The sequence below is a fragment of the Cibotium barometz genome, chromosome 53 (assembly GCF_041138505.1).
Source record: "Cibotium barometz isolate CiBa-2024 chromosome 53, ASM4113850v1, whole genome shotgun sequence".
NCBI classification, from domain to species: Eukaryota; Viridiplantae; Streptophyta; class Polypodiopsida; order Cyatheales; family Cibotiaceae; genus Cibotium; species Cibotium barometz.
In genome coordinates this window covers 6,281,754-6,425,932 of record NC_141098.1, presented here as the reverse complement: position 1 = coordinate 6,425,932, position 144,179 = coordinate 6,281,754, and positions in this window count along the sequence as shown.

Sequence of the window (144,179 nt, the reverse complement as noted above, 5' to 3'; positions counted from 1 at the left end):
CATCTGGGAGAATCAGATGTAGCTTGTGCCAAAAGTCAACAGCAAGTGGAGGTTCTAAAGGAGAACATCCGCACGCACAGGATGATAGAGGTAGGAATCAAGACGCAGATTGCTCGTCAGACTGGTCAGACTGTGATACTCACAGCTGTAATAGTTAAATTGGATGAATATCCTCTTGTTGCGATGCGAATGAATGCTCCTACGTGCTCTGTGTGCAAAGGGCACATCATAGATGAATGCATGATCAGATGGCCCCACTGCCACCACCCTCTGCATGTGTTTTGCTTTGGGGTGTTTGTGCATGCAAAATCGAGATGTAGAGTTTGTTTGATGCGAATGGTGCTGTCTTGGGAAAAAATGACGTGCCTGCCTGCTATGAATATCCACAGTGAGAAAGTAGAAGCTACAATGGCATTCCAAATTGCTCATATACATGAAAAGAGAAAGGAACTTGACTAGGCTAAAGGAAACGAGCTTGAAGAGAAGAAGTCCAAGCTCACGAAGCTCAAAGAAATCAAAGAAAAGAAACCACCCTTCCGGAAGGAGCGAGAAAGGAAGAAGCCCAAGCGTGGAAGACAATCTGGTGAAGGGAGCTCAAAGCAGAAAGGAGATGTATAATCTTTGAAATGTATTGATGTGTATAATCTATGAAATAAATTCATTATTGCCAATGTTTATCCTTTGGTTATTGCCCCTGATCAAAACTTTCAACTTTCCCCTTATTAAGGCCCATGATCACAACTTTCAAGTTTCCCTTATTAAGCTAATTTAGGACTGCAACCAACGCGGTGGTAGTGCTAGGAAGTGGTTGGTCTCTCTTTTTAGGGATCTTAACCATTGCATGGTTGTAGTATAGGATAAGTGGTCACCAACACAGTGGTAGTATTGGATAAGTTATCACTAGGCGGTGGTTGGTATCGGCACACAAATCACATGATATTTAATTTAGGACAGTGGTAGTCACCAGCGCGATGATATTTAATTTAATTAAGCTAATTTAGGACCGCAACCAACACGGTGGTAGTACTAGGAAGTGGTTGGTCTCTCTTTTTAGGGATCTTAACCAGCACGGTGGTAGTAAGTGGTCACCAATGCGGTGGTTTAACCAGCATGGTGGTAGTATTGGATAAGTTATCACCAGTGCGGTGGTTGGTATCGGCAGACAAATCACACGATATTTAATTTAGGACGGTGGTAGTCACCAGCGCTGATATTTAATTTAATTAAGCTAATTTAGGACCGCAAAACCAGTGCGGTGGTAGTACTAGGAAGTGGTTGATCTCTCTTTTTAGGGACCTTAACCAGCACGGTGATAGTACAGGATAAGTGGGCACCAACGCGGTGGTTTAATCAGCATGGTGGTAGTATTGGATAAGTTATCACGAGCGCGGTGGTTGGTATCGGCAGACAAATCACACGATATTTAATTTAGGACGGTGGTAGTCACTAGCGGTGATATTTAATTTAATTAAGCTAATTTAAGAACATCTAAGTTGAGCTCTTCCTCATCGAGTTGGGGGTTATCATTTCTACCATGGCGACCTTGATCCATGTTCCTATCAATCGAAAATTCTAAGCTAATTTAAGAACATCTAAGTTAAGTCCCTTTATTTATGATTCAAATTTGATTTTGGATTCAACTGATTCTCGGGTTCTTTAGATTGGTCAGCTCCTCATAGAATCATGGGATAAACGTATTCTTATAGAACTCATTATCAGATAACAATTCATTTAGAACATATCATTCATATCTTTAACACAATAATGATCCATTAGACCAAAATTTCCATCTGAACAGTCCTTCATGGGAATTTTCAATTATGGAGATTTTTGATTTGTCATCCCTTAACTTGATCGACTGGGTCAAGTGTTAACAGTAGCAATTTGTCAGCACAATCCACTAATCTCATAGTGATTTGCTGAAGTCATTATCGTCATTCCAGTTACGAACATCATCATAGGAACTCGTCCCATTCATCCTCATTGTGGTTTTGCTCAGCTTATCGCTTTTCAACCAAAACTCAGGAATCATCATTTTTCAATCAAAATCCAAATCAACTCATCAATTCCATCACATCTATTCACCTCACATCTCATCACCTCTATTCACATCACATCCATCCATCCATTCGTTCACATTTATCTTATTCACATCACATCTCATCACATCTATTCGGATATTCTCACTAAAGTGTCACACCTCCTCCCTATGAAGGTATCCTATTGTGCTTTAGGTATTACCCATATTTTCATCAAGGAGATTTTAAACTCCATGGGCTACCAAAGCAAATTGTTAGCAGTGATCAGGATACAAAGTTCACATCCAAGTTTTGGACCTCATTATTTCAAGCTTACTGCTGTAGAGAGCTGAGCAAATGGATTCACTATCTTCATCTTGTGGAATTTTCCTACAACTCATCCTATCACCAGAGTATTAGGATGACACTCTTTAATGCTCTTTACAACCAAGATTGCTTATCTCCACTAAACTTATCTGATCCAATTCTAAGAGTGGAGGCCTCAAAAAGAATGATAGAAGAAATGACCAATCAGCCAAAGGCTATCCGCAAGGATATTAAAGTAGCACAGGATCGCCAAAAGCATTATGCAGATGGCAAAATGACATATAGACAATTTCGCGAAGGAGGCAAAGTCTTTCTCCGCGTCAGGCGAAAGAGGACCTCACTTTCTTTAGGGAAGTACAAGAAGCTTAGCTTAAGATATTGTGGATCTTATGAGACAGTGAAATGCGTAGGTACAAGATAAATCTTCCTCCTCATCTAAAGGTACACGATGTGTTTCATGTTAGTCTTTTTGAAACCATATATACCTAGCTCAGATCATGTTCTTCATGATGATTAAGTTGTAATGCCAACTCAAAATACCCTAGAGTTACAACCTGATAGAATTTTAGAGTCTAGGGAAAGGGTCCTTAGGAACAAGACAATTAAGGAACATCTTATCGAGTGGCGTGATTTCCCACCAGAAGATGCCACTTGGGAACTTTCTTTTCCACAAAATTCAAGAAAATTTTACCATAACCTCCTTTGTATGGCTGACCATTTCTCATTTTTATCATTCTTTAATTGACTTAAATTAACCCAAATTAGATTCATAGAACTCTAATCTACATAATTTTCTAAGTTCAAGAGAGTAAACAATAAGAAGAGTTTAATTAATTTTTTAGTTAATCTTTCTAGGATTAAGAAAGGCTGGAATGTAAAGAAGAGAAGGGGGTGGCCTTTTCATCAAGGCATAGCATTTGAATTTTTTTCAATTTACTGCAAAACATAAAAATCAAGAAAACCATAGATTTAAAATTAAACAAGTAAGAAAATTAACTTACATAGATCTTGTAAGCTTTCCTTTGGCTTGAGGGATTGAGGGTTCTACTGTTGTTTGAAGCAAGAGTGGCCACCAATTCACTTTGGAGAGGATTAGGCAAAAAACAATTGAATTATTAAAAGATTTAATGTAAATGGATTAGGACATAGGAGCAGAGTAACAGTGCATAAACACCATTAAGCTTTTACAAAGGGGGAGGCTTCTATTTATAGAAAAAAGTGAGCCTCTAACCAAGCAAACTCATTCTAGAAACACTTGACCCAGTGGATCAAGTTAAGGGATGACAAATTAAAAACCTGTATAATTGAAATTCCCATGGAGGAATGTTCAGATAAAAATTTTGATCTAATGGACCATTATTGTGTTAAGGATATGAATGATATGATCTGAATGAATTGTTATCTAATGATGAGTTCTATATAAGGGATCTTTATCCCAAGATTCTGTTGGGTTCACCAGACTATAAGGAACCCCAGAATCAGTTGGAGCTTAAGGGAAAGAGTTTTCCTCTAATTTGCGAGATGAGGACATCTCGTGTTTTTTAAGTGGGGTGTAGGATGTAAGATTCCTCCCTCCAACTTTTGAGGTGTACAGGTATAAGAACCTCCCCTTCTGATCTTATAATTATTCTCCTCTCTGAAATAAAAGAAAGATCCTGTTTTACCTTGTTTTGGCCTGGAGAGAGAAAATGTCTAGAGGGAGGTGATTCAAAATTGAGATATTTTTGGATATAAAAATCCTCCTAGTGTCTAAATAGATTTCCCCTAAAACATAAATTCAAAAAGAACTTTCCAATGTGCAATTGGAATTAATTGAAAATAGGTAAAAAGAACCTTAGCCTAAGGGTCCATATTTTCAGAAAATTTTAGATTATGGTCTAATTAAGGTTCCTATGGACCAATACGATAAATCCAAATGTAGGGAGAAGATAAATCAAAGAATAAAATAAAAACCCCCAAAAATGAGTAAATGCTCACATAAGATGAAGAGTTGACTGAGTACAAGGTTTATTAGTTAAAAATTAAGAGATATTTAGAGGAAATGATGCATTTTTGACACCTCAATGTGGGGATCTCCCCTCATGAAGAAGGTGATTATTTCACATGTGTGGAGGAGTTTTAAACTAGAAAATAATGAGATATTTTCATCTCTCCTCTCTCCTCTTTTAACTAGATCCAAAAAGTAATCTAAACTGACCCAAAAATGGTCAAAAATTGACCAAACTAATCTGGCAAATTCTAGAATCAGTTTGCTTGGTTTGAGGCTCATTTTTTCCTATAAATAGAAGCCTCCCCCTTTGTAAAAGCTTAATGGTGTTTATGCACTGTTACTCTGCTCCAGTGTCCTGAGCATTGAATTTTTTAATAATTCAATTGTTTTTGGCCTAATCCTCTCCAAAGTGGATTGGTGGTTACTCTTGCTTTAAAGAAGAGTAGAACCCTCAATCCCTCAAGCAAAAGGAGAGCTTACAAGCTTTATGTAAGTTAATTTTCTTACTTGTTTAATTTTAAATCTATGGTTTTCTTGATTTTTATGTATTGCAGTAAATTGAATAGAATTCAAATGCTATGCCTTGATGAAAAGGCCACCCCCTTCTCTTCTTTACATTCCAGCCTTTCTTAATCCTAGAAAGATTAACTAAAGGATTAATGAAACTCTTCTTATTGTTTACTCTCTTGAATTTAGAAAATTATGTAGATTAGAGTTCTATGAATCTAATTTGGGTTAATTTAAGTCAATTAAAGAATGATAAAAATGAGAAATGATCAACCATACAAAGGAGGTTATGGCAAAATTTTACAAAAATTTATGGAAAAGAAAGTTTGTTTTTATGTTATTCCAAAAGAGTAATTCCCACCATTTTTGCAAAATAAATATTATGATTACTCCATGTACATATTCACCTATGAATATGCATGGATATCCATAGAAAGATGCATAAATTAATTATTTTTATTTCAAAAGTGTTATTCTCATTAAAATTGATTTTTATGCATAGAAAGATGCATAAGGGAATTATCTTTATTTCAAAAGTGTTATTCTCATTAAAATTTATTTTTATGCATAGAAAGATGCATAAGGGAATTATTTTCATTTCAAAAGTGTTATTCTCATTAAAATTGTTTTTTATGCATAGAAAGACGCATAAGGAAATTATTTTTATTTCAAAAGTGTTATTCTCATTAAAATTAATTTTTATGCATAGAAAGACGCATAAGGGAAATTATTTTTATTTCAAAAGTTTTATTCTCATCAAAATTGATTTTTATGCATAGAAAGACGCATAAGAGAATTATTTTTATCTCAAAAGTGTTATTCTCATTAAAATTGATTTTTATGCATAGAAAGACGCATAAGGCAACTATTTTTATTTCAAAAGTGTTATTCTCATTAAAATTGATTTTTATGCATCGAAAGAGGCATAAGGGAATTATTTTTATTTCAAAAGTGTTATTCTCATTAAAATTGATTTTTATGCATAGAAAGATGCATAAGGAAATTATTTTTATTTCAAAAGTGTTATGCTCATTAAAATTGATTTATATGCATAGAAAGATGCATAAGGGAATTATTGTTATTTCAAAAGTGTTATTCTCATTAAAATTGATTTTTATGCATAGAAAGATGCATAAAGGAACTATTTTTTTTCAAAAGTGTTATTCCCATTAAAATTGATTTTTATGCATAAATAGATGCATAAAGATGTGAATGAATGGAAGGATGGATGTGATGTGAAAAGATGTGATGTGGATGTATGTGAAAGAATGGATGTGGATGTGTATGTGAAAGAAGGTGATGTGACATGAATTTATGTGGATGTGAAGTGATAGATATGAATGTATGGATAGATGTGAGAAGTCGTACATGTGAATGATTGGATGGATGTGGATGAATGAGATGAGATGTGTATGAATGAGATATGATGTGGATAGAAGTGATGTGATATAATGTGGATAGAATGTATGTGATGGAATGGTTATGAGAATGTATGTGGTGGATATGAATGAATGAATGTGATGTGATGTAAATGGAGATAGATGTGAACGAATACAATGTGATGAGATGTGGATATGGGTAGATGCGAGTGGATGAGATCTGATGCAGATAAATGAGAAAAGATGTGATGACATGAAAAATGATGTGATGAGAATGAGAATACATTTGAAATAAATGAGAATTGATGTGGAACAATATGGAAAGATGAGAGTTTGTTATAGAAACTGTATTTATGATATGTTTTATGTCAAGAATGCTGGGGAAGCATTTTGACCGTCTTTTGAATGAGGTCATGGAGACCTAATCTGATAAAGTTACAACAGCTGATGGTGATGGAGAGTCAATGGAGGACGTCTCGCGTAGCAAGGTCTGCCAAGGTCTTGACAAACCTCGGATCGATTTAAATGGTGAGCTTTTGGTACGGTGGATGAGGGATCAAGGAAGCGGCCTATGAGGGACCAAGGAAGCGACCTATGAGTGAAGCGCTACGTGACCTGCGAAGGATCCTAGAGGGTGCTGACCATATGGTGCTCGGGCTCTGGGTCGCCAAAGATACCCACACGGAAGATATTGGTGTTGAAAAAACGTGGTGCTCATGCTAGATTCAAACATGTGGAGGAGAGAGACCCCAAAATACAAGAAGAGATCTTGCTTATTAAGTTGCTTAGACATACAACTTGGCTTTTTTTGCTTTATCAAATGCCTTCTAGCTTTGCCTTTAAATAGGTGAGCTAGTGGACCAGAAGTCCGTTCACACACACACCCTTCTCCTACCCTTTTACATGACCTTAGTCTTTTAATACCCCCCCTCAATACCAACTATGAAAAAAAATTGGAATAGGTGGTATTGGACATAGGTTGCCTTTATAACATTAGGCGTACAAGGTTAGGAATATAGATGTTGTTACATTGAGATTTAAAACAATTTCTCAGTGGAGTTAGAAGCTGATGCAAAGTTAGCCTCTAAATCTTTGTTAGGACATTTAGAAGTGATATGCCCCGTTTGTTTACACTTGTTACATTTCATCTTGTTTGGGATATTTGATCCAACAATTATTTACCAAATGACCTACCTTTTTTATATCAAAATTAGAATTCTCTTAAATTTAAAGTTTAAACTCTATGAATAGATGTGAATGAATGGATGGATGGATGGATGTGAATGAATGGATGGATGGATGTGAATGAATGGATGGATGTGATGTGATGTCAATCGGGATGTGAATGTGTATATGAAGAATGGATGTGAATGTATATGTGCAGAATCGATATGAATGTATATGTGAAGAATGGATGTGAATGTATATGTGAAAGAATGGATGTGGATGTGTATGTGAAAGAAGTGATGTGGCATGCATATATGTGGATGTGAGGTGATAGATATGAATGTATGGATAGATGTGAGAAGTCGTACATGTGAATGATTGGATGGATGTGGATGAATAAGATGAGATGTGTATGAATAAGATATGATGTGGATAGAAGTGATGTGATATAATGTGGATAGAATGTATGTGATGGAATGGTTATGAGAATGTATGTCGTGGATATGAATGAATGAATGTGATATGATGTAAATGGAGATAGATGTGATGTGAACGAATACGATGTGATGAGATGTGGATATAGGTAGATGCGAGTGGATGAGATCTGATGCGGATAAATGAGAAAAGATATGATGAAATGGAAAATGATGTGATGAGAATGGGAATACATATGAAATAAATGAAAAATGATGTGGAACAATATGGAAAGACAAGAGTTTGTTATAGAAACTGTATTTATTATGACATGTCTTTAAATGATTGCTTTATGTCAAGAATGCTTGGGAAGCATTTTGAGCGTCCTGTGAATGAGGTCATGGAGACCTAATCTGATAAAGTTGTAACAGCTGACGGAGAGTCAATGGAGGACATCTCGCATAGCAAGGTCTGCCAAGGTCTTGACCAGCCTCAGATGGATTTAAATGATGAGCTTCCGGTACGGTGGATGAGGGACCAAGGAAGCGGCCTATGAGTGAAGCGCTACGTGACCTGTGAAGGATCCTAGAGGGTGCTGACTAATGACCTACCTTTTTGAAATGGGTACACCTTACTTTGCTCACTTGATGTGACAAAGCTTGTTTGATATTCAATGAAGTTGATGCATTCAAAGACTCAGCTCCTCCCTTTGGCCTCTTTTCTTCATCAAGACAAGATTGAATGACTCTGTCAAGGGTAGGATTAGGTATGTTCTTCAGGGTGGTGACTAAGGTGGGGTACACCTTCTTGACTGCTTTTAACAAAATAGCCACTGCATCATCTTCATCCATTCTCGCATTCACTGATGCAAGTTGAGCCATAAGGCCCTTCAAGTGAGAGATAAAGGCTTCAATGCCGTCTCCCTCTTTGAGCTCCAAGTTGAAAAATTCAATTTTAAGTGAGATCTTAGAATTCTTACCACCCCATGAGCTCCATAGAGCTTGTCAAGCTCATCCCATTTCTCCTTTGTAGGTCAGAAGCTGGTCCACATGGTGTATAAGAGCCTCATCAAGATGGAGCATGATGATGGCTTGTGCCCTCTCATCATATTCAATATCTTCAGTCTTAGTTCGATCAATAACCTTAGTGCCGGAGATGAATGGCTGAAAACCTTTGGACATAATCTTGTACTTGACAAGAACTTGCCAAGTGTGGAAGCCCTCTCCTTAGAACTTCATAATTTTTGTGTTTTTTTTGACATTGGATATTGAAGAGAGATTACAAGAGTGTAATGGGCTGATTTATGAAGAAGAAAACCATTTTTTTTGATGTTTTGGCTTAAGTAGAAAGAGATTGATTTATGAGAGTGCAACAACCCTTAATCAAGCCAAGGATGTTGCATAAAAAGGAGATTAAGTTGATGAAGCTTATGGTTTAGCACTTAGGGTTTGTGCTCAACCACTAATTCTGATGGGAGATGAGCTTCATTAGTGCCAAAGAACACTTTCTTTGGTGATTAAGATCACCATTAGTGTTTAGCAACACTATTAGTGCTTAAGAGCACATTTTTAACGTCTAATGACACTTGCATTGGTGATTAGATTCACTATTAGTGTTTAAGAACACTCTTACTGTTTAGAAACACTCCATAATGTCGAGAGGCTCCCTTTTGCTGATGGCTACACCCACCAATAGTGTTTAGCAACACTTTTAGTGCTAATAAGCACACTTGGGAATGTTGAACAATTTGATGAAGCTTGATGAAGTTTGATGAATGAGACTTATGAACACTTCATGGTGTATACCAACAACTTTCGAGAATCTAGAGAAAAAACACTTTCAAGAAGCACTTAAGAGATCTAGAGACAAGAAGAGAAGATTTGTGCTAAAAAACCACTTGATTTTGAAGCTTTAATGGAAGCTTCAATGGCTACCACAGTGGGCAGGCCTGGTCTTTTGGCTCTAGCCACTGCGTTACTACTCCTCGTGGGTTGAAACTCGAGTAGGAGAGTCTTAAGACTATGGGCTTCAAAAGCCCTAAGCCTTCTAAGCCCCCAATCACCTACACACCGCGATTGAGTGTATAAACTGAGGAGGACAGCGAAAAGATTGTGTCGGGTTGAACAGACAATGCTGCAGCGATTTGAAGGAGAACCGCACAATTAGCGGTACGAAATGAAGCACCCAGATGTCCTCTTGAACTTTTTAATTAAGAGCAAGACAAGATTCGGCCTCCAAAAGCTGCTAGAGCTCCTCCATTGGTAGGGAATTTAGATCCACAAAAAGTGATAGAAGGAGACCTAGCCTACACCACACAATATGAGACCTAATCTACCAAAGCTCTAGATACCATGTTGAGAAAACGTGGTGCTTATGCTATATTCAAACATGTGGAGGAGAGAGACCCCAAAATACAAGAAGAGATCTTGCTTATTAAGTTGCTTAGACATACAACTTGCCTTTTTTTGCTTTATCAAATGCCTTCTAGCTTTGCCTTTAAATAGATGAGCTAGTGGACCATAAGTCCATTCACACACACACCTTTCTCCTACCCTTTTACATGACCTTAGTCTTTTAATAATTGGAACAAGGAATAAGAGTTGTTTTCTGAATTTGGGTATGGATCTGGTTGATTGACCTTGCTCGTCCTCAATGGATGAGTCCATGGCTCTTTTATATGGATCTGTTGGTTGATCTTGCTGATCTTCAACGGAGATTCTATTTTGATTTTTATAAGTCAAAATATTGCCAATTACTATGAGCTAGGAACTATCGAAAAGGCCTCTGAGTGGACAGGTGGTAAGCGTTATGGTTGCCAATGATGCCATAGATACATCGATGAAGGAAAAAATAGAAATTAGAATTCAACCGAATATTTTGGGAGATTATGATTAGTGACACTATGGTTTCATTAAATGATTTTTTTTAAAGACATCTGATTCTATGAAAAAGGTAATTTCATATTGGGTGTGTAAGTGGTGTAACTAGTTTTAAGTTTGCATGAATATCTGGCTAGGGGGCCTGGGAACTCTTTTCCCTGGTACTCGGGACAAAACCTAACCAAATTCTTAAATGGATCCCATCACTACAGTTGTTGGGCAGTTGGCTAACCCACGAGACTGGATGGGGTTAGGCTAGATTGATGGGTCCCTAAAATGAGACTCAATTCTTTTATGGTACGATAGATGAAGTAAATCCCAGATAAAAATTGTTCTATGGAAAAGAATCAATGGTTGTGCCTCTCAATGAGGAAAAAAGTGTTGGTCTCTATGATCCAAGTGCAATCTTTTCCTTTATCTAACTATGGGACTTACAGGTTTGGTCAGAACAGTTCAATTAGTTAAGGCTTTTGACTAACGTTAGAGTAAAATTATCCTGGAGGAATCGGCCGTGCTTTCCGGGCGAGGAAAGTTTTTCCGAGTTCGATTTTGGAAGAACTAAGGGATTAGTCTCTTGTCTGGATATCCATGGGCGAGGCCCTGAGTGAGGGACCCTGCCCCGCGCAAGAAGTGCTACTTTCGCTGTGCTAGCACCCCTGCATTTGTTGCGCGGTGGGGATAAGGATCTCTCACAAACTTTCTGAACTTGATGACTCATAACCTGTAATGCCAATTCCTTCAGCCTTCTTTTTCCCTTTATCCACAGCACTACTCCCAGTGCTCACCCTCTCATGTCTTAAGCGTCCTCAGACGATGGATGTAGAGTGCTGCTCTCAGACTTTGCTAGCCCAGACATAGAGATAGAACTTATTTGTGGCAATTTCACATGCACATCAGCATCAACAGAGTCAATGACACCCTCATCCTTTGCCTTGTACCAACTAGCAAGTTCATCAAACACCACATCTCGTGAGATAACCACTTCCCTAGTATGTGGATTGTAACATTTATTTGCCTTGCGATCGTATACATACCCAACAAAAATGCACTTTTCTGCCTTAGGATCCAACTTCTTCCTTCTCTCATCTGGCACATGCACATAAGCTATGCTACTAAACACTTTTAGGTGTCCAATGTCTGGCCTAAAACCTGTAAGACGCATCTGTGGTGCACTTTCATGTATGGCTGCTGTGGGTGTCTTATTAAATACATACACCGCTGTGGCACACGCTTCTGCCCAATAATAGTCTCGCATGATCTTTTCATTGAGCATTTCCCTAGCCACATCACCAATGACTCTAGTTTTCCTCTCAACAGCATCACCATTTTGCTGAGGTGTGTACCTCCAAGTTAGCTGCCTTCTTATGCCATGCTTTCTCAAGAGATTCTTCAAACCATTCGCCATGACAAGTCATATGGTTTGATGCTCCAGAGTCCATATACCAAGTGTCATCACACTGTCACCATTTGTCATCATAGATCCCACGACATGTTTCATGGCAAACAAGTGATTAGCACTGCCATCATGACTGCTTGATGTAAAATTTCCACCATTTGCATAATGTCCACCATGTTGTGCAAAATGTCCACCATGTTGTGCTCTACCCCCTCTCAAATTATTTTGTCTGCGGCGGTAACAATCACGTGCCATATGACCAAGCTTCCTACAGTAATGGCATTCCACATTTTGCATAGATGCTTGTTGGCCTTGCCAACGTCCTCTTCCATGAGGATTCTGAGGTGTATCCACGACCACCTCTAGCACCATATGTAGGCTGAAAATTCTGTTGTGGTGATCTATCCTGCCATCCACGACCATTACCACGACCTGGTGATGCAAATCTCCCCCTCCCTCTAAATCCCCTTTGTGAATAGAAAGCCTGATTCCTGCCATTATCATCATGGGGCTAGTAGATGCATCATGAAAAGAGTCACTGAGTTTGATTTCGTCAACAAGCAAGAGTGAAACCAATTCATCAAAATCTGGTAAACCTGTACTTCGAACAGAGATAGATGTATCAAAAGACTTGTACTCCTTGCCAAGACCACGCAAGGCAATGTCTACCAAATCATCATCAGGCATGGGGGCATTGATAGTTTCGAATGCATCTGCATACTTCTTTATCTCTTGTACATAATCACGAATGCTCCTTCATTTTCGCTTCACATTATGAATCTATTGTCTCAACTGAGACTTACAAGCACTAGTATCTGTATCAAACAGCTTTACCAACGTATCCCATGCATCCTTGGGATTCTCAGCATCATGTATATGTATGAGTATAGCATCCGAGATACATATAGACAAGTAATGCAAAACTTTGTATGCTCTCTCTGACCACTGTTTATGAGCTACAACTTGTTGTGTATGTTGTCAGGGTAGTTTCGGCTCTGGCTCCACACCTGTAACAAGATTCCAAAATCCTTTTCCTTTCAGAAATCTTTTAATCCTGTACTTCCATGCCTGGAAGTTCTTTCTATCCAACTTCTTATCCACAATCTGTACTGGGTTGTCTGACATATTTGCTCAATGCAAATGCACCTTCTGCACATGTTCAATTCTGTAAATGAGCCTTCCTTAGCTCAACCACACTCTGATAAGTGTTCTAGATACTCCAAAGTACTCAACAAACTTCACTATTGATGTAGAAAAACACTCTGATTGCATTCAAATTGAACTGGCATACGCAGTCCAAAGTACCCTATTTTGGCACGCTTTACAAGGCTTCAAATTGCAATGTAGTGGTTCAATCAAGTGTGGATAACTTGCATTCACACCTAAACAAGCTCAATGTTGCATATTAACACCAACCAAGGTGTGTACATACCAAAAGTATCAAATCCCCTTTTCTGTTTTGAGAAAAACCAGTAAAAACCAGTAGGAAAAGTGCTCTAATTCCTTAAGTTATTGTCCAAATTAAGAGACCAAGCATTCATTAGCTTAGCAATGATGTCTACTAACTCCATGTAAAAGGAATTAGACCAGTTGTAAAAGTCAAGAGAGTAATAAGCCAATTAATGACCCTCTGTTTCACTAATTAGCTCATAATTAGCTCCAAAATGCATAATTGCTCCAACCAACCACATAACAACCTTCTCATCTGTGTGTATCACAAAATTGCTAAGAAAATTTTGATGTTAATCAATCACCAAGCTTGAATTTGGCCTCCACTTTGCAAGACTTCCAATAAACTGCTCTGTTTTAGGCCTTCAGGCTGCGCCGCCTACTGTAGAGGAGAATTGGGTGGTTTGTTGTGGCTATTGAATGCATATGTAGGTTCCCAATACTCCTAGGAATGTACACAATCCACCAATGTGTTGATTTTTGCAAGAGACCGGCTTCAATTGCATAAAAAATGGACCTCTCTTCTCTGTTTTTGTGAGGGCTTCAAAACAGTAAATTTTCAATCACTCAAATGCATCAAACTTGCTCCAAATTCATTGTAGGGCTTGCACATGAGTTGCCAACACATTCCCATTTTCCAAATACATGATTCATTTGTCAGATTTATAACTATTTGCCTCATACATTCACCACACTCGAGCTTCAATGGGGAGAGCTTGCAAAACAAAAAATTTTCCTTTGCTTTGGGCAACTCAAATATGATGTTGTTTGTGTTTTTGCACATGCAATCCGCTCAAGGATGTTTAGTATTCCTTACCCGATAGGCCAAGCTCTCAGATTTGATGAGAATTGGTGTGCTCAAAGCTTCATAGCTCTAATGGAAAGCTCCACAGCATTTCTTCACAGCTTCTTCTCCCTCTTCTCTCACTCACTCATAAACCCTAATAGAGAGCACCATGCTCTGATATACCATGATGAAAAACAGGTAGAGGGAGAGGAGACACACACACAGGAGCAAACCCTAATGTATTAGTCAAACCCTAACCATAGAGGGAAGCTATGTCCCTTCTCACACAATGCATAAACCCTAATGTATTAGTCAAACCCTAACCATAGATGGAAGCCATGTCCCTTCTCACACAATGCATAAACCCATAATCCATAAGCTACAACACACTCAATGTGACACTACGGCGGTCATTTATATCTCACACATGTTACTACCTATAACATGCCAGCACATAGTGCAACTAGCACAAGCTGACATCGAGCTTGAATCTCAACAATAAGCCTAAAAAGAAGGGCAAGTGTCACTATTGCAGGAAACCATGGCACTACATAAATGAGTGCGAGAAAAGGCTAGAGAAGGAGAAAAAGAAAGAATCCGGCATGGTTGTGGCTGATGCATCTCCACCAATCTGCAGTTTTGCTTAAGATGATTGGGCATGGACTATACATTGCAGTTATGACCCTTCTGTTCATGATGTATGCATGTCAATGGTAGAATTGGATGCTTGGTACTTTGACAGTGGTGCTAGTAAAAACATTAGTTCACAAAAAAATTTGTTCTCGTCTCTAGAATCTGTCCCAAGTGCAGGAACCGTCACATGTGCAAATGGTTCCTCATATCCTGTCAAAGGAGTTGGTAGAGTTGTGCTCACTGTTGCAAATGAGGGCGCATTTACTCTTTCTAAAGTTTTATATGTGCCAAGCATTAAGAAGAACTTGTTGTTAGTTTTAGCCTTAGCCTTGTCAGGATTGACGATGAAATTTATGGATGACAAGTGTACAGTTCAGGATAGAAATGATGGTTATTCTATCATTACCTCAGGTACCTTGTTTCATGTCCTATACAAGATGGATGTATTTGAGAAGTTGTAGCATGATGCTTGCTCAGTCTCTACGACTTGTGCTATGAGTGATGCAAAATTTTGGCATGCACGATTTGGCCATCTGAATTATGGTAGTTTGTTATGCCTTCAAAGGTATGATATGGTGTGTAAGCTGCCAACTCTGGAGACCCCTACTAGACATGTATGTGAGGGGTGTATTATTGGTAAAATGTATCGGGCCTCATTTCCAAAGGATGGATCTATGAGAGATGTTAAGAAATTATAGCTTATACATAGTGATGTATGTGGTCCTATGAGGACACCATCAATTGGGAGATATCTCTACTTCATCACTTTTACTGATGATTACTTCAGATATAGCTGGGTGTATCCATTAAAGCAGAAGTCAGAGGTTTTTATGTGCTTTAAGCACTTCGTATCCATGGCTAAAAAATGCATGTGAATGTAAAGTTGGCACCCTTCGTGCAAATCGAGGGGGAGAGTATGTGTCCAAGGAATTTTATGCATATATGGCTGAGAAAGGCATAAGGCATCAATGTACAGTGCCATACACACCTCAGGTAAATGGTGTGGTTGTTGAGAGGAAGAATAGGTCTCTCATGGAGATGGCATGATGTATGGTGAAACCGCAAGCATTAGGACCTCAATGGAGTCTTCTTGGGCCCTTTTATTTGGCAGTTTAAGGAGTAAAACCTTTTCTCTTAAGAAGAAACGTTTTCTAATTAGAAGCTTCAAAACGGCTACTTTATTCGAATTTGAATTTTGGGGGAAAAATGGAATTTAAAATCTAGCGGATAAAACCATATCATGTAACATATCTATGGAAAGCTCTTGATGCGTAGATCACGGATCTATAATGTCCGCTCAAATCCGAGCTTGTATGTAGAATTTATGGAGGTTCGAAAATTGTAAAATTGCCTCCCCTCCTTTTGGGGAAAAAAGTGCACCCTTTGACCACTCTTACACCTCTCTTACAAACCCAACATTTCAGTCCACATGGCAACCCCCCATTTGGCTATTCCTTAATCACCTTGATTAGGCTTGGGCAAATTAAAGGGCCCAAGAAGACCCCATTCACTTCCTAATATGATTTACCTCATGGTTTGTGGTTAGAGATAACTATGTGTTAAATAAATGCCCTACCAAGGCCTTGCAGTAGAAAACTCCTTATGAAGCTGGGCATGGCAGGAAGCCTTCTGTGGCTCATTTGCGTGTTTTTGGTACAGTTCAAAGCAAGGGATATAGACTATACCATCCAACCTCAAAGCAGATTTTGGTAAGTAGAGATGTTTTTGTCGAAAACTCAGTTCAGCCCATGCTTTCATGCAAAAAATAGTAGAATGTGTGCTCATAGGACATGTTTGATTCGCTCCTACCTTTGTTTAATGGAGAGGGAAGCCATATGTAGAGCAATTGAATGCTCAACTAAGTGCTAAAATTCAGCCTTTGCATATGCAAAATCAGCGTGCAAATCAGCCTTTTGATGAGGCAATTATTGAGGATGTAGTGGATAAGCAGAGATCAGCCATAGAAGACTCTAGGCGTATACCAAAATGGCTTGTGCAGACATTGAGGGATAGCAAGTTGGCAGCTCCTTTACCTAGCAAAACTCGTGCGGGTTCTCATCATGCAAGTTACTCTCATGTGGATCACGTTCTTGTTTCTACTTTATGTAATAAGGAGGAACCTGTTTCCTTTGAGGAAGCACAGGATGATGATCATTGGATGCATGCTATATGCAGGATGAGTATAACTCTATACTCAAGAATGACGCCTGGTATTTGATAGATTTACCTCATGTGACAAGAAGGCCACATTGGTACTAAGTGGGTTTACAAGTTAAAACGCAAAGCAGATGGTAGCATTGATTGCTACAAGGCCAGACGTGTTACAAAGGGGTATGCTAAGCAAAAGGGCATTGATTATGATGAGACCTTTGCACCCACATCTTGTATGACTACCATTAGGTGTCTTATTTCTTTGGCAGCACATCATGGGTGGAACGTACATCAATTGGACATTAAGAATGCTTTCTTGAATGGTGATTTAAATAAGGAGGTGTATGTATCATAGTCTCCTGGTTTTGTTGTGAAAGGAGAAGAGTTTAAAGTATGCAAGTTGAAAAAGGATCTTTATGGCCTTAAGCAAGCTCCTAGAGCATACGTACTTGGTTGCAAATGATTTTTGCAACAGTCCAACAAAGAGTACCCTTTATGTGAAGAGGAGTAAGAATAATTTTTTGGTCATCGTTCTATACGTTAATGACATGCTGGTGTACGGGACCCAGTATAGATCAGATTTCAATCTTTATAGTAAGCCTTGTATGAATGCATTGCAAAGTTTGGGTTTCTTTCAACAAGTTGGTTAAAGGGATAAGAAAAAGTAGCACAACTACAAAACAATGAAGAGACTTCCAAAGCAGTCTCAAACATTTCACACAAGCGGTTGTTTGAGAGCTAGAGGGGAGACAAATATCACTTCATCATTACATGGCAAGCACAATGAAACTCATTCAGAGAGGTTTCTTTTATGTTTTAACATTGTTATGTTTTGTTTTTGTAGCATATAATCTATGTGCATGGTTCATAGTTTATGAAATAGGACAGATCATTGGACATTTAGAGCATTCAAGGGATGGAGAAGTCACATTATTGACTCAATAAGAGGTTGGACTCTCCATTGAGACCAACCGGGTTAGCAAACGAGATCTAGTAACAAATTACAATAATCATTTCGTCCATCATACATATCTTCCACGACATATGCATGGGTGTCATAGGCACCGCGAGCCCGTGCATATCCTAGTCAGAACCCTCCAGGATCCTCCTTAGGTGTCTTTGCACTTCACTCAGGGATCGCTTCGTCGGCCCTCACCCATCGTACTATAGGAAGCACACCATTTTTCAACCATACTGAGGCTGGTCAACAGGCTTTGCCGCGCGTGAGCCATCCTTTGAACACTCCCTGCCAGATGTTGCAACCAAACTTTCCTTAGAAAAACATATACTAAATGCTCCCTCTAGCATTCTGGCGTAAGACAGTCCTTTAAGAAAATAGGGTTTCTATGCAAGTTTTCAGTTTGATTTTCTTTTTAATACAAGGAGTATTTCTTGAATTAGTATCCCCAAAACTTCTTGATCGGAATTCTGAATTTCATACCAGAATTCCTCGAATTCTATAACCTTGATCCACAGATCAATTCGAAGGGTCTCAAACTTAGTTTCAGATTTGGCGAGAGTTTTGAGTGTAATTTTCTAAATTGGTCTTTCCTCGAATTTGACGAAAGAGTTTGGTCTTGGTCATAGTCTGATTCAAGGTTCCAGTCTGATAAGATTTTTCCTGAACTATCTTTCTCAAAAAGTTTTGATAATTCAGTTACTATTTTACTGAATTTCTTTCTTTGAATATTCACTTAATTGATTTCTAAATTAGTTACGAATCCCAATGAGGAATAAACTAATCATTTATTTGAATATTTTAATCTCGATAAATTTCTTGAATTTTCTTTTTACAATCCGTGTAAATATAAAACGATAGAAATTTCACTCTTAGAGTATTTAATTATTCATTTATCAAATACTCATATAATTTAAACATAGAATTTAAGAGAATTCTAATTTTGATATAAGAATTCTTTATGCATAAAAATCAACTTCAATGGGAATAACACTTTTACTTAAAAAAAATCCTTTTATGCATGTATTTATGCATAAAATCAAATTTAATACGAATAACACTTTTAAAATAAAAAGAATTTCTTTATGCATCTTTCTATGCATAGAAATAAAATTTAATAAGAATAACACTTTTATAATAAAAAAATTTCCTTTATGCATCTTTCTATGCATAGAAATCAATTTTGATAAGAATAACACTTTTATAATAAAAAAATTCCTTTATGCATATTTCTATGCATAGAAATCAAATTTAATAGGAATAACACTTTTATAATAGAAAAAATTCCTTTATGCATAGAAATCTTTCTATGCATAGAAATAAATTTTAATAAGAATAACACTTTTATAATAAAAAACTTCCTTTATGTATCTTTCTATGCATAGAAATCAAATTTAAAAAGAATAACACTTTTATAATTAAACAAATTCCTTTATGCATCTTTCTATGCATAGAAATTAATTTTAATAAGAATAATACTTTTATAATAAAAACAATTCCTTTATGCATCTTTCTATGAATAGAAATCAAATTTAATAACAATCTACAACACATTACATGGGTTGTGTCCACACACTGCTAACCCTAGCTAATGTCCACACACTACGACCAGCTGGACGCGGTCATTTATGTCTCACACATGTCACTACCTAACATGCCAGCACATAGTGCAACTGGCATAAGCTGACATTGAGCTTGAATCTCAACAACCCCTCTCAAGCTCATGATGTACTACCATAGATGAAGATGTAGATAAGCTTGGGCTATCAAAGCTCTCAACACTCCCCCTCAAGCTTTTCCCACCTACTCCCAACATAGTACAAAAGTACTCAAACTTCTCCCTGCTAAGTGGCTTTGTAAAGATGTCGGCCACTTGCTCTTCAGTCTTCACATACTGCAAATCCACTGTATCATCCAACACTTTCTTTCTGACAAAATGATAGTGGACCTCTATATGTTTGGTCTGCGCATGAAAAACTGGATTCTTGGCCAACTGTATGCTGCTCATGTTGTCACAATGAATGACAACCTTGCTACCATCAATAGACTCACCCAAATCAGCCAAGAGACTCTTTAACCATACTCCTTCACATGTAGCAATGGCTGCACCCCTGTATTCAGCCTCTGTACTAGATTAAGCAATAGTAGGTTGCTTCTTGCTACTCCAACTCACCACTGCACTTCCAAATGTAAAGGCATAACCACTAGTAGACCTCCTGTCATACGAGCTACTACCCAATCTACGTCTATGTAGCCGTGTACATCCAAGCCTTTACCATGCTCATAAAGAAGACCATAATGTGCAGTGGTCTTTACAGAGCGCATAATGCATCTCACTACATCCAAATGAGATTTTCTGGGGCTTTGCATAAATTGGCTTACTAGCCCCACAGCATAACTGAGATCCGGGGCATGTGATAGTCATGTAAATAAGAGTGGAAACCATCTTTCTATACATAGATGGATCATCCAACTCTTCACCAAAATCAGCCCGCAGCTTCACATTCTGCTCCAAAGGTGTACTCATTGGCTTACACCCTATCATCCCATATTTTGCCAACATATCCAATGCATATTGGCGTTGCACTAACCATGTCCCTGCATGGTCTTTTATCACTTCAATCCCAAGAAAATATCTCGATTCATCGAAGTCTTTCATATCAAACTACCCACTCAATGCCTTCTTGACATGCATAACATCTATAGCATGATCTCCTGTGACAATCAAGTCATCTACATAGATGACAAGCAAGACAATCCCATGATCTGTTTTCTTCACATAGAGTGAAGAATCTGCTGAAGCAACCTGAAATCCAAGGGAGATAAGATATCAGATTATCTTATCACTCTAAGCACGAGGTTCTTGCTTCAAACCATATAATGCTTTCCTTAATCTGCATACATGAGTGGGGTACCTCAGGTGTACATATCCTTCTGGCTTATCCTTTTGGCTGTGCTGTATAAACTTCCTCTTGTAAATCACCATTTAGAAATGCATTTTTGACATCCATTTGATGCATTTCCCAACCATTTGTTGCAGCCATAGCAATGACTGCTTTCATTGTTCCCATCTTTGCAACTGGACTAAATGTTTCATCATAGTCCAAGCCATAACCCTTAGCTACCGACCGTGCTTTATGGTGCTTAATGGAACCATCTGATTTGCATTTCACCTTATAAACCCATTTGCAACCAATGATATTTTTGCCTTATGGTAAGGCAACCAAATCCCATGTTTCATTATTATGAACCAATGCCTCCGTCTCAACATCCATTGCCTTCTCCCATACATGCTTCCCAATAGCTTTTGTATAGCATGTAGGTTCCACATGCTTCACCAAAGAGGTCATATATGTGTAATGCATAGAAAAGTCACGGTATGTCAACCTGTCAACTCGATACCGCAATGCATGCGAATCACTCTGAACACCTGTCACTCTAGCATGTGGAGGCACATATCTATCCTGCCTTGCACTTGGTTTGCGTAAAACTGGTATGCCAAGTTCCTCATACAAACTCGCTGAACTTGATGACTCATAACCTGTAATGCCAATTCTTTCAACCTTCTTTTTTCCTTTATCCACAGCACTACGCCCCAGTGCTCACACTCTCATGTCTCAAGCGTCCTGACCATGGACGTATAGTGCTACTCTCAGACTCTATTGGCCCAGACATAGAAATAGAACTTGCTTGTGGCAAGTTCACATGCACATCACCATCAACGAAATCAATGACACCCTCATCCTTTGCCTTGTACCAACTAGCAAGTTCATCAAACACCACATCTCATGAGATAACCACTTGCCTAGTATGCAGATTATAACATTTATATGCCTTGTGATCCTGTGCATACCCAACAAATACACACTTTTCTGCCTTAGGATCCAACTTCCTCCTTCTCTCGTCTGGCACATGCACATAAGCTATGCAACCAAACACTTTGAGATGTCCAATGTCTGGCCTAAAACCTGTAAGCCGCATCTCTGGCGTACTTCCATGTATGGCTGCTGTGGGTGTCTTATTAAGTATATACACCGCGGTGGTACACGCTTTTGCCCAATAATAGTCTGGCATGCTCTTTTCATTGAGCATTGCCCTGGCCACATCCCAAATGACTCTATTCTTCCTCTCAGTGCTCAACACCATTTTGCTGAGGTGTGTACTTGCAAGTTAACTGCCTTCTTATGCCATGCTTTCTCAAGAAATTCTCAAAAGCATGTGAGGTGTATTCACCACCTCCATCTGTCCTCAAACATTTTATCCAAGAGCCATATTGCTTCTTTGCAAAAGCTTTGAAGTCCATAAACTTTCCCAACACTTCACTTTTCTCTCTGAGAAAGTAAATCCAAGTCATTCTGCTAAAATCATCAATGAATGTCACATAATACAAGGTGTCTTTAATGGATGGGTTTTGTGCAGGACCCCATACATCACTATGAGCTATCTCAAGTGGCCTGCTACTCATGTTGCCTTCTTTAGGAAATGGCAACCTTGCTTGCTTTCCGAACTGCCATGTGGTGGAGCTAGAATTAATTTGAGGTCTAGCTCTATCATGTGGTGAAGCTAGAATGCATCGATCTAGCTGTGTACCATGCGGATTAACAATCAATTACTCCAAGAAGAGACCTACTTCACATGACAAGAACCAAGGAGGTAGAATTGCATTTGATCTAGCTCAACCACGTGGCAGAGCTATATCCAACCTAGACCATATCATAGAGCTAGAATGCTTTGAGTCTAGCTCTATCATGTGGTGGATCTAGAATTGAATTGGAAGTCTAGCTCTACCTTGTGGGAGAGCTAAAATGCATCGATCTAGCTATGTACCATGCAGATCAACAAAACCAATTATTAGAATTGCATTTGATCTAACTATACCATGTGGTAGAGCTGTATTCTACCTAGACCACATCGTAGAGCTAGAATGCTTTGAGGTCTAGCTCTACCATGTGGTGGAGCTAGAATTGCATTTCAGGTCTAGCTCTACCATGTGGTGGAGCCAGAATTCATCGATCTAGCTGTGTACCATGCAGATCAATAAAACCAATTACTCTAAGAAGATACCTACTTCACATGACGAGAACCAAGGAGCTACAATTGCATTCGATCTAGCTCTACCATGTGGTGGAGGTAGAATGCATCGATCTAGCTGTGTACCATGCAGATCAACAAAATCAATTACTTCAAGAAGAGATCTACTTCACATGACAAGCATCTAGAATTGCATTTGATCTAGCTCTACCACGTGGTAGAGGTGTATCCAACCTAGACCACATCGTAGAGCTAGAATGCTTTGAGGTCTAGCTCTACCATCTGGTGGATCTAGAATTGCATTTAAGGTCTAGGTCTACCATGTGGTAGAGCTAGAATGCATTGATCTAGCTATGCACCATGCAAATCAACAAAACCAATTACTCCAAGAAGAGACCATGATGAGAACAAGGGAGCTAGAATTACATTTGATCTAGCTCTACCACGCGGTAGAGCTGTATTCAACCTAGACCACATTGTCGAGCAAGAATGCTTTGAGGTCTAGCTCTACCATGTGGTGGAGCTAGAATTAATTTGAGGTCTAGCTCTATCATGTGGTGAAGCTAGAATGCATTGATCTAGCTGTGTACCATGCAGATTAACAAAATCAATTACTCCAAGAAGAGACCTACTGCACATGATAAGCACCAATGATAAGCACCAAGAAGCTAGAAGTGCATTTGATCTAGCTCTACCACGTGGCAGAGCTGTATCCAACCTAGACCATATCGTAGAGCTAGAATGCTTTGAGGTCTAGCTCTATCATGTGGTGGAGCTAGAATTGAATTTGAAGTCTAGCTCTACCATGTGGTAGAGCTAGAATGCATCGATCTAGCTGTGTACCATGCAGATCAACAAAACCAATTATTAGAATTGCATTTGATCTAACTATACCATGTGGTAGAGCTGTATTCTACCTAGACCACATCGTAGAGCTAGAATGCTTTCAGATCTAGCTCTACCATGTGGTGGAGCTAGAATTGCGTTTCAGGTCTAGCTCTACCATGTGGTGGAGCTAGAATTCATCGATCTAGCTGTGTCCCATGCAGATCAACAAAACCAATTACTCTAAGAAGAGACCTACTTACATGTCGAGAACCAAGGAGCTACAATTGCATTCGATCTAGCTCTACCATGTGGTGGAGCTAAATTGCATCGATCTAGCTGTGTACCATGCAGATCAACAAAATCAATTACTCCAAGAAGAGATCTACTTCACATGACAAGAACAAAGAATCTAAAATTGCGTTTGATCTAGCTCTACCACGTGGTAGAGCTGTATCCAACCTAGACCACATCGTAGAACTAGAATGCTGTAAGGTCTAGCTCTATCATGTGGTGGAGCTAGAATTGCATTTGAGGTCTAGCTCTACCATGTGGTAGAGCTAGAATGTATTGATCTAGTTGTGTACCATGCAAATCAACAAAACCAATTACTCCAAGAAGAGACCATGATGAGAACCAAGGAGCTAGAACTACATTTGATCTAGCTCTACCACGCGGTAGAGCTGTATTCTACCTAGACCACATTGTAGAGCAAGAATGATTTGAGGTCTAGCTCTACCATGTGGTGGAGCTAGAATTAATTTGAGGTCTAGCTCTATAATGTGGTGAAGCTAGAATGCATCGATCTAGCTGTGTACCATGCAGATCAACAAAATCAATTACTCCAAGAAGAGACCTACTTCACATGACAAGAACGAAGGAGCTAGAATTGCCTTTGATCTAGCTCTACCACATGATAGGGCTATATCCAACCTAGACCACATCGCGACTTCCCTAGCACAAGTCCATGTGGACCGTTCTCTGATGGGGTCCCGGATCCTCAACTTCTAACTGTCCGAATCCGAGTTCTCGAAAAAGATGCACAAGCGTGCCAAATGGCGTTAATTTCCAACTGTGGGCCAAACGGTGCTGAAGAGGCATGAAATTCGAATCATGCATGGACAAATCTGTGGCAAGCAACCCGGATATTTCTTGTTGTGTTCAGAAACGATTCGGACTCATTTTAGATCCGAAACTCTATTATGGCAATTTTGCACTATTGTCCCGGGACCCAACTTTGACGCGCTGCGAGAAGTGATTGTGATGCCCAAATCCATGCACTGAGTGATGTGGCACGAGCGTGCCAAATGGTAGATATTTCCAACCGTGGCCCAAACGGTGCCGAAGAGGCATGAAAATCAAATCATGCACTACAAGACAATGCTGCCATACACGCGTTTCATACACGCGATAAATTACGAACGCGTGTATGGTCGCGCTTGTATTTGAATAGAATCGGGCGCGTGTATTTTAGCATTTAAGTTCGCGTGTATATTTGCATTTATCAACGCGTGTATAAACGCATTTATATACACGCAGTAATACACGCATATATACACGATAATATTTACGGGGTAATACTCGCTATTATACACGGAAAAATACACGCCACTGTACACGGATTAATACACGCATGGCAGAGAAAAACTGAAAAAAAACTGAATTCCTTAACAAAATTAAAAACTATTTTCCTTAAACCATCTCATAGTACATTACAGTACACATCATTACACAATCCCACTACATGCATTTACAACAATGAAATATATTCAAAAATAAATCATGCATATGAGATGATAGAAATGTCATCAATTTAGAACATACAGTGACGGATTGGTTAGGGTTCGATCTCATCTTCAATAAGATCCATCCTTGTCAAACGATCAACATCAATATCCATTTGATCAATTGGTAAGGCTACGATTAAATTTATTCCACTATCGATATTCTGTACTCCATTGATAATGGTATCGATGTCCTGATCATCCTCATCAACATCACCATCATCCTCAATGGTAGGGTCATTCTCATGATCATGAGAAATGGCATGCTCATCCTCATTATCACGATCATCTCTTATTTCTTGATCATCGATCACAACATCTTCAATGGCATGTTCGACGTCATCTTCATTGCGGCTTGTTACATCCTCCATATGCTCCATATCAGTGAATGTATTATACATCACTTTGGAACGTGGTGCAATAGGGATGACGTACCACCATTTGATGTCATGCACCATTGGTAGATAGATAACCTACTCAAATACACACAGTACAGTAATTAATTAGCATATCAAAAGTCAAGGGGTACGCGAGCTTAGATATATATGTACATGAAACACATTAGTAAAAAAATGCATACCTGCTCACATTGTTGTGGCAATACGAGCCTATCTTTCTTTGTTTGCCAGAACTTTGTAGAGTCAATAGTTACATATCCACTTGCATGGCGTTTTATCGTTGCATCAGGCCCTTTTTCCACCACGTTCATTTGCCATTTGACATCCAAAACATACACAAAGAAGCGACGAAAGTCAAGCCTAAATATGTCTTGGATTATGCCACAATAATCATCCATTTTTCCATTAGCTCCCTCAAAGCTACTAATGACACCGCAATCTTGTGTATTTCTCTTTTCATCAATTCTTTGTGTTCGAAAATGCTTGCCTTCACACCATATAGCATTGAACATAGTGCACTGGACCAAAATAGAAGCAATATTTGTGTAAGCAATGTGAATAAATATTAAAAGTAAATCACTTACAACTAATGCAAAACATTAGTTCTATGTACCTTTGACATGCATCCTCGTGCATACTCCCATTCTTCCGCCGTGATATGCAGCCCCTCGTCACTCTCTGCTCTCTCCATTTCCTCATGCAACCAATCAACATGGATATCATTCGGAAGTGTTGCTAGATGCTTAGGGTACGCCTTCCGAGAGCCATGTTGCCTCCGAAAGAGAGCTCTTTTTGCTTGCCTTTTTGTCTTTGCATCCTCATATCTTGTAACCCATCTGCTCATCACATCACTATTAAGGATACAAGTGAAATTGAGATCATCAATCAATGTTCTGTCAATTACTTTACTCTGTCCTTTTCCTTGAGGCACAATAGAGGTCATCCTCAAGTCCTCTTCATTGCTCCATAGTCGTGGCAAAGAGCTGTCCACCTGACCAAGAAATTCTGAAATATATACAAGAGACTCCTGTATCAACCAACCCTCGGCCATGCTTCCTTCAGGCCTTGCACTTTGCCTCACAAAGTCTTTTAAGGTCTTCATGAAGCGCTCTAGGAAGAACATCCAACGTGCATGCACAGTACCACATAAAGCAATTTCGTCCACTAAATGCACAATGAGATGTAGTTGACTTGTGAGAATGGTTCGCGGAAAAGTCTCCTCTACCAAACAAACCACCTCCACTGCCATAACACGCGCATCATCCAACGTGGCTGGATCAATTGCTTTGGAACTAACATATCTGAAAAATAAATAAATAGTACGTTATACCTCATGCACGTTCATTTTGCAAGGTATAATGAAGGGTGATCTGAGCATGGGTTTTACATACCTCACAAGCTCGCCCATCTTATAAATACATTTTTTCAAACTCTTATTCGCACAATGGTCGATGCTAGTAGGTAGTATGAACTGCGCACATAAGAGCACATTTATGGTTTATGGCATTACAAAATTTAATTTCAACGTACGTACAAGACTTGGAAAACACTTACTTGAAGCATCTTGTGCCAATCGTGGGACTTCAACCCATATAGTTGCTCAACGCCTCTTTTCTTAGTGGTTGTAAAGGCTCCCTTCAATGATCTCATGCATCCAGTGGGAGTACGCAAAGTGGTGATGGCCTGCTTTACCTGCTTCTCCTCTTTCTTTGATATAATCCATGGTGCAGGCGGAAGACGAACGTGCCCACCCACCTCTCGTGGCCAAGCTTGACGCATACGTCCTGCGACCCGCAAGTCCTCACGTACGCTAACATTGTCTCGTTTACCAGTAATATGTTCCCAAATACCAGATCCCACATTCTTGAAGATGTGCATGGGATCAAGAAGATGGTTGATCTTAAGATGGGTCCAATATGGCAGCCGAAAAAAAATGGAGTACCTGCACAAGGGATTGCTCTATGTGACCTTTAATCCAATTAGAGACTACACAAAACAAGATTGAAAAAACATCACTATACCTGTTCATGCCATCTGGAGGAAGAATAGTTGTAGACTCCCAAATACGCTTCCAATCTTTTGCACGAAGTGTTTGTGGAGGAATGTTACTCTTACTAGCAACATATTTAGGATGATCTGAGGGGAGAAATCGATGATGATTATCGAATATAGTCTTACACAAACCATCAGCATACTCATGTACTAACGAAGGGCCACAAACAGGACATGCATGTTTACCCGATGTTTTCAAACCTGTTAAAATATAAATAAAAGTTAGAATAATAAAGTCAAACCGTCTAATTAATATATATAGCCAATAGTAATAGAGTAGGGAGGTAATTAGAATTCTTACCAGAACAATCGCTGTATCCTGGAAAGTCATGCATTGTCCACATCAACACTGCTTTTAAGTCGAAGTGTCGAGAGGAGGGAGGCCTACTAATGTCCACCACCGCAACACCTCTCCATAGTTCCTCCAACTCATCAATCAGTGGTTCAAGATAAACATCCATATGCTTGACTTTATGTTTCCCTGGAATTAGAAGGGATAACATAAGATGTCCCTTCTTGATCGCCATTGATGGTGGAAGGTTATAATTCACCAGCACAACTGGCCACACGCTGTATGCGGTGCTTTTGAAACCAAATGGATTCACTCCATCCATACCCAGGCCAAGTCTCAAGTTTCTGGGCTCTGTTTTAAAGCTGGGCCACTCATCTTCAATATGCTTCCAAGCAGGAGTGTCTGCGGGAATTCTCCACATGCCATCATCCGATCGATGTGAGGAATGCCATGACATGAGCTCTGCTATGGATTTGCACTTGAACATGTGTTTGATGCGAGGAATTATAGGAAAGTGTCGCAAGACTTTACGAGGTACATCAAAACTCTTCATATCTGTTCTGTACCTTGCTTCACCACAAGTGGGACATGTCAGAGCCTCCTTATGCGTCCCACGAAAGAGAATGCAATCATTGACGCATGCATGTATTTTATCATAATCCAGTCCTCCAAGAGATGTCACATAGCGCCTCGCTATGTCTCTTGAGGTGGGCAGTCTATTTTCCTTTGGAAGCATGTTTGACAATAGCCTGCATCCAATATCATCAATTATAATTAGTCTTAAATCCTAAACCTTAAACCACTAATTCAAATTTATAAGTTAGAATGCTTACTTCAACAATGCGTCAAGACTTGCATTGCTCCATCCATAAACTGTTTGTATATTAAGTAGTTCAAGGGAAGCACGTAAAACTGAGAATGTGCACCCTTCAAACACCGGTGTCGATGAAGCTTTATAAAGATGCTCTTGTTCCATATCATCGTCGTCCATACCTTTGGGATCATCCTTAAAAAGATTCCGCACCATATCATCAAGCACCTCCTCTTCCACAACTTCGTGGGGTGCAGGGCTATTGTCGTCCCTTTCCCACTCATCTCTGACAATAGATCCCGAAGCTCCAGCATCATCTCGTCGACGCTTTACGTGCTCTCGTCGCGCGTAGGGTACCATGTTAGGGTGTGGTACTGCATCCTGCTTCAATTTATCAAATTATATGTTACAACTCTATTAATTTAATTTGGATACCATGAGTCATTTGAATACCATCAATTTACATCTACTCACCTCTAAACCTGTTTGATTCCATTCTCCATACATGGAGATGTGATTCAAGGTAATTCGACGTGCTCGTACAATGCATCCTTGACATCGATTACACATACATTTGATCCGTTGTCCCAACCACACATCGCGATTACGATGACGCATTGTCTCATCTTCCCCAGAACTGCTTGAAGAGGTTGATGACATCCTGTGTACAAACCAGAAAACACAAACTCATTATATATTTTTAATGAAAGCACAAAATCGCGTGTATTCACGCGGCTATCTCCTAAAACTTGCGTGTATAAACGCGGCTACTTCCTAAAAAACGCGTGTATTCACGCGGCTAATTTCTGCAAAACGCGTGTATAAACGCAGCTAAAATCATGTACACGCGAATATACCTGCGTTCATAAACGCGAACATAAACGCGGCGGCATATTTAAACTAAAAATAGCCCGCCTTCCCCAAATATAGATTTTGAACTTAGAAATCAACAGTGCATGCGTTTTCGCCTGTTTTCGCCTCTTCCAACAGCAAGGAGGGAGCAGAGAAAGGAGCACACACACGGGAGAAGGAGGGAGCAGAGAAGGAGCAGAGAGGACTCACTTTTTCAGAGGTGAGTCACTTTGTCCTGTGCCTTGTCTCTTTTGTCAGATTTGTTTACTTTGCTCTTTGCTCTTTGGGTTTGTCTTTTTGCACACGATTGGGTTGCTGCATCCTGACAGGGGCGACAATGGCTGGTCCTTTTATAAGGACATTCTGTCTTTGTCGGGGGTCGGTCTTTTCGAGAAAATTTTTTCGCAGGTCGCGTGTACGAACGCGTGTAGAAGCGCGTGTAACCTGTCTGCAGAGTTTTTTCACGCGCATATACACGCGTTTTTTGCCGGGTGTATACACGCGTTTTTTGACGGGTGTATACACGCGTTTCTGCAGACAGAAAACTGCGGCGTTTCAGATTTCATGGTTTGCAGGCAATTTACTTGTGTAATGACAATGTGTGAGTCAAGAGACAGCCCATGATGTACATGATGATGTTTGTTGCAGGTTCTTTATGGATATTCCAGGTTCTTCATCCGATCCATTTGCGTATAGCAATTGGTTGATGGAGATGATGAATCACTTTGGGCGCCAACCTGGTCCGGTTGAGCTTACAGAGTATATGTATGCCCATCCCCCTCCTTCCCTGCCTGGTGTCTATACCCCTACCGCGAGTATCCAGGGCACTCCAGTGCCGTCTATTCCTCCGAGTCCGACGAGACGGCATGCAGCTTCTCCTCTTCCACGTCCACCGAGGAGACATACCTCGTCCCAGACACACTCACGTACACCCTCACAGCCACCATCACGTGCTCCCTCAGAGCCACCGTCACGTCAGGGCTCATAGCCACCGTCACGTAGACAATCCCCCAGTCGTGACTCCACCCGCAGCAGTAGGAAGAGTGTGAGTGGAGGATGCGGCGGGTGCTTTGGTGGGGGAGGTGGGGGAGGTGGGGGAGGTAGTAGGGCACGGGGTGAGAGAGGAGATAGAGGGAGAAGAGTTAGAGGAGACAGTTCGGAAGAGGAGGAGATGAGAGAGATAGAGAGAGTGGTTTGCTATGATGTGACGGATAGGGGCGGGATAGTGATGGATGCGAGGGGGAGGGAGGTAATGGAGTACATGCGTGGGGTAGTATCAAACTCATATAGAAATTGTTTTATTAAATTTAAAGATCAAAATAGCCGATTAGTTGGGGAGGTGATAGAGGCTGTACACAGTCGGTACCCCAATCCCCCACATGCTACATTCTCGGATGTATGGGGAAGGACGCGAATAAGGGAGATCTTAAGTAATAAAAGATCTCACCTTAAAAAACTCGCGTACGATGACCGACTAAATGTAGCTGCGGGTGGCTATCCTGCCGAGAAACCTGCCACTGCGCACAAACACGAGTGGAAGGAGGCAAAGAAACGAGCAGAGGGTGGCGTGAAGAGCAGGCAGCATGTGGAGGCACGACGGATCCAGATGGAGACCGTTGGATCTTCGCATTTCGGATCTGGCGGCGTCGAGTCATGGGAGGCAGAGTTCGTAAGTATCCTGTCACTTTATTTGATTGTTTACTTAATTCATTGATTCTATGAATTATTTTAATCTTACAAATTGTGTTGATTATGATACAGCGACGGGTTACGGGGAGGAAGCCCACAACCCACGATACTGCGTATGCTCGCCGGCATAGCAGACGTGACACGTGGGCCATCTTCAGAGCCGAGGGACGTATTACGGACGCGCAGTTTGAGTTGGCCATGAGACCATACGGTCGACAGGTACTTGAAAATTCGTAACGAATGGTTTTGGTTTATTGAATTGCATATATATATATATATATACTTATATACTATATATTACTTGAACAGGCACAAGCTGCTGATGATCCACCGGCCGTCGCTGCAGAGGGTGGACGTGAGCACTACTCCTCGGACATTCCGACCGATGCGAGCTCATCTGAGCATGGGGGGAGCACCGAGTCATCATCTGGGTCTGAGTAGTACTCAGATTTGTAGTATCACATTCCATATTTAGGATGTGATTGTATATATTTTTTTGTAAACTCAAGCCATGGGCTACTTTGAGATATGGACTCCCTTGTATACATGTATGAAATTTTGATAGTAATATTGAATTGATTGATCGATAGTATTACATTCATGGCTGTCTTGAATCGTGTAATGACAATGTATGCATTCATGTCGTTCTTGTCTTAATCTCCCTCGTGCATATGTTCTTCGTGGATGGTCTAATGGGATGGTCTAATGCACCAAAAACCCTAAACCAGAGAGTGCTATTGGGTGCTGGAATGCTGGAACAGTATTCAGGCACCAAATAGCACTCTCTGGATTTTTTTTTTTGCTCTCTGTTCGCGTGTATAAACGCGTCAAAACTGCTAAAACTTGCGTGTATCTGCGCGGATACTCTGGAAATTACGCGTGTATTAACGCGTATACACTGGCAATAACGCGTGTATAAGCGCATCTAAATAAAAGAAACGCGTGTATACACGCAAGTAAAAACGCGTCTGTGACATTGGAACTGAACAGGATGCGGCTATACACCCGTGTATAACCGCGTCTAATATAATAAGAAGCGTGTATACTGGCGTGTATTAACGCGTCTGTGAAAAAAAACGCGGCTACACACCCGTGTATACGTGCGTCTGAGAGGTACTGTACACGCGGTTTTACACGCATGTCTCTGGCCGCGATTATACACGCGCTGATACACGGGCCCGCTACTTTTTTTCACAAGTCATTTTTAGCAGCTAAGAGCGCGGGTATGAGCCCAATCCCTTGTAGTGATGCATGGAAAAATGTGTGGCAAGCAACCCAGATCTTTCTTGTTGTATTCAGATGCGATTCGGACTCATTTTGGATCCGAAACTCTATCATGGCGGTTTTGCACTATCTTCGTCTTGGGACCCAACTTTGACATGCTGGAAGAAGTGATTGCGATGCCCAAATCCATGCACAGAGTGATGTGGACATAGAGCAACTTCCCTAGCACAAGTCTGTGTGGTCCGTTCTCTGATGGGGTCCCGGATTATCAACTTCTAACTGTCCGAATCCGGGTTCTCGAAAAAGATGCACGAGCGTGCCAAATGGCAGAAATTTCCAACCGCGTGGCCCAAACGGTGCCGAAGAGACATGAAAATCGAATCATGCATGGAAAAATGTGTGGCAAGCAACCCGGATCTTTTTTGTTGTGTTCAGATGCGATTCGGACCCATTTTGGATCCAAAACTCTGTCATGGCGATTTTGCACTGTCTTCGCCCACCCACAGGACCCAACTTTGACGCGCTGGGAGAAGTGATTGAAAATCCATGCACAGAGTGATGTGGACATAGAGCAACTTCCCTAGCACAAGTCCGTGTGGTCCGTTCTCTAATGGGGTCCCGGATCCTCAACTTCTAACTGTCCGAATCCGGGTTCTCGAAAAAGATGCACGAGTGTGGCAAATGGTGAAAATTTCCAACAGTGCCCCAAACGACGCCGAAGAGGGATGAAATTCAAATCATGCATGGACAAATGTGTGGCAAGCAACCTGGATCTTTCTTGTTGTGTTCAGATGCGATTCGGACTCATTTCGGATCCGAGACTCTGTTATGGCGATTTTACACTATCTTCGCCGGGACCCAACGTTGACGCGCTGGGAGAATTGATTGTGATGCCCAAATCCATGCACGGAGTGATGTGGACATAGAGCAACTTCCCTAGCACAAGTCAGTGTGGTCCGTTCTCTGATGGGGTCTCGGATCCTCAACTTCTAACTGTCTGAATCCGGATTCTCGAAAAAGATGCACGAGCGTGGCAAATGGCGGAAATTTCCAACCGTGGCCCAAACGGCACCAAAGAGGCATGAAAATTGAATCATGCAAGGACAAATGTGTGGCAAGCAACCCGGATCTTTCTTGTTGTGTTCAGATGCGATTTGGACTCATTTTGGATCCGAAACTCTGTTATGGCGATTTTGCACTATCTTCGTCTCGGGACCCAACTTTGACGCGCTGCGAGAAGTGAATCCATGCACGGAGTGATGCAGACATAGAGCAACTTTCCTAACACAAGTCTGTGTGGTCCGTTCTCTGATGGGGTCCCGGATCCTCAACTTCTAACTGTCCGAATCCGGGTTCTCGAAAAAGATGCACAAGCATGACAAATGGTGCAAATTTCCAACCGTGGCCCAAACGGCACCGAAGAGGCATGAAAATCGAATCATGCATGGAAAAGTATGTGGCAAGCAACCCGGATTTTTCTTGTTGTGTTCAGATGCGATTCGGACTCATTTCGGACCTGAAACTCTGTTATGGCGATTTTGCACTATCTTCGCCTGGGACCCAACTTTGATGCGCTGAAAGAATTGATTGTGATACCCAAATCCATGCACAAAGTCATGTGGACATAGAGAAACTTCCCTAGCATAAGTCCGTGTGGTCCGTTCTCTGATGAGGTCCTGGATCCTCAACTTCTAACTGTCCAAATCCGGGTTCTCGAAAAAGATGCACGAGCGTGGTAAATGGCAGAAATTTCCAACCGTGCCCCAAACGGTGTTGAAGAGGCATGAAATTCGAATCATGCATGGACAAATGTGTGGCAAGCAACCTGGATCTTTTTTGTTGTGTTCAGATGCGATTCGGACTCATTTCGGATCCGAAACTCTGTTATGGCGATTTTGCACTGTCTTCGCCGGGACCCAACTTTGACACACTGCGAGAAGTGATTGCGATGCCCAAATCCATGCACGGAGTGATGTGGACATAGAGCAACTTCCCTAGCATAAGTCCGTGTGGTCCGTTCTCTAATGGGGTGGTCCAAGATCCTCAACTTCTAATCTGTCCGAATCCGAGTTCTCGAAAAAGATGCATGAGCATGGCAAATGGCGGAAATTTTCAACCGTGGCCCAAACGGCACCGAAGAGGCATTAAATTCGAATCATGCATGGACAAATGTGTGGCAAGCAACTCGGATCTTTCTTGTTGTGTTCAGATGTGATTCGGACTCATTTCGGACTTGAAACTCTGTTATGGTAATTTTGAGCTATCTTTGATGCACTGAAAAAATTGATTGTGATACCCAAATCCATGCACGGAGTGATGTGGACATAGAGAAACTTCCCTAGTACAAGTCCGTGTGGTCCGTTCTCTGATGGGGTCCTAGATCCTCAACTTTTAACTGTCCAAATCTGGGTTCTCGAAAAAGATGCACGAGCATGCCAAATGGCAGAAATTTCCAACCGTGCACCAAACGGTGCTGAAGAGGCATGAAATTCAAATCATGCATGGACAAATGTGTGGCAAGCAACCCGGATCTTTCTTGTTGTGTTCAGATGCAATTCGGACTCATTTTGGATCCGAAACTCTGTTATGGCGATTTTGCACTGTCTTCGCCGGGACCCAACTTTGACGCACTGCGAGAAGTGATTGCGATGCCCAAATCCATGCACGGAGTGATGTGGACATAGAGCAACTTCCCTAGCATAAGTCCGTGTGGTCGGTTCTCTGATGGGGTCCCGGATCCTCAACTTCTAACTGTCCGAATTTGGGTTCTCGAAAAAGATGCACGAGCGTGCCAAATGGTAGAAATTTCCAACCGTGGCCCAAACGGCACTGAAGAGGCATGAAAATCGAATCATGCATGGGCAAATGTGTGCCAAGAAATCCCGATCTTTCTTGTTGTGTTCAGATGCGATTCGGACTCATTTCGGATCCGAAACTCTGTTGTGGTGATTTTGCACTATCTTCGTCGGGGACCCAACTTTGACGCGCTGCGAGAAGTGATTGCGATGACCAAATCCATGCACCGAGTGATGTGGACATAGAGCAACTTCCCTAGCACAAGTCCGTGTGGTCCGTTCTCTGATGGGGTCCTGGACAGGGATTTAATATTCATGTGATCACAAGATTTTTTGTGATAATAACACGTGTGAACAAGTTATTCACATGTTCTCATGTTACCGTTCACAAAATAACAGGTTACTTGCCATTTGGGAACCCCTTAAAAGCTTGGCTACACATGGGAACAAGCTATTCACATGTTCTCATGTTACCATCTTCACATAATAGCAGGTCAGTGGCCACCTAAGAAGATTTTTTATGCCCGACAAAGATAATTGTTTTAGGTCCTTGTGAAAGCTTTGTGAATATAACATGTGATCACAAGATTTTTTGTGTTATTAACATATGTTATTAACATGTTCACATGTTCTCGTTTACGTCAGTGAAATCCCTGGTCCCGGATCCTCAACTTCGAACTGTCCGAATCTGGGTTCTCGAAAAAGATGCACGAGCGTGCTAAATGGTGCAAATTTCCAACCGTGGCCCAAACGGCACCGAAGAGGTATGAAAATCAAATCATGAATGGAAAAATGTGTGGCAAGCAACCGGGATCTTTCTTGTTCTGTTCAGATGCGATTCGCACTCATTTCGGATCCGAAACTCTGTTATGGCGATTTTGCACTATCTTCGCCGGGACCCAACTTTGACACGCTAAGAGAATTGATTCCGATGCCCAAATCCATGCACGGAGTGATGTGGACATAGAGCAACTTCCCTAGCACAAGTCCGTGTGGTCCGTTCTCTAATGGGATCCTAGATCCTCAACTTCTAACTGTCCGAATCCGAGTTCTCGAAAAAGATGCATGAGCGTGGTAAATGGCGAAAATTTTCAACCGTGGCCCAAACGGCACCGAAGAGGCATTAAATTCGAATCATGCATGGAAAAATGTGTGGCAAGCAACCCGGATCTTTCTTGTTGTGTTCAGATGCAATTCGGACTCATTTCGTACCCGAAACTCTGTTATGGCGATTTTGCACTATCTTCGCCGGGACCCAACTTTGATGCGCTGAAAGAATTCATTGTGATGCCCAAATCCATGCACGGAGTGATGTGGACATAGAGAAACTTCCCTAGCACAAGTCCTTGTGGTCCGTTCTCTGATGGGGTCCCGGATCCTCAACTTCTAACTGCCGATTCTCGAAAAAGATGCACGAATGTGCCAAATGGTAGAAATTTTCAACTGTGGCCCAAACAGTACTGAAGAGGCATAAAATTCGAATCATGCATGGACAAATGTGTGGCAAGCAACTCGGATCTTTCTTGTTGTGTTAAGATACGATTCGGACTCATTTCGGATCCGAAACTCTGTTATGACGATTTTGCACTGTCTTCGCCGGGACCCAACTTTGACGCACTGCGAGAAGTGATTGCAAAGCCCAAATCCCTGCACGGAGTGATGTGGACATAGAGAAACTTCCCTAGCACAAGTCCGTGTGGTCGATTCTCTGATGGGGTCCCGGATCCTCAACTTCTAACTGTCCGAATCCGGGTTCTCGAAAAAGATGCACGAGCGTGCCCAAATGGCGGAAATTTCCAACCGTGGTCCAAACGGCACCGAAGAGGCATGAAAATCGAATCATGCATGGGAAAATGTGTGGCAATCAATCCCAATCTTTCTTGTTGTGTTCAGATGCGATTCGGACTCATTTCGGATCCGAAACTCTGTTGTGGCGATTTTGCACTATCTTCACCGACAGGACCCAACTTTGACGCGCTGCGAGAAGTGATTGCGATGACCAAATCCATGCACCGAGTGATGTGGACATAGAGCAACTTCCCTAGCACAAGCCCGTGTGGTCCGTTCTCTGATGGGGTCCCGGATCCTCAACTTTGAACTGTCCGAATCCGGGTTCTCGAAAAAGATGCACGAACGTGCCAAATGGTGCAAATTTCCAACCGTGGTCCAAACGGCGCCGAAGAGGCATGAAAATCGAATCATGCATGGAAAAATGTGTGGCAAGCAACCTCGATCTTTCTTGTTATATTCAGATGCGATTCAGACTCATTTCCGATCCGAAACTCTTGTTGGAAGATGTTGGAAGAAGAGGGCAAGAAGAGCGGAAGAGAGACAACAGATGCCAGATGTGCAAACCCCAAAAGTGTATAGACTCATACATGAGGTACACATATATAGAGGGGACGTATGGCTCATGGAGCTATATATAGCATCATCCTATATATATCTCCAACACCCCTGCTCAAATGAGTGTCCCTAACTGTGGATGAAAAAACCCTTTGGGGTAAAAGGGAAAAACCCACGGCTCTATATATATCTACCATTTTATTAAGATAATTTTAAAATTACATTTTTGTTTGTAGGAGATATATCACTCCATTATAGATACGAATGCCATGAATAAAGGAGTTACATCACTCCACGAGATATGATGCAACAGTATCTTGTGCACAAATGTACAAAAAATTGTTACAAGAAATGTCATGCGTCGATCGCATACTATGTCCTTCTGAATACTGGATATGGTTTGTCCTCCATTCATTGCAGTGATAGTACCCCACCATGACAGCTCGCAATTCCAAGTAGATTGCGTAGGATAGTACTCCACCATAATGGATATGGTTTGTCCTCCGTTCATTCCGTAGATAGTACCCCACCATGATAGCTCGCAATTCCAAGTCGATCACGTAGGATAGTACCCCACCATGATAGCTCGCAATTCCAAGCCGATCACGTAGGATAGTACTCCACCATAATCGGAAGCAGATATGGTTTGTCCTCCGTTCATTGCGTAGATAGTACCCCACCATGATAGCTCACAATTCCAAGTCGATCGCGTAGGATAGTACTCCACCATAATAGGAAGCATGCCTCGCCTTATACATGGGCAGAATAAGAAATACCAAAGCATGCTTGGCCTCATACATGGGTGGAATAACAAATACCAAAGCATGCCTCGCCTCATACATGGGTGGAATAAGACATGCCAAAGCATGCTTCGCCTCATACATGGGCGGATTAAGAAATTCCAAAGCATGCCTCGCCTCATACATGGGCGAAAAAAGAAATGCCAAAGCATGCCTCCCCTCATACATGGACGAAATAAGAAATATATCAAAGCATGCCTCACCTCATAGATGGGCGGAGTTAGAAATGCCAAAGCATGCCTCGCCTCATACATGGGCGGAATAAGAAATACCAAAGCATGCCTCGCCTCATACATGGGCGGAATAAGAAATGCCAAAGCATGCCTTGCCTCATAGATGGACGGAGTTAGAGATGCCAAAGCATGCCTCACCTCATAGATGGGCGGAGTTAGAAATGCCAAAGCATGCCTCACCTCATACATGGGCGGAATAAGAAATATCAAAGCATGCCTCGCCTCATACATGGGCGGAATAAGAAATCTCAAAAGCATGCCTTGCCTCATACATGGGCGGAATAAGAAATGCCAAAGCATGCCTCGCCTCATACATGGGTGGAATAACAAATACCAAAACTTTGCCTCATACAACATGGGCGGAATAAGAAATACCAAACATGCCTCACCTCATACCTCATGCAAGGCAAAATATTATAGAAACAAAGCATCTCTGCATGTTAATGAATGATGAAGCACAAGCCACAAGTGATCGTGAAGAAGACCCAAAACATTGTCTGGCAAGCTGCTCAATAAGAACCTGCATGCACTCGAAATGATAGTGGACGTAAAGTGGCCTGCATGCATTTCATTGTATTTCTCCAAGTACTTACTCAAGCATGTAAATATAGAAAGTAGATGTGCTCATCCTGAAGACAACAATAATACATAACAATTGTGAAGTTCTTTTCCATAATAGGAGTCTACGCTTAGAGCAACGCTAAGACAAACTTGTTAGCAAAATATGAAGGAGTATTAGTAGGAAAAGTGAAACGAATAAATAAAACATTATGATGAGTAATAAAGGCAATATTGATGAAAAACCTACATACACTGCATTTGATTTATCCAAGAATTTAAGCAAATTTGCATACATTTCATATCATAAAGTGATATCAGACCCGTATGTTCTCAGGAGCATAACATAAGGTCCTATGGAGTAAATAAATTTACCTCTTAATATTGAAGATGAAACTTTCATAAGTACCATGACCTTGGATCTTTGACTTCCAACTAGGAGTGAGGTCATGATTTCTTCCAGAAGTCGTGTATATGTATTGAAGGTATGCTTATTCTTTTTAAAAAAAAATTCTCCATGGATTAAGCAATGCATCATGAGTATGTTTGTTCTTTGTTGGACCACCTTATTGTTGACATCACATTCTTTATGATTCTATCATCTAAGACAATGTATATAAGTTGATCCCACAATGTATATATATGGAAATGATATGGAAGACTCCTTTTTTTTTGTTTCTCTCTCCTTATCCTCTCTTCATAATGGGATCACTTGCTAGTGCCATTGGTGTGCTTGATATGCAAGGGCAATTCGTGGATGTGATTTTTTTTTAATTGTCTACCTCTCGAATTATCTTCTCCCTTAAAATTATATGAATGTGAATTCCTCTTGTTGTAACCTACTACCACTACTATAGCCTAACCGCCTTCCCGACGGTTTAATCCGGTGCTTTATGGGCACTTAGCCAAAATAAACAGGTTTAGGGAAAAAGCATCGGCAGGAATGGGCTGCGCGATGCCAGAAAGCAGATGCCGGTATAAGCGCCAAAGTACGCCCCAGAAAACATGCCTACGGTCGCTTTTCCTTGTAGTGCACCCTCTCAATCCTTCCCCAAGTACTACTTGAGCTTCTCGTGGGTCTTGGTTACGAATGCTATCCTCTAAAGCTATATATAATTTATACGGAAAGCTATGTATGGCCAAAAAGGTAACAATGCCATGTTTATAGACTTGGTGTAGGCTTTAAAGTTATTCATCACTTTAGAAAAGCAAAAGCTATGTGTGGCATTCAAAATGAAACGAGCGATGATTGACAACAAATTTGCACTCTATGATTAGGCTAGCCTTCTGAAGTGATTAGACTATGCTTGGCAGAAACATATAGGAAAGGCACGTGGCGGCATCTTGTAGAAGACCAGTTCTAGACGTTGGATGCATGGCAACCGTTTGGAGATTCAGAGCAATTGCGCGAAGAACAATTGCTCGACTTTGAGATGTATGGTGTCGTAACAGAGTTGGGCACTTCCAATTCGGCTTTCGTACTTGGCTTGTTCACTATTCCGATTCAAGTAGTTCACTATTCCGATTCAACTACCTTTGATCTGCACGATTGCTTGCACCCAAGAAAAAAACAGCTAGAAAGTTTTTGTCATGTAAAGGAAGCGGTTCTCGTAACTATTTCATCCTAGGACAAAGTGGACTGAGCATTCATACATGTATGGTATCACATGCAACATATTGAAGCTATGAGTTGTGGTGTTCACAACTACTTGTAACAGTCTCTACTCATCCTTACATGTATAAATTGCACACAATGCACATGGGATTATCTAAAGATCACCATATCCATGACAAACTATCAAGGAAATTATCCTTTTATGGCCGACTCATATGTATAGCTTTATAGCATGACAAAAGTTTTCCCCGGCTATTGCTCATGGCTTATGGAGTCTTGAGAGTTATTTGGAGAAAAAACTGAAGGGGATGGCCAGTACTAATACATGACTTTTGGATAAAAGAGAGATTTGCTGCATGGTACATACATGACCACGAAACAGGAGCATAGAAACTACTCTAAAGCAAAGATATTGGAACACCTTTGTTGTACATATGAGACCACGAAACACCTCCAAGAAGAAGCTTAGAAGCTACCTCAAAACAAAACTATTGGAATAGAAGCTAAAGCAATGGGAAAACATCCCCAACACATCGTTCCACTTTCTAAACTTGTAGCTCTCCGATCTGTCACACCTAAAGCGTAGAGCTTGCCCATCCGGTGTCCTAGTTCAAATATCATTAGCACCGCAAAGATTCTGTCCACTAATTATTGCAACACGTTATTGCTGCCTAGGCTCCAGTGGTTGTAATTGGAGGACTGCAAAAGGTGTATGTTAGTGTGTAATTCCAGAAGCACTGCAAGAAAAGAGTTGCGTAAAGGTCTTGCAACCATAGCCCCTCGTGTGGCCTATGGGTCCCGCTTTCATAGTGCTCCACGAATCCGTTTTGATATGTTGCTATGGTGGACATAATATATAAAAATATCATATCAGCAAGGCTCCCATAATTAGCATTAGCAGAGAGGTGTTGTGCAAACACGTCATGGTGCCAAATCAAGTCGGATATTTGGACGGTGGAACAACAGAACTAAAGAATTGGATTTGAAGCAGCCAGTAGGAGGGAGGATCATCCTTCTGGTCACGAGGAAAGATTCTATTTTTCTCAAGTCCCTTAATACAATATGGCGTACTGTATTGCACTTACGGTACATGCTTCTGGCGCTAATCATATTGTGGGAAGTTTGCGAAGGGGAGCGATCTAGAGTTGTCTAGAGCTGCCGGAAAGCATGATGAAAGCAAAGAATTCGACCCAAAAAACGATCATGGATGTTTGATATAGCACAATTCGAGCCAGGCACCCTAAATTCTCCCGCATACCGTAGAAACGATCAAAGAAATACACACAAGATAAAGAAAAGAGAGAAAGTAGTTTCAGGGGGGAGGCATACGTGGGTAGCTCGCTTTCATCTTCATGTTAAGGAAGGAGTAAGAGACACATCCTTCAGAGAGCATATACCTGGGCAGCTCGCTTTCATCTTCATGTTAAGGAAGGAGATGTTAAGGAAGGAGTAAGAGACACATTCTTCAGAGAGCATCAATTTTTCCCTCTATTAACACTGCCGCTTATATTCAGCTAAGTATAATCTCTTTCCATCTTGGGATCGATACCCAAACGCCTGGTTCTATGCCTTGAAACATTGTCCTGAATAGTTGAAGGAAGCAAAGCTTTCCATAGAGAGAAGAGGGAAGCAACGATTGATGCATAGCTCGCTCTGATACCATGTTGGAAGATGTTGGAAGAAGAGGGCAAGAAGAGTGGAAGAGAGACAACAGACGCCAGATGTGCAAACCCCAAAAGTGTATAGACTCATACATGAGGTACGCATATATAGAGGGGACGTATGGCTCATGGAGCTATATATAGCATCATCCTATATATATCTCCAACAACTTTGTTATGGGCGATTTTGCACTATCTTCACCGCCGAGACCCAACTTTGACGCGCTAAGAGAATTGATTGCGATGCCCAAATCTTGATGATTGGTATGCCGCAACGTACATTGCTCGAAATACCAGGAACCTATTGTTCCTACAACCAAAAATCCATTCAAGTCATCAAATAGCCTCTACCTCAACAAATTTAAGATAGATTCTCATATCAAAACAACCTTAGGATATAACCTAACCTTCAGGCTCTCATACCAGCTGTGATGTCCCCCACCTAGTAACCCAACTACCTAGGGAGATCATCTGATAGTCGGCTAAACTCTCTGCGAAATTCCAACGAACTCGACCACGCACTGCAGCCTGAGGATACGAGTCACTCGAGCCCGGTTTAGCTCTATCTTGCAATCTAGCGTGGTCTTCCTAAAGCCAAACTATCTCCTTAGTGTTCAACCGCGCTCACAAACAACTGCAGGATCGCAAGGGAAAAAAATATCCTTGGTTCAAATCACGATGCTTTTTTCCTTGATTTTTCATGAGGCAGCCTATGGTGCCTAACATAATTTCCAACTGTTGGAAAGTACTCGACTAATCAGGTCCACTCGTCCATACAGAGGTGCTGTCGAGACAGCCAATCTCCCCCACTTTCTACCCCGCATGCACCCATCTCTGTTTCCTAATTACTACCACACTCTTTTACACTTAAAACCAATATTCCTTGATTTATCCCTTATCACAAGGTTCATTAAAATAGCCCTTCGATCAATAGAAGACAAGTGAAAACATTGTCTAAAAAGCAGTCCTATTAACTTTAAAAAAATAACCTTGCATCTTTGAAAAGATGCCACATCTTGAAAGATGTTCAAACCTCAACCTAACCAGTTTTGTATACATAATAATCATCACATATATCATATAAATGATATGAACATATATCATAGAAATGATATAAAGCTGCTGCTTGAAAGCTTAGCAGTCCAAGCATACAACATACAAGTTGGAAGATCTAGAATCCAACCTCTCAATCACTGCTACCCACGGAGAAAGGGGCTAAACCAAGGGACCCCATCCTTTGTTAAATGAAAACATGGCACAAAATTTAACGCTAATAGCCTCTCTAAGTTTTCCTGCTCCTAACAAAGGTGTAATCTAAACTCTCTTGGTGGGCTATATCAAAAAGTTCACCACCTATGTCTCCTTTGCTCAGGAATAACAGGCCGCTCATCCACCTCCGGTAAGTTTGGCCACCATCAACTGGGTGGGATAAAGCTCCCAGAGCAAAACGAGGATTTTCCTAGCCGGGCTAGATACTCATGATATACCCGATCACATTTAGAATACCTCCTTTATTCTTAGCGCAGCCATATCATTCACGTCCATCTGGACGACACAAATCACATCAACAATTTCTTCATTTAAAATAACTTGAAAGTTGCCAGGCTGTTCCTATATATCTTAGGAAGGCAATGTTTGGAATACTTGAAGTAACAATAAAACAAATGCTCAGTGTTTCATTTGACCTTTTCGGCCAACTTTTCCAATCAGTTTTCCTTTAGGGTTTCCTAGGCTTAGAGGCACGTAAGTGCAATGATAATGATAAATAACAATGCATAACTTTTAAAGAAACTTGTCCAACCTGGTCAACTGAAACCACTGGTCTAGGTGTAGCATTTTGGCCGTAAACGGCGGTAGCGTGTAAAGCACTCATCCCGGCATGGTTGAGGAGGGCACCGTTGCGGGTTCGCTTAGGTGCCATGATCCATCTCTTCTTTGCGAAGGGAATTAGAAGGAAAAGACCAAAGAAGAGAAAAACTATTATGTTGACACAAATAAGGATAAGTTAGGGTTTGCAACTCAAGCAAAAAGCACTAATTAACTTCTTTCTCTAAGTTTACTGGTTTTTTTGAATTAGAGAATCATATGCAGACATTTTTGCTAATAGTTGCTTCCCATCAGGTTTAAAAAACCCTTTATCAGGACCTTGTGAGAGACATCCTCAAGAGAAATAATCAAGGGGTGAGTAGCCATAATAAATAACAAAGGAACCAAGGGGCATCCTTATCTAATAGTAGATTTGGCCGAAGAAAAATAGCTCACAATTGTCTCATTGCAAAGAAGGTCTAAAATAGAATTTCTTCCTAAATTAAACAAATGCTTCAAACATCTTATTACCAAAGCCCATCCTTTGCATAGTAGGAGAAATAAAGGACCGTTGAATCCTATCATAGTCCTTATCTTAATCACATACAACTCTGACTAGATACTTTGGCAAAATCAATACCAACCAAGGTAGCCAAAATATTGTCAGAAATAGACTAACCTCAATAAAACCATGCTAATGAGGAGAAATACCTTTTTGTAAACATGGCATCAATTTGATAACTATGGCTTTGGCAGCCACTTTATAGTCTGCTAGAAGAATTGTAATAGGCCTCTAACACTTAGAAAGATAGCAAGCAACTTGCTTTGAAATTAGTCTAACAAGACCTTTAGAAATAGATGGATCAACAAAAAGAGCATCATACAATTTATTAGCAATGAGCACACTAGATAAACCAAAAACTTCCGAAAAGGACTATAATTCCATCCCATTTTGGGGGTTTATCCTTACCCATTACCTTCAAAGCCTCATAGCACTTTGTCTCAAAAAACGGCCTACCTAGCCACAAAGCCTCATTACTATTAACAAACAGGCATAAGTAAACCAAGAATTGCCTCTTGCTTTTGGTGTCTTAGAGGAGATATATCCTCAGGCTCAATAATGATCCCTCCAAAAAGTCTAGAAACTATTTAACAATTTCATTTGGATTTTCCATAGTAGAACCATCTAGGAGAGTAATCTTGGAAATACAATCCTAAACTATTCTAACTTTCAGAGCTCTCTATCTCAAAAAAGGGAAAGTTGAGCAACAAAGCCTCATTACTGTGAACAAAAGGCATTAGGTGAGTATGAGCTATTATTATCAACACTAGATAGCTCATTTATTATATGTGGTAGAGATGTTACCATCTCTCTTACTCTGGCTTCTAATCAGAAGTAGTGAGGTTTTCTCTCTTATGATGTGTAATGACCATTGGTATTAATAAATTCTTGCTTAGTGCTGGTTTAGTTAGTTTTACTACCAATTATTACTTATAGCAATAGTTTTCCAAGTTTTAAAAAAAGCTAGTCCTATTTAGTGTTGAGAAGAAACTTGTACTGACCAATGGTTAAACTACTTTGATCCTTCTAAACTACATATAAATTTCCTCTCTTAAAGAACTAGTTGATGATATGTGACATCCTCAACATAGTTTCTATGGAATGAGTTGGTTTACCACTTGTTGAGTATGCAAGCATGATAACGCCACTCCCATTGAGAAGGGAAGACAAGGTTTGATTATAGACCCAACAATGTCAAAACCTGCTTGCAAGAAAAGAATGAATGATACAAGCAAGTACTAGTGAAGGTGTTTGAAGAGTTATTTTGGGAAAATATCTATCCATTGGTGAATTTAGATAGTCTTCAAGTACTTAAGCCTAAAAAAGTGTATAAGGAGAGCCATATAAGATTGAGTTACATAGTTGTTTTTGTGATCTCGAATAGAACATAAGTATAAGCTGGGACTATACTCTAAGGCAGTTACAGAAAATACAGAGCTGAAGGCGAGAAAAATGTATAGTATAAAATGTAAGAGAGGTTATAATAAGCCGATAGCCAAAAATGCTTTTTAAAATGAAGGAAACTTGAGATCACTAGTGTGATATGTATGTTCACCTCAAATATACTCATTCTATAGAATTTACAAATTAGATCGAAGAAATGTATTATATGTTTTCTCTTCAAAATCCCTCCCATAGGCAAGGAGCCTTGAAAAGATCTCTAGGTTATTCTATCATATGATATTACTAAACTTTATGTTTTCAAAATTATTGAGAATTATCAGTAATAGCAGCGGAGCTATGGCAAAATTTTTGAAAAATTAATACATAAATCATTCTTGTTCATAATATGAAAAGAGGACTTCCTACCATATTCTAAGATTAATCATCCTAGATTAATTGAATGATTCTCATTATAATCATGGAAAAAGAGGAGTTTCTAGTAATTCATTTTTATGTTAAAAGAGTAATCCCCATGAGAATGGAAATCCATGTATTCCAATGAAGTAAGAGAAAAATTGGAATGCTAAAATAATGTATATTTTATTTAAAAACTAAAGAAGGATTTTAGTTAAATTTATCTTTTTGTATAGATAAGTTTAAATGATGAAAGAGGAATTCCCACCATATTGGAATTCAAATATTTAAATGAGGAAAGTGTAATTCCTAGTGTAAAGGAATTAATGGAGATTTTTATTTAAATTTCAAGAGAAAATTTAGTTAAATTTATCTTTTTGCATAGATAAATTAAATGATGAAAGAGGAATTCCCACCATGTTAAAATTCAAATATTTAAATAAGGAAAGTGTAATCCCTAGTGTAAAGGAATTAATGGAGTTTTTTATTTAAATTTTAAGAGAAAATTTAGTTAAATTTATCTTTTTACATAGATAAGTTTAAATGATGAAAGAGGAATTTCCACCATATTGGAATTCAAATATTTAAATGAGAAAAGTGGAATTCTTAGCTTAATGAAATTAATGGATATTTTTATGTAATTTTTAAGAAGAATTTAAAATAGATTTAATTTATGGTAAAAGAGGAATTCCCATGATAATTGGATTGCACTCATTAAAATGAGAAAAAGAGGGATTTCAAGTTTATTACAAAAAAAAGGTATGATATTTAGTTAAAAAGAAGAATTTTTATGATAATTAAGAAAAGATGGATTTGAATTAAACTTTAGTGTCAAAAGATGAATTTTCACCATAATTCTACCTAATGAAGTAAGGTTGAGAAATTATGTGATAGAAGGAATATCTTTGGATATTTTATTTGGTAAAATCACTAAATGGATATTTACCCAAAACTAGATGTTTATCTGAAGGGAATCCTTGTAGAACTAAACGAAATGTTCCAAGAGGAGGTTTGTTGGAACAGCTGGCCACGGCGGGGAGTCGTCAAGGGACGTCGCTTGCGCTGACAAGCCTCGGTATGGTTAAAATGGTGCGCTTTCAATATGATGGGCAGGGACCGACGAAGCGGTCCTTGAGTGAAGTGCTAGGACACCTAAGGAGGATCCTAGAGGGTTCTGGCCAGGTGATGCACGGGCTCACGGTTGCTAGGACACCCATGCGTACGTCGAGAAAGATTTTAGATGGACTAAAAGAAAAGATTTTTGGGAACCAAATTTTGATACTAGATCTCGTTGCTTGGCCAGCTGGTCTTCAACGGAGAGTCCAAAGGATATTATTGTAATACAATGGACTCGAAATTTTGAAAAATGATGATAAAAAATATTATGATTTCTATTGAAAGATTGTTTTAAAGCCTGTCGAACCTGTTATAAATGGTAATTTCATATTGGGTGTGTACATGGTATGCCTACCTTAATTTTTGCATGAATCGCTAGGGGGCCTCGGAACTCTTTTCCTCGGTACCCAAGCAAAAACACAACCAAATGTTTATAAAGGAATCCACCAATACAGTGGTCCGGTGGTTGGCTAACTCATGGGCCGGATGGCTGGATCGGAGGATTCCTGAGAAACAACAAGATACGATTAGTTATGTTAATTAGTTTAAATCTTGAGAAGACCTTGTTCTGTGGGAGGGGATCAGCAGCTATGCCTTGTAAATGAGGAAAAAAAGGTAATTCCATGGACCAAGTGCAAGTCTCTTCTTGAACTGGCTATGTGACTTTAGGTTCGGCCAGATCAGTTTAACTAGTTAAGACTTTGTCTCGTTAGAGTAATTCCCCCGTTAGAAGATTTTTCTCATGGCGGAATCGCCCATGCCTTTCAGGCGAGGAGAGTCTTCCGGGCCCGGTCTCGAAGGGACCGCCCGGGCTAGCCTCTCATCCCGGACATCCACGGGCGAGGCCCCGAGTGTGGATCCCTGCCCCGCGTGGGAGGCCGACGCCGCTTCCGCCACTGGTAGGGCACCACGGAGGGGGCATGGACCTCACAAAACATCTGCTTTGACATTCCTTGAAGTAGCTTCATGGGTCTTTCACTACATTATGAATCTTTTTCCACTGTTGGTATTTGATTATGCTTGTATAAGTTGTTGTATATTGCTTCCTTACTTTGTAGGTTTATATTGCTGATTATTCATTAGCTTGGAAAGAAATCTTCTTGCCTTCATTAGGAATTGAATGGGGTCTTCTTGGGCCCTTTAATTTGCCCAAGCCTAATCAAGGTGATTAAGGAATAGCCAAATGGGGGATTGCCATGTGGATTGAAATGTTGGGTTTGTAAGAGAGGTGTAAGAGTGGTCAAAGGGTGCACTTTTCCCCCCAAAAAGGGGAGAGGCAATTTTACAATTTTCGGACCTCCATAACTTCTACATACAAGCTCCGATTTTATCGGAGATTATAGATCCGTGATCTACGCATCAAGAGCTTTCCATAGATATGTTACATGATATGGTTTTGTTCGCTAGATTTTAAATTCCATTTTCCCCCCAAAATTCAAATTCGAATAAAGTAGCCGTTTTGAAGCTTCTAGTTAGAAAACGTTTCTTCTTAAGAGAAAAGGTTTGACTCCTTAAACTGCCAAATAAAAGGGCCCAAGAAGCCTTCCATTGAGGTCCTAATGATCACCTCTAATAGAGGGCTTCATTGGAACTTCTTTTTCATTAGATGACTTTTTAGTGTCCTTCAGAATTGGGACATCACATCCATGTAGTTCAATTTCAAATAGCACCTTCTTTAATGCACGGATGGCTTCTTTCCTCTTTGCTACATTCTTGATCTTCCAAGCAAAGCCAATGTAGAGATATACCAGTTTCTCTATGATACGACACAAAGCATGAAGTGTGCATATATGCACATTGGAAAGAGGAATCTCAAACACTAGTTTAAAGTTCTCATCCAAAATTTGTCTGTTCGGTGGTCATCTCCACCACTTAGAGTCCATCACCCTTGCAGAGTCCATGCAGTAAAGGCATGGAGACTTTGCATTGGCCCCTTTGCTGCAATTAAATAAGCACTTAAGAGTCTTCAAGTCACCCGCAAGATGCCATTGAACTTGAAAGTCCCCCCTTTTCTCTACATGGAGCATCCTAGTTGCATTCATTTGTTCTTTGATGAGATTGGGAATATGTGTGATGAAATACCCAAAACAAGGATTCATGGTCCTCTTTCTTGACCTCAAATGAACCTAGCCACCAGATGTTTTTCTCAGACTGCATGCTAAAATACTTTGGATCATCCCTACTGCAATTAGAAAGAGCCCTATTCATAAGTGTTATTGTGGCCCTTTCCATCTTTTTCTCCTTGTGATAATCTTGCACTCATCAAGCTTGATGACAAATTGAAGTACACCTTATGTCTCCTCAAATGTTAGAACTCCACCATTCTCTTTTGCAAGAGCTCCAATTCCATGAATATATTGTTCTATTCGTTATAGAATATGCTGGCACTTTCTCCCTTAAGCTCTCCTACAATGTTGTATGAGTGACTAACATAGTGAAGCTATTCTGTGTTTAATTCCTCCCCATGTCTCCAAACTTTTGTAGGTGTTGGAAGTAGCTTTGCTTTAATGCTTTTGGCCTTAAGGAGTCATGACACTGACTTCTAGATGGCACTATAACCCTTATGATTGACTCCACTTGAATCCATGGCGGATTGGATATATGTAGCCGAAACTATATTGTTGGTTATAAATTCATCCACTATATCTCATTGAACCACCTTGAACTTTCTCTCTTTTATCATTTCTCTTGCCATTCTTGATGTCACAAATGTTTTGAGTTGCTTTGCAGGATTAAGATTGGGATTGATATTCTCTTTATGAGGATGTATGACAACCCTACAAATACAACACTACTTATTACTGACATATAGAACATGTAAATCACAAAGCAGCCCAAAAAATAAAATAATATTAACTACTAACATAAAAGACATGTGAATGGGAATGCATTGAGTGCAATCTTATCTTATGGCTTGGATTCTCTTCTTCAAGCCTCCAGAACCGGGCCTCAAGTTCTCGACATTTTTTAGCTTTCTTCTCCGTATGCGTGGTCCAATGCTAGTGTCTTTTTCTCTATATTTGCGGAGGTCACTTCTTAGTTTGTTGATTTGACACTCTTGTTCTTCCAATCTAACTTTATGTGTCTTGCATTCACCAGACAAGCCAAGAAGCTCAGTTGTTGCTAAATGTTGTGATTAATGCCTCTCTCTTTCTTGCATGAAAGAAATTGACTTGCAATATCCTAGTAAGCCTTTAGCGCCATCACCTGCAAAACGCAAGAGAGTTGTGGGATTTGAAAAGGGACGATGTGAATCAGTACGGGCAATAGGATAGATGGAGCCATTACACCAAAGGTCTATATGTTGCTTCCCCGACAAGCTCATATGATCTTTGACATCTGATGAGAGCAATAGTTGACCACTTCTGTGTTTTTGAATGGGCGCACACTCACTACCTAGATGAATGTGCAGATGGTACTTTCTCTTAATTCTTTCATGATTAGACTCCTCAATAGAATGAGTGTGTACATGGTTGTTCTCCATTGAAGTTTTCTAGAAATGAGTAAGTATATTATATGAGGCAGAGTGAAAGAATATGACTTGCTATGGTGAGAGAAGACTTGCATTTGTCTTTTGAAATTGGAGATGAAGGTTCTCATTCCCTCCAAACAGTCTTCTGTGTAATAGCATCCTCATGAACTAACTTTATTCTTGCAGTTTTGAATGTATTATTTCAAAGAAGGTTCCAATGAACTTTATGACGGCTGCCTAGGAGAAGATTTACCTCTCTGGCTTAGAGACTACACTTTTATAACTTTAATGTTCTCTTTATTTTAACATTTCAAGATTTTTTTTAGAGAGAGAAAATAAGAATCGATGATTTTCTTAGAAGGCCCTACAAATGACCTCCAAAATGTCCTAATGTCTTTGAGTAGAATGACGCCTGCGAGGAGGCTTTTGAAAAGCGAAAGAATGCTCTAGTGTCAGCTCTTATTTTGAGAGCTCTAGATTGGAATACAGTCTTTCATGTATACATAGACGCCTCAGCTTTTGCTGTAGGGTCTATACTGGCTCAACTAAGAGAACATAACATGGATTTTTCAATCTCTTACGTCAATAGACAGCTCAACAATGCTAAAACAAACTACGCCACAATTGAGATAGAGGAACTTTTGATGGTATATGTAGTGAAGAAGTTTTGCCATTACTTATTGGCAAACCAATTCATATTCTTTATGGACCATCAAGCCCTAGTCTATCTTGTGAATAAGCTTTGTTCTACGAGATGCATAGTTAGGTGGTAGTGATCCTTTTGGAGTTTGATTTCACAGTTGCCGCCCGTTAAGAAGGGTGCAAGGCATCAATGTGTGGACCATTTGAGTCGAATAACCTCTGGAGAAGAGCCTATTCGAGTTGAGGATGATTTAGCCAATGCAGCTCTCTTCAAGGTTGAGTTAGTTCTGAAGTGAAGTGATCAAATGGTTCATTTCCTCACAAAGCTTCAATAGATGAGCGTGACAATGATGTCTTCAAGCAGACTGAGTTTTTGGAAGCATGTCAGAGATTTTAACTTCTCTCAGGAAGACTCTACTACTTGAGTTATGATCATATACTATGCTTAGTAGTCTGCCCTTTGACGACTAAAATGATTTGTTAGAAAACACTCATGCTAGTAGGACCGGACACCACTTCCCGAAGGACACTACAGTTCACTGCATCTTGTGGTGGCAAGGATTTTGGTGGCTGACCCTTCAAGAAAATGCTACAATCTTTGTCAAGAATTGCACTTAATGTTGTGTGCACAAGCCTGTGCCTTATTTCCACACTCTAGCAAATTAGTCGTATGCCCAAGTGGAGTTGGAAAATTGTGAAGTTCAAAACCACAAATGTTTTGGATGAGTCCACTCCTCAACAGAAGAAAATTTTTTTAATGATTGATGCTAGACAATATGAGATCATAGGAAATCAAGTCTATAAGCAAGGAGTAGATGGGAATCTATGCTTGTGTGTCTACAAAAAGAATATATTCCCATCTTGCATACCGCTCATGATCGACTAGCTTCGGGACACTATTTCGATGAAACCATAGCTAAAAACATTTTATAGTTTGGGCTATGGTGGCCAATACTGTTTCACAATGCCAAGAAGTTTGTAAAGCGTTGCGAGTAGTGTCAACGCTTCCAGAGTCCCTACAATCCATGATAACATGCCATTGAGGCCTATAATTAGTGCGAGAGCAATTGCAAAATGGGGCATAGACTTTATCGGACCCATCAAACCTCCAGCCAAAGGGACACATGCTGAATATATCATATTGGTACGGACTACCTCACCAAGTGGGTTGAAGCAAGAGGGACTGTTTCAAGAATGATGCCCGCACCATGGCTAAGTTCTTGTATGAATATATGTTTACCCACAATAATTTGCCTCTAGAAAAAGTAAGCAATCGAAGTGTTCATTTCGTGAATGAGGTCATTATTTCAGTTAAACGAATTTATGGTCATTCACCGGAAATCAATGCCTTGTCCACCCACAAGCTAATGGGCAAGCTGAAAGCACAAACAAAGTCCTCTATATGCAACACTTTACAAAGATAGTCAAAGGCACGTGAAGTGACCGGGAGCAGAAGTTACATAGTACAATCTCGGCATACATGATAGCGTACAAGAAGTTTATTGGTACAACACCTTTTAATCTTGTCTACAGACTTGATGCTATATTACCAATGGATTTCTTAGTACCTACACTTCGTGTTGCCAACCAGCTTGACTGGATAGGCCATGAATTCTCACAACACATTGATCAGTTTTTGAACATTTAGATGAGCAACGCCTCTTTGTGCTTGTTGCAGGCTTGTATGTTGAGAAGAGAAGGCAAAAGCGTTGGCATGACCATAACATTTGAACCAAGCAATTCATGGAAGGAGACTTAGTACTACTGTACACCCTAAAAAAGCATAACTGGAAGTTAAAGATGCAAAGTCTTAGATCTTTCGTGATTAATACCTTAACTTTTGAAGGTGCAGTACATTTAGAGATACTTGACAGAGAACCGATGGCTAGTTTCATCAATGGGAGTAGGTTGAGATGCTTTTACACAAACCTCTCACCGACAAAATGTTGCAATGTATGCATGTAGCCAAGTCTAGGAAAGCGGCTCAAGAACTATTGAAGTTTCAAGCACAGCAGGAAGCCAAAGAAAAAGTTGAGAGGGCCAAACAACAAATGTTGAATGCTTGAATGATGACATTCTCTCTCTGTTTAGAGGAGGACAATGATGACTATGTCCCACCGTTTAGAACCTTAATCACGCAGCATCATGTGTAAACAACGAACACTTTAATTGATTCTAGAGCAAACTACAACGTGATCTCTAGAGCAAACTACAACGTGATCTCATACAATGGTTGGATATCGCTAGGATGACCTAAATTGTGGGAATCTGAGCTACATTTTACCAACTTCAATAACTAATGCACAAAAAGTTTGGGATCATTATACTTGAAAGTGAGCATCCAAGATCAACTGTTCTATTTCTCTTTTGATGTTGCTAATGAAAACCAAGCTTTGAAAGTTGTTGTTTTAGGTAGCACTTGGATGAAGCGTTTCAAGTGCGAGTTGAATTGGACCTCCAACGAGTACCAAATCCTTACAGGACCTAATGCCCTTGAACCCAGAAGATGCGTCCACTGCAATAAGCCAGTTGAAAATAGTCCACAACTATAAGGTCCTGCACAAGAATCAACCACCACCGTGCTCACAAGGACACCTACAAATCGTCCACAAGAAAGAGTTGAAAGACAAAATCAACGACGACTTGCAAAAAAAGCGCCAAAGCTAGGCAGCAATGCGTTAAAAAATATCTATTGAAAGCACAAGGTTACTATGAGGAACAATGTCTTTAGGTGCCAAAGCCTAAGCCAACAATAGTCAAACTAGAAAACAAGGCTTCCCCATCTCAACACACACAAACACCAAGCCACTCTACCGAAATCAAAAAGCATTACAAGGTCAGATTTGTGGAGCTAGACACTAATGCACCGGAGACAACCAAGGCTTTCCACTAGGCAAAAGACAGCACAGCCATCCCCAACCTATCCACTACCAGCCCATTTCAACACCAATGATTGTACAAGCTTAAAGGCAAAGAAAAATTAAATACATCGCTCTCACAACAAGAAGAACATCAAGTGCTACAAGAAATTCAAGCCGCTACCTGCAGGAATGCTTTTCAAACCAAACATGCTCCAATAGTAGCATCAAGGCAAGGCAGGGGGAAGAAGTTGACCAGGGCATTCATCACAAGGCATGAGAAGTCAAGTGTGAAGCGCAATAGTTCAAAATCTTGATCCGAAAGTGACGGGAGCAAAAAATTGCATTAGCACCAAGGTGAAAAGCGTCAAAACTTGATTTTTGGACAAACTAGGCATCAATCAAGCAAAGAAAGTGCATAATCATGAAGCCAAGCCACCTCAGCATGCAAACAACTCTTCATCTGCTCACTCACGGGTCTAGGAATCGACAAGCAAAGAGTCAATTCCTACATTCAGGGGGTCTCTGTTGCTTAAAATGAAAATCGGACTTGATGGACATGATATGCATCATGTGAAAGCACATCACAAAAAAAATGAGTGAGAAAAAAGATGTGGATCTCAACATGTCGATTCCTAGGCGAGCAAAAAATATAAAGACCTACTGTCATTTTCTGCACATACACACTCACACACCCTTGAGAAAGAGCTATTCTCTAGTAGCTAACCATGGAATACTATCAAAGTCAAACTACACGAGGATGTTGTATTTAGTCATGACAAATCCTTAAGAGATAGGTTGATCATATTTCTTGACAGCATATATAATACAAAATCTTTTTTTTTTTGGCTTCTTCAATCATGGATAGCTAATCTTTCATCGGGCCTTACATGCAAAAAAAACATGTACCATGAAAAGGTCTCTTGGCAATGATGAAGGCACTCAGGGTTTTAGAGAGAGAGAGAGAGAGAGAACAGGGATAGAGAGAAAGAGAGAGAGAGAGAGACGGGGTTTTAGAGAGAAAGAGAGAGAGCAGAGAGTGGGATGAGGTTCTAGAGAGAGGAAGCGGAGAAGGAGAGAGTATGTAGGTAGTAGTTTTGCAGAGGAGGCATAGAGAGCAAAAAGGCAGAGGGGGGTCTGGAGGAGCAAAAAGGCAAGCCCACAGAGAGAGACGGAGACGTCGATTAACATCGACTTAGAGGGTTATACACCCAATCGACGGAGAGAGAGAGAGAGAGAGAGAGAGAGAGAGAGAGAGAGAGAGAGAGAGAGAGAGAGAGAGAGAGAGGGGTTTGGACGAGCAAAAAGGTACGCAGCCCCTCATTAGGGGGCATTTGGATATATTTTGGGCCTTTTACTAATGAAAGGAATTAGCAACAGACCAATAGGAATAGAGGATTGTGCACGTTTGGTCTCCTTTGAATATAGGGAGGGAGACTAGCCTTTAGGGAGGGGAACTAGGCTTTGAGTACTAAAATAATTACACTTATCCCTTTAAAAAGTAGGGGGTTTAGGGAAGGTATGCTCCCACCATTTTTGTGGCTCAAAAAATCCTTAAAATTTTGAAATTTTTGATATCCTCCCAAAACTCACATTTTTCCCCAAAAACCCATCTCAAATTTCATTGTAATTAAAAATTTCATTTTCAAGTCCGCTTCCCCTCTTGAACATCCAAATTAAACTCTTCCTCCCTTTCTCTTTCATTTCTATCTCATTTGCCCAACCCTTATGAAACCATCAAAGCCCGAAACCCTAAACTTTCTCCTCCATCTTAATCTCCCTCCCTTCTTAGAGCTCCATCTCTTTCATCTTCAAGGCTCCCATAAAACCCTAGTCTGCACATCTCTTTCCTTTTTACTCTAAACATAACCGTTCTACTCTAGCTTCCAAGAAGATATGGCCGCACCAAGAAGACCAAAAGACGAGATTAAGGAGATATCCTTGCACAACAAGAAGGATGATGATGGTGCTTGGGTGGGAGAGGCATTTCATAAGAGCGCTTGGGTTCATCTACAGTTTGCTGCAATCAGGCCTCACCGAGTTCGACGGCGAAATGTACTGGAGCACCATTGGAAAGGTCATTTACAAGGCTTCAAGAAGGCAAGCAATGGAAAACTAGTGGCCACGGTACAACATGTTTACACAGCACGAGATATCCATCTTCGCCAACAAACTCAATTTCCATACAATTGTAAGTATCGCAGGTAGAAAGGGGCATGTGAGATTTTGTGACAGAGATGTTTCAATCTAAGTCAACTTATTTCTTATTTGCAAATATTTTTCCTTCAAACATGGTAGAGGAGCAGCCATTGGAAAGCCTTACCGGAACATTTCACGTATTGCATGTAGACATTGGTCAGGCAATGTTTTCTTATAAAACAAGTGCATAACTTCTTAAGGAAAAGGTCTTCTTTTACTAGCACTCCTATTTGGTGCCAAAGCAGGATGGTGGGTTTGGTAAGCTACAGATAACCACATCTCCACCCCTATCTTCTATAGAATGGCCAATTCCACATGCTTGGACTATAATGGTCTCATGAAATCAAAGATGCTTTGTGATATACAAGGGTCTTTGAAGTTTGCAAAGCCCTCTCAATCTGTGAGTCTTAGTTGGGTATGCCCAATACATCTTTTTGCCAAGATGTTCAATCAATTTTGTTTCTCACAAACACCTACCATGTTTGTGTGCAAGAAGGTATTAGGTGATGACATGGTAGCCTTGCTTGGAGACCACTGGAGGACTATAGAAGGGATACATAAGGATGACACATTGAAGTGCAATATAGTAGGATCTAGTGTCTCATTTCGGTATCTCAAAGCTCGTTCCACACTACACATACGCTCCTATTATGAGCGGTGGATGAAAAAGAATAGTTGTTGGGTCCCAATGCATGCAGATGAACAAGTTGTTTTGCCTCTTAACATATGCGTTCGGTTGCCCAGTGGTGCAGTGGAAGTTGTAGGTGCAAGTAGACATTGGAGCCTCCTAAATATTAGAGAGCACCTCAATATCTCTGGAGGTGAGGATATTAGCAGAGTTAAATTCAAGGTGAACAATAGGAAGATTTGAAAACGACTAGAGCCAAAGACCTTGGTAGATTCCGATTGGGATGTTGATGGTATATCGCTCAATCAATTGGGATTTTGAATTTTGTGAATTTTGAAGTTACTTCAAGCATGTTAATTTTGTAAAGTCCTTGCCCAAAAAAAAGTATACTGAAGAGTAATGAATTTTTGTCTTGTAACAGCTATGAATTTAGATTTTTATATTAAAGTTATAACTCAACAAATTTACTCTAAAGTTGTCTTGTATGTGCACAATAATGGTCAGCTAAGTATAGGTACTAGGGTTCCTATTCCAAAATGGTTTAGTGGCACACATATTTACAGCACATGGTTTTTTTATGTCGATGGTTTCGGAGTCCATCCAAAACAGTATATAAAGACCAGTCCATAAGGGAATTGAGAACATAATATCTTACAACTTATAAGCTCTATACAAAAGCCGCCCATGGACGCAAATTCTTCTAATGAGAGGATTGTTCCTAGCAAGGTTACTATGCCAACTATTTTAGCTGTTTCTTTTGATGATGACTCCTATTCCTCTGTTGGGGATACAGATGATCAACCTATCCTATAAGATCCTTGACCCCACTACCCAATGAATTTGGGGGGGTGCTATAGCAGAGCGGAAGTAGCACTTCTTGCGCAGGGCAGGGTCCCACACTCGGGGCCTCACCCACGGATATCCACACAAGAGACTAATCCATCAGTTCTTCCAAAACCAAACTCGGAAAGACTTCCCTTGCCCGGAAAGCACGAGTGATTCCTCCAGGATAACTTTTCTCTAACGTAGTCAAAAGCCTGAACTAACTGAACTAATCTGACCAAACCCGTAAGTCCCATAGTAAGATCACGAAAAAGATTGTACTTGGATCATAGAGACCAACGTATTTTTCCTCATTGAGCGGCACAGTCGTTGATTCTTTTCCATAGAACAATTTTTATCCAGGATTTACCTCATCTATCGTACTATACAAAAATTGAGTCTCAATTTATGGATCCATCAGTCCAGCCTAGCCCAATCCAGTCCCATGGGTTAGCCAACCGCCCAACCACTGTAGTGATGGGATCCAATTAGGAATTTGGTTAGGTTTTGTCTCAGGTACCAGTGAAAAGAGTTCCCAGGCCCCCTAGCTGGATATTCATGCAAACATAAAACTAGTCACACCACTTACACACCCAATATGAACTTGCTTTTTTCACAAATTCAACAATCTTTAAAACAATCATTTAATGAAACCATAGTGTCACTGATCATAATCCTTTAATTATCAAGTTGAATACTTATTTCCAAACATTTCTTCATCGGTGTACCTATGGCATCATTGGCAACCAGAACGCTCACCACCTGTTCACTCAGGGGCCTTTTCGATAGTTCCTAGCTCATAGTAACCGACAATATATTCACATATCAAAATGGAATCTCCGTTGGAGATCAACAAGATCAACTAACGGATCCATATAAAAAAGCCATGGACTCATCCGTTGAGGACCAGCAAGGTCAACCAACCAGATCCATGCCCGAATTCAGAAAACAACTCTTACTCCTTGCTCCAATATCTTCCCCGACGTACTTGTGGGTATCTTCGGTGACCCAGAGCCCGAGCACCGTATGGTCAGCACCCTCTAGGATCCTTTGCAGGTCACCTAGCGCTTCACTCATAGGCTGCTTCCTTGGTCCCTCATCCGTTGTACCGGAAGCTCACCATTTAAATCAAACCGAGGCTGGTCAAGACCTCGGTCGAGACCTTGCTACGTGAGACGTCCTCCGATGACTCTCCGTTCAGTAGTTGCAACTTTAACAGATAGGTCTCCATAACCTCATTCATAAGACGGTCAAAATGCTTTCCCAGCATTCTTGACATAAAACTATCATTTAAAAACAGATTTCACATACAATTATAGTTCCAACAATATTTTCATCTTTTCTCATTACTCCGTATCCTTTCACATTAGTCCCCATCTTTTCTCATTTTACCACAATTTTATTTTCTTCATCGATCCCTATCACAACACATCATTCCCACATCAAATCACATCCAATCGCACCATCCACACATAAATCCACATCATCCATACATCCATCCACATCAACCACATCTATCCACATCATCCATACATCCATCAACATCAACCACATGAATCCACATCAATCCACATCATCCATACATCTATCCACATCAATCCACATCAATCCATATCATCCATACATCAATCCACATTATCCACACACCCATCCACATCTTCCATACATCCATCCACATCATTCCATATTATCCACACATCCATCCACATCTTCCATACATCCATCCACATCAATCCACACGTCAATCCACATTATCCATACACACATCAACATCAATCCACATTATCCTCACATCCATTCACATCATCCACATCAATCCACATCATCCATACATCCATCCACATTACCCACACATCCATTCACATCATCCACATCAATCCACATTCATTTCATAAGTATTCCCATTCTCATCTAATCACATCTTTTTCTATCTCATCACTTACTTCCTCATTTATCCTCATCAGATCTCATCCACTTGCATCTACCCATATATCTCATCACTTCACATACATTAACATCTATCCAATTTGCATCGCATCTTATCACATTCATTTCACATCACATCTCATTCATTCACATCCCGATTCACAAGGTAACACATTCATTTACGTCCCTTATCATTCATTCACATCCCGATTCACATCACATCACATATATCAAATCATCCCTATCGACATTCTCTTCTAATAATGTCTCCTTTCCCTTTAGATCTGCCCCCTTTACAAGCCTCTTAAGCCCTTGTGGACTTCGTGTTGTCACCTCTTCAATAACCACCTTGTAATTCCTCTTCAAAGAATGAGGAATGGAGAGGATTTCTGCTGCCTTCCTATCGCTGAATGTTAGAGGTCGCATGAACTTATCATACCTATACCTAACTCTACTTTTACTAATGTCATGTTCTTGTCCATTAGTGTGACCCTCCTGACATGGGCAGCAGCACAAATGTTACTATCATTTAATAAGTCTATAAGGAAGTCCTCGCATGACTCTTGAAGACATGCGACGGCACTACTCTGCCATTTAAAGTAACCTTTCCACTTTATTCTGTCGCTTATGGATCTGACAATCCTCAAGAAAGGAGCTTTGGGGATGAGGAGATTGACAACCACCTGCGCCTTCCTTCCGCGCAAACATTTTTCTTCACCTCTGCAAAGTGACCGTGGCCTTTGAAATGTGCCTGCTAGTACTGGGTCAAGAAGCATAGGTTCACTTAAGACGTCCTTTGGAAGTTTCTCTAGAATATCTGGAACCGGAACTAGATTCGGTGCTGGATCGAGCGCTGGATCTAGCTCTCGCATTGAAACTCTCCTGACGGTCTGTTTTGTGCACGCCATTACAGCACTAGAAAAGAGAAGGCAGAGGAATTAGCCAAGTCACATAACCACCATCCACCGCGCGATAAGGGGAATCCAAATCTAGACCAACGTTCTTTTCGCACGGTGAACGAAACAAGAACTTGTAAATAAAATTTTCAGACCCATCCACGGCGCGATATTTCAATTCAAAAACATGGAGAATAGATATATCGCATGGTGAACGAAACAAAAACTTATCAATAAAATTTTCTAACCCATCCAGGAGTGATATTTCAATTTGAAAACATGGAGAATAGATATATCGCACCATGAACAAAATATCTTTTCAATAAAATTCACCCAACCATCCACGGAGTGATATGTTGATTCGATTTCACATGGAGAATAGCCATATCGCACTGTGAACAAAATCAGCGAGAAAGAAAAGGGGAAGAGAGAACTTATCAATAAAATTCACCCAACTATCCACGGAGCGATATGTCGATTCGAAAAATGAAGAACTGCTATATCGCACCGTGAATGAAATCAGAATGAATGAGGACAGGTCTGTGAAAGGTGGAGAGAAATTTGAAGAAGGATCATTAGGATATAAATACCCACCATCAACCCAAAGCTCCACATTACAATGACCGTGCTGTCTTCTTTCTTGCTTCTCCTGTGCATTTAGACATTCTTTTTTGATAGGTGCATATTCATTTAAGATGCGAATATGCAAGTCTACGTTCCTCACTCATGATGAATTTAAGGTGTTTGTTATTTCTGTGAGTGCCATAGTAGACACAATGGAAGATGGTAGATAGCTTGGATCCCAAAGAGAAGCTTGAAAGAGAGACCTACTGCAATGAGAGAAGGGCTTGGGGGAGAGAGAGAGAGAGAGAGAGAGAGAGAGAGAGAGAGAGAGAGAGAATCTTTTAGTTGTTGAGTCCGACAGAGAGGAGATGTGATAGTAATCAATGAAGAAAACGGTTTTTAGGTGGGTTTGCTATAAAATATAAACTTTAAATTGCTAGCCTATCCAAAAATTTAGAATTAAATTAAGTTTTTAAATAAAAAACGTAAGTTTTTCTTGTCTTTTAATGACTTGATTTAGAATTTGTGAGAACTTCAAAAACGCAATGAAAGTGTATTAAACGAGATTGTCTTTTGATGACTGTTGATATGAAATTTAGGGAACTTCAAAAATGCAATGAAAGTGCATTAAATGTGATTGAAAGTTATTTTGAGACAATTATTTTGAATTGTAATAAAAAATATTTTTGGGACCCCTATATGGATGAGATTGATGATGTTTCGAGAGCTTTAGTGGCTAGAAAGAGAATCCTAGAGTGAAAATCCTAGAGAGGGAAAACTAGAGAGATCCCCTACTTTTAGGGGATCTCTAGAGGGAAAACTAGAGAGATCCCCTACTTTTAGGGCCAAAAGTAGGCGTCATTATGAGGTTTGTCTCCTTAAGCCTCAATAAAATTAGTCTTAATTCCTTAAAATTAAGGATCCTTACAAGGACCTTTTTATGTACCCTCTATACCCAACACCATGGATTGCATTAAGTCACTTTAAAGCCGGAAAGGCTGTAAGCACAGGCAAACGACAAGCTTCACATTATTTCAATCACATGTACAATGCACTAAGCGGACGGTGCACACGCACAGTGACTGGTGTTGAAAGAACGATAGAGGAGGAGGAGACACACACAGGAGCAAACCCTAATGTATATTACAAACCCTAACCATAGAGGGAAGCCATGTCCACTCTCACACAAAGCATAATGCACTAATCCATAATCCACACAACACACAATGAGTTGTGTCCACACTCTACTAACCCTAGCTAATGTCCACACACTATGACCAGCTGGACACGCGGTCATTTATGTCTCACACATGTTCCTACCTAATCTGCCAGCACATAGCATAGCTGGCTCACACTGACATCGAGCTTGAATCTCAACAGCCCCTCTCCCTGCTAAGTGGCTTCGTAAAGATATCAGCCACCTGCTCATCAGTCTTCACATACTGAAGATCAACTATACCATCCAGCACCTTTTCTCTTACAAGACCTCTATGTGTTTGGTCCTCGCATGAAACACTGGATTCTTTGCCAACTGTATACTGCTCATGTTGTCACAATGAATGACAACTTTGCCATCAAGAGGCTCACATAAATCTGCCAAGAGACTCTTTAACCAAACTGCCTCACAAGTAGCAATGGTTGCACCCCTGTACTCAGCCTCTGTACTGGATAAAGCAACTGTAGGTTGCTTTTTGCTACTCCAACTCACCACAGCACTTCCAAGTGTAAAAGCATATCCACTAGTAGACCTCCTGTCATATGCGCTACCTGCCCAATCAGCATCTGTGTAGCCATGTATGTCCAAGCTTTTACCACTCTCATAAAATAGACCATAATGTGCTGTGGTCTTCACATATCTCATGATGCGTCTCACTGCATCCAAATGTGGTTTCTTGGGGCTCTGCATAAACTGGCTGATTAGCCCCACAGCATAACTCAAATCCGGGCGTGTGATAGTCATATATATGAGACTACCAACCATCTTCCTGTACATAGAAGGATCGTCCAATTCCTCGCCATAATCAGCCCGCAACTTAACATTTTGCTCCAATGGTGTACTCATAGGCTTACACCCTGTCATGCCATACTTTGCCAACATATCCAATGCATATTGGCACTGTACTAACCAAGTACCTGCATGATCTTTCACCACTTCAATTCCAAGGAAGTATCTCAACTCACCAAGATCTTTCATGTCAAATTGCCCACTCAAAGCTTTCTTGACATGCATCACATCTGCACCATGATCACCTGTGATAATCAAGTCATCCACATAGATGACTAGTAAAACAATCCCATGCTGTGTCTTCTTCACATAGAGTGAAGAATCTGCTGTAGAAATTTGAAAACCAAGCGAGATAAGATATCTGCTCATCTTATCACTCCAAGCACGAGGTGCTTGCTTTAGACCATACAATGTCTTTTTCAACCTGCATACGTGAGTGGGATATCTAGGGTGTACATACCCTTCTGGCTGTGCCATATAAACCTCTTCTTGTAAGTCACCATTCAGAAATGCATTTTTAACATCCATCTGATGCATTTCCCAGCCATTAGCTGCAGCCATAGCAATGACTGCTCTCACTGTGCCCATCTTAGCCACTGGACTAAACGTCTCATCATAATCCAATCCTTGGGTCTGTGCATAACCCTTTGCTACCAATCTTGCTTTATGTCTCTCAATAGAACCATCAGATTTGCACTTCACTTTGTAGACCCATTTACATCCAATAACATTCTTGTCCTTTGGTAATGCAACCAAGTCCCATGTATCATTATGGACCAATGCGTCCATCTCAACATCCATTGCTTTTTCCCATACATGCTCTCCAATAGCCTCTGTATAGCATGTAGGTTCCACATGCTTCACCATAGATGTCATATATGTATAGTGCATAGCAAAATCTCTATATGTCAATCTGTCAACAGGATATCTGACTCTCTGGGATCTCCGCAATGCATGCGGGTCACTCTGTACACCTGTAACTCTAGCATGTGGTGGCACATATCTATCCTGTCTAGCACAAGGTGCGCGTAAACCAGGTATGCCAAGCTCCTCATCCAAACTCTCTGAACTAGATGACTCATAACCTGTGATTCCAATTCCTTCGACTTTCTTTTTACCTTTATCCATAGCACTACTCCCAGTGCTCACACTCTCATGCCTCAAACGTCCTGACCATGGACGTACACTGCTACTCTCACCTGCAGCTGCTGGCCCAGACATAGCAGTAGAACTAGAACTTGCGTGTGGCAAGTTCACAGTCATATCAGCCTCAAGTGACTCAATGACTCCCTCATCTTTTGCTTTGTACCAACTAGCAAGCTCATCAAACACCACATCACGTGAGATGACCACTTGTCTAGTTTGTGGATTATAACATTTGTATGCCTTTTGATCCTGTGCATATCCAACAAATACACATTTCTCTGCTTTAGGATCCAACTTCCTTCTTCTTTCATCAGGCACATGTACATAAGCTATGCATCCAAAAACTTTAAGATGTCCAATGTCTGGCCTGTAACCTGTGAGCCGCATCTCTGGCGTGCTTCCATGAATGGATGCTGTAGGTTTTTTGTTCAGAATATACACTGCAGTAGCACATGCTTCTGCCCAATAGTAATCTGGCATGCTCTTTTCATTGAGCATTTCCCTTGCCACTTCACATATAACTCTATTCTTTCTCTCAGCCACACCATTCTGCTGAGGTGTATACCTGCAAGTCAATTGTCTTCTTATTCCATGCTTCCTCAAGAAATGCTCAAAAGCTTTTGAGGTGTATTCACCACCTCCATCTGTCCTCAGACATTGAATCCAACAGCCATATTGCTTTTCTGCAAAAGCTTTGAAATCCATGAACTTTTCCAACACTTCACTCTTCTCTTTGAGAAAGTATATCCATGTCATCCTGCTAAAATCATCTATGAATGTAACATAGTATAAACTGCCTTTGATAGATGGGTTTTGTGCAGGACCCCATACATCACTATGTACGATCTCAAGTGGCCTGTTACTCATATTTCCTTCTCTAGGAAACCTCAACCTTGCCTGCTTTCCAAACTGACAGGCTTCACAAACATGCATATGTCCATCATATTTGAACCTAGGCAATCCATTGACAATGCCTCTTGTTTGCATGTTCTTTAATCTCTGTATATTGACATGGCCAATCCTCTTGTGCCACATATCAATGTCCTGTACCACATTCCTACTCTTTGAGAACATGGCTGATTTTAGCTCAGGAATTCCAGCATCCAGCTTAAACAATCTTCCTCCATAATGACCACCACGTTGTGCTCTTCCCCCTCTCAAATCATTCTATTTGCGGAAACAATCTCTCGCCATATGACCATATTTGCCACAATAATGGCATTCCACATCTTGCATAGAATTTTGTTGACCTTGCCAACGTCCTCGACCACGGCGGGGGGTACCTCTGCCTCGCTGAGGTGCATATCCACGACCACCTCGAGCACCATATGAAGGCTGAAAATTCTGTTGTGGAGGCCTATCCTGCCATCCACGACCATTACCACCACGTCCACGTGATGCAAATCTCCCCCTGCCTCTAAAGCCTCTCTGCGAGTAGAAAGCCTGATTTCTGCCATCATCATGGCTAGTAGATGCATCCAGAAATGAATCACTGAGCTTGATTTCCTCAACCAACAAGAGTGAAACCAACTCATCGAAGTCGGGTAGACCTGTACTCCTCACTGAGATAGATGTATCAAAGGATTTGTATTCCTTGCCAAGACCACGCAAGGTAATATCCACCAAATCATCATCAGGCATGGGGGCATTTATTGTGGCCAATGCATCTGTAAACTTCTTGATTTCTTGCACATAATCATGTATGCTCCTTTTATTCCTTTTGACATTATGTATCTGCTGTCGCAACTGAGACTTGCGAGCACCTTTTGACATTATGTATCTGCTGTCGCAGCTGAGACTTGCGAGCACTCGTATCTGTATCAAACATCTTGACCAAAGTATCCCATGCATCTTTGGGATTCTCAGCATCCTGTATGTGTATGAGCATAGCATCAGATATACATATAGACAAATAATGCAGCACTTTGAATGCTCTCTCTGACCATTGCTTATGAGCAATAAGCTGCTGCTGTGTAGGTTGTCGAGGTAGCTCAGGCTCAGGCTCAGCACCTGTAATGAGATTCCAAAATCCTTTCCCTTTCAAGAAACTCTTTATCCTGTACTTCCATGCCTGGAAGTTCTTCCTATCCAGCTTTCACCAACAATCTGAAACTGGATTATCCGACATGTTTGCTCAATGCATACACCTTCCGCACACTTCAAATCTGTAAATGAGCCTTCCTCAGCTCAACCACACTCCAATGAATGTTCCAGATACTCCAAGGTAGCCAACAAACTCCAAATTTGATGTAGAAAATCAACCTGTAATCATCCAAGATGAACTGACTCACTCAGTGCGGGATACCCTGAATTGACACGCCTTCCAAGGCTCCAAATCGCAATGTAATGGTGCAATCAAGTATGGGCAACTTGCATTGACACCTAATGAACCTCAATGTTGAGTATCAACACCATCTGACATGTGTACATATCAATTTTTGAAAACCCCTTTCTCTGTTTTTGGAAAAAACAAAAAAACCAAAAAAACCAGTAGAAAATTTGCTCTAATTCCTTCAATATTTGTCCAAATTGAGCAACCAGGCATTCATTATCTTAGCATTAGTGTCCATCAACTTTATGTAAGAGGAATTTGTCCAATTGTAAAACACCAAGGATTAATTGCTCAATTAAAAATGCTCTATTTCTCTGCAACCTGGATAGCCTGTTTTAATCAGCTCATTCCCAGCTCAATTAGGCATCATTGACCAAGAAAATTACATAGCCCTCTTCTCCAAGGTGTAAAGCATCCAATTGCTAAAGAAGTTGTGGAAGATATTAAGCACCCACTGAGAATTTGATCTCCTCGTAGCCAAAATGAACAAAATCTACCCTGTTTTCTCTGTTGATTCAGCGCCGCCTGCTGTAGGGGGGTTTAGGAGAGTTTGTGATGCTAATTGATGATGATAATAGATGCCCAACACACCTAGGTACATGTGCAATCCACCAATGGTTGGATTTGAGCCAAAATCACACTCCAAATGCTTCAATTTTGGGCTTCTTTTTCACTGTTTTGTGAGAGCTCAAAAACCAGAGATTTTCACACTTTGAAATACATTCAAATTGCTCCAAAATCACAATAGGGCTTGCATAAGAGTTGCCATTACATCCCTCATTGTCAGATACATGTTTGCTTTGCCAGATTTACATGTATTTCCACCATACATCAATGTTCCCAAGCTTTAATGGAAAGCTTCAAAAACCAGAATTTTGCTTTGCTTTGATTTGCTTTGTTTTGCTTTGTTTTTGCCTGTATCACCTGCAATCCGCTCAAGGATGTTTAGAAGACCTTACCCGGTAGGCCAAGCCTTCAGATCTGATAGTATTTGGTGTGCTCCAAGCTTCACAGCTCCAATGGCAAGCTTCACAGCTTCTCTTCACAGTTTCTTCTCCCTCTTCACTCACTCACTCATAAACCCTAATAAACAGCACAAGGCTCTGATACCATGTTGAAAGAACGGTAGAGGAGGAGGAGACACACACACACAGGAGCAAACCCTAATGTAAATTGAAAACCCTAACCATAGAGGGAAGCCATGTCCACTCTCACACAAAGCATAATGCACTAATCCATAATCCACACAACACACAATGAGTTGTGTCCACACTCTACTAACCCTAGCTAATGTCCACACACTATGACCAGCTGGACACGCGGTCATTTATGTCTCACACATGTTCCTACCTAATCTGCCAGCACATAGCATAGCTGGCTCACACTGACATCGAGCTTGAATCTCAACAACTGGGTGGACTAGCTGAGCTCAGCAGCCATCGCCATCTCCATCTCAAATAACAACACGCGAAGATAAGCTTGCGCACACGTTGTTTTTGTCCCCCCTGCCATCGCCATCCATTTCTCCTTTTATAATAAGTGGCGCCCTTCTCTCTGGCTTTTGCTCATCCAAACACACTCTTATCTTATACTTGCATCATGTGAGCTGCATCGTCATCAATCATGGCTTTCTCCGTCTTCTTCAGCACCACCTCCTCATCCAACCCTCCTCCAATCGACTTACATCACTGCCCGAATGGAAAGTAAGTTGTCTCCTCCATCTTTTGTTCATCATGTGCATCATATATATATATATATATATCCACAAGATTGAAAGCATTTTATTGTTATTTTAACTTATTATTAACACAAACTTTGAGGTTTCTAAGGTCCTAAGTTTGTGAGAAAATGGTTATAGAATTTATATAACACTTGTAAAATGTGTTTGTTAATTGAAAGATTTTTCTTTCCCTTTATATATTTATATTTATATATAATAGTATTCAGCTTTGGGTTTTTTTATTGAAAGGATTTTTTGTTGTTTGAACTCACATCCACTATTCATTGCTCTTACAGAGTGCTTTTCGGTGACTCTCTATTGCACATGGGAGACAACAGACTTTTTCAAAAAACTGGCTGCTTATATTAAGAGGTTAGAAAGAGACATGTTACAACATGTTGAGAACTCTAATGAGACCAATGTCCATGCACATGACATACAGTTCCATAGGCCCTGAGCTTGCCTTTGACTTTATTGAGAAGTTTCTCTAGCTGTGAAACCAGCTCTTCCCTCTTTTCGTGAGTGTGACTTTCAAAAGGCATAGAGTGCTTTGATGAGCAACACATCCTTGGAGATGACGGCCTCTCTCATCTTCCACAGTTCTTGAACTTGCTATGTTATCTGATCCACTTGCTTTCCTTTAGCTTTTTCCTGTAGCCGATGAAGCTTGGTGTCCAGGTCTTTCAACCATCTTTGTATGCATCTTTCACCTACATGAATCAAGTTCTCTTTCGGCCTGAAACTGTTAGTATGCATACTATTAAAAATGGAATCAAGTCTATTTAACCACAAGCACAATAACATTTCGGTTCTCAGGACAGCCCATAGTTCCAAGGTGCACCTGATGCCTTCTCCAAGTAACAAGTTTTTTCAGCCAAGGGTGTAGCCATTCCATAGCTGAATGCACTTGGCCAATGACTTGAAACATTTCTTTGCAATAGGGCAGTGCATGAAAATGTGCAGGTCATCCTCCACCTCCTTGCATCTGTGGCACTTCCCATCCCCTATGTTAAGTCTGAAGGCTTTAAGTTGGGTCCAAATAGCTTTGAACATAACCAACCAAGCTAGGCATGCTTTTTTTGGTTCCACATACTTATTCCATAGCTTATCAAATAGAAAATACCGTTGCGATCTGTCCAGAAGGATTCCCCATCTCTTGTTTAGAGTGCAATGGATAGGATCAGCCCACTGTTTGGGGGGAATAGGGAGAAGTCCTTTTTGATTCTTCCATTGGAAAGCTTTGTGCGCTGGCATATCTTTAATCGAAAGCAGCCAGGTGTTCGATTGGTGCCATAATCGGATTCTTACCCCAATAAGGTCTAATTCTGCATATGAGATTATAATCTCTGATCAGATAGCTATGGACATCCAAGAATTGATGTCTCTGTCCCAAATATCCCACCAAAACAGGAGATTCCTTTCCTGTGTATTCTCAAAGTCGCTTCAGCTTGGGCATTATCAATTGGGGGGGAGGGGAATGCTTGGCCACCAATAGAGTCTCTCCCATGTACACCCCATGTGTAACTAGGCTTCTTAGAGATAGGATAAGGTCAGTCTTGATAGCATTCCAAGCGGACCAAAGCGAATGGACCAATTGGCTGCCAACCGGTTTCACCAAGTATTTGCTAGCCATAATTGTGAGCGGGGGGAGCTTCTTCCACTTGGGGAATTGTTTGAGCTGGAATTGTTCCAGATTTCTAGTAATCAACCAGGCCCAGTCTTCAAAGGCATAGAGAAAGCTTCTCAGCACCCACTTGGCAGCCATTCTACTATTAGCCAGAGTGGACACGTCTTTGATTCCAAGGCCCCCTTTATCTATTTCCAAACAGCACCATTCCCACCTGACTTTAGGGATTTTCCTAATCCAGGGGTCCCCTCCCCATAGATAGTTCTACATAGCCTTATGAACTGCAATAGATCAGAGTCTGGCAGTCTCCAGCAGCTAAGAAAGTAGATGATAGAAGGGATAATGAAGTGGTTAATTACCATCTTTCTACCCCCAGGTTTAGATGCATTTTTTGCCATGTGGTAAATTTCTCTTCCACCTTGTTTAGCATCCACATCCATCTTTGCTTAAGGGTGACCTTGAATCCCATGGGAATGCCCAATAATCTGAAAATTACTCCCTCTTCTAGGACTTTGCAACAGCCAGCTTGAATCAGCCAGTCAGGAGGCTTGTCAATAAGAGTCTTGATACCTGTTTTTAAATGGTTAATGACTGAGCCAAAAGCCCTACAGTAAATGTCCAAGCACTCCCAAAAGCACTTATTTCTTAGCTCAGTATTGGAAACCATGGCATTAGTATCATCAGCAAACATTTGGGTGCATAGCTGTTTATTGTTGGGAAGAGAGATACCATTCATTTGCCCTTTGTCCATTCTATCTTTAATCAACTAGTTCCAGACCATCTGCAGCAAACATTTGGGTGCATAGCTGTTTATTGTTGGGAAGAGAGATACCATTCATTTGCCCTTTGTCCATCCTATCTTTAATCAACTAGTTCCAGACCATCTGCAGCAATAGCATAGAGGAGGGGTGCTAGAGGGCAGCCTTGTCTGATAGATTTGGTCAGGGAGAACGCGTTAGAGAGCATACCATTGACATTCACCCTAGCCGTGGCATTCCCAAAAAGAGTACTCACCATTTGGATGAAGTGCTGACCTACACCCATGTGTTTAAGGGATTCTAGAACATAATACCAACCGAGCCTATCATAGGCTTTAACAAAGTCAATTTTGAAGAAGATGTAGTCCTGTTCAAATTCTTTTGCATACTCCATACCCTCCCAGAATGTGATAATGGCATCCAGAATGTACCTTACTTTGATGAAGCCCTTCTGCTCCTGTCTGATCCAATTATTTAGTCTCAGCGCAAGGGCCTTGGCAAATATTTTGTAGGCACAGTTTAACATGGTAATCGGTCTCTAATTGCTCAAGTCATTCTTCTCCCCTTTCTTATGGATAAGTTTTATCCACCCTTCATTGATCGGGCGAGGCAACGCCCCAAAAGAGACACCCTCCTACCACACTGCCAGTAAGGGAGACAGCAAGAGATCCTTGAACGTCTTGTAGAATCCAGCGGGCATGCCATCTATCCCTGGGCTTTTGCTCACCTTTAGGCAGTTTATGGCCTTGCCAATCTCTTCTTTGGAGATATTGTTTTCTAGCTCTTTAGCAAGTGTGTCAAGTATGGTTGGCTTCCTGGCCTGCCCTATGAGAGCAATGCATTTGAGTTGGTCATTGGTCACCCCTCCCCCTTTACTAAATATGTTGTTAAAGTACTGGAAGTCTCTTGATCTATTCCCTTTGTCAGAGGCATTATCCAAATAGTTAGGGTCATGCAATGTAGAGATTGCATCCTTACATTGTTTGACATTTAGCATTTTGAACATCTTAGGAGTGGGAAGGTCAGCTTTCCCAGCTCACCAATCTCTAAAGAAAAGAAGGGCCTACTTCTAGGTTACCTCCTCTTCTCTCCTAATTTCAGCCCTAGTACTAAGAACAGCTTCTTGAATAGCCGCATCTTCCTTATTATTGGCTGCCATTTCCAGTTCTTTTAGTTTCAGATATAGCAGATCTCTTCTATTTTTCCTGATTCTGGTTACCTCTTTCCTAATGCAAATCAAAAGAGCTTGGGTAGATTTGATGGCTAGACTCCAAACCCTCGCCGGGGTAATGCCACAGCTGAAGAATTCAGTCCAGATTCTTTTGACTTCCTCCTAAATAATAGGCATTTTGAATAGGGCAGGATCCGTGTGGAACCATTGATTAGAGACCTTTTTGTCATGGTTGTCCAACACTAATATCACAGGGTAATGATCAGAGAGGCAAGTAAGATGTCAGTTCTACATTCACATCTGATGTAGGAGTTACCAAGGGTTTTGCTAATGTATTCTCTGTCCAATCTTGTTTTCCTGGTCAATTCCCCATGGGCATAGTTCTACCACGTGAAGTCTCCCATATTCCCTACGTCACATAGCAGCTCAAAGTGATGAGCAGTGCGGTGCCATGCTAGGAGCTCTGCCCCTTTAATGACTTTTCCCAGCCCTCTTAATCAATCATTTTTTGATTCCACCATATTGAAGTCTCCCATTAGAATGAAAGGATCAGGGATGCTTCTCAGGGTACCCCAGGCTCTGATTCTGATCACCTAAGGACCTCCAGCATAAATCCCAATGAAGGAGAAGGTTGTCATTTCAAATGCAGCCCATTGATCAAACGTATCAAACGTCTTTCAGTTCATTCTGATGGTCCACATGCATACCCACAGCCACTCCTCCAGACCCCTGACAGTGGGCTATGTAGATCCAAATGTGCTCTTTAGAGATGTTGAGCAACCTTTTTTCAAGCTCATCCCCGCTAACTTTGACTTCAGTTAGAGCTGTAAAGTCAAATCTTCCTTGTTTCCTTAGCCATTGTTTCACTAGTTGGACTTTTGAAAGGTCAGTCAACCCCTTGACATTCAAAGTGGTGCATCTCATTTGCCCTTTTTTTGGGAGTTGACCTTTTTAGGTCCCACTTTGGATGCAGCTTGAGGTATGGTGGATCCAACCTGAGCATGCATTCTTTTCAATTCCTTGACTATCTTCATTTCTTTGGGCAAGCCATTTTCTGTATCAGACAGAGACTGCTCAACCCTGTTTTGCTCATCTCCCAATGGGCCAGCCGTCATTGCGTGGGGCAGGAGCACTTGGTCATGGTCCATTTGATTAGTTTCGGCCAGAATTCAATACTGATGAAAGTAACACTTTTATAATAAAAAAAATTATCCAATATACATCTTTCTATGTATAGAATTTAAATCTAATGAAAATCACTCTTTTATAATAATAAAAAATAATGAATATGCATCTTTCTATGCAGGAGCGATATTTCAATTCGAAAACATAGAGAATAGATATATCGCACCATGAACAAAATATCTTTTCAATAAAATTCACCCAACCGTCCACCACGGAACGATATGTTGATTCGATTTCACATGGAGAATAGCCATATCGCACCGTATGAACGAAATCAGCGAAAGAAAAGGAGAAGAGAGAACTTATCAATAAAATTCACCTAACCGTCCACGGAGCAATATGTCAATTCGAAAACATGAAGAACTACTATATCGCACTGTGAATGAAATCAGCAAAAGAAAAGGGGAAGAGAGAGAAAAACTTATAGGCGCGATTGGAAGAGGGCTGGGATGGACGGATTCAGCAAGCTGCACGAGAAAAGTGTGGAGAAACGCAATTGGAAAAAATCGTGAAAAAAACCATAGAAGAAAAAAGCGTGGAAAAGAAAATATTCCTCCTTTTTATAGAGCAAAATGCAATCATGCGTTTACTATGTCAGCCCTACACATGGCAATTCATGAATCGACAATGACGTAAGCCCTTCGACACGTGGCGTTCGATCCTCAATCATGTGATGTCATCCCTATTATTTGACCTATATAAAGATGGTGCGAGTTTTTTTTCTGCTTTTCTCTGCGCTCGCTCAAAATTTTCTCGCTTTCCATTCCGTCCACGGTGCGAGTCAATTGTTTCCACGGCCATACAATCCACAGTGTAATAGGTGCATTCCTACGTCGTTGCTTTCCCCTTATCGCATGGTGAGCAGATTCCACCCGGACATCTCATTCAAGGTTGGTCTCACTAAATCGAGGTTACATCGATTATTACTACAATGTCTACTTCGTAAAAACTACAGTCTTTCTGAGTAAGCTAGTCGTATTTTTGATCAATGGGTAATCGATGGAATTATCAATGGAACTGGTGTTTTGAGCCTTTTTGGCACAGCAGGGAGGGTGCAAAATACGGGGGAAGTGGTAGAATATCTTATTATTCATTTGGATTAATTACTGGAATTATCCCACTACTATTACTAACAGTTGTCGCTTCTCCAGTTACTTAAGAAAGGCTCCAATTCGTGTTCATTTCTTCCAACTACTCCTCATCTTCCTCAGATTAGAGAAGCGATGGAGGTTAAGGGTTCTCACTTGTACAATGCTGACAGAAAACAGAAGTGACAGAAGTGACAGAAAACTTCTCACTTGTACAAAGCAATGTCTTTGGGCTCTAAAAAAGCCAAGGAGAATGAAGCTTCTCTTCCTTCAGAGGAAGAATTTCAAGCGCTTCAGCAGGATATGGGCATTTCTGAGTGTGGTAAGGAACCTATTCCGAAACTTGACCAAGAAAATGAAGAGGGATCCATCAACCTTTGGGATGCAGTGAAGTTGGAGGAGGATGAGAACCAGAATGTAAATTATTGCTTCTGTTACCTGAATTAATTATTTCTTTAGTTTGTCTGGTTTAATTCTTATTGCTTCAGTCTGTTTGAATTATTTCTTACTTTAGTTTGTTCCCTCCTGGTTTTTTGTCAATGCAGATAGAGCTTGACAATGCCGATGGATTTCTTGGAAGAGGTGGTGCTAGCCGTGCAAGAGTTGGGCAAGATGCCACTCTTGCATACTATTATATATCATAGCAAGTACTCCAGGGATGCAGAGACTCCACTCCTTACACTGAAAGCCCTATCTAGGTATATAGGGTATACATTTATACTGATTTTTGGCCTTCTCGAGCAGGTTATTTTCTATGTTATTCAAGCTATGTCCTAGGTGTAGGAGTGGAGGATGTAAAGTCACTCAAGGGCTATAGTCGTAAGAGGTTTTTGTGTTATAGAGGAAAAATGCCTACCAAAGAGGGGGAGAAAGAAGAGAAGAGACTCAAGAGCAATTAGCTCTTTTCGTTGTAAATATTTTTACTGTAAATCTTCAATATAATGGAATGGTGTAATTATTTTTTATTTTCAAGTCAAAAAGCTTTAAAACTTTCCTCTAAATGTTTACTTCCTAAGTCAAAAATGTTTACAACTTTATTCCAAATACTTTCAATTTCAAAGTGTTGTTTCTACTTCCAAATTCTTCCTATGCGTCTTCTTGAAGATCTCCATGCTGCATGACATGATGGTCATGTGGTGCCAACTTTCCACTTTAGTGATCTTATCTGTTTGGCATTATTTTGTGCTGCGCTTGCTAGATTACTCATACGTGTCCTTTCCATGGATAATTTTTGCCCAAAAGTGTATCTGTAAAACCAGTTAGACATCTCCTTAAGGCAATTTGTACGAGTCTTCCCTCCTCCATGCCGGGTGTTTTTAAAATATACTCCTCTAGCTTGATAGTGAGATTTCTCCATTCATTGTGTGCTCCACATGTCCAGAGAACCATACTCATTCATGAAGTATGCACCATGAGCATAAAGAATGTGCTGCAAAAAAATTACGAGAGTTAGTAGTTATTCATACTCATTTCTTAATATCCAGTACGAAGGAGCAAATGTGTTTACCATGTACTGCGTAATGTTGGTTTCACTTCATGTATCAACCATGGACTTCGTAAAATTAGAAATCTCATCTTGAAATTTTTGTTGCTCCTTTGTGGTTGTCTTGCTTTTGGTCGAAAGTTTCACCATCTTATTGAAGTCTGACCAAAACTTCTCCTCACATAGAATTACAAGGCTTGAATTGGTGCAGTCAAATGTTGTACATTTGCATAAATCCTTCCACAAGTTCCAAGTCCTTGGCATTTTTTGGCTTCTCCAAAAAATGTCTTGCTTTATTTCCACTCATGGACACTTGTGCAATAGTGCAATAGAATTGAGCGTTGAGTGTGCAATCTCTCTCTCTCTTATGGAGTTCTTACTGTGGTTTAATCTAGCCTAATTATGTTGCTTAATCATTGTCTATCACCATGATCAATTCCATTTTTGGATTATTTAACATGGTATCAGAGCTTGGGTGGGCTCTTGGTCATGGTGAATGTCTATGTAAAGTTTTCTTGTTTATGAGGGTATTTGATTAAGCATTATTTTTACACTCATTAGGATTAGTATTGAATTTGGAGAGAGATTATGCTCATGGAGATTTGGAGATTATGGTGCTGCCAAAGAAGCTGAAAATGGAGATTTCAGCAAGTATGAAGGCTATGGAGCCTTTGGAGTCATCAAGGAGAAGCTGCCAAGGAGATTTTTGAAAGTATTTTCATGTTTTTACCTCTAATTTGGTGTTTGAGCATGGAAGAATACTCTATGAAGGGTTGCTGGTATGGGATTTGTGTATCCCATGAATCTCTTGTGGAGGTGCATGCTTGCCAAGATGATGGCAAGTGAGATGGTGGAGCCCGATGTGCAGATGAAAAGATGAGTGGAGAAACAGGTCCATCCAATTGCCATTCAGTGCGCATCTACAATACAAGACAACAGCGACACAAATTTGGCATGTTGCACAGAGGCATGCAGGTAGAACATGGAGATTCACGACGTGTCTGTAGACTAGATTTTTGAAAGGCTATTTTTTATAGATTTATCTTTAAAGTTGGATCTCCTCCCTGGCTTGCGATAAAATGGAAATGTAATTTTTAATTGGATTATCACCCATGTATGAGAAGGGTAACCGTACCCGAGCTTGAAGCTCAAAAACCGAGATGTGTATTCACCCCCATGGTATGAGGGTAACCTACCCGAGCTCACCAAGAAGCTCAAAATGGTTTTCGTGATGTGTGCATAAGCAATGCACGTGTGAGGTGCATGTGCATGGGTTGGTTCCCACCCGAACTTCTATGTTCAAATCGGACTCAGTGGTTCCGTTGTGAGTGAGTCGGCTCAAAATGGACTTAATGTCTAAGATGGTAGACACACGCACACATGTTTGTTTGATGGACACTCCAATGTATCATTGAGGCGGAGTGTTGAGAGGTAGCAATTGCGGTTGTGCAATGCTACATTGATGGGTGATAGGTGAGTTGTGGTGGAACACCTCGATTAAGAGAGGGTGTTGGGAGATGTAATCGTGGTGTTGTGTGTATGTGGGAAAGCACCCTAAAGATGCAAGATATTGTGGCAAAATAAGAATGCCACATATAATATTGTATAGTGTGTGAGTGTTGACCAAAAGAGTGGAAAAGGAGTTGCCACATGGAGGATGTTGTGTAAAGTGGGATAAGGCTAGAAAGCCTACATATTGTATGGTTCATTGTGAATGCAATAGTGCAATAGAATTGAGTGTTGAGTGTGCAATCTCTCTCTCTCTCTCTTATGGAGTTCTTAGTGTGGTTTAATCCACCCTAATTATGTTGCCTAATCATTGTCTATCACCATGATCAATCCCATTTTTTGATTGTTAACAGACAACAACCGCCTCCACCTCCACTACTTGAGCGTTGTGCTCTGCGAGTGGACGAGCGACCTGAGGGAGGGGTTCTAGTAGAGGCTCTTTGTGGGGTTTCTACAGGTGAACTAGGGTTAGCAGTGGTGGTGCCCGATGATGTGGCCGAAGTGCCCGCCCCTCTCCCAAAACATTGTTGTGCCATCGCCTCTTTGCTCGGGCGTGGCTTATGCTAAAAAACCCATGAATTGGTCAGGCGACATGGCATATGGAGAGAAGGATGGAGAGTAAGCCGGTGTCTCATCTGGAGTGCGATATATGTTTCTACACACACATAACAAAGCCCACATGGACACTTTAATAAGAGCATACACATGAATTATCCCTCAACATTCATTATGCAGCATAAAGCATTATGCATAAAGCTATGCATGAGGCTTCTGCATAAAGCATTATGCATAAAGCTATGCATGAGGCTTATGCATAAAGCACTATGCATAAGGCCTTATGCATAAAGCTTATGCATGAGGCCTCATGCATAAAGCTATGCATGAGGCTTATGCATAAAGCATGAATGAGCATTATGCATAATGCTTAGGCGTAAATCTACAAAACAAATCCCCAACACCCAAGGGTGCAATAATAATAGAGGAAAGATAGAAAAGCACTTACTTTTTTTTCGTGATATTGAAAGAGAGGATTAGAGGACCTACAAAACCAACAAAAGGGTGAGGAAAGGATTAGTAATGCATACATACAAAAGCTTATGCATGAGGCCTTATACATAAAGCTTATGCATGAAGCATTATGCATGGGCTTATGCATAAAGCACTATGCAAGCCACGCTATCCTAAACTAAACCATATCCCGGCACTATGCATTCAGCATGCATGCATAGAGCTTAAAGCATGCATAGATAGAGCTGAATACATGCATAGAGCTTAATCTATGCATTATGAATGCATGCATAGAGCTTAATCTATGCATGAAGCTATATAAATAGAGCTTAATGCATAGATTAAGCTCTATGATTAGAGCTCTATGCATGTGCATTAAGCTCTATGCATAGAGGACCTACAAAACAAAACCCCTCTTTTTGGTAGATAAACATAGAGGAAAGAGAGAAAGGAATTTACCTTTTTTTGGTGAAGTTGAAAGAGAGGATTAGAAGACCTACCAAACTAAACAAAAAGTTGAGAAAAGAATTAGTGATACAAAACCCTAAAAGTGTGAATAGCATGGATACACAAGGAGGTTTATCCTTCAACACACATACACCAATTTAATAACCAAGAGGAGAGGAGAGGAGAGGGGAGGGGAGGGGAGGGGAGGGAGGGCAAAGAAGGAGGTGGAGAAGAGATTGGGAGAGAGAAAGAACCAGCAAAACAAATGAGAAAGCAAAAAAACAAGAAAATTACTCATAATTACACACACAAACATTTTACATCACATGTACATGTAACCAAGAGGAGATGGGAGTGAGGGAAAAGGAGGTATACCTGGTGAGGAAGCAAAACACATGCGTATGAAAAAAACGTAAAAAAAAAGAGAGGTTATGTTTTACTGTAACAACCTGCGTCGTCGATATATGCGTCGAAATAAGTGTGGAAAAAAGCGTCAAAATAAGCATGGGAAAGTGCATCGAAAAGCATGTGAGAAATAGCGTGGAAATAAGAGTCGAAAAAATAAAATTCCCACGTTCTTTTTTACGGTTATTTTGACGATCTTTTTGACTTATTTTCGATCACTACTTTTCATTCGAATTCAATTCAGATCTTACGCGCCCCCGACATTTCCAATTACCTATCACCGACTACCACCCTCCACAAATACTTAAGGCAGGATTCCCCTCCAAAAATAAGCATTCATTCCCATTTTCCAAATCAATATGGAAACTATGGATGATGCCACACCCTCAAAATTTGTTGATTTAGAAGAGAAGACACTTTGCCCATGTACTCATCGCTTTCCATCATCCCTCGGATTAAAACAATGTTCAAGTGCAAATCCATTGTAGGATTGATGACTTGGTGCCGTAACACTAGGTCCACGGATGGTGTTATGCGTGTGTCTGCAGATTCCCCTGCATGGAAGCACATTAAAGAGAAGTGGGTAGCCTTTCAGGAGGAGGCTCGCCATATTCTACTCGGACTAGCGCTGGATGGAGTGAATCCATTTGGTCTGCGAAGTTCATCATGGACTACATGGCAAAAGGACATCTTTTATTGTCTTTGATAAGTACAAGGTGAAGAACATGGATGTGTATTTAGCCCCTTTAGTTGAGAAGCTTCGTGTTCTATGGGAGGGCATTGAAGTTCATGATATTTCCAAGAGGTTTGGACAACGTGCACTAACATTGAGAGAAATACTTATGTGGACTATGCATGATTGGCCTGGCTATGGAGAGTGCTCAGGTAATACTATAGCTTGTTAACATAAGTCATGATTGTCATCCAAACTTACCTGCTACAATCTTTTTTGCAGGGCTTTCAATGTCACGGTATAATGGATGTCCATTATGTGGGCTGCAACTTGAGGCACTCGATACTCAAAGTCTATGAAGAAGATAGTATACGAGGGCCACAAGAAGTATCTCCTAGTGGACCATCCTTTGCGTGAGGGATTTCTAGGGAGGTCTCCTCGCATATGGAAGAGCAGTGATTGGAGGACCTTATCGGAGCTGGATCCAACCTGTACACCTCCAGGAATGAAGCGTCTATCCATTTTCCATCAACTTCCATACTGGAATGGCCTTCTAGTGAACCATCTTCTTGATCCAATGTACATTTTCAAGAATATAGCCGAGGTGCTTTGGAAAACCATCACAGGAGCAAAGGAGAGCAAGGAACAACGAGATGATTTACAAGAGGTTCAATGCATGCACCACTTATGGGCCCAAAATAGAGCAAATGGAAAGGTGAAGCTACCAAAAGCACCTTGGGTCATGAGACAAAGGATGAGCGACGACATGTAAAGAAGTGCATTAGTGAGTTTTGTACCCCTACAGGATGCATGCATTGCTTGACGGGAGTATTTACAAAGGAGGATGAGCTTAGTGGCTTGAAGAGTCATGACTGGCACAAATTCTTGCAATTTGTGCTTCCTATAGCCATCAATGATTGCCTCAACGATGACATTAGAGCAACAATTTATAAAATTGGTGCAGTTGTACCTTGGATAAGGAAAGAGATTCGTAGGGACACATTGGAAGCAGCACGGTTAAACTCCATCAAGGTTGTTATAATGGCTGAGAAATACTTTCCAACAAGTATTTTAACCATTCAATTGCACTTGCTAGTTCATGTGGTTGATGAAGTTGCTGCGGCTAGGGTTGTCCATAGTGATGGATGTTTTTCTTGGAGAGATTTATGAAGACACTTAAAGGATTTGTTCGTTAAAGAGCTTGTCCTTAAAGGTAGTATGGCAGTGGGATGGCTTGTTCAAGAATCACTTGTGAATATAACTGAATTTCTCAGTACGTCTGATCCCGATATGCCAAGATTATGGACACAAGAAGAAGATGATCAACTAGTTGGGGAAGATCCACAAGGGAAAGGCCTTGTGAGAACAATGGATGTAGCATTGCGTGTGAGAAGATAAATAAATTTTGCATCTTAAACTCACATGCTATGGGAGAGAAATGGATCGAAAGATATAACTTGGTGAAGGCTAAAAAAAGGGACCAAGCTCGTTTGAGTTTTAAAAGGAGTCGAACAACCCGCACACTACCGTACCCAACAAAACTTGCACTTCTTCTAGACTTTCCTTCTAAAAAATGGCTCGAGCAAACCATACTACAAGCTAAACACAATGGTGAATCAATAAATGATAAGGAGGAGGAGCTTGCATATGGTTGTGATTTCCATGTATGTGAGTTAGAGATATCTACGCATTGTCTTTTATGTTATGCTTTCATGAATTTATACAACTTTCCTTCTAAAAAATGGCTCGAGCAAACCATACTACAAGCTAAACACAATGGTGAATCAATAAATGAGGAGGAGGAGGAGCTTGCATATGGTTGTGATTTCCATGTATGTGAGTTAGAGATATCTACGCATTGTCTTTTATGTTATGCTTTCATGAATTTATACAATAAAAGTACTTATTTATTGTGCTTGCTGTATCGTAAGTTTGGGGCAATTTGGTCACGCGGACATCACTTTCAAGTAGAAGGAATAGATAAAAAGATAACAACATCATTTGATTGTGGTGTGAAGGCTAATTTCATGCAAGAAAGTCGTTCAAGTGCAAGTGATGGCAATACTGAAGTAGGCATGCTAGATTATTGTGGAACAATCCAAGATATTATCAAGGTTGGATTCAGAAAGTTTGATATGTTCATTTTTATGTGAAATGGTTCAAGTTGGTAACTCAAGGGACGCAAGTAACTGTACGCAAAGACAAGTGTGGATTTCTTCAAGTAGATGGCACAAAGATAAATAGAGCACTTTCTTAATTGCACCTTAGTGATGAGGAGGAGGAGCTAGCATTTTTTCTCCTTCAAAGAGCATGATGAAAGTTATACCCTCCTCTCTCCCTCAGTCCCCCCCTCTCTCTCTCTCTCTCTTTATCTATCTCTCTGATCTATCTCTCCCTGAGTCCCCCCCCCTCTCTCCCTCTCTCTCTCTTTATCTATCTCTCTCTTTATCTATCTCTTTCTCTCTGATCATCTCTCTTTCTAGCTCTCTCTCTCTCTCTCTCTCTCTCTCTCTCTCTCTCATAGACACATATGCTTGCAAAGAGGTAGAAAGAGAAGGCTAAAACACATTCCAGGATGGGAACTAGAAAATATTATATATAAATTGAATTTTTTTTTTAAAGAAAAATTTCGATTATTATTTTGACGTTTATTCTGACGACTTTTTCCACGCGTTTTTCCACGCATATTTCGACGCACATATCAACGACATGACCAGGTGTGGAAACTAAGCGTTGAAAAATAATTATTCTCTTGTAGTGAAAATGTGCTTCTGTTTGAACGTTCCTAGCCCCAAAAATGCTTCCAACAAACTTTGTCAAATTTTTGTAAAATCCCCTAAACTTTCACAAAGTTGCACCCTACAAAAAACGGTTAACCCTTTTTTGTAGGTGCAACTTTGTCAAATTTTTGGGGATTTTTAGAGCATTTTATGCTAATTTTTGGGCAAAAACTGGGCATTTTTTGGGCTACAAATTTGGACTCCAAGCCTACCTTGAACACGTTTTTAACCTATAACAAAGGGAAGGTTCAGGATGCAGGTTTGAATTTTGATCAAGCATAGTTTATTGAACCTAAAATTGTTAGGTGGTGTAAATCATACTATAGCCTACATTTTGCTTTAGTAGCCAAAGTACTTATTGCAATAGTCCAAGGAATCCCATCCCCACTTTAAAATTTAGAAGGGCTTTACCGAGCTCTAGAACACCCTTTTTTAGCTTTAGGAATAAGCACACCCAAAAATTTTCGAGGGATTAATTAATTAATTTTTGTTTATGAAGTTGGCCATAGTGTAAAGGTGATCAAAGCTACTTTTACACGTGGCCAGTGCAACATTTTTTGATGGAATAGTGTAAAGTTGATAAAGTTGTTTTTACACATGGCATGTGCACCGCACAAATGATCCTATACGTGGCATTACCTTCCGTTGATCGAACACGTGGCATGCATGGGCAACACGTGGAGATTTTTTTTTGCATGTGCATGCTATTCCCCCCCCCCCCTTTCCTTCCATGGATTTTGGAAGCATGGCATTACCTACATTTTGCAGGTTCTGGAATGTCCTAGTGCTTGTTGCATGAAGTGCTATCTAATGCGCTTCTTCTCCATTCTTCCACCTTCCATCGTTCGTTCTGGAAGCATTTGAGTTTACTGGTTACCGACACCTGCATATGTCCTTGGTATTCTCAGTATGGTATCTATCTATTTTCAATATGCTATGTCCATGTGAAGACGTTATCCGTGCCTCTACATGAGCATGAATATGCTCTTCTCCCCCCTTCTCCCACCTTCCGTGGATTTTGGAAGCATGGCGTTACCTGCATTTTGCAGGTTCTGGAATGTCCTGGAGTTTGTTGCTTGCATGAAGTGCTATTTGATGCACTTCTTCTCCGGTCTTCCACCTTTCATCATTCTGAAGCATTTGATTTTGCTGGTTATGGACACCTGCATATGTTCCTGGTATTCTCAGTATGGTATCTATCTATTTTCAATATGTTATGTCCATGTGAAGACGTTATCCGTGCCTTTGCATGATTGACGGTAGTCCATATTTAACGTCTTGTATGTCTCTGAATAACAACGTCTAACAATGTTTGTTCTATGTCTCAGTATTCCGCCATTTCTCCAAAGCGAAAGTCTTTTGATGATATTAGTAATATTATGATGGTAGATTGCCGTCCATCTCCATCCTTAGGTTTTGGTCATACTCAGCAACCTAGTGCATCATCTAATTGTGCACTTGTTTGTGATGAAGGGGTATCGTCATCCTCTATCGTACCCTGTACTCAGTGCTATAATTTTCCTCGAATAATCACCCCTCTTGAAGGTCCACATACTATGCGTAGCCTCCATGCCAGTGAAGAGCAAAGCACGATCATCCGATAATTTTTTGCATATTTTTGTTAAATTATCCCTCAAAATGTTGGGCGTATTTCCTCAAGAAATATTGGGTGTGCTTAATAAGATTATACATACTAAACAACTTTTTTATTTATGCATCTTATGTCTTCGCCTAGTTGCATTCTTTGACTACAGAATATTGTACCCCTGCATATTGTAACTTTTTGACTAGTTACAAATTCTGATAATATCCAACCCCTGCCTCATGCATCTATTGCAACAAACCCCAAATTGGGAGGAATTTAAAGACAAGCTCACGTAGTAACGCGAGGCGAGCCTCAACATTGAAGATATGTAGGATCAGACAAAGTTGACTCGACCTAATCAAGGATCATGAGGTTAAGGAGGTAACTCTTGTTAATTTTCTTGACCCTCAACATGGAAGATACATAGGATCAGACAAAGGTGACTATGACCTAGTCAAGGAAAATGAACTTAAGGAAGTAACTCTTGTTAATTTTCTTGACCCTAAAACTCCTTGTGCTACTCAAGAAGCTCAAAAAATGGAACATGTTTCAAAACATGAGCTCAATCGATAATATATAGGCACTGTTTTCCTCATACCACTTCCTGATGGTTGTTTTAGATGGTTTGAGACCAAATTGGGCATTACATTTGAATTGTTCTATCTTGATCCTCTAATCCTAATGCCTAAAATGCTTGTCTTAAAGATTCTAGAGGAGCCTAAGTGTGAGCTAAATTGTTACTTGCTATCCTAGGACTAGAGAATTTACAATAAATGGATAACTCGATGGTTTGTTTAGCATTCTCTAGCAGTTATTTAGTGAGACTTAGTACTTCTTCTAAATTCTAGTTCTCCACACTTCAATCTTCAATCTCTCTATCAAGGTCCTTGTTGCAACTTTCTTCTTTCTCAAAGGCTTATGTCTAAGCTACATCCACATCCTTTAGTTATAAGTCCTATTTTAGTTGCTCTTCACATGCGGTACTTTTTATTGACGTGCATTGTGTTCATGGCATCTTTAAATAGTTGCTGGAATTAGGTTAGGGTTGCAACAATGCACAGACACAAGATAGAGAAGCTTAAGAGCACACAAACTCACTAGATTAGAATGAACAAATGTGTGCCCGATACAAAAGATAAGTACACACTCCAAAATGAGTAGATAAGAGGGTGTACATAGGCACAAAGGGAAAAAGTGTGCCGACAATCCTAAGTGTGTTCACACACATCACTACCATATAATGCTACAAATCCCCCCTGGAGCGATGATGTGAACATGTATACGGTATGGCCGATCAGTCTTGAAAAAGCAAGTGATGAGGGAAAAAGTGTGCCGACAATCCTAAGTGTGTTCACACACATCACTGCCATATAATGCTACAAATCCCCCCTGGAGTGATGATGTGAACATGTACAAGGTATGGCCGATCAGTCCTAAAAAAGCAATAAGTCCAAAGCTTTACAAAAACTTTGAGCTTTTCACGAGGAAGAGCCTTTGTGAATAAATATGCCATGTTGTCATGTGTAGGCACACAGACCAATCTGATCTCTACTACACAGAGTCTGTCCCTGACATAGTGGTAATGCACCTCAATGTGCTTAGTGCGAGCATGAAACACTGGGTTCCTCGCAACTGCGAATGCGCTCTAGCTGTCAGTGAAAAGCATAGTGCTAGACGACCGTCTAAAACCCAAATCAGTTCATAAGACGTCTAAGCCACACACGCTCAACTGTAGCTATAAAAGGTGCCCTATACTCAGCTTCACAACTGGAAGTGGCCACTGTAGGCTGCTTCTTACTGAGCCATGATATACATGAATCACCAAGGCGAAAGCAAAACCCACTAGTAAACCTTCGTGTGTCATAACATCCAGCATAATCTGAATCACTAAAAGCGTGCAGCTCTGACTCACCCCCTTTTGGTGGATAAAATATTCCAAAATATTGAGTGCCTTGTAAATAGCAAAAAACCCGCTTAACAACCTACCAATGCTTCATACCTAGGCTATGCACAAATCTCCTTCAACTATGAGACCACATATTGTATATCTAGCCTCGTGTTGCATACATAAAGAAGGGATCCAACAGCCTGCAGCAGCAGATACAAGCTAGCATCAAAAGAGTCTCCTGCATCTTGAAGACTAAGTTGATTACATGTCTCCATAGGTGTAGCCATAGGTTTACAGTCTTCAAGATTAAACCTCTTCAATAGCTTCTGTATATATTTAGACTATAGCATAACAATGCCATCATTGCACTGCATAAACTAAGTCCCTAAATAGTAATGCAAGGGCCCCAAATCTGACTGCAAATTAGCCTTAAAGACTAAAATCTGATCTATATCGGATGTTGTGAGCAGCATGTCATCAACGTATAGAACAATGACCAAAAATGTGTCCTTACTCCTCTTCACATAGAGGGTACTCTGTTGGACTGTTGCAAAAATCATTTGCAACCAAGTATGTATGCTCTAGGAGCCTGCTTAAGGCCATAAAGAGCCTTTTTCAACTTGCATACTTTAATCAATGCCCTTTTGCTGGGCATACCCCTTTGCAACAAGTCTGGCCTTGTAGCAATCAATGCTACCAGATCTTCTTTGCATTTTAACTTGTAAACCCACTTAGTACCAATGGCCTTCTTGCCATGAGGTAGATCTGTCAAATACCAGGTGTCATTCTTGAGTATAGAGTTTTACTCATCCTATGTAGCATGCATCGAATGATCATCATCCTATGCTTCCTCAAAGGCAACAAGTTCCTCCTCATTATATAAAGTAGAAATGAAAACATGATCCACATGAGAATAGTTTGCATGATGAGAACCTGCACGAGTTCTGCTAGGTAAAGGAGCTGCCAACTTGCTATCCCTCAATGTTTACACAAGACATTTTGGCATATGCCTAGATTCTTTTATGGCTGCTCTCTCCTCATCCACTATATCCTCAATAATTACCTCATTAAAAGGCTGATTTGTAACCTGATTTTGTATTTACAAAGGTTGAATTTCAACACTTGGTTGAGCATTCAATTTCTCTACATATGGCTGTCCTCCATTAAACAAAGGTAGGAGAGAATCAAACATGTCATGTGAACATACATTCTGCTATTTTTTGCATGAAAGCATGGGATGAACCGAGTTTTTGACAAAATAAACATCTCGACTTACCAAAATCCGCTTTGAGGCCAGGTGTTAGAGTCTATATCCCTCGCTTTTTGAACTGTATTCCAAAAAATATGCATGTAACTGCCTTATCATCAAGCTTACTACGTTGTTGCTCAAGTACAAGAGTATAAGCAAGACAACCAAAAACACGCAAAGGAGCCACATAAGGCCTCCTACCATGCTAAGCTTCATAAGGAGTTTTAGATTGCAAGGCCTTGGTAGGGCATTGTTTAACACATAGTTTGTGCACATTGTTGCCTCTAACCAAAAACCATAAGGTAAATTGTGTGCTTTCACCATACATCGTGCCATCTCCATGAGAGACCTATTCTTCCTCTCAACCACACCATTTTGCGGAGGTGTGTATGGCATTGTACATTGATGCCTTATGCCTTTTTCGACCATATATGCATAAATCTCCTTGGACATATACTCCCCCCCTCGATCTGAAATGAAGGATGCCAACTTTACATTCACATGCATTTTTAGCCATGGATACAAAGTGCCTAAAGAACATAAAAACCTCTAACCTCTAACTTAATGGATACACCCAGCTATATCTAGAGTAATCATCAATAAAAGTGATGAAGTAGAGATATCCCCCAATAGATGGTATCCTCATAGGACCACATACATCACTATGTATAATTTGTAATTTCTTAACAACTCTCATAGATCCACCCTTTAGAAAAGATGCCCAATGCATTTTACCAAGAATACAGCCCTCACATACATGTCTAGTAGGGGGTCTCAAGAGTTGGCAACTCAGACACCATATCATACCTGTGAAGGCGTAACAAACTGCCATAATTCAAATGGCCAAATCGTGCATGCCATAATCTTGCATCACTCATTGCACAAGTCATAGAGACTGAGAAAGCATCATGCTACAACTTCTCAAATACATCCGCTTGTTGTTAATTCCATTTGGATTAACACCATGATCCTCAAGTGAGGACATTAATAAGTGTCATGTAAAGGCACTATAAAGGTTGTACATTATGAGAGATTGGCCACCCAAGGCCTAGTTAGTAAGTTTTGGGTGCCCAAGTGTGAATAAGGGCCAATTGTATATAAGGTATTTTCTCATAATGAAAAGGACGCAATCCCCTTTGTGCTAAGAGTTGGCAACTCAGACACCATATCATACCTGTGAAGGCGTAACAAACTGCCATAATTCAACTGGCCAAATCGTGCATGCCATAATCTTGCATCACTCATTGCACAAGTCATAGAGACTGAGAAAGCATCATGCTACAAATCGTGCATGCCATAATCTTGCATCACTCATTGCACAAGTCATAGAGACTGAGAAAGCATCATGCTACAACTTCTCAAATACTCCTCCAGCTTGTTGTTAATTCCATTTGGATTAACACCATGATCCTCAAGTGAGGACATTAATAAGTGTCATGTAAAGGCACTATAAAGGTTGTACATTATGAGAGTCTGGCCACCCAAGGCCTAGTTAGTAAGTTTTGGGTGCCCAAGTGTGAATAAGGGCCAATTGTATTTTAGGTATTTTCTCATAATGAAAAGGACACAATCCCCTTTGTGCTATTCAGAGCTCTTCCCTTGTACTTTGTGAGAGAGTGAGGAGTGAGATCATTCTAGCATTGTGCCTCTTTCATGATTGTGTGTTTATGCTTGTATTAGAGAGTGAGAGAGAGTGTGATTGACCTATACGATGGTGTGACGACTCCACGGTGACCGTGTGGAGGTGGAGCTTGGAGTTTGGAGCATACAAGCGAGCTTAGAGGCCTCAAGAGACACGAGCTCGAAGCATTGGTAAGACGGTTGTGTTCTACTGCTTGTCCAATAGGTGAATGTGTGTAGAGTTTACTCTTGGAGGTGTGGTAGCCCATAACATTTTTGGCGCCGTTATCGGGGAAACACCTTTGTTTCTTCCATACTCTTTGAGTTTCAGCTCCCATTGCATAGTATTCATTGTTGCCTTTGCATTTTGGTAATACATTGTGTGGAAAATGGAAGGATAAGGTGTGTGTGGTTGAGAAAAAAGTTATAGTTTTGATGCTGTGAATGTTGTGGAAAGTAGTTTAGGAAAAGGATTCATTGGTTACTCTTGATAAATTTGATGTTAGCACCACAAAAAACACCAACGTGAAGAAGCAGGTTGGGTGTTATTTTCTTCTTTTTTTCAAAAAATTCAAAAAATAAAAAACATAAGGGACCATTGATTGAGCCAGGAACTTGCATTTCATTCCCTAGCATTGGCACAATCTAATTTTCATCATTTGGATAAGTATTATGCACCTAAGACTACAAATTGTGCAGATGCGAAAAACTCCACGTGAAAGTGCAGGAAGTTGTTCCGACGTGAACCATTTTCCTGCAATTTCACACCGCGAGTCGCTCCAAAATCAGTGCTGCCGGGACTTTCACTGGAAATCACAGGATTACATTCTTAAAATAGAAACCCTTATCCTGACACCTCTAACACACGATTCAGTCTGCCAAAAATTGGATCACATGATAGTGCAGTAGACTTTCACGACGTGAACCATTTTTGACGGCGCGTGAAACGTTTTTTATTTCACGAGACGTGAACTAAATCGTGCTGTTTCACAAGAAGACCAAAACCAACAAATTGACAAAACTAAGGCTGTGAGGGTCGGCTAAGAAGGAATTCAATCTTAAGGAGGGAAATCAGATCACGTAAAAGTGTAGTAGACTTTCACGACGTGAACCATTTTTGAAGCAGTTCACGACGTGAAACCCTTTTTTTTTCACAACGTGAACCATTTTTTTTGTAGTTTCACGATGTGAACCTTTTTTCCACGATGTGAATTGAATCCTTCTATTTCACGACGTGAAATATTCTCTACTAATTCATGCCTCCTGAACAGAGTGATGGAACCAGGAATTGAATCAATTTGGGTTGGATGATATCTTATCAAATCATACATACATGCACTTAAGATCTAGAAAACTTGTCGGAGATGGTCTTACGCCTGACGATAGTGCATCAAATCATCCAGGAACTTCCTACCAAAGAAGTGTGGGATCGGGACAGTCTGCAAGCACACACTTAAGTGTCTTGAGAAACCTGACCACCGCAAAAACCAATAGTGAGGAATCCATGGAAGAAGGGCTGAGATACATTGGGTTTGGGGAAGGTGACAAACCACACTCTCCAACCAAGTCCAGTGGGATCATTGATATAGCTCGGGGATTTTTTGGTCTCCAAACCAGTCATGATATGAAGAAGCACAATCTGCGAGCATGGGTCCGTCAACTAGCGCTGGACTCAGTCCAAGACAAGAAGGGCCATTCCAGACGTTGAATTCTAGGTTGTCAAATACTGGCATCCCTCGAATTAGACAAGATATGGAAAGTGTAGTTAGGACGGGTCAAATATTATTTCCCACCACCGAGGAAAAAGAATTGGACCTCCAATGACGTGAGGTGGAATGACAACTCTGAGAATTGAGCTTAAGGAAACAACAGCTTGATACTCGTAGGGCAAGAGCTGAGAGAAAGGAGACAGACAGATAATGTTAACCATCTCCAATCACGAGGAAAGGAATCTGAAATTGCTACAGGTAGAGGTGATGGGGATATTCTAAACCTGGAACCCATCAATGAGGAATCCAGAATGGAGAAAGGGAGAAAGGGTTTACAACTAGAGAAAGAGAGGGAAACATAGCTAGCTTGGCTATAGAAGTTGAGGACCGGCTCTATACCAAGAAGGACAAGAGCTAATCACCCTACATTCTTACAAGATATGGAGCTCTTAATTACACAAAGACGCACAGAGGCTACTATTGGGGAATCCCACCAGGGTACCACAACCGGACAAGTCCACGAGAGATGGGAAGGTAGAAGAAGTTTGTAGGCTAGATCGCCCACTTTCTTTATGATAGCATATGGCCCACAGTATCTGGGAGAGAGCTTCTTAGGATAAGGAACTTCTTTTTGGTCATACTCGAATGAAGACCATATCTGATTCTTCAAAATCTCTCTCTAATCTCTTTTTATCTGCATCATGCTTTTGTCTGTCTTGGGCTGTCTTTATATCTTTACGGATTAATTGCATCTGTTGGTCCATGTCATCAAGCATTTGTCTGGACATTTTGACTCTGATCAATGGATCAGACCAAGTCAACGGTGTAAGGCAATCTTGTCCATACAAAGCTTTGAAAGGACTCATCCCCCAATGCTCCGATGATAAGAAGCATTGTAAGCAAATTTGACCAGATGCAAATGACTTAACCACTTCTTGGGTTCCCTGAAGCAGCAGCAGCAGCATGACCAAAGGATATCTTCTATTACCTGATTCATCCTTTCTGTCTGGCCATCAGTTTCGGGGTGATAGCCTGTGCTGCTGAGATCCAAGAAAGTTCCTACTGCTTCAAAGAACGCAGTCTAGAATTTTGATGTGAATTTGGGATCTCTGTCACTTACTATCCTCCTGGGTAAACCATGCAATCTGAAGATCTCCTTAAAGAAAACTCTGGCAACATCCATTGGCAGAATATGTTTCTTTCACTGGAATCAGATGCGAAACTTTGGTTAGCCTGTCAACTACCACAAAAATGGAGTTGTAACCTGATTGCATTGAAGGTAATCCAGTGACAAAGTCCATACTGATGCATTCCCACTTCATCTGTGGAATGTCTAGAGACTGCAGTTTCCCTGGCATCTTGACTCTCTGTGCCTTGACTCTTTGGCACATGAAGCATTTCTGCACATGATCAAGTACATCCTTTTTGAGTCCTGGCTAGAAGAAGCTTTTCTTCACAGACATAGATTTTTATAAACCCTAGATGTCCAGCTATCAGGCTATCATGGGCTTCTCTCAGAATTCTTCTCTTTATTCCCTCATCATTGGGGATACATAGCCGATTATTATAGTACATGCATCCTTCATCCAGTTTGTACCCAAGAACTCGACTCATTTTCTGAGGAGTAGAAGGGTAGCAATAGTGGCAAAGAATTTGTCCTACATGATTTTCTCCTTTGCTTCATTGATCAATGGATTTGACACACCATTGTAATTGCAAGCAAGGAGGCTTTTCTGTTGAGCGCATCTGCAACCACATTTTCTTTCCCCAGCCGATACTTTATTTCAAAATCAAATTCCTGCAGGGTCTGCATCCATCTCCTTTGACGCACGTTGAGATCCCTTTGGGTGAAGATCCACTTCAGACTTTGATGATCTGTCTTCATCAAGGTTAACCTTTGTTCCAAAAGATAATGTCTCCACAACTTCAGAGAGAGTAACTCCAAGTCATGGACGTCATAATTTCTCTCATGTGTTTTGAGTTTTCGGGATTCATAGGCCACTGCATGACCTTCCTGCATTAGAGTACCGCCTAAGGCAAATCCACTGGCATCAGTAACTACCTCAAAGGGTTTGGTAAAATCTAGCAATTTAAGGACAGGGTTGGTTACTAAGGCTGTCTTTAGCAATTTAAGGACAGGGTTGGTTACTAAGGCTGTCTTTAGCTTGTCAAAGGCACTCTGACACATTGCAGTCCACTAAAAAAGTGTACTTTTCTTGAGAAGGTTAGTCAAAGGGGACGCTATCTGAGCATACCTAGGTATAAAGATCCTATACCATCCGGTTCATCCTAGGAGTCCTCTGACTTCTTTTATTAGCTTGGGTTCTGGCCATTCAACTACTGCTTGGATCTTTTGTGGGGTCAGGAGAAATCCCATCCTTTGACACTATGAATCCCAAGTATTCAACATGGTCAAGAGAGAAGGAACACTTGCTCTTTTTTGCAAAGAGTTGGTGTTTCCTTAGGATTTCTAGGACTTTGCGCACATGATCTTCATGGTCTGCAGTATTCTTTGAGTATACTAAGATATCATCAAAGAAGACAAGAACAAAATCATCCAAGTATTTTCTGAGAATATCTTGCATAAGACAATTGAATGTCGCTGGGGCATTAGTCAATGCAAACGGCCCATAGCGAGTATTGAATGCTCTCTTTGGGATGTCTTGCTCCTTAATTCTGATCTGGTAGTAACCGGATTTGAGATCTATCTTTGTGAACATTTGTGTCCCACTTAACCGATCGAGAAGCTCATCAATCCTAGGAATAGGATACTTATTCTTAATTGTTAATTGATTCAATCCTCTGTAGTCAATACAGAGTCTTAATGTTCCATCTTTCTTCTTTTGAAAGAGAATGGGCGCACCCCAAGGTGAGACACTGGGTCTGATGAATCCCTGCTCTAATAGTTGTCTTAACTGTTCCTTAAGTTCTATGGCTTCAAAGACTGGCATTTTGTATGCACGCTGGGCTACTGGTGGCTGAGCTCCAGGGGTTAATTTGATCTCATGATCTACTTCACGAGATGGAGGCATCTCAGTCAGCTCTTCAGGAAACACATCTGCATACTCAATTAACCACTCTGGTTCTTTAGCCTTGCATTTTATGTCTACTGGATTCATTTTAATGACATACATAGCTTGCTACTTTCTGAGCCCTTTTAATAATTTGGAAGCCTTGACTGAATGTAGCACTGCGGATCCAAAAATTCCAATTCCTTGAACTTTACTCCCATGAAGGTCAAGGAAAGAGATGGTTCCTTTGTGATGACAATGAATGTCAGCTTGATTCTTTTGAAGCCAATCCATTCCAAGGATTCCATCATATATTCCCAGGGGTAGAACTTTGAAACTGGCACTCTGTTACGTTCCCATCTAGGCTAAACTGAATAAGGTCCGTCTCAAGGTGAGTGAAAAGAATCTTCCCACTGGCTAATTCCACTTGCATAGGTTTCCTTGATTTTTGATTTAGGACTAATTTATGCAGACATCCTCGGGAAATAAAAGAATGAGTACTTCCTGAATCAATCAAAAGCTTGAATTTCTTACCCTGGTACTTTACTGGAGTCTGGAGGATTGAGAATTGACGGTTATTCCCCTGATGCTCAATTGCTACAGAGATCTATCCTTTCTCTTCCTCCACTTCCTCAGCTATGGTGACTGCTCTGGCTGCTGCAGTCTAAGGTGGAACTCTCTCTCTTTGGTTATTCCAATTCTGGGAGGGAGTTCAAAAATTGCTTTGCATGGAGGCTGCAGACTGAACTGGCATTCTTCTTGGGTTACCCTGATTCTACCCTGATTCCGGCGTGGGGGACCCTGATTGGGGACTGAAATGAAGGAGTCGGTCCGCTGAACTTTGGGACCCTGGCTTCCTTGGCCCACCAAAGGAGATGGGCAATCCTTAAGGTGGTGCCAAAATCCCTAACATCCAAAGCATTTGTTCTCGCTTGGAAGTTCTTCCCTTTGCATTCTGGAGAGAGCCGGAGTTTCTGAGAATTTACTTCGGGGGAAAGGTCTTCCTTCATTTCTGAAGCTTCCCGTCTCCACATTCTGGTTAGGACCTTGGTGTCTCTTTGGAGGCGGAAAGTTGGAAGAACTTCTCGGTGTCTGAAATCTTTTAAAGGATGAGGGAGTTGGCTTTGACGGGACTGTTACAATGAAGGCTTTGGCAAAGTCCTTTGCCATTCTGACAACTTCAACCATGGACACTAGCTTAGCATTTTTGACCAGTGTGTCCAAGGGATCATTCATTCCCCGAATGAATCTAGCCACCATGAGTTGCTCTTCATCTAGAGGTGGTGAATATTTGAGTAGAAGAGCGAAGGCCTGATGATATTCCTCGATGGTTTTGCTCCCCTGCATCAGCTCTAAGAATTCATTCATTTTGGTTTCCAAAAATCTAGGGGGACAAAATCTCTTCCTTAAATAGGTTTTAAGGTCGTTCCAGGACTGAGTATTTGTGTCCAGATGGTTGGTGTCACAATGGTTCCTCCATGCCACCCTGGCTGTTTCCACTATCTTCAGTAGCCTGGCAAGAGCCATTTTGCTTCGCTCATTATAGCCGGTGACGTCAAAATATTCTTCCATGGCTTCTACCCATTTCTCCATACCCTCTCACCGAGGTTCTCCCCCTTCTCCTTTGAAGGATCGTGGGTTGAGTTCTATGAAGAGCCTTGCGAACGTCAAGGTCAAGCTCATCATCTTCAGAGAGAGGGTCTGACTGACGGCCACGGTTTCCTCATCTCATGATTCTGCCAAAAATGATATATTAACAAATTTTTATTTTTGATATCGTCTATGGGATCGTAAGACTTGAGAGGTTCGGAAAACAATTTCTTAAATAAGACAAATGATCTTATTGGAGATCTATGACATATGTCCGATAACAGATTTTTCTCAGATTTTTCTTTATCAGTTCGTCCATAAACAATCACTTATACAGCAGGGAATTTTTCTCCAGAAAATATTTCTTTATTTATATAAAAGTTTTAATATGTACATAGAGCAGCTCAGCTCTAGAAATCAAAATATCCTCGAGAGATGCATAAGACGACGATACTGGTGGGCCATAGCCATGCCCTGATATACAAACATTCACTTACTGCCACCAAGGGAGCTATTATCTTCTCCTTAGGAATAAAGCAACTAAGGAGTCCATAGATTTGGCATGAGAGTCTGAAATTCCGAGGCATTTAATGATATAGAATGACACCATGTACCACTTTCAACTTTATCAGAATCATGGCCAATGAGAGGTTTTGCCTCAGCATTGCACGACGCCGGTCGCAAGAGGCGTACTGCCCTACAAACCACTTATGATGTCTTCTCTCTGCTGGGTCAGGAAAATATAAATCCTCGAAATGGCGTGCGAGTCTGACTCAGCTTGTTCGAGTTGCAGTGGAAGAGATGAGATGCTCAAAGGCGAACGCAGTCATGTCTTGTGAGACTGGGTGAGGTCGGGAATACCAGATAAGTACAGAACTTCCATCTAAAAAATAATTTCTTTGATTAAAAATTCTTCATTAAAGAAGCTTATAGAATGAAAATAGATTATGAAAAATGCCTTTTCTTAGTTTTTGTTATCAATTCAATGATAAGAATTCGTTTATCCTTATTAGCTTTCAACAAAGCTCTAATACCAGCTGCTCTATGAGGTCCCCCGCCCGCTCTGGGGCTCCTGCCGGGCGGTGGAAGTGGCATTGACCTCCCGTGTGGGGCCGGGTCCACACACTCGGGGCCTCGCCCGTGCCTTCCGAGTGTGGACCCCGCGCGGGGCGGGGTCCACACACTCGGGGCCGCCTCGCCCGTGCCTTCCGGCGGGTGATGAGGGAAGTCTTCCGTGCGCCTGGTCTCGGAGGGGCCGCCCGAGCTAGCCTCTCATCCTCAGACATCCGCGCGGCCTCGAGTGTGTGGACCCCGCCACGCGCGGGAGGCCAACGTCGCTTTCGTCGTCGGGGCAGGAACCCCGGAGCGGCGGGGGACCTCACAGGCCCATACCTCTTTTCCTTCTGGATCAAATAAAACTATCCCCCCAGCCCCACATAAATTGCCTGGAAGGGCTAAAGGCTCCATCAAAATGCATAGTGAAAGCAGTTGGTGATGTCTCGAAATCTTCATATACTTCTTCCTTTGTTCCTGTTCCTTCTTCCTCTTCCTTCCTTGTAAGCAAATCTTCAAGAGAGGCCCTAGTGGTGTTTTCTATAATAAAAGTGAAAGAGAATTCTTAAAGCTCACAAATCCATTTTGCAAACTTCCCTCCTGCAGGATTGGGTTTGCGGACCAAGAATTGTAAAGAAGGTTGAGATGTGAGGAGGAAAAAAGGACGAGATAACAAGTATGACCTGAACTTCTTTACTCTACAAAAACAAGAGACAAACCACCTTTCTCCATTTCACCATACCTCTCCTTGGCATCAGTGAGTTGTCGGCTTGCATAATACACTGGTTGCATAAGCCCTTGCTCTCCCTTTTGCAAGAGAATGTGATGAGACACTTGGGTTCACATAAAAGTCCTCCCCCCACCTAGGGGGCTGCACAATTGGACTTTGACTCATGCATTCCTTGACCAAACAAAAAGATTGAATTTGATTGGGCACCCATTGGAAAGAAACATTATTCTTTGTCAACAGATTTATAGGATACATCTTCTCAGAGAACATGTCAACAAAGCGTTGGTAATACTTTATTTTACCCAAAATCTTCCTTACCTCCCTTACATTGGTAGGTGGTGGGAGGACCACAATTGCCTGCACCTTCTCAGGATCCATCTCTATGCCTTCTTCTGAGATAACATGTCCCAAGAGAACCACCTTTGTGCAAAAGCGGCATTTTCGAGGATTAAGACACCCTTTTGCAGGATTAAGACACCCTTTTACATCATCAATACTTTGCTAGAAGGAAACTATCACTGATATAATTTGATCATCTGAGTAATTTCAACGCTTTTTTCCTAATCAAGATCAGGCACAGCCATTGATCCACTCAATTGAGAAATTTATTAAGGAATTAACTAGCTACTCGAATCCTAGCGTAATCCTAAGATTTTTTCAGTTTGATTATTAAAACTCCACTGATTCCAGCCTAACCCCATCCGGCCCATGGGTTAGCCAGCTCCCTGCCCACTCGAATCGGTAGATCCAAACAAGTACTCACCCACCCATAATTGAAATGCCTTTCTTAACTTTAGCTTTAGATTCGGTGCGGGATTTGAGTACATTTTTCCTGAACTCGGCACATCGTCATTGATTAAAATGGACGAAGGAATTAGGTCTTGGTCAATAGTCTGAATCAGAGTTTGGGTCTGGAAAGGTTCTTCCTAAACTATCTTTCTCGAAAGGTACTATTTCAATTTCTCTTTTTCTAAAATTTCGTTTGACGAATATTTGCTTTACAGATTTCTAAAACATGAATTTCTTATGAGGAATAAAATAATCATTTATCTCGATCTCCGACTTTGATAGTTTAATTGAATTTTCTCATTACCATCTTAGTGAATATGAAACGGTAGCATTTTTTCTCACGGATTATCTACTTATTCATTTTTCCAATTTTTGCGAAAATTAAACAGAGGATTAAGGAGAACCCTTATTTAATTATAAAGATTCTATATGCATCTAATTATGCATAAAATCCAATTCTGATGAAAGTCACACTTTTATCATCATAAAAATCATTTATGTTGAAAATCACTCTTTTATCATGAAAGAATTTCTTTTATGCATATGTTTATGCATATAAATCATTTATGATGAAAATCACTCTTTTAATATAAAAGAATTTCTTTTATGCATATGTTTATGCATAAAAATCGTTTATGATGAAAATCACACTTTTAATATAAAAATATCTTTTATGCATATGTTTATGCATAAAAATCATTTATGATGAAAATCACAATTTTTAACATAAAAAAATATCTTTTATGCATCTGATTATGCATAAAAATCATTTATGATAAAAATCACACTTTTAATATAAAAATATATCTTTTATGCATATGTTTATGCATAAAAATCACACTTTTAATATTAAAAAATATCTTTCATGCATATGTTTATGCATAAAAATCATTTATGATGAAAATCACACTTTTAATATAAAAAATATCTTTTATGCATATGTTTATGCATAAAAATAATTTATGATAAAAGTAACACTTTTATAACAAAATTTATTCTTTTATGCATACTTTTATGCATAGAAATCAATAATGATAAAAGTAACACTTTTATAATAAAACAAATATTCTTTTATGCATAAAAATCAATATGATGGAAGTAACTCTTTTGTAATAAAAAAATATATTCTTTTATGCATTATTTTATGCATAAAAATCCATAATGAAGAAAGTAACACTTTCATAATTAAAAAAATATCAATAAGTATCTTTCATAGAATTTAATTCTATTGAAAATCATTCTTTTATAAAAATTAATCAATATGCATCTTTCTATGCATGAATGAAAATGACACTTTTAGAATACTCTAACGATGGGGATTACTCTTTTTGATTAATAAAAGATGAAATTTATTTCACAAATTTTTAAAAAATTTTGCCATAGCCTCCTTTGTATGGCTGACCATTTTTCAATTTTTAACTCACTAAAATTAATTAGAAGTTCACCAAGAGTATTTAAATCATTCTAGTGTAAACATTTTCTACTTATTTAAGAGAACATTATGAAAAACTTGATTTTATCCAATAATCAATTATCTAGGCTTAAGAATGGTTGGATTTACTAAAGAAGAGAGGGGAATGCCTTTTTTTTAAATGAGGCATAACATCATTTCATTTTAGAAAAGACAAAAATCATAAAAAACCATAAAAGAAATAGAAAAGAGAAGAATCTCCAACTTACATTGATAATTTGGGAGCTTTCCTTTGGCTTGATGGTTTGAGGGTTCTACTCTTGTTTGAAACAAGAGTGGCCACCAATCTTTTAGATTCTGCTGAGGGCATCTGCTCTACCACATTTTCTTTGCCTGGGTGGTACTTGATTTCAAAATCAAATTCCTGCAGGGTCTGCATCCACCTTCTTTGGCGCATGTTGAGGTCCTTCTGAGTAAAGATCCACTTTAAGCTCTAATGATCTGTCATCAAAGTGAATCTTTTTCCCAGTAGGTAATGTCTCCACAACTTTAAGGCATAGACTACTGAAAGTAATTCCAGGTCGTGGTGGATAGCATAATTCCTCTCATGCGTTCTGAGCCTTCGGGATTCATAGGCCACTGCATGACCTTCCTGCATGAGTACACCTCCCAGGGCAAAACCACTCACATCAGTTACTACCTCAAAGGGTAGAGAGAAATTTGGCAGTTTCAGAACGAGACTCGTTACCAAGGCGGTCTTCAGCTTATCAAAAGCACTCTGGCACCTGGCAAACCACTGAAATGGGGTATTCTTTTTGAGAAGGTTAGTCAGGGGGGAAGCTATGAGAGCATACTTTGGTATAAAAATTCTATACCAACCATTCAATCCCAAGAATCCTCTGACTTCTTTCACTATCTTTGGTTGAGGCCAATCTATGGCTGCTTGGACTTTCACGGAATTTGAAGAAACTCCATCTTTGAATACCAGAAAGCCCAAGTATTCAACGTGGTCACCAGAGAAAGTGCATTTGCTATTTTTGGCAAAGAGTTGGTGCTTCCTTAGAATCTCAAGGACTTTTCAGACATGAGTCTCATGGTCAACTGCATTCTTTCTGAGAAGAAGAGGAGAAAAATAAGAAGAAGAAGAAGTCATCTTAGGAGAAAAATTGGACAATCTGACTTTCCTCTTGGACAAGGATCTCTTAGTTATGACCTCTTAATAGATCTTAGGGGAGGAAAAAACGGCACAAATCACATTTGGGCAGCTTTTGGCACTCTCTCCAAAGCTCAGAAAGGAATGGGGTAAGCTGGCTAGCACAAGGGAATCTAAGAAAAAGAAAAAGAGGGATAATGGGACTCCTATGGCTCAAAAGGTGGATATTGATGTAGGAGATGATGTGCCTGTGATTGATGTCATCATTGAGGGGCAAAAAATTTCTGGGGGATACATTGATGGAGGTGCATCAATCAATGTCATGAGTGAAAAAACAATGAAAGATTCCGATTTAAAGTTTTCTACTAACTCTCCCTATCGCATCAAACTTGATTATAATACTAGGGTGAAAACCTTAGGAATTGTCAAGAATTTGGGAGTGGATGTATGTGGTATTTCTGTGCCTACAACTTTCCAGGTCATTCCTACAAAGTCTAATGCTAAGGCTTACCCATTGATATTGGGTAGGCCATGGCTTTGCCAAGTGAAGGCAATTCAAAAGTTGGAGACAGGTGATCTTATTCTACAAGGTGAGAATAAGAAGGTCAACTACAACATCAAGAGTTGTCGCAAGAAAGTGGTAAGAGGTGAACCTTCAACTTCCGAAAGTTTAGAGTCAGAGTAATCGATGAAGAGGAGACAAGTGGTAGCTCCGAGGATTCCATCTCAGAAGGGGAGGTGGACGGAGTTGCCTTTCCCTCTGGGAAGGGATTGAGGGGATGCTGAAGACAATGGAGCCTTGGAAGGGGAAGCTTCTTCAACCATGTTCAAGAAAGGAGATGTGGACCTCACTAGTCTTCACCAACAGAATGAACTTCTTCTTGATGAGTCCATAGCAGGTACTGAAAGGGAGAATTACTTAAAAATGTTGGATGGATTTCCTAACCTTTTTGCAAACAACTAAGCCAAGTTACCCTAGTAGAGCACAAGATTGATCCCAAGACCCAAAGTAAGCCAGTGGTACAACGGCTAAGGCGTTTGGGAGTACTGCAAGTGGAGGTGCTTAAGAATGAGATAACTAATTTGCTTGAAGCTGGATTTAAGCAGAGGGATCTCACAGGCAGATACTGCAGATTCTGTTCCCTTTGTCCACCAATTTTATGGTTTCTCTTCGACCTGCTGCCTGCCATTTTTTGGCACCATTCTCTACAAGTGCTTCAGTGACTGTTATTGTTTCTAATGGAGTGCCGGTTTGCAAGTAGCAGTTCTAGAGGCCAAAAGCGCTCTCATGCAAAAGTGGCCAGTGATGCTGAAAGAGTTGATGGCACTGTTTCTGTAAGTGTCATTGCGGTTGTGCCAGTGGGTACTCCTATGCGCCCTACAGTCGCAATGTCACTGCAGGGGGTTTCTGCTCTGCACAGGTGGTGCCAAACAGATTTAGGATCGGTCACTGGTAGCACAGCACCGATAGTTGCGCCGAGTCCTACTCTTCTAGTACTGATGCCTGCAAGGATTGAGCAGTTTTCAACACCTGTGGTTTTAGCTTTTGACTGACGCGGTAGTTACCACGGTTCTCCCTTTTCCGTGGGAAACCCTGCAGTATGAGGTTTAGCCAGCACACCTGGATAGTGTTGTGCAGTTGCTCCAGCGCACCACAGATTTTTGCAAAAATGTTCCTCAAGCTAATGCCCAAACTACTCGAATAATTGCTCTTGAAGCACAGGTGGCACAACTTCAGTCTCAAAATGATATTTTGTTGCGTGAAGCTAATAGGATTCCAGGACTTCAAAATAGAATTTCTGCTCTTGAGCAGCGGTTGCAAGTAGCTGAGAGCAATGAGGAGGCAACAAGAGAAAATCATGAAGTATTTTGCGAAGTATTTTGCAGAGCTGTCAATGAAGAACTTGCCAGACACCGCACTCATGAGGCATTAGCTAGTTATTTGCAAAACAGCATCGAGGGGATGTCTTGATTAATATGGAGCATTTAGAGTCATTAACCTTAACACTCATTTTTGAAGTTGCTCATCAGTGGGGAAGAGCAAATTGCCCTTTGGAAGGCTAGTGCAATAGTTATCAATGGTAGCATCACAATTTGAGGGTTTTGCTTCGCAGCCTGTTCTTCCGCTGGCTGCTGCTTTTGTCAAATGCGGATATTGCCAAGCTTGTCCGGGAACGTGACGACAAAGTCCGATCTTTTAGCAGAGCAAACTGCTAAAAGGTGCAAAGCCTCTTCACTAGGTGAATAGGCACAGAAGGAACAAATTCAGCGCCTCTATTTCTGGTTGGAACAGATGGGTCATTCCTTTTGCCCTAGCACCACCCCCTCAACCACCTTATTGGATTGAAGCTGATTCATTTCTTAGCCAACATTAAGAGCGCCATGTGCCTTTTGCTCAGCTTAAATCTCCTTGGGTAAAATGTAATGCACAATAGTCAGTTAGGGATTCTAGGGGATGTCATGTCATAGGAAGATATGTCTGTTCAGATCACATGATACTATTCCTATATATGGATGTAACTGTATGCACGAATCAATCAATCAAATCTACTGTGATGTTATGTGCAAATTTTCCATACTTGTCTTAAATCTGTCATGTTGTTATCTTAATCTTTATCAATTTGTAAGATAAGTATGCTGTGTATGAAGGTAACCAGTCCCATAATCGCTTATTACTGTCTGCACAAAGTAAATGCGATTACACCAAGATCAATCAAGTAGTGATTGAAGAGCCATCAGAAGATGTTGAATTGGTGCGGGAACTAGAATTTAGTGGGGAATACTATGAGGATATGGGTGAGGTCACACTAGAGTATTATGTCCTACAGAATAACACGCCAGTACTTGTGTTTCAAACCACAGTACATAGAAGGGCAAGGAAATCAACTCAAATCTGAGAAGAGGACCTTTACAATGCTATGGTTGTGGTGGGCCACATCGAGTTGCCCCGAATGCCCAAATAAGAATATGACTCATACACACCAGCAACAACAAGTGGTTACCACGCCCAATGACATGCTAGTGCTCACTTGCACTAAGTGTGGAATCGATCATCTGATCAAAGATTTTCCCTACCGAGCAAGTGGTTCCATTTCAACTGCCAATTAGGCCACCATTCGTACCATTAGTGTACAATTTGGGAAGATCACACCGCTCAATGTCCTAACACGAGCGGAAGATTTTCCCTACCGAGCAAGTGGTTCCATTTCAACTGCCAACAATCAGGCCACCATTCGTACCATTAGTGTACAATTTGGGAAGATCACACCGCTCAATGGGCCTAACACGAGCTAAAGCTCAATTAGATGACAAGGAAAGAATTGAGCGGATGCTACTATTTTCAGATCGGGTCGCAGGATCGGGTCGCAGGAGAAGAGTGAAGAAATTAGGAAAGGGAAACACACGGGTTACAATCCAAGACAGATCTGAAGAAGATACAATTGACACCAGATCCACACAATCAAAGAAAGAGGGGGTTCAAGGGATCAATGTGGAAGGATTAGATCTAGGGAAACAAGGAGAACAACCAGCAACTCCAAAGGGGGTTGGTGAATACCCCTAATGCCGACGAAGAAATAAGGAAGTTAGAGGATGCCAAAGCTTTAGTTGAAAAGTACCAACACATTCATGAAACTAAGCCAAGGGCCAGCCGAGTAAGGGATACCATCTATCCACAAGATGAACCACCTCGTAATAGGACTTTGAACCTACCCACCTTGATTCTGGAGGGAACTGAAGAAGACTCCCAAACAAACACAATGACTAGAATGTTTGAGGAAAATGAGTTGGGGGGTTCCATTCACTCCTTCCCCATGGAAGAATACGAGACACCTCAATGGAAAGAACACTCTATATCCAAGGAACCCAAGGATATAGGAAGCCTAGCTGCTGTATTATCCACGCCTGTCTAGATGCCCTTGGGTCAATTGTTATGCAATTCACCCACCTTATGTGGACAGATATAAAAGAATGGGTTGAAGGAGGTCTAAGGACAGCTGATAATATTGATGAAGGCATACAAAGGAAACGCGAGTAGTTAAGATACCAGTTAACCAACTCGGATGCTACTATGAGAGTGACAACACGAATACCATCCCGATTCATCATAACCGATACAAGGCATTGGCAATCCTGGATGGTGGGGCAGGTGTCAGCATCATTACCAAACATTGTTGGGAAAATTGGGGGAAGCCGGATCTAAAAAGAGCAGATCTAATCGTCAAGATGGCTGATGGAACATCTTCAAGACCCATTGGGCTCTTGGAAAATGTGAAGTTCAAACTCTTCACGTTCCCCACTATCGTCATACATTTGTGGTCATGGACTTCATACGCCAACCTGATACATATAACATAATATTGGGATGACCCTTCATGTGACGGAATCCAAGTTGGTGCATGATTGGGCCTCAGATCATGTATATGTATGCATGGACTCACAAATATTGAAGATTAATCTAGGAGCATGGAAGGCACACGCCATGGAAGGGTAATTGTTTGGTAATGACTCGGTCACAATAGATCAAACCACATCCCTACAAATATGCTAGCCCACAGAGGGGGAGACCAAGGATGAGGAGAATATGGAGATGTATGCATCACTACCTCCCCCGGACTTCAGTGAGAATTGGATGCATGTGTTGGTCACAATTGATGTGATGCAACCTAAGGGAACCCAGTTTTTGGAATCTGGAAAATCCCTATGACTTCTATTTGCATGGTTGATTGATAAACCATGGATGGGGAGTCAATGGAGGAGACATCAAGTACAGAAGGTATCGTGGCGCGATTTTGTACTAGTAATCAACACATCAGGTGATGGCGGAGACAAAAACGGTACCTAGCCCAACGAAACGCATTGCTACGAAGCAGACCTACGGATGCCCAATGGTTGAGATACCTTGAGGCTACAAGGGTACATTATGAATTCTCCAAGGACTGGGGTGAAGAGTTGAGTAAAATATCGTTGGAAGGGAGGGATCTAGAGAAAATCACCCTTAAGGAAGGAAGGGATCTAGAGAAAATCACCCTTAAGGAAACCGATACACCCAAACTTACAAAATTAGGATAACAAAAACACAAAAAAGCCTTTGCAGAGGCAGAACGTGAGGCCAAGAAAATCATGGAAAAAACCAAAAAGGACATTGAGGACAAAACGGATGTACTCTTTATGCCTGACCATTTCAAGAACTATACAATTGATAATCGGAGAGTGGTCCGATTAACAGCCACTAGGGTAAAAAAAGAAGGGTTTTCGGCATCATACGATCGCCCGGCAGAAGTCAAGGAGGTTGATATTGCAAGATCAGGGGAACAAGCAAGGCCCGTATATTGTGAGATCCCATTGCCCCCTCTACACATCAGAATTCCCGGTTGGTAGCAGCGGAAGTAGCTACCTCTTGTAGGGGCAGGGTTTCCCACTCGGGACCTCGCCCTCGAATGTTCGGGCACGAGACTAATCTGGTGATCAGAAACCAAAATCGGAAAACTTTCCCTTGCCCAAAAAACGGGGATGATTCCACATTTTTGAATTTCTTAACGAATTTTCTAACGGGGTCAAGAGACTAAACTAACCTTCATTTGATTAAACCAGATAGAAGGAAACTATTATAGACTTAACTTGAAGAATCAACACAGTTTTCCTAATTGAATTAGGCAGAGCCGTTGATCTATTCATTTGAGAAGTCTTCAGGCTTTTATTTAACTACTCGAGTTCTAAGCGTATTCCTATTAATCAATTTTATTATTAAAACTCTACTGATTCTAACCTAACCCCATCCGGCCCATGGGTAGAACCAGACAAGTACTCACCCACCCATAATTGAATGCCTTTCTTAGCTTTTGCTTTAGAATATAGATACGCACACACTCCTCTTGAAACTTTAACTTATAAAACAATCCATTGACAAACAATTATTGGTTACAAATGTCATAACTCAAAATTTCCATCTAATCCTTGTTTCTCAACAAAAACAGTATCACTTTGGACCTTCCGTTGTTGAGACTAGCTGGTCAGCAAAACGAGATCTAGTATAACACATTACAATAAACATTCGTCCATCATACAATATCTTTCACGACATACACATGGGTGTCCTCGGCACCACGAGCCCGTGCATCGCCTGGTCAGAACCCTCCAGGATCCTCTTTAGGTGTTAGCACTTCACTCAGGGACCGCTTCATCGGTCCTCGTCCATCGTACCAGAAGCGCACCATTTTAACCGTGCTAAGGCTGGTCAAGACCTGGGCAGGCTTTGCCGCGTGAGCTGTCCTTTGAACACTCCCTGCCAGCTGTTGCAACCGAACTTCCCTTAGAAAAATACATATACCAAATGCTCCCTCCCCAGTGTAAGACACTCCTTTAAGAAAACAGGGTTTTTATGCAAGTTTTCAATTTTGATTTTCTTTTGAATATAATGAGTATATCTTAGATCCGTATATCCAAGACTTCTAGATCGCAGGTCTGAATTCCAAATAGAATTCCTCGAATTCTGTAACCTTGATCCTCAGATCAAAATAAAAGGGTCTCAACTTAGTTTCAGATTTGGTGGGTGATTTGAGTGTATTTTTCTTGAACTAGTCACATCGTCTTTCCTTGAAAGTGACGAAGGAGTTTGGTCTTAGTCATTTGGTCTTAGTCATAGCCTGATTCAAGATTTGAGTCTGGTAAGGTTCTTCCTGAAAAAAGGGGTGATATTTCAATTACTATTTTTCTGAATTTCATTCATTGAATATTTGCTTAACTGATTTCTAAACTAATCACGAATTTCTATGAAGAATAAATTATTCATTTATCTGAAATTTTGACTTTGATAGTTTTTTTTAAGTTTTCTCATTACCATCCAAGTGAATATGAAACGATAGAATTCTTCTCTCACAGAGTATTTACTTATTCATTTATCAATTATTCATGGAAATTAAACATAGAATTAAACAGAACTCTGATTTTGATATAAAAATCATTTATGCATAAATTCAATTTTGATGAAAGTAACACTTTTATAAAAAAAAACATCTTTTATGCATCATTTTATGCATAAAAATCAATTTTGATGAAAGTAACACTTTTATAAAAAAACTTCTTTTATGCATCACTTTATGCATAAAAATCAATATTGATGAAAGTAACACTTTTATAATAAAAAAATTCTTTTATGCATAAAAATCAATATTGGTGAAAGTAACATTTTTATAAAAAAAATATTTCCAATATGCATCTTTCTATACATAGAAATTAATTCTAATGAAAATAACACTTTTATAATAAAAATAATTTCAATATGCATCTTTCTATGCATAGAAATTAATTCTAATGAAAATAACACTTTTATAATAAAAATATTTCTAATATGCATCTTTCTATGCATAGGATAGGGAAAATAACACTTTTATAATATAAATATTTCTAATATGCATCTTTTTATGCATAGAAATTAATTCTAATGAAAATAACGCTTTTATAATAAAAATATTTCCAATATGCATCTTTCTATGTATAGAATGAAAATAACACTTTTAGAATAGACAAACGAAGGGGATTACTCTTTTTGAATAACATAAAGATAAAACTTATTTCCACAAAATATAAGAAAATTTTGCCATAACCTCCTTTGTATGGCTGACCATTTCTCAATTTTTACATTCTAAATCTACTTAGAATTTACCCCAAGATGAATTAAAACACTCTAATCTAATCAATTTTCACTTCTAAAGAGCAATGAAAAAGAAACGTTGAACTTATTTTGTTTGTTTCTCCTTTTATGATAAAGAAAGGCTGAAATTCTTAATGAAGAGAAGGGGGAAGCCTTTCCATCAAGGCATGACATCCGATTTCACATTAAAAAAAACAAGAAATCAGAAAACCATAGAAAAGAATTTTAAAAAAAGTAGAATTTCTAACTTACATGGAGTTTTGTGAGCTTTCCTTTGGCTTGAGGGATTGAGGGTTCTACTCTTGCTTAGATCAAGAGTGGCCACCAATTCTTTGTAGAGGAATTAGTCAAAAACAAGTAAATTATCAAAGAATTCAATGTTTTTGGCTCTAGGGAGGAGTAGAGTAATAGTGCATAAAACACTATTAAGCTTCTACAAAGGGGGAGGTTTCTATTTATAGGAAAAAATGAGCCTCTAACCAAGCAAACTGATTCTAGAATTTTCCAGATCAGTTTGGTCAATTTTTGTTGACCATTTTTGGGTCAGTTTAGTTCACTTTTTGGATCTAGTTTTGAATTAGGAGAGAGGAGAGATGAAATATCTAATTTTAATGATTTAAAATTGAAAAGCAATGCTGAGAAAAAGGTGCCTACTTCATGAGGGGGAATCCCTATCCTGAGGTGTCAAAAATGGTTTTTTAACTATTTTCCATTGTCCTTAGTCCACTCTTCATCTTATGTGAACATTAACTCATTTTTGGGGGGTTTTTCTTTTATTTTTTAATTTATCTCCTCCCTATATTTGGATTAATCTTATTGGTCCATAGGAACCTTAATCTAAAATTTTCAAAAAATCTAGACCCTTAGGCTAAGGCCTTTTGAACAAATTATAATTTAGTTCTAATGCACCTTCTGAAATTCTTTTTGAACTTCTGTTTCAGGGGAATTTATTTTAATAAGAAGAGATATTTTTCCATCCAAAAATATCTAAAAAATTGAATAGTCTCTCTCTAGAATATTTTCTCTCTCTAAGCCAAAATAGATAGAAACAAGATCTTTTATTATTCTGAAGAGGGGATTGATTACATGGGAAGATACTGGACATCTTGAGAGCTAGGGAGGAATCTTACATTCTCTCCCACTTGAAAAACAGGAGATATCCTCATCTCGCAAATTGGGGGTAATCCCGTAACAGTTCGGCTTCTTTCTCCCAAGTGGCATCTTCAAAAGGATAGAACTTCCATTTTACCAATAATTCTCTCAGAATTTTGTTCCTGAGAACCTTCTCTCGAACATCAAGGATTTCTTCAAGTTGGAGTTCCATCTGCCCTTGGGTTGCAGAAGTTAAGATTTCATCATCAAGCACATGATTCGGGCTTGGTACATACTTTTTAAGTAGGCTTGGTACATACTTTTTAAGTAGGCTTGGCACATGATTCGGGCTTGGTACATAATTTTTAAGTAGGCTAGCATGAAATACATTATGTACTTTGAGATGATGAGGCAAGAGAAGCTCGTAGGCTAAGTCACCTACTTTCTTTGTAATCAGATATGGCCCACAATACCTGGGGGATAACTTCTTGTACTTCCCAAGAGATAGAGAACTTATTTTGGGGTGTACTCGAATGAAGACCATATCTGCTTCTTCGAATTTTCTGTCTGTCCTCTTCTTATCTGCATACTGCTTTTGTCTATCCTGGTGGGCAGCTTTTATATCTTTGTGAATTGATTGCATTTGCTGCTCCATGTCGTCAAGCATCTGTCTCGACATCTCGACCACCCTAAACAATGGGTCGGACCAAGTTAATGGTGTTAATCAATCTTGTCCATACAGAGCTTTGAAAGGGTCATTCAATAAAGAAAATACACCAAAAATGTGGTGGGGGCCCTTAAGAGGGTATTTGGGACCCAATACATTGTATTTGTCTCTAAGCTTCCACATGTTACAACTCTCCCAAGTGTGGCGTGGACGTGCTTCTACCCATTGGCCAACTCAGAGGTCGAGTACATAGCCAAATTCATGCATTTATTGTACCAGCTCATTGTAATATTGTCCAAGCACCCAATGAGGAACCAACAGTGGACAAAGTTATTGGGTTATTGTGTGAACACACTTAGTTGGACATTATTCTTAGAGTTGGTATCCAACTCATCAACATTAGACTACTATAAATAGGAGTCTAGGCTTTAGTCATATTCATTCATTGATTAGTCAGCCATCATTGAGCCATTGACAGCTCAGTAACACTCCTACCATTTAGTATCTCTATTTAGCATTGTATATACTTCATGTTAGTAATTCATAGTAGATTAGGTCATCCCTCTCTACTGTGTATTGCGCATGAAGAAGAAGAACTTTGTGCATGGATTTAAGTCTCTGATTAGGCACTAATCACAATCAATCAATCATAAACACGCTTCCACAAGCACCCATGTTACAACTTATGTAGACTATAATCCTCTCCACATAGCATAAATGGCAATATGTTGTAGGTATTCTTATGCATGCACTAAGACTTGTTGAGGACAACAACCCATCCCGATACTTCGGTGATAAAGAAGCATTATAGGCAAACTCGACTAGGTGCAGATAGCTTAGCCACTTCTTGGGTTCCCTGCCACAGCATAACCAAAGTATATCTTAGATTACTTGGTTTACCCTTTCTGTTTGACCGTCAGTCTCGAGGTGGTAAGCTGTGCTGAGATCCAAGAAAGTTCCAATTGCTTCAAAAAATGCAGTCCTTGACGTGAATTTGGGATCTCGATCACTTGCTATTCTTCTGGGTAGGCCATGCAATCTGAAGATTTCTTTGAGGAACACTCTGGCCACATCCACTACAGTGTAGGTTTCTTTTACTGGAATCAGATGGGCAACTTTGGTTAGTCTCTCACAAGTACCACGAAGATGGAGTTGTAACCTGATTGCACAGAAGGTAATCCAATAATAAAATCCATACTGATACATTCTCACTTCATCTGATGGATGTAACTTCCCAGGCATTTTTACTCTCTCGACTTTGACTTTCTGACATGTCAGACATTGACGTACATGATTAAGTACATCCTTTTTTAGACCATGCCAAAAAAAGCTTTTCTTTACAGAAATGTAGGTCAAGCTTGATGAAACCTAGATGTCCTGCAATAAGGCTCTCATGGGCTTCATTCAGAATTTGACCCTTAGTCCCCTCATCATTGGGAATGCATAGCCTGCGATTATAATACATAATTCCATCATCCAGGCTGTACCCTTGAACTAAGTTCAACTCCTATGGAGTTTTGCTTTCCTACATAAGTAGGGTAGCACCAAAGAGTCCGTCCTGCATGATCTTCTCTCTTGCTTCAATAATCAAAGGATTTGACACTACAGTAATTGTAAGCAAGGAGGCTTTTTTGCTTCTGCTACCACATTTTCTTTTCCTAGGCGGTACTTGATTTCAAAATCAAATTCCTACAAGGTCTACATCCACCTTCTTTAGCGCATGTTGAGATCCTTGTGAGTGAAGATCCACTTTAAGCTCTGATGATCTGTCATCAAAGTGAATCTTTGACCCAGTAGGTAATGTCTCCACAACTTCAAGGCATATACTATGGAAAGTAGCTCCAGGTTGTGGAGAGCATAATTTCTCTCATGCATTCTGAGTTTTCGGGATTCATAGGCCACTGCATGACCTTCCTACATGAGTGCACCTCCCAGGGCAAAACCACTGGCATCAATTACTACCTCAAAGGGTAGAGAAAAATTTGGCAACTTCAGAACGGGATTGGTTACCAAGGCGGTCTTTAGCTTATCAAAAGAACTCTAGCACCGGGCAAACCATTGAAACGGGATATTCTTCTTGAGAAAATTAGTCAGGGGAGAAGCTATGAGAGCATACTTTGGTATAAAAATTCTATACCAACCAATCAATCCCAAGAATCCACTGACTTCTTTCACTGTCTTTGGTTCAGGCCAATCTATGACTGCTTGGACTTTTGCGAAATCTCAAGAAATTCCATCTTTGGATACTAGAAAGCCCAAGTATCAAGAACTTTTCAGACATGAGCTTCATGATCAGTTACATTCTTTGAGTAAATCAAAATATCATCAAAGAAAACAAGAACAAAATCATCCAAGTATTCCCTGAGAATATCGTGCATTAGGCGATTGAATGTAGGTGGGGCATTTGTCAATCCAAATGGCATGACAGTGAATTCATAATGCCCATAGCGAGTATTGATAACTGTCTTCAAGATATCTTGATCATTAATCCTGATCTAGTAATACCCTGATTTGAGATCTATCTTTGTGAAGATCTGGGCTCCATTTAGCCTGTCCAGAAGCTCATCAATTCTAGGGATAGGATATTTATTCTTAACTGTTAGCTGGTTGAGACCTCTGTAATCCACACAGAGTCTTAACGTTCCATCCTTCTTTTTCTGAAAGAGAACTGGCGAGCCTCCCCAAGGTGAAACACTGGGCCTTACAAACCCTTGTTCTAACAACAACTATCTAAGTTGTTCCTTGAGTTGTTCGATGGCTTCAGGAATTGGCATTTTGTACGTGCGCTGGGCGACTGGCTAAGCTCTGGGGGTTAATTCTATCACATGATCTACTTCCCGAATCGGAGGCATCTCAGTTAGCTCTGCTGGGAATAAATCATCATATTCACTTAACCAATCTGGTTCTTTACCTTTAACTTTGTGTCTACTGGATTCATTTTGACAACGTAAATGAGCTGCTTCTTTCTAAGTCCTTTTAGTAACTTAGAAGCTTTTATTAATTGTTGCAGACTTAGGGATCCTGAAATTTCGGTTCCTTGAACTTTGTTTCCGTGAAGGTCTCACGGAAGGAAATGGTTCCATTTTGACAGTGAATGTTAGTTTGATTTTTGTGGAGCCAATCCATTCCAAGGATCCCATCGAAAACTCCCAAAGGTATGACTTTGAAACTGACAGTCAGTTATATTACCATCTAGATTGAAGTGAATACGATCTGTCTCATGGTGAGTGAAAAGGATCTTCCCACCACTGGCCAATTCAACTTGCATAGCTTTCCCTGATTTCTGATCTAGGACTAGCTTATGCAAGCATCCACGGAAAATAAATGAATGAGTACTGCCTGAATCAATCAAAAGCTTACTCAGCTAGAGTATGGATGATGGAGAATGTAAGATTCCTCCCCAGCCTCTCAAAATGTCTAGCATATTCCCCTGTAATCAATTCCCTCTTCAAAAATATAAGAGATCTTGTCTCTGCCTGTTTTGGCATAGAGAGAGAAAATATTCTAGAGAGAGAATATTCAGATTTTGAATATTTTTGGATAGAAAAATATCTCATCTTATTAAAATGAATTCCCCTAAAACAGAAATTCAGAAAGAATTTTCCAATGTGAAATTGGAATTAATTGGAAATGGGTATAAAGGACCTTAGCCTAAGGGTCTAGATTTTCAGAAATTTTAGATTATGGTCCAATTAAGGTTCCTTTGGGCCAATAACATCAATCCATGTGTAGGGAGGAGATAAATCCAATTTGTAAAAGAAGATACCCAAAAATGAGTAAATGCTCACATAAGATGAAGAGTTGACTATGTACAAGGTTTATTAGTAAGAAACTATGAGTAATATCAAAAATATGAGATATTTTGGGTATCCAAAAATGAGTAAATGCTCACATAAGATGAAGAGTTGAAAATGTACAAGGTTTATTAGTAAAAAACTATGAGCAATATTAAAAATATGAGATATTTTGGGTATAATAATTCCATTTTGACACATATGTAAGGAAGGGGAGTCCATTAAAGGAGGTGCATATTTCACATGCTTGAATGAGTTTCAAACTCAAAATTAATGTGATATTTTTATCTCTCCTCTCTCTTGAATCAAACCAAATCAAAATGGAACCAAACCGAATCAAAAAGGAACCAAACTAGATCCAAATCTAGTCCAAACTCAACCAAACTGAATTTGGAAAATTCTAGAATTAAGTTAGCTTTGGTTAGAGCTTCCCCTCCTATAAATAGAACATGAGTCCTTTGAAAAAAATAGAAGAATTTTACTATACTAGAGTTATGCTGAAATAATGATAATTTCTACTATTCTCTAAAATTCTCTCCAAATTGAAGAAATTGGAGCTTCCCTCTTTCTTCAATCCCCATTGGTGGCTCCATCAACATACTTAACCAATTGATTGGTTGGGGGCCTCTACCGTGAACAAAGAATCAAGCAATTTGTAAGGTAAATGGTGAATTTTGTTCTTTTCTATAATTTCTCAATGCTTCTCTCTTCTCAACCCCTCTCAAGCTTGAGAAGCTTAATTGGAATGGTTTTTGAATGCTATTGAAGTTGATTGATGAATGGTAGTGAAGAGTTACATAATTTGATAAATGCTATTGAAGTTAATTGATTAATGATAGTTAAGAATTACATAAATTTCCATTTATGCTTAATTCTAATGGTTTTTATGTAATTTCTCTCTCTCACTCAAGAAATGGTCATACTCATGACCCATTCTCAATCTAAATGAAGCTTTTCATAAAGCTTTTCCTTAATCCAAGATTAATCTATGCTTGAGGTCAAATTAATGGCTTTTTTCTATGCTTTTAGTTTATGTATTTCATAAATATTAATGGTTCAATCCATTATGGATTATTGATCCAATTAGGGATCATTCTAATTATTTCTTAATGATAAGCTTTATCCCTTAAAAAAATTGAGATTTATCAGTCATAGCAGCGGAGCTATGGCAAAATTTTTATAAAAATTATGCATAAAATAATTTCATTCAAAGCATGAAAAGAGGACTTCCTACCATATTCTAGGAATTATCATCCTAGATTAATTGAAGATATTCGTTGTAATCATAGAAAATTTGATTTTTATATTATGCATAATTGATTTTCATGCATAGAGGTATGCATAAAAGATTATTATTTTAACATAAAAGTGTTACTTTTATCATAATTAGATTTCATGCATAGAGGTATGCATAAAAGATTATTATTTTAATGTAAAAGTGTTACTTTTATCATAATTGAATTTCATGCATAGAGGTATGCATAAAAGATGATTATTTTATTATAAAAGTGTTACTTTTATCATAATTGAATTTCATGCATAGAGGTATGCATAAAAGATGATTATTTTATTACAAAAGTGTTACTTTTAGCATAATTGAATTTCATGCATAGAGGTATGCATAAAAGATGATTATTTTATTACAAAAGTGTTACTTTTAGCATAATTGAATTTCATGCATAGATGTATGCATAAAAGATGATTATTTTATTATAAAAGTGTTATTTTTATCATATTTGGATTTCATGCATAGAGGTATGCATAAGAGTTGATTATTTTATTATAAAAGTGTTACTTTTATCACAATTGAAATTCATGCATAGAAGTATGCATAAGAGTTGATTATTTTATTATAAAAGTGTTACTTTTATCATATTGGATTTCATGCATAGAGGTATGCATAAAAGTTGATTATTTTATTATTAAAGTATTACTTTTATCACAATTGAATTTCATGCATAGAAGTATGCATAAGAGTTGATTATTTTATTATAAAAGTGTTACTTTTATTATATTTGGATTTCATGCATAGAAGTATGCATAAAAGATATTCTTTTTATACTAAAAGTGTGATTTTCATCATAAATGGATTTTATGCATAACTTAGATGCATAAGAGAAATTCTTTTATTCTAAAAGTGTAATTCCTACCAAATTGAATTTATGCATAGGAAGATGCATAAAAGATTGATTCAAAAGTGTCATTCTCATCTAAATTGAATTTATGCATAGGAAGATGCATAAAAGATTGAATTTTAATTCAAAAGTGTCATTTTCATTTAAAATGAATTTATGCATAGGAAGATGCATAAAAATTTAATTTTTACTTCGAAAGTATTAATCTCCTTAAATGGAATTTATGCATAAATAAATGTGTAAAGAAATCTTATATCAAATATAAGAATTCTCTTGTATTCTATAAATAGATATGAGATGTGATAGGATGTGATAAGAGGTGTATAAGATGTGATAAGAGGTGATAAGATGCTTATGAAATAAGTTAGCAGGTGATAAGATGAATTAAGATGTGATAAGATGTGTATGAGATGAGGTAAGAAGTGTATGTGATAGGATAAGATGTATATGGGTTGTGATAGGGCAAGAATGGATGTGATGTAAAAGATTAGATGTGAAGGCATATGGGGTTATATGAATGGGAATGTGGAAATGGATGTAAGCATGTGGATGTGTGAATGTGGAGATGGGAGTGTGGATGTATGAATGTGAAAATGGATGTAAGCATGAAGATGTATATGCGTAGATGTGAATGTGGATGTAGATGTGGATGTATGTATGTGTGTGGATGTATAGATGTGAATGGGAATGCGGATGTGGATGTATGTATGTATGTGGATGTAGATGTGAATGTATAGATGTGAATGGAAATGTGAATGCGGATGTAGATGTGGATGTATGTATGTAAGTGGATATATAGATGTGAATGGGAATGCGGAATGCGGATGTGTATGTATGTACGTGGATGTAGATGTGAATGTATAGATGTGAATGGGAATGTGGATGTGGATGTATGTATGTATGTGGATGTGGATATATAAATGAGGACGTGATAATGGATGTATGCATGTAGATGTGGATATATAGATGTGAATGTGAATGTGAATGTGAATGTGGATGTGGATGTATGGATATAGATACGGATGTGGATGTATGTATGTATGTGGATGTAGATGTGGATGTATAGATGTGAATGGGAATGTGGATGTGGATGTATGAATGTGAATGTGGATGTGGATGTGGATGTATGGATGTGGATATGGATGTGTATTCATGAATGTGGATGTGGATGTGGATGTATGGATGTGGATATGGATGTGTATTCATGAATGTGGATATGGGATGTGGATGTATAAATGAGGATGTGAAAATGGATGTATGCATGTAGATGTGGATGTATGGATGTGAATGTGAATGTGTATGTGAATTAATGTGTCGTCGATATGAGGAAATGGATGAGAATGAGTACACATTGAATGGAATGTGGAATAAGTAATGTGGACTAAGCAGGGATAATGTGGAAAGACGAGAGTTCGATTTAGAAACTATATTTTGTGACTGTTTGTAAATGACTGTTTTATGTCAAGAATGCTGGGGAAGCATTTTGACCGTCTTGTGGATTAAGGTCATGAAGACCTAACTGTTAAAGTTGCAACTGCTGACGGAGAGTCAATGGAGGACGTCTCGCGTAGCAAGGTCGACCGAGGTCTTGACCAGCCTCGGTTCGATTTAAATGGTGAGCTTTTGGTACGGTGGATGAGGGACCAAGGAAGCGGCCTATGAGTGAAGCGCTAGGTCACTGCGAAGGATCCTAGAGGGTGCTGACCATACGGTGAGGGACCAAGGAAGCGGCCTATGAGTGAAGCACTAGGTCACTGCAAAGGATCCTAGAGGGTGCTGACCATACGGTGCTCGGGCTCTGGGTCGCCGAAGATACCCACACGTGCGTCGTGGAAGATATTGGAACAAGGAGTAAGAGTTGTTTTCTGAAACCGGGCATGGATCTGGTTGATTGACCTTGCTGGTCCTCAACGGATGAGTCCATGGCTCTTTGATATGGATCTGTGGGTTGATCTTGCTGATCTTCGACGGAGATTCCATTCTATTATATGAATATATTGCCGGTTACTATGAGCTAGGAACTATGGAAAAGGCCCCTGAGTGAACAGGTGGTGAGCGTTCTAGTTGCCAATGATGCCATAAGTACACCGATGAATGAATGACGGGAAATAAGGATTCAACCAGAGACTTTGAGGATTGTCATCAGAGCGACATAATGGTTTCATTAAAGGATTGTTTGAAAGATAGTTGATGCTGAGAAAAAGGCAATTTCATATTGGGTGTGTAAGTGGTGTGACTAGTTTTATGTTTGCATGAACTTCCGGCTAGGGGGCCTGGGAACTCTTTTCCCTGGTACCCGGGACAAAACCTAACCAAATTCCTAATTGGATCCCATCACTACAGTAGTTGGGAGGTTGGCTAACCCATGGGACTGGATGGGGTTAGGCTGGACTGATGGATCCATAAATCGAGACTCAATTTCTGTTATTACGATAGATAAAGTAAATCCCGGATAGTAATTGTTCTATGGATAGGAATCAACGGCTGTGCCTCTTGATGGGAAAAAAAGCGTTGATCCCAATGATCCAAGTGCAAGTTTCTTCCTTGATCTGATTGAGTATCTTTATAGGTGCAGTCGGATCAACGTGATCAGTAATGATCTTGACTACGTTAGAGTAAAAAGTTATCCTGGTGGAATCGCCCGTGCTTTCCGGGTAAGGGAAGTTTTTCCGGGTTCGGTTTTGGAAAAACCGACGGATTAGTCTCTTGTCCGGATATCCGTGGACGAGGCCCCGAGTGTGAGACCCCTGTCCCGTGCGAGAAGTGCTACTTCTGCTGCTAGTACCCCGAATCTGTTGTGCGGTGGGAACAGGGATCTTACAGAGAATTGATGATTTTGCCCTTGTTTTCAATTGCTACATAAATCTGTCCTCTTTCCTCTTCCACTACTTCTGCTATTGTGACTGCTCTGGCTGTTGTTGCAGATTGGGGCGGTGGAACTCTTTCTCTTTGGCTACCCCAGTTCTAGGAAGGAGTTCTGAGACCGTGAACCCGTGCATCGCTTGGTTAGAACCCTCCAAGATCCTCCTTAGGTGTCCTGGCACTTCACTCAGGGACCGCTTCGTCGGCCCTCCTCCATCGTACCGAAAGCGCACCATTTTAACCGTACCGAGGCTGGTCAAAACCTCGGCAGGCTTTGCTGCGTGAGCTATCCTTTTTTTGATTGAACACTCGCCAGCTGTTGCAACCGAACTTCCCTTAGAAAAACACATATACTAAATGCTCCCTCCAGCATTCTGGCGTAAGACATTCCTTTAAGAAAATAGGGTTTCTATGCAAGTTTTCAATTTTGACTTTCTTTTGAATACAACGAGTATATCTTAGATCTGTACCAAGACTTCTAGATCGCAGGTCTGAATTCCAAATAGAATTCCTTGAATTCTGTAACCTTGATCCTCAGATCAAAATCAAAGGGTCTCAACTTAGTTTCAGATTCGGTGGGTGATTTGAGTGTATTTTTCTTGAACTGGTCACATCGTCTCTCCTTGAAACTGACGAAGGAGTTTGGTCTTACTCATAGCCTGATTCAGGATTTGAGTCTGTTCTTCCTGAACTATCTTTCTCAAAAGGGGTGATATTTCAATTACTATTTTTCTGAATTTCATTCATTGAATATTTGCTTAACTGATTTCTAAACTAATCATGAATTCCTATGAAGAATAAATTAATCATTTATCTGAAATTCTGACTTCGATAGTTTTTTTTTTAAGTTTTCTCATTACCATTCGAGTGAATATGAAACGATAGAATTCTTCTATCTCACAGAGTATTTACTTATTCATTTATCAATTATTCATGGAAATTAAACATAGAATGAAAGAGAACTTTGATTTTGATATAAAAATCATTTATGCATCAATTTATGCATAAATTCAATTTTGATGAAAGTAACACTTTTATAATTAAAAAAAACTTTTATGCATCATTTTACGCATAAAAATCAATTTTGATGAAAGTAACACTTTTATAAAAAAAAACTTCTTTTATGCATCACTTTATGCATAAAAATCGATATTGATGAAAGAAACACTTTTATAATTTAAAAAAATCTTTTATGCATCGCGTTATGCAAAAAAATCAATATTGATGAAAGTAACACTTTTGTAATTAAAAAAATCTTTTATGCATCACTTTATGCATAAAAATCAATATTAGTGAAAGTAACACTTTTATAGAAAAATATTTCCAATATGCATCTTTCTATGCATAGAAATTAATTCTAATGAAAATAACGCTTTTATAATAAAAATATTTCCAATATGCATCTTTCTATGCATAGAAATTATTTCTAATGAAAATAATACTTTTTTAATAAAAATATTTTCAATATGTATCTTTCTATGCATAGAAATTAATTTTTATGAAAATAACACTTTTATAATAAAAATATTTTCAATATGCATCTTTCTATGCATAGAATGAAAATAACACTTTTAGAATGCACAAATGGAGGGGATTACTCTTTTTGAATAAGATAAAGATAAAACTTATTTCCATAAAATTTAAGAAAATTTTGCCATAACCTCCTTTGTATGGCTGACCATTTCTCAATTTTTATATTCTAAATCTACTTAGAATTTTTACATTCTAAATCTACTTAGAATTTATTTTTCATCATAAATGATTTGTATGCATAAACACATGCATAAAAGATTTTTTTTTATTATAAAAAGTGTGATTTTCATCATAAATGATTTTTATGCATAAATGGATGCATAAAAGAAATTCTTTTATATTAAAAAAGTGATTTTTATCATAAATGATTTGTATGCATAAACATATGCATAAAAGATATTTTTTTATATTAAAAGTGTGATTTTCATCATAAATAATTTTTATGTATAAATGGATGCATGTTATTTTCATCATAAATGATTTTTATGCATAAATGGATGCATAAAAGAAATTCTTTTATATTAAAAGAGTGATTTTCATCATAAATGATTTGTATGCATAAACATATGCATAAAAGATTTTTTAAATATTAAAAGTGTGATTTTCATCATAAATGAATTTTATGCATAAATTAGATGCATAAGAGAAATTCTTTTATTCTAAAAGTGTAGTTCCTACTAAATTGGATTTATGCATGGAAAGATGCATAAAGAATTTATTTTAGTCCAAAAGTGTTATTCTCATTAATTTTGATTTTATGCATAGAATGATGCATAAAGAAATCTATTTTGATTTCAAAAGAGCTATTTTCATTAATTTTGATTTTATGCATAAATAGATGCATAAAGAATTTTATTTTTAATTCAAAAGAGTTATTTTCATCAATTTTGATTTTATGCATAAATTAGATGCATAAGAGAAATTCTTTTATTCTAAAAGTGTAGTTCCTACTAAATTGGATTTATGCATGGAAAGATGCATAAAGAATTTATTTTAATCCAAAAGTGTTATTCTCATCGATTTTTATTTTATGTATAGAAAGATGCATAAAGAAATCTATTTTTAGTTCAAAAGAGTTATTTTCATCAATTTTGATTTTATGCATAGGAAGATGCATAAAAGATTTATTTTTAATTCAAAAGTGTCATTCTCATTTAAAATAAATTTATGCATAGTAAAATGCATAAAAGATTTATTTTTATTTTGAAAGTGTTATTCTCATTAAAATGAAATTTATGCATAGTAAAATACATAAAAGGTTTATTTTTAATTCGAAAGTGTTATTTTCCTTAAAATCGAATTTATGCCTAAATAGATGCATAAAAGGATTTTTGTAAAAGTGTTATTCCTACTAAAGTTGTCTTTATGCCTAATTAGATGCGTAAAGAATCTTTATATCCAAAAAAAATTAGAATTCTCTTACATCTTATAAATAGATGTGATGGGATGTGATAGGAATCAAATAGATGTAAATGGATGGATGGAAGTGATATGAATCAGATAAATGAAATTGGATGAATGGATGTGATGTCCTGTGAATTAGGATGTGAATGAATGGTACAGGATTTGAAGGAATGTGATGGCTTGTGAATCGTGATATGAATGAATGATAAGGGATGTGAATGAATGACCGCATGTGAATCGGATGTGAATGGATGATGTGGTTTGATGTGTGAATGAATGTGGATGTATGAATGTAGATGTGGATGTGGATATATGAATGTGAATGTGGATGTGGATGTGGATGTATGAATGTGAATGGGGATGTGGATGTATGAATGTGGATGTGGATATAGATGTGTATGTATGGATATGGATGTGAAAATGGATGTACGGATGTGGATGAGGATGTGGAAATGGATGTATGGATGTGGATGTGGGTGTGGATGTATGAATGTGGATATGGATGTATGGATGTGGATGTGGATGTATGAATGTGGATGTGGATGTGGATGTTGATGTATGAATGTGGATGTTGAAATGGATGTATGGATGTGGATGTGGAAATGGATGTGGATGTGGATGTGTATGTATGAATGTGGATGTGGATGTGGATGTGGATGTGGATGTGGATGTGGATGTGGATGTGGAATGTGGATGTGTATGTGTATGTATGAATGCGGATATGGATGTGGATGTATGAATGCGGATATGGATATGGATGCGGATGTATGTAGATATGGAATGTGGATGTGTATGTATGAATGCGGATATGGATGTGGATGTACGAATGTGGATGTGTATGCGGAATAATGAATACAAATGTGTATGTGAAATGATGTGACGATGATATGAATGAATCTGATGTGATGAGATGAAATTGATGTGATTGGATGAGAATGGGTACACATATGAATTGAATGTGAAATAAGTAATGTGGACTGATGAGGGATAATGTGGAAAGACGAGAGTTCATTATAGAAACTGTATTTGTGAACTATTTGTAAATGACTGTTTTATGTCAAGAATGCTGGGGAAGCATTTTGACCGTCTTGTGATCAAGGTCGTGGAGACCTAATTGATAAAGTTGCAACTGCTGAGACGGAGAGTCAATGGAGGACGTCTCGCGTAGCAAGGTCGCCGACGTCTTGACCAACCTCGGTTCGATTTAAATGGTGAGCTTCCGGTACGGTGGATGAGGGACCAAGGAAGCGGCCTATGAGTGAAGCGCTACAGTGCTCGGGCTTTGGGTCGCCGAAGATACCCACACGTGCATCGTGGAAGATATTGAATCAAGGAGTAAGAGTTGTTTTCTGAAACCGGGCATGGATCTGGTTGATTGACCTTGCTGGTCCTCAACGGATGAGTCCATGACTCTTTTATATGGATCTGTAGGTTGATCTTGCTGATCTTCCACGGAGATTCCATTTTGTTATGTGAATATATTGCTGGTTACTATGAGCTAGGAACTATCGAAAAGGTCCCTGTGTGAACAGGTGGTGAGCGTTTTGGTTGCCAATGATGCCATAAGTACACCGATGAAATAAGGATTCAACTAGAGATTTTGAGGATTGTGATCAGTGACACGATGGTTTTATTAAAGGATTGTTTTAAAGATAGCTGATGCTGAGAAAAAGGCAATTTCATATTGGGTGTGTAAGTGGTGTGACTAGTTTTATGTTTGCATGAACATCCGGCTAGGGGGCCTGGGAACTCGATGTGACTAGTTTTATGTTTGCATGAACATCCGGCTAGGGGACCTGGGAACTCTTTTCCCTGGTACCCGGGACAAAACCTAACCAAATTCCTAATTGGATTTTATCACTACAGTGGTTGGACGGTTGGCTAACCCATGGGACTGGATGGGGTTAGGCTGGACTGATGGATCCGAGACTCAATTTCTGTTTAGTTTGATAGATGAAGTAAATTCCAGACAAAAATTGTTCTATGGAAAAGAATCAACGGCTGTGCCTCTCAAAATGAGGAAAAAAGCGTTTGTCTCTATGATTCAAGTACAGTCTTTTTTCTTGATCTGACTATGGGACTTACGGGTTCGGTCAGATGAGCTCAGTTAGTTAAGGCTTTTGACTACGTTAGGGAAAAGTTATCCTGGTGGAATCGCCCGTGCTTTCCGGGCAAAGGAAGTTTTTTCGGGTTCTGGTTTTGGAAAAACCGATGGATTAGTCTCTTGTCCGGATATCCTTGGGCGAGGCCCCTGCCCTGTGCAAGAAAAGCTACTTCCGCTACTAGCACCCCTAAATTTGTTGCACGGTGGGGACAGGAATTTTACAAATTGGCCAGTGGAAAGATTCTTTTCACACACCTTGAAACTGACCTTATTCAGTTTAGCCTAGATGGGAACGTAACAGAGTGCCACTTCAGAGTCCTACCCTTGGCAATCTATGATGGAATCCTTGGATTGGATTGGCTCCAAAACAATCAAGCTGACATTCATTGTCACAAAGGAACCATCTCTTTCCTAGACCTTCACCGGAATAAAGTTCAACGAATTGGAATTTTCGGATCCCCAATGCTGCAATTTAGTCAAGGCTTCCAAATTATTAAAAGGGCTCAGAAAGAGGCAAGCTGTGTTTGTCGTTAAAATGAATCCAGTAGACATAAAATGCAAGGCTAAAGAACCAGAGTGGTTAAGTGAGTATGCAGATGTGTTTCTTGAAGAGCTGACTGAGATGCCCCCGTCTCGTGAAGTAGATCATGAAATCAAATAAACCCCCGGGAGCTGAGCCAGTAGCCCAGTGTGCATACAAAATCCCAGTCCCTGAAGCCATAGAACTTAAGGAGCAGTTTTAAGACAACTGCTAGAGCAGGGATTCGTCAGACCCAGTGTCTCGCCTTGGGGTGCGCCTGTTCTCTTTCAAAAGAAGAAAGATGGAATGCTAAGACTCTGTATTGACTACAAAGGATTGAATCAATTAACAATTAAGAATAAGTATCCTATTCCTAGGATTGATGAACTTCTAGATCGGTTAGGTGGGACCCAAATGTTCACAAAGATAGATCTCGAATCTAGGTACTACCAGATCAGAATCAAGGAGCAGGACATCCCAAAGACAGCATTCAATACTCGCTATGGGCATTATGAGTTCACAGTCATGCCGTTTGGATTGACTAATGTCCCGATGACATTTAATCATCTTATGCAAGATATTCTCAGAGAATACTTGGATGATTTTGTTCTTGTCTTCTTTGATGATATCTTGGTATACTCAAAGAATGCTGCAGATCATGTAGATCATGTGCGCAAGGTCCGGGAAATCCTAAGGAAACTCCAACTCTTTGCAAAGAAGAGCAAGTGTTCTTTCTTTGTTGACCAGGTGGGATTCATAGTGTCAAAGGATGGGATTTCTCCTGACCCTGCAAAGATCCAAGCAGTAGTAGAATGGCCAGAACCCAAGACAGTAAAGGAAGTCACAGGATCCTAGAGTTAACCGGATGGTATAGGATCTTTAAACCTAGGAATGCTCAGATAGCATCCCCTTTAACTAACCTTCTCAAGAAGAGTACGCTTTTTCAGTGGACTGTAATGTGTCAGAGTGCCTTTGACAAGCTTAAGATAGCCTTAGTAACCAACCCTGTCCTTAAGCTGCTAGATTTTACTAAACCCTTTGAGGTAGTTTTATTGATGCTAGTGGGTTTGCCTTAGGCGGTGCTGTGATGATGTATGAAGGTCATGTAGTGGCCTATGAATCCAAAAAACTCAGAACACATGATAGAAATTATGCCGTCCATGACTTGGAGTTACTCTCAGTAGTTTATGCTCTAAAGTTATGGAGACATTATCTTTTGGAACAAAGGTTCACCTTGATGACAGATCATCAAAGTCTGAAGTGAATCTTCACCCAAAGGGATCTCGACATGCGTCAAAGGAGATGGATGCAGACCCTCCAGGAATTTGATTTTGAAATTAAGTATCGTCCAGGGAAAGAAAATGTGGTTGCAGATGTGCTTAGCAGAAAAGCCTCCTTGCTTGCAATTACAGTGGTGTCAAATCCATTGATCAGTGAAGCAAAGGAGAAAATCATGCAAGACAAATTCTTTGCCCTTATTGCTACCCTTCTAATGCAGGAAAGCAAGACTCCTCAAGAAATGAGTTGAGTTCTTGGGTACAAATTTGATGAAGGATGCATGTATTATAATAATCGGCTATGTATCCCTAATGATGAGGGAATAAAGAAAAGAATTCTGAGAGAAGGCCATGATAGCCTGATAGCTGGACATCCAGGATTTATAAAAACCTATATGTTTATGAAGAAAAGCTTTTTCTGGCCAAGGACTCAAAAAGGATGTACTTGATCATGTGCGAAAATGCTTAATGTGCCAAAGAGTCAAGACAGAGAGAATTAAGATGCCAGGGAAACTGCAACCTCTAGACATTCCACAGATGAAGTGGGAAGGTATCAGTATGGACTTTGTCACTGGATTACCTTCAGTATCACGTTACAACTCCATTTTAGTGGTAGTTGACAGACTAACCAAAGTTGACCATCTGATTTCAGTGAAAGAAACATACACTGCAGTGGATGTTACCAGAGTTTTCCTTAAGGAGATCTTCAGATTGCATGGTTTACCCAGGAGGATAGTAAGTGACAGAGATCCCAAATTCACATCGAAATTCTAGACTGCATTCTTTGAAGCAGTAGGAACTTTCTTGGATCTCAGCACAGCCTATCACCCCGAAACAAATGGCCAGACTGAAAGAGTAAACCAGGTAATTAAAGATATCCTTTGGTCATGCTATGGCAGGGAACCGAAGAAGTGGCTAAGCCATTTGCATCTGGTCGAATTTGCTTACAATGCTTCTTAGCATCGAAGCATTAGGATGAGTCCTTTCAAAGCTTTGTATGGACAAGATTGCCTTACACCGTTGACTTGGTCTGACCCATTGATCAGAGCCAAAATGTCTAGATAAATGCTTGATGACATGGACCAACAAATGCAATCAATCCATAACGATATAAAGGTAGCCGAAGATAGGCAAAAGCAATATGGAGATAAAAAGAGAACAGAGAGAGAGTTTGAAGAATCAGATATGGTCTTCATTTGGGTACGACCAAAAAGAAGTTCCTTATCCTTAGGGAAGTACAAGAAGCTCTCTCCCAGATATTGTGGGCCATATGCTATCATAAAGAAAGTGGGTGATCTAGCCTACAAACTTCTTCTGCCTCCCCATCTCAAGGTACATGATGTATTCCATGTCAGTTTGCTTAAGAAATATGTAGCCAGCTCAAGTCACGTGCTTGATGATGAACAATTAGGCTCTCCGACTCAAGGCCAGATGATACTCCAACAACTTGAGGAAATCCTTGACGTTTGAGAGAAGATTAGGCTCTCCGACTCAAGGCCAGATGATACTTCAACAACCTGAGCTTGCTAAGAACTTGCTATGAGTTTTAGCCTTAGCCTTGTCAGGCTTCATGGTGAAATTTGTGGATAACGGGTGTACAGTTTAGGATAGAAATGATGGTTATTCTATCATTTCCTCAAGTACCTTGTTTCATGGCCTATACAAGTGTTATGGGCTACCACACATCCAAGAGTGAATCTACACACATTCACCTAGCAGTAGAACACAACCGTCGTGGGGTACTTACCAATGCTTCGAGCTCGTGTCTCTTGAGGCCTCCAAGCTCGCTTGTATGCTCCAAACTCCAAGCTCCACCTCCACACTTTCACCGTGGAGTCGCTCACACCATCGCATAGGCCAATCACACTCTCTCTCACTCTCTCATACAAGCATAAACACATAAGCATGAAAGAGGCACAATGCTAGAATGCTCTCACTCCTCACTCTCTCACAAAGTACAAGGGAAGAGCTCTCAATAGCACAAAGGGGATTGTGTCCTTTTCATTATAAGAAAATACCTTATATACAATTGGCCCATATTCACACTTAGGCGCCCAAAACTTACTAACTAGGCCTTGGGTGGCCAATCTCTCATAATGTACAACCTTTATAGTGCCTTTACATGACACTTATTAATTTCCTCACTTGAGGATCATGGTGTTAATCCGAATGGAATTAACATTCCCCTCTTCCTGATGTAGGTTCTCTCCTCAGAACCTGTTACCGAGGTCGTAAGACCTGGTCACCGAACTCATGTCGGTAGAAATTGTGATGGGATTGGAGTTTTCGGAGTGTGCGGCAAAATGCCGAATGGGACTTCGAGAATCCTGTGTCGATCATGTCTTCAAATGTTTGGTGCATATATGCTGGAAGACATCTTAGACGGTGGTAATACAGCATGATACCCCTATCTGATGGCTGTTGGTTCATGTCGAACTGTAGGTGTTAAGCCTCAAATCCATCATAAAGTTCTTTAGGTTGGTCCATGAGAACCACCAATAATTTCATGAAGCTACCATTGGCTACGATTGTAGGATTTGGGATTTTTTGCCAAGCTCTGATCCAATTGAGCAGTTGCTATCTTTGTGCTTGAATATTGACAAATGTTGTTGGATTGAATATAGGAAAGTTGTAGCAGATATGAGAATCCCTTAAACTCTAGCGGTGTCCATCTCCTTGATAGGCATGTAGAGTGGATCCACTCGTAGATGCACTCATGTAAATTCTGTTGTATTCAGGCACTGTTAAGAATTCCTTTCTCCATGCAGGTTTCACTCCAAAATCCGGTAGCTGTGGTGCTTCTTCATTTGTGTGGATGGTGGTGTATCCTCCTCGAGAGTGTGCACTGGAGTGTACACTGGATGTCACCTCCTCCATCTTCTGTAACTATAACTGATCAAATAAAAGTGACCAGGCAAATTTCCAACAAGTCTGAGAGATGGGGGTTCGCAAGCCTTGTGTGTGGTGACATTTGCCCACAATGTTCCCTCTCCTGCTAATGGAAGTAATTCTTCTAATTCTGGATGGGTGGCACAGAGAGGGTATGGTACATGGTGTTGCTGTGTGGGTGTGACTACAAAATATACCTCTAGAAGAATCTTGCTAGTAGGATCGAACGGAGTAATCTGCATTAGCACCTTGAACATAAGCTTTGGCTTTAACAGTGGATTGCCTTGTTGTATAAACTCTTCATATTCTGCAGCTATCAAGGAATCCAAAACATTATTGTTAGTGTGTAAGGCGCAACATTATCAAAACTGGTGCAGATTACGTACCTCTTGAGGTTGCCGTATTGGAGTTGGGATAGGTACTAATATCTCCTCGAGGGCGAGAGTGTTAGTGGGAAAATCTAATTCTGGCGGAGAGAAGGAAGAGTATATACATTCAGCTTAGGAAGAGGTAGTAGGTGGCACGCTAAGATAAGGGTCAAGAAGCCTACTTGCGATATTAGAACGTATAGGAGGGTAAGTGTTTTTGAAAAAGGAAGACATCATTGCCTTGACCCGAACTAGGGGGTGGGTGGCTAGGTTTATGCGCTTTGAAAAATTTTTGAATTTCAGGGATTTCTTCGTTATCAATATATGGGTAATTTATGTGAGTGGCATCAAAATTATAGCTGACGTTGGTGAGCATAGCCTCTAAATGCTTGTGTATATTAGTATACAGCTTAAGTATGCCTACCGGGCGGGTGATATAAGGTAGATAAGGTAGACTCACAAAGATTTAATATTGGTGAGTATTATATACTTCTAGCCACCTGTGACTAATTACCCAATTGAAAAGTGTTAGCCCACGACCTCGTAGTTGGCTGGTGTCCGTTGGTATGCCATCTGGAACAAACAGATTGAGTTTGTCGACACTGTTGTCCAGGATGTCTGAATTTTGTAATACACGACACCAACTATGTAGGTTGAGAACTATAGGATGCAAGGGGTAAAAGAAGATATCTTGCGGGTTAGTTAATATAAGATCCTCTTAAAATGCCCATAATGACTGTTGGGTCAGCATCTCGTTCAGTATTTTGTTTAATAAGGGTCAATTCTCCAAAGTTAATATATTCAGCTAAGTTGATGTCATATTGAAGTAATGAGAGTGTTAGTGTAGATAAAAACAAGGTAAGAGTTTGAGAAGGGGCCCGAGGAGCTACTGGCAACTGTCCCAATTCCAAGGCACGCTCAAGGAGGGTACGCAAATCATCTGTGGGCTCTGGCCTTTGACTCCTTTCTTGTGTGGCCAGTTGGCGCGCCAGTTCTTGCATGCCTGTCTCTCTGATCATCCGCTCAGCATCCAGTTCTTTCAATCTTCTTGTTGCCACTTCCTGTGCTCTTCTGGTAGTAGCTTCTCTTTGATGGGCCTCAGTAATTTGAGTTACTTGTTGTGCTGCCAGTCTTTGTGTATCCTGTAATTGTGTTTATGGTTGTGATATTATCTCTTGGCTTCTTTGCGCCTTTGTTTGGTTGGTGAATGATTATCTCATTAAGAGCTTTGATTTTCTCCGCATGCGCTTTGTTAGCTTGCTCTCGTTCCTGTTGCGGTCCTTGTTCTCCTTTGAGGTTGGCTGGGAGCTCTATTTGTTGTCAAAGCATATCCTCATTACGCTTTGCACCCTCCTGGTACTCTTGCATTTCCTTGGCATGCCTAGTTGTTAGGTTTTGTGTGTGAGTTATCTCCTTTGGAAGTTGTTCCTTTGCTTGCTCTAGCCTTGCATTCAAGTCAGCATTCTCATTGATTTTTTGCACAATGGTTTGACTCAAAACTAAGTTATTGCTCTTCAATGCACTCTATCTTATGTCCTGTTCTTCTGCAGCCTTTAAACTTTTCATGATTACTTCTCTATGTGTTTCTTCTGCTGCCGCCAAATTATCTTTTACACTTTGTACTTGCGCATTGGTTTTTTTTAGCTGCTCTCATAGGCTAGCATTCCGGTTGTGTAGCATGTGTGTTGTCAATAAATGGCAACGCCATACCTTCTGTTCCTGTTCCCAGTTGTTGGTACTAGTGGCAGCACCTATTTCTGTGAGGGAATCATGGAGTAGTGCGTCGAGGCCTTCCAATCAGGGATTTAATATTCACATGATCACAATATTTTTTGTGATAATAACACATGTGAACAAGTTATTCACATGTTCTCATGTTACCGTTCACAAAATAACAGGTCACTTGCCATTTGGGAATCCCTTAAAAGCTTGGCTACACATGGGAATAAGCTAATCACATGTTCTCATGTTACCATCTTCACATAATAGGAGGTCACTGGCCACCTAAGAAGATTTTTTATGCCCGACAAAGATAAATTTTTTAGGCCCTTGTGAAAGCTTTGTGAATATAACATGTGATCACAAGATTTTTTGTGTTATTAACATCATATGTTATTAACATGTTCACATGTTTTTGTTTACGTCAGTGAAATCCCTGCTTCAAATGTATCCTAGAGGAACTGTTGAGAATCCGCATCTTTGGCAAAGCCAAGATGCGGCAGTAGCACATCGTCATCCAACCTGGTTTGTTTGCTTGGACTAGATGTATCTGGTGAATGCGGCCTCTTACTAGATTCTATTGGCTTCTCCAATTCTACTAGTGCAACTGATGCTTCCTTGTGTAGATTATGTAGGTTGACTGGGGATTAGGGCTAGCGGCAGGCTTTCCTCTAGTTCATCTTTTACTGGCCTCTATGCCACATGGTTAAGTATTTCTGTTAACAGGTATGTGTTGCTGACCTTGGACTGATGTTCCTTGAGGTAATTTTCCATTTCTTTATGCATGAAAAAGGTCCAATCATCCTCCTTCTCTTCATGATCTTTTGCTATCCTGTTAAGGCTGACCCTGTTATACCTATCAACTGGTTTGATCTACGACATTGCTTTGCAGGATTTTTTCGTGGCTTCATCCTTGATGTTCTTGTACTCCGCTTCCCCATTGGAGTTATAAGAATCTCTCTTTAACATCTCCTTGATGGGCATTGTATCTATTGTGTGTCTGTGGGCCTTCACTGCCGTGGGGAGCTGCAGAGCTTCTGTGATGAGGTCTTCTGTATTTAGCAAGTCTTCCGTGGTGCCATCTGCTTTTGTAATTTTGCCTCTTTTTTTCTGCTTGTCATAAGTACGGAGATACTCTGCGCAGAGATCGGTGTCGATCCCTCTAGGTAGCACTGCAACCATTCTACCGAGGCCAACTTTTTCCAGGTTTTCTTTTATTATTGCATCTTCCAATAGATGGAGGCACTCCTTACTGTGGCACTGCAGAGTGATTTTCCCATGTGGTGTAGTGACCTGTTTTCTGATAAGAGTACCCTGGAAGGACTCGGCGTAAGGGCCCCAAGAAGTTGGTCTTCAGCTTGCTGGCACTCTGGGACCCTGTGGCACTCCTAGCTTGTGTTGGAGGTGGTTGCTCCCGGGACTCAGATTCTGAAATAGACATCTGTGTAACCAGGCATGGTCAGTCGAATGACTGGTGGAAGCTATCTTTTTTTTCCCCTCTTTGTTTTAAAAAATAAAATAAAATTAATTAGTGGTAGTATGTGAAGACTTCACGTGAAGTTTAGGGCTGTGAAAGTGTGACGTGAAAGTCAAGGCGTGAAATTAAAGACGTGAAAGTGTGGCCACCGTGAAACTGCAGACGTGAATGTCCCACGTGAAGTTTGGGGACGTGAAAGTCTCACGTGAAATTTGGCTACGTGAATGTGTGACGTGAAGTTTGGGAACATGAATGTCTTGCGTGAAACAACAGATGTGAATGTGTGATGTGAAAGTCAAGGCGTGAGATTGAAGACGTGAAAGTGTGGCCCATGAATGTCCCACGTGAAGTTTGGGGACGTGAATGTCTTGCGTAAAACAACAGACGTGAATGTGTGATGTGAAAGTTAAGGCGTGAAATTGAAGACATGAAAGTGTGGCCGTGAATGTCCCACGTGAAGTTTGGGGACGTGAATGTCTTGCATGAAACAACAGATGTGAATGTGCGACAGGCGTGAAATTGAATACGTGAAAGTGTGGCCGCGTGAATGTCCCACGTGAAGTTTGGGGACGTGAATGTCTTGTGTGAAACAGCAGACGTGAATGTGTGACATGAAACTTGGGGATGTGAATGTCTTGCGTGAAACAACAGATGTGAATGTGCGACAGGCGTGAAATTGAATACGTGAAAGTGTGGCCGCGTGAATGTCCCACGTGAAGTTTGGGGACGTGAATGTCTTGTGTGAAACAGCAGACGTGAATGTGTGACATGAAACTTGGGGATGTGAATGTCTTGCGTGAAACAATAGACGTGAATGTGTGACGTGAATGTCTCACGTGAAATTTGGGGACGTGAAAGTCTCATGTGAAGTTGCAGACATGACAAACTTCCCATGAAAATGCAGGCTTGTCTTTTTCGTTTTCTACAACTATGTGTGGATGTAGATTTTACTTAAAAAGATGATCATTTTACGATTTTTTTCATTTTATTGATAATGCATGTCAATCTTTGATCAATCCATGAACATGCATTATAAGGCAAAAGATTTATTCTCAATACACGTCCTTTTCAGATCACAAAATATATACATACAAAAGAAAGAAAAAACAAAGAACAAAAGAAAAAACTCCCACCTTGATAAGTCGGGTAGGCAATGTCAGGAGCAAGAAGGCGAATGTGCGCAAGCAATTGAACAAGGAAAATGCGAAATCACCGAGTGTAAAGTGATGAAATAAAGGAAGAAAATCATTTTTATAGCATAGCCATCAGACAGTGTGGCTACGTAAAATGAACAATCCATGTGTCATTTTGCGATTGGTGCCGGAGTTCTTACCGTTCATGGCATGAACTTCTTCGCAATCTTTCACGGCGTGAAACACTAAAAATGGCTCACGTCGTGAAACAGTTTGAGGCACTTCATGTCGTGAAATAGTTTGAGGCACTTCACGGCATGAAACACAAAAATGGTTCACGTCGTGAAACAGTTTGAAGTACTTCACGGCGTGAAACATTTTTCTGGAGTTTCACATAAAGTTTATAAAATTGAAATTTTAACCTTTGTGCTCAAACACTCCCACATGCACATGATGATGCATTGCTTTTCTTTTTTTATTTTAATTTTACCATGGAAACCAAAGGTTTTCCTTAGCACTTTTAGGCATTTTTTGATGAAATCTTTCTAACTCTAATTGGGAGGTTTTTAGTGCTCCTTCCACCCAATTAAATATTTTTGTTGCAGTGTCTGGTTGTGTATTTCTTATACTTGGGACACCCTTGGGTTTTCCCTTCACATATCTTGTTCAATTCTGTATTCATTGTAGGTATTGTTGTTGCTTGAGTCATTTTCAATTCAGGGTGTTGAATTTTCTTCCTTCTCTGGACACACAAGTGCAGGTGTGGGGTTTGCCCTTTTGGGGAGTTGATGCTGAAAGCGTTCACCCTCTTTTGTATATTGATTCGAACCTGTTGTGGCGATTGTCATAGATTTTCTTTTGGGTAGCCATATTGTTATATTGCCTTGATAGTAGCCTTGTGGTCGCAGTAGTAGGTCCTTTTTGATCCACATGAGGCTTCTGCAAGTGCTTGACCTTCTGCCACTTTATCGGTGGTGGCAATGGTTGACTTTTGAACTGGGTTCTCTCATGAGAACGTTCATCATTCATTGGTTCTTTCCTCGCAGGTTGACCCTTGGGGTGAATCTTGGGTACCCAGTTATATGTACTCTTGTATGTTGGGTTTTGTGTAGGCAATTTCAACACGGTGGGTTTAGATTCTATTTTCTGAGGTACTACCTCTGTACTCTTGTATGTTGGGTTTTGTGTAGGCAATTTCAACATGGTGGGTTTAGATTCTATTTTCTGAGGTACTCCCTCTGTAGCAATTTGTTTGCCTTGATTTTTGGACATAACCCTTTCACCGATGGTTAGCTATGATGTTCTATCTTTCCATTGGATATTGCACTTGTTGGCACAGATCCAAGATCGTCCTAAGATCATCTCCTCTTCCATTGTACCTACAAGCATTACAAACACCTTTCCAACCAAGGGATTATTATTGATGGAAATCTTAACATTTAAATACCCAGTGGCCTTTGTGGTTGTTAAGTGCACACTACAAACTTTTGCATCTGTGTGTTCAATGTTTGGTCTCCCTAAGGCTATCCAAGTATCATATGAGATTAGGTTGTGGCTCGAACATGTATCTATCAATACAACACTTGTGGCAATGCCCTTGTTTGTTGTGAGTCCCAACTTGAGTCTTGCTAGTTCAATGTTTAGATCCTCTTTGTCCCCACAAGGGTTATGGAAGCCATGTTGACATGAATCGGGCCCTTCTTCATTTTAGCTTTTGCTTGCCTAGCTTTAGCCTCATCTTGTGCTTGCTAGATTTTTTCTTTTGCTAATTGTTTCTATTGTTTTAAGAGGTGTTCTTGGAAGAGCATTTCCTGGGTTAATGGTCCAAAGTATTTTTTAGTTTATTCCCATCGTGGTGGGTAGTATGGTGACGATTTACGATGGATTACCAAGAATCTTGCAAGCAATTGATTAATCACCTCATTAATGAAATGCGAGCCACGATCACTCACCAATTCCAATGGGTAGCCGAATCATAATATGATTTGCTCATATACAAATTTCGTAGTTGTTCGCGCATCAGCTTTCTTTGAAGTTCTGGCATCTGCCCACTTTGTGAAATAATCTGTGGCTATGATTATGTAGCGGGCTTGTATGGATGAGCCGTTGGACTAATCGGCCCCACAAAATCTATTCCCCATTTCTCAATTGGTTGCCTGACAATGATGGGGGTTAGTGGCATCTTGTCACTTTTTGGTGGGACAGCAAAACGTTGGCATTCTTTGCATCTTTTGACAAACTCTATGGCATCCCTGAATAACGTAGGCCACCAGAAACCAGCTTGGAGCACCTTTCGAGCTGTAATCCCTCCACAAAAATGCCCGCCTGCTATCCCAGACTTAGACTCTTCTAGTATGGTCACGAATTCATCCTCTCTTACGCACTGCCTGAGCACATTGTCTTTGCCTAGTTTATACAATTCTCTGGCAATCAATTGATATGGTGCCGCAAGCTTTATAAGCCTCCGCAATTGACGATTTGGCCCTTGGTTTTCAATCGCAGCATAAATCTGACCTCTTTCCTCTTCCACTACTTCTGCTATCGTAACTGCTCTGGCTGCTCCAAATTGGGGCGGAACTCTTTCTCTTTGGTTACCCCAGTTCTGGAGGGGAGTTCTTAGACTACTTCTCTAAACAGAGGCAGATGGTTGAGCTGGAGTCCTCTTGGGATTGCCCTGATTTTGGGGAGACGACCCTGATTTGACTGATACGAAGGGGCTGGTCTCTGCACTCTGGGTCCTTGACTTCCCTGTCCTCTTGACATGGCAGGGGTTGGGTAGTCTTTAAGTTGGTGACCGAAACCCTGACACCCAAAACACCTGTTCTCACTACTAAGCTCATCCCTCTGAATCTTTGAAAGAGGCGGGCTCCTGAGAAAGTGTTCTGAGGAGGGAAGGGTCTTCCTTCACTTCTGAATTTCCCAGCATCTTGATTCTGATTAGGGCCTTGCTGCCTCTTTGGGGGTGGAAAGTTTGAAGCACTTCCCAGGGTTTGGAACCTTTTAAAGTTTGAGGGTGCAGGCTTCGGCAGGACCCTAACAACAAATGCTTTGGCAAAGTCCTTTGCCATTCTGACAGCTTCTGCCATTGAGACTGGTTTGGCATTTTTCACTAAAGTGTCCAATGGCTCGTTCATCCCTCGAATGAATCTAGCCACCATCAGCTGCTCTTCATCCAAAAGTGGAGAATATTTGAGGAGAAGGGCAAATGCCTGATGGTATTCTTCAATCATTCGGCTATCCTGCTTCAGTTCCAAGAACTCATTCATTTTGGTTTCCAGGAAGCCCGGAGGATAGAACCTCTTCCTGAGGTAAGCTTTAAGATCTGACCAGGTCTGGGTATTTCGGTCCAGATGGTTTGTCTCACAATGGTTCCTCCATATAACCCTATCCGTTTCCACAATTTTCAATCTGGCGAGAGCCATCTTGCTCTTCTCGTTATAACCGGTTACATCAAAATACTCTTCCGTTGCCTCGATCCATTTTTCCACTGCTTCTCCTAACTGCTCCCCTTCACCCTTGAAGGGACCAGGTTGGGATCGGTGCAGGGCTTTACAAACATCCAGATCTAAATCTTCATCATCGTCGGTAAGAGGATCTGGCTGCCTATCACGGGCCATGTGCCTCATGATTCTGACAAAATGATATTTTTGTCAACTTAACTTTGTCATCAGATTTATGACTATTTAATTTTTGAGATTTATTTCTTAAACAAATAAATATTCCATCATAATTCTTGAACACAACATTCACTCTAATAATTTTATTAACCAATATTCACAACCACAAAAACAATTTGGAATCTTTTGCAAAACATCATTTATATATTATCAAAAGTTTTTGATATATACATAGAGCGTCTCGGCTCCAAAAGTCACCGCCTCAATCGCATACGCATAAAAAGGCGATATTGCAAATGCTATGATATACACGATTCATCACTGATAATGGTGCTATAATTCTTCTCCTAAGGATAAAGCGGCTAAGAAGTCTAAAAATACGACAAGAAATTCTAAAATTCCGGGGTGAGTGATTATAGAGTTGTACATAATGAAAAACTCCTAGCCTTATCAAGATCACGGCTAGCGAGATATTCTATCCAAGTCTGTGTTGTGGATTGGTATTGATGCGAATACTTCACCTTAATAATTAAATTGAAATAATAGGAATACACTTAGAATTCGAGTAAACCTAAAGAATTTCTAAAATGAGTAGATCAACGGTTGCCTGATTTCGGTTAGGAAAAAAGCGTTGATTTCTTCAAACTAAGTCAATGATAGTTTTCCTTCTGTCTGGTTTCATCAAGTGAAGGATAGTTAAGTCTCTTGACCCCATTAGAAAATTCGTTAAGAAAATCAAAAAGGTGAAATCGTCCCCATTTTTCGGGCAAGGAAAAATTTCCCGGTTTCGGTTTCGGAATGACCACCAGATTAGTCTCATGTCCAGACATTCGAGGGCGAGGCCCCGAGTGGGAAACCCTGCCCCGTGCAAGAGGAAGCTACTTCCACTGTGCTAGCAACCAGGAATCCGGTACGCGGAGGGGGCAGAGGGGTTTTACAGCTGGTATCAGAGCGCTGTTGTAAACTTACAAAACAGCAGCAGAAATTGCCTAAAATTTTAAAGTAAATCTGGAAAATAATGTTTTCACTTGTTAAGATTATGTTTAGATGGATACCCCAAATCTGTCTAGCATTCTTGGACTCTCCCAGAGTCAAGATATGATCGCCTTTGCCTTCGAAAATCTCATCAACTCCACTACAACCCGAGGAAGCAGAGTGAGACTCGCTCGTCACTTTGAGGATCTATACTTTCCTGATCCAATAGGACGACATCAGCATATGTGGTTCTCTGGAGGTCCACTGATTCCAGCCTATGGGTTAGGCCACCACCCAACCACTGGAATCGGTAGAACCAAACAATTACTCACCCACCCATAATTGAATGCCTTTCTTAACTTTTGCTTTCGAATACAAATACGCACACACTCCTCTTTAAAACTTTAACTTATAAAATAACCCATTGACTATTGGTTACAGATGTCATATCTAAAAAATTCCATCCACCAGTCCCTTGTTTCTTAAAAAACAGTATCACTATGGACTCTCCGTTGAGACTAACTGGTCAGTAATAATAGCTTATAATAATCATTTCATCCATCATACATATCTTCCACGACATACGCATGGGTGTCATACGCATGGGTGTCTTCCACGACATACGCATGGGTGTCATACGCACCGCGAGCCCGTGCATCTCCTGGTCAGAACCCTCCAGGATCCTCCTTAGGTGTCCTGGAACTTCACTCAGGGACCGCTTCATCGGTCCTTGCCCATCTTACCAGAAGCGCACCATTTTTCAACCATACCGAGGCTGGTCAACAAGACGTGGGCAGGCTTTGCCACGTGAGCCATCCTTTGAACACTCCCCCCGCCAACTGTTGCAACCAAACTTCCCTTAGAAAAACATATACGCGTAAGACAGTCCTTTAAGAAAACAGGGTTTCTATGCAAGTTTTCAATTTAATTTTCTTTTGAATATAAGGAGTATTTCTTGAATATAAGGAGTATTTCTTGAATCAATATCCCCAAAACTTCTTGATCGGAATTCTGAATTTCATACGAGAATTCCTCGAATTCTATAACCTTGATCCACAGATCAATTTGAAGGGTCTCAAACTTAGTTTCAGATTTGGCGGGAGTTTTGAGTGTATTTTTCTAAACTAGTCACACCTTCTTTCCTCGAAACTGACAAAAGAGTTTGGTTTTGTTCATAGTCTGATTCAAGGTTCGAATCGGATAAGATTTTTCCTGAACTATCTTTCTGGAAAAGGTTTGATAATTCAGTTACTATTTTACTGAATTTCTTTCTTTGAGTATTCACTTAACTGATTTCTAAATTAGCTACGAATTCCAATGAGGAATAAATTAATCATTAATAGATTTTTTGAATTTTCTTTTTACAATCCGTGTGAATATAAAACGATAGAAATTTCTCTCTTAGAGTATTTAATTATTCATTTATCAAATACTCATAGAATTGAAACATAAAATTTAAGAGAATTCTAATTTTGATATAAAAATTCTTTATGCATCTATTTATGCATAAAAATCAACTTCAATGGGAATAACACTTTTATTTTAAAAAATCCTTTTATGCATCTATTTATGCACAAAATTAAATTTAATAAGAATAACACTTTTAAAATAAAAAGAATTTCTTTATGCATCTATTTATGCATAAAAATTAAATTTTATAAGAATAATGCTTTTATAATTAAAAAAATCCTTTATGCATCTTTCTATGCATAAAAAATCAAATTTAATAAGAATAACACTTTTGTAATAAAAAATTTCCTTTATGCATCTTTCTATGCATAAAAATAAATTTTAATAAGAATAACACTTTTGTAATTAAAAATTTCCTTTATGCATCTTTCTATGCATAGAAATCAAATTTAATAAGAATAAGACTTTTGTAATAAATTTTTTTTCTTTATGCATCTTTCTATATGCATAGAAATCAAATTTAATAAGAATAACACTTTTATAATAAAAAAATTTCCTTTATGCATCTTTCTATGCATAGAAATCAAATTTAATAAGAATAACACTTTTATAATAAAAAAATTCCTTTATGCATCTGTCTATGCATAGAAATCAAATTTAATAAGAATAACACTTTTATAATTAAAAAATTTCCTTTATGCATCATTCTATGCATAAAAAATAATTTTAATAAGAATAACACTTTTGTAATAAACAAAAATTCCTTTATGCATCTTTCTATGCATAGAAATCAAATTTAATAATAACACTTTTACAATAAAAACATTTTCTCTATGCATCTTTCTATGCATAGAAATCAAATTTAATAAGAATAACACTTTTATAATAAAAAAAATTCCTTTTTGCATCTTTCTATGTATAGAAATCAAATTTAATAAGAATAACCCTTTTATAATTAAAAAACTTCCTTTATGCATCTTTCTATGCATAGAAATCAAATTTAATAAGAATAACACTTATAATTTAAAAAAATTTCTTATGCATCTTTCTATGCATAAAAATCAATTTTAATAATTAATATCAATAATATCCATGCATATTCATAGGTGAATATGTACATGGAGTAATTAGAATATTTCTTTTAGATGCAAAAATGGTGGGAATTACTCTTTTTGGAATAACATAAAAACAAACTTCTTTTTCACAGAATTTTGGAAAATTTTGCCATAACCTCCTTTGTATGGCTGACCATTTCTCATTTTTATCTTTCTTCACTTAACTTAATTAACCCAATTTAGGATTATAGAACTCTAATCTACACAATTTTCTAAATTCAAGAGAGTAAACAATAAGAAGAGTTTAATTAATCACTTAGTTAATCTTTCTAGGATTAAGAAAGGTTGGAATGTAAAGAAGAGAAGAGGGTGGCCTTTTTATCAAAGGCATAGCATTTGAATTTAATTCAATCATTTGCAAAACATAAAAATCAAGAAAACCATAGATTTTTCATAAAAAATTATAAACAAAGTAAGAAAATTAGCTTACATGGAGTTTGTAAGCTCTCCTTTCGCTTCAGGGATTGAGGGTTCTACTCTTGTTTAAAGCAATAGTGACCACCAATTCACTTTGGAGAGGATTAGGGCAAAAACAATTGAATTATTAAAAATTCAATGTAGATGGCTCAGGATAGGAGTAGAGTAATAGTGCATAAAAACCATTAAGCTTAAATTCAAAATGGGGAGGCTTCTATTTATAGGAAAAAGTGAGCCTCTGACCAAGCAAACTGATTCTAGAATTTTCTAGATCAGTTTGGTCAATTTTTGACCATTTTTTGAGTTAGTTTAGCTTACTTTTTGGATCTAGATTTGAAACAGGAGAGAGGAGAGATGAAAATATCTCATTTTATTGATTAAAAATTGGGGGTAATGATGAGAAAAAGGTGCCTACTTCATGAGGGGAGATCCCCACACTGAGGTTTCAAAATTTAGTTTTTTAATTCTTTTCTTTGGTCCTTAGTCCACTCTTCATCTTATGTAAGCATTTACTCATTTTTGGGGGGTTTTTCTTTTATTCTTCAATTTATCTCCTCCTTACATTTGGATTAATCTCATTGGCCTATCAAACCTTTGTTTGGACCTTAATCCAAAATTTTCTGAAAATAGGGGCCCTTAGGCTAAGGTCTTTTGTGCACATTATAATTTATTTCTAATGCACCTTAGGAATTTCTTTTAAAACTACTGTTTAAAGGAAATTTATTTTAATAAGAAGGGATATTTTTCTATCCAAAGATATCTAAAAACTGAATTATCTCTCTCTAGAATATTTTCTCTCTCTAAGCCAAAATAGGTAGAAACAAGATCTTTTATTATTCTGAAAAGGGGATTGATTACAAGGGAAGAAACTGGACATCTTGAGGGGCTGGGGAGGAATCTTACAGTTCCCTTTCTTACTTATGACAGTAAAGTCAAATTCTAACAACAATAGTAAGCCAACGTGTGATTCTTCCTGTGGTGCAAGGTTTATTCACTAGATATATCAAAGCTTGATGGTCTATAAAAAATATGTATGTTATAGGTTCATGATAGTAAGCTTGATGATAAGGCAGTTAAATGAATATTTATGGGATACAGTTCAAAAAGCAAGGGATATGAACTCTACCATCCGGCCCTCAAAGTGGATTTTGGTAAGTAGAGATATTATTTTTGTCGAAAACTCAGTTCAGCCCATGCTTTCATGCAAAAAATAGCAGAATGTATGTTTACAAGACATGCTTAATTCACTCCTACCTTTGTTTAATGGATGAAAGACATATGTAGAGCAATTGAATGCTCAACCAAGTGCTGAAATTCAACCTTTGCAAATGCAAAATCAGCCTTTTGAGATGAGGCAATTATTGAGGATGTAGTGGATGAGGAGAGAGCGGCCATAGAAGAATCTAGGCGTATGTGTAGACATTGAGGGAAAGAAAGTTGGCAACTCCTTTACCTAGAAGAACTTGTGCAGGTTCTCATCATGCGGATTATTCTCATGTGGATCATGTTCTCATTTCTACCTTATGTAATGAGGAAGAACCTGTTTCCTTTTTGAGAAAGCATAGGATGATGATTATTGGATGCATTCTATGCAGGATGAGTATAACTCTATACTCAAGAATGACACTTGGTATTTGACAGATCTACCTCATGGCAAGAAGGCCATTGGTAGTGGGTTTACAAGTTAAAATGCAAAGCAGATGGTAGCATTGATTACTACAATCCCATACTTGTTGCAAAGGGGTATGCCCAAGAAAAGAGCATTGATTATGATGAGACCTTTGCACCCACATCTCGTATGACTACCATTAGGTGTCTCATTGATTTGGCAGCAAATCATGGGTGGAATGTACATCAGTTGGACATTAATATTGCATTCTTGAATGGTGATTTTTATGAGGAAGTATATGTATCACAGCCTCATGGTTTTGTTGTGAAAGGAGAAGAGTTTAAAGTATGCAGGTTGAAAAAGGCTCTTTATGGCCTTAAGCAGGCTCCTAGAGCATACATACTTGGTTGCAAATGATTTTTGCACCAATCCAATAGAGAGTACCCTCTATGTGAAGAGGAGTAAGGACACATTTTTGTTCATCATTCTATACATTGATGACATGCTGCTCACGGGACGACCCGATATAAATCAAATTTCATCGTTCTATACATTGATGACATGCTACTCACGAGACCCGATATAGATTAAATTTCATTCTTTAAAGCTGATTTGCAGTCATGGTTTGAGATGTCAGATTTGGGGCCGTTGCATTACTGTTTGGGGATTCAATTTATGCAACGCAATGATGGCATTGTTATGCTGTAGTCTAAGTATATATACAGAAGCTATTGAAGAGGTTTAATCTTGAAGACTATAAACCTGTGGTTACACCTATGGAGACAGGTACTCGACTTAGTCTTCAAGATGTAGGAGAATCTTTTGATGCTAGTTTGTAACACGAGGCCGGATATATAGTATGCAGTCTCATAATCGAGCAGATTTATGCATAGCCTAGGTACGAAGCATTGGGAGGTTGTTAAGCAGGTTTTTCGCTATTTACAAGGCACTCATTATTTTGGATTGTTTTATCCAAA